This window comes from Ammospiza nelsoni, chromosome 2, assembly GCF_027579445.1.
Source record: "Ammospiza nelsoni isolate bAmmNel1 chromosome 2, bAmmNel1.pri, whole genome shotgun sequence".
Lineage (NCBI taxonomy): Eukaryota > Metazoa > Chordata > Aves > Passeriformes > Passerellidae > Ammospiza > Ammospiza nelsoni.
The window spans coordinates 88,394,001-88,498,633 of record NC_080634.1 but is presented as its reverse complement, the minus strand read 5'-3'; the positions used below and the strand labels follow the sequence as shown (position 1 = coordinate 88,498,633).

The window sequence follows — 104,633 nt, the reverse complement described above, 5'->3', positions numbered from 1 at the left end:
AGTTCAGGTGTCTGCCTGTTGCTTCTTTGAAGAACAGAAAAGCACAGCTTTAACAGCTGTCTCCTTTCTACTTTGCAAACCTTTGGAACTGAGAAATGACTAATTAATGTAATTAAACATACTTTAAGCAAAGTTAAGAGTTTTCTAGGTAACTGTTGAAAATGAGCTGAAACAGGATGTGCTTGTTTGCATCAGTGCTAGTGTTTTTGTCAAGGCTTTTGTGAGTGCACTTATATTTGTCTGGGCTTCAGCCCAGTTGTCTGCACGCTGAGAGACATGAGCCTGCTGTTGGAAGTAGGATGGGAGTGAAGGGCTGGCTCAGATTGTTTTTTCTGGGTTTTTAGTGGTGTAACCAACACCAGTCTAGGTTGAACTGACTTGCTGGGGCCTCTACAAGTAGGCATGTTAGAATGTCTTGTAGCAAAGAGGTGATTATATGATCAATTAGTTCATTCTGCTGTAGGGTTATGGGGATAACAGTTGTGAGCCAGAGACAAGATGAGGTCTAAAGCACCAACAGATTTCATTTGGGACTTGGGGATTGCAGTTTGAAGGCAACAGATTTAGTCAGAGGAACCTGAGGTCTCTGCAAAGTTTAATACTTCAGTTTTCTTAGTGCTTTTAATTGTATCACTAGAATACTTAAAGTGGTTTTCTGTATTAAGCATGAAACAGGGAAGCAGTTGTTAAGGAAGGGTTTCTCAAGTACTTTACATTTTACAGTAGATGATTTGCTGTCACTTCTGCTTATACCTATGAAGAACCCCCAGAAGTGTAGATCACAGATGTGTTAGGTTTTGCTGATCACTCCTTTGCATGTGCTTATGTCCCCACAGATTCCCTGAATTTTTTTATTCACTCCAGATGTATTACTTCAGCCTTACACAAAGTGAGGCACTTCAGAGTTACATTTACTTATTGATCAGTGCTTCCCAGCAGTTTTAGTTCTAAAGGGGACAGGTTTGCACAAGACATCTGAGACACTCGTGACTGATAACATGCTGACTTTCTGCTCTTCCTGTGCTCAGAGGCACAAAACTCACGCCTTGGGAAACTGACTTCTTCCTGTTTGTCACCCAGTCCTACATATTGAAAACAGCTTGAAGTGGAGCCTTGGTGCCTTTCTTGTGCTGGGTAAGTTACACTGGCATTGGTGAAGTTACTTGCAGAACAGGAAGTCAGTTATCTGACTGGAGTCAGTGTTTTAAATAACTTCTGTTAAAGAAATTACCTATAACCATAGGCAAAACTACTTTGTTCTTGAGCATTTTAAATACAAATTGAAAGAAGTTACTAGAGGGAGAAGGGGAAGTGGCTTTGCTGCTTTGCTTGTGGATGTATGGCTACAGAGGCATAGGGCAGGCTTAATTGAGTAGAGAGTATCCTGTAATGTAGCAATGGACAGAAGATGCCTTTGTCTTTTTAGAGGAAAGTCTCACATTGGTGCTGTTCTTTTGAGAGTAAAGTACTGTCCATCTGGAGGGAAGCAGCTTACATTTTTTTGTCTTTTGTGCCAACATGCATCCTTCTTTTTGCTACTTGAATGTTGTCTAAATATTCCTGCAGTATTCCAGTCCAAGTGACTGTAATTGGGTGCAGCTACCTTGCCAGTGGTCAAAACTCATTATTCAAGCTAGTTGTAAACATTGATGAGGTTTCAAGTAACCCTGAGGTGGAAGTGCTTGTAATAGTGTTCTTGCACTTGAACTTTGGTGGTTCAGGTCTTCAAAGTTCCTTCTGCTAAAACACAAAAGGGTGGAGATTTGCAGTGATGGTTACTTAATTTTAAGAGTCAGATCTAAGACTTTTGCCTAGTCTTGCAGTGTTAGCAATTGGGAATTTGAGAAAAACATTAAATATCACAGAGTTTGTAATTCCTGATACACTGTGTGCATCCATAGGTGCTTTAAAACTTCTGACTCTGCCCCAGCCTTGGGGCAACATAACAAAGGGTATATCTTGTCTACCTTATGCTTCTTGTAGTATTTTCATCCTAAGGTGGTTTCTTGCCTTAATTTTCTTTACAAAACACGCTTTTCCTTGATTTGGTCTTCAGTCTCTCCATGCAGCATTGAGCCAGATGTGGATGAGTATGTGCAGAAAGATGGGTAGGCCTGTACCTCTGTACTCTCCTCTTAAAGTATTTGCTGAACTTATCCTAAAGACGTTCAAGTTTTATTATCTATGTAGCTTCATGTTCTAAGTGACATTTTTTGAGAAATATATTAAAAGATTTCTCATAAATACAAGAGTTACTTCTTTTATGTTGTTTAGATGCAACAGTTACAAGAGCTACAAATTTTATGTTGCTTAAAAGAATGCCAGGAGAAAATTGTTCCTACTTTAACTTTAAAAATTACACTTGTCTAAAGGGATATGTTTCAAGCAGATAACTCACTCTGAATGATTTTATGGCATCACTGTTTTAATAATTCAAAGGGTGAAAAAGCAGATAGACTTGACGAAATAGAGCAAAATTACTACAAAAACTAGCTGACTAATTTCATGTTTTCACCTGCAAAGAAAGATAAGTGCTTGATTATGGTGCATGTGTGCATTAAGTGTTGACATTACCTTTAATTAGCCCCAAGTGTACAAATCGCATCCTTTAGCACCCATGGCAATTGTATAGTGCAAAAATAGATTATATTGTGTTTGTTCAAACAGGCAATGGGATAAAAAATATCTAGGAGATAGAAATTTTTTGATGTTTAACTGGGTAAATCTCTGTCTAAAATAAGACCTACCAGCCTAATTACTTATATGGAAAATTATTTTGGTTTTGGTTTGGTTTTTTTGGTTTTGGTTTTTTTTTTTTTCTTTCTTATTAGAGTTGTTAGCTCTCAGGCTTGAAAGACTGAGGAAAGAGAAAAAGGGCTAACAGTAATTTCCTGAATTGTCTCATTTTTATCTTGCAGATGATAGTAGGAGCACTCTGGGACTTGATAACAGTTTAGAGATTAGCTTGAAGACATGCTGCTCTGCACCAGCTGTTCTTAGTTGCTCTCCCAAATTGAATACTAAGGATGCTATCCCCCATGTCTTGCTGGGATTGATTTTATGCTGTTTTGAAAAACTAGAGTTGGTCTGCTTTGGTACACAAATTGGGGTATGTCGAGTGTTACGTGAGCTAAAGACAGTATTTCATTCTGCTGGTGCTGTTATTCTCTATTGTGCTGCATTTTAGCCAGGTTTGTCCTGTAGTTGAGCTGTTAATATCTTTAGTTTCTAGAAACTAGGCTAAGACTGGAGTACCATAGTGCTGCCTGTATTGCTATGTATCTACCATTTAAACACCTTCCTTCAGTGGTGTTTGTACTTAGAGAAAACTGATGAGTAGTAGAGGTAGTGATGAAAACTAATGAGAGAAGTTTTTGGAGGAAAAAGGATAGGCAGCCACCACACCTTCCAAGAGGTAAAAAAGCAATCCTCATAGTTACCCTTTCCTCCTGTATTTGACATCCAGCTCCTCAAGAAGACCCTGTACTAAATAGCTGCTCAAAGTACAAAAACTAGTGTGTGCACTTAAGGAGGACAATAAAAGGTAACTGCTACAGGTGGCTTTGTTATAGATTTCACGGTGCCGATAACAGAGTATCACAGAAACTTCAAACTTGAAGTACCATTTTTTCCTTTTTCTATGAGGCTTCTGCAGTATTAGAGGCCACACCTGCCACAGTACCTTTCCAGACCTGAAACCCATGCAGTAGAATGTCATGAGGCTCTGCACAGCAGTTCTTCTAGAGTTACTGATATTTTTCTTCTTGTTGGCTTTTTTGTTGGTACCACACAATTCTGAAAAATAGCACTAGCGCCAATCTGCAAAGCAACACTTGGAGAAAGCTGTGCTGACATTAAAGGAGTATTTCTGTCATGAGCCAAAAGGCCAGGAGATTCAGTGATGGGTGGTCCAAAACAGCATCCAAGCTCAGCCTGTCATGTGGGTTATGTAACTGTGCTCCAGCACAGTCAGAAATCCTGGGGGACTTGCATAACTCCATATTACAGCTCCAGGAGCCAAACCTTTGAGGATTGCTTAATGCCCAGCCAGGAGTTTCTCATTGAAGCATTGTAAACTTGCATGGTATTTCTTTCCCTTTATTCAGTGTTATTGCCTTTATTGCAATAAAAAGACTAAGCAGACCTTAAATACTTCATGTGAAGTAGCGCTGCTTTGGTGTAGGAAGGTTTTGCCTCATGGTAAATGGTTAGTCCCCTTGAACAAAGAATGGAGTTACTTTTGAAGCCTCTGCCTAAATAAAGCTTTATTGGTTTAGTGTCTCACTTGGTTTCCTGACAGTCAGACCCAAACTTTCAGGGAGTGTTATGCTCATCAGAAATTGTAATTGGACCTTTTTCCAGACTGAAGCCTATAGAGCTCTTCACGGTGAAAAGCTCTCTACAGCTTCTGTACAGCTGTGTCAGTGGAAGAGGCCTTGATGCTGTCAAGGAGCATAGTTAACTACAGCTTAAATTCATATCGTTAACTTCTGCCTAAATTCAAAACAAGAGACAGACCTGAGAAAGTTTGGGTCTTTTTCCACAGAGAATTAGCAAACATTGTTTTTGTTGCCAAATAATGCTTCTGTGAAGCTTTCCTGATGATCTCTTCCCAGGTCCTTTTGTCTCCTCTCTCTCCTTTACTGTCACAGCTTCCCCAAGCATCTCTCTCTATTCTGAGCAGCCTGTCAATCAGTCAGCTCACTCCTGCCTGGGGAAATGTGTGCCCATCTCTGCCAAGTTCCTCCTGTCCTGAATCCACCTCTTTACATCTTTCTCCATCAGAGTTAGCTGAGCTGTTTTTCCTGCCCTGCCACACTTTCCCCTAAGATGACTTGCTGTGCACTTTTGCCATCACGTCTCCATTTCCTGCTCTCTAAGCCAGTTTGGCTGATGAGTGAGCCACCACAATGCTATTGACTTCTTTCAACACCATATGCTAAGAACTGCTCTCAGGTTGGTGTGTATCCTGTTGATGGTAACATTGATCTTTGCCTTGCTGAGAGTCTTCATTCCCCTGCTCTGACATTTCCTCGGTTTCTTATATTATCTTGTACAAAATCTCATCAGAGATTCTCATCAGAGATTCTTCCCATCTATGTTCTATTTTGAGCTCTGCTTCTACTGGATAGCTATTTGACTTAATCCACTGCAGCATTTCTGTCGATCTTCTGCAGAATTTTTTATTTGATGGTAGGCCTGATTGGGGGCATATTAATACCAGCAGACTTCGTTCCCTCTTTGGTTTTAAAGGGAAGCAATTGCCTTTATAGAGGTGATTCCTGACAGAATCTAAGTTAGCAACATAGCTCCTGCCTAGCTTAGGTGCTCTGAATTGCACTCTGCCTGTCTTCTTGCTGGGAAAGTAGAGAATACAGTGCATTTTCTGACTCCCCTGGACATTCCTGTTAATGCAGTCTATTCATCCTCCCCATTGCCTATAAGGGGTAGCATGAATTGTAGTTATTTTCAACCTATTGAAGTGATGAGAGGCATTGCAGAATTTTAAGGCATGACTTTTCAGCTTCTGCACTTAAATATTCCTTTATACCTGTTTAGCAAACTGCATCTGTAGGAGGAATAAATAGCTTAGTTTCTTTAATGAGGTGTTTTAAGTTCCCACTTTTTCTTTTCCTTTTTTTTTCCCCTTAATGGGGCATTTTTCAATGAAATACTTGACTCTAATTATTTCATCATTTTAGTACCTAAATTACAGGAGTCTGCACATTGGAGTAATAGACCTGTAAAGGCTTCTCTTAAAAGCAAACAAATGAAAAGATCAGAAGTAAGATACCAAAAATATGTTGCTTTCTTCTGTGGATTTCTTTTCTATGCAAGTAAAAATGATTATTTCCTTTTCACTTTTTTATATAGGTGCTGATTGCTGCCAGTTTCATGCTGATTGCTTCAGTTTCTTTCTTGGGGGGCGAGAGCAGGTTGAAGAAATAGGTTCTATTTTTGTAGAAGAAAAAGACTTATGTTGACTACCTATTATAGTCTATAAAAATAAATTTTTAGCTTATTTATATAAACTTGACAAAATGTCAAGTTCTTTTAAAACAGTGTTTAGCCAGTATTTGTGTGGTTTCAGTCTATTATATGAATTCCTAAAATAGGCAGATTATTTAGAAACTCTGCCCAAAACAGGTGCTGCTTAAATCTTAGCCTATTTTAGACCCACTGTAAAAAAAAAAAAAAAAAAAAAAAAAAAAAGGCACCAATACTTTTGAAACTAGTTTAATGTGAGGATAGCTTTTACTTGTCTTTCATTTTAATGTTTCTGTTTCCTTTTCTGTCTTAACTACGGGTGTAACATTGAATCACTGCCTGTGTATTTTAAGAGTCCTTCCACAGTTATGGGTGTGGATCATGTAGTTCTTCCTCTTTCCTCAGCTTGCTGTCTCTGTTCACCTTTCATATAATCAGCAAATGTTAATTTACTGTAGTCTTTTTCAGAAGACCTTGCATAGAGGGTTATTAGAATTGCTTTTCCCAAGAGAAATTAACAGAGAATTAATGCTATTTTGGAATATAGCAATTGATGAAGTATTTTCATGCTACCTGTCTTTGTGGCTCTTGCTGACATGTACTGGTGGATTTGTGTTTATAGCCAGTTTTTTACTGTTTTTCTTCTTTGTCTCTAAAATGATTTAATGAGTTTTTGAAATCCTCAACTTGCAAAAGTGAATGTAGTTTGGAGTGCACCTTTCTAGGAATGTGACTGTCATTTATTAAATAGTTCTTTGAAGTATTCTGCATTGACTAGAGTCAACTTCACAAGATGTGGATGGGAGATAAATGGATATTTTCCTTCCAAAACTAAGCATTTTTCCAGAATTACTTAATAATACCCTAAAGAAAACTTGTCCAATATTAAATGCACTAATTGGAGCTTAGGATTCAGTTCCCAAGACTTTTTACAAAATGTCAGGCAAGTAATGAATAAAATCATTACCAGCTCAGTGAGGTGGGCCCTAGAAACTTGTACCACTGAGCCTCAGACTCAATCTGCTTCATTCTTCCATTTGAAAAAAAACCAAAACAAGACATAGCCATCCAGTCCCACACCTTGCTCCCTAGAAACACCTAAAATGAGCTGGGGGAAGGAAAACCAGCCTTCCTCTGGTTTGGGTTAAAAGCTTTGAGGTAATCTACTGAGCAAGTAATGAGGATAATGTGACCTCATCTCCAGGTGCATGCTTTTTCTGTATCCTCAGTTGTCTCAGATGCAAAATCATGCCAACAAACCTGTCCTTTTCACCAAACTAATCTGTGTATGAAGGAAGCCTTGGTTCTGTGGCCCAGCCAGGCTGGAAAGGACAGCTGCAGCTCCCAGGGTGCAGAGTGGCAGGACCTGTGGGCTGTGACCATCATCAGGCAACTCAACTGCAGGAGCAGCCATAAGGTCCACAGAGCTGAAGAACAGAATTAGAAGAAGGTGGAAATGGGAAAGACCAGGTTGATAGAAAATACTTGTTTTATTGTCTTTGTAATATAAAAAGATGATGTAATCTTACCAGTTTAGATTGGTGCAGTTTACCTATAAACAAGAAGTTGTATGTTAAAATAAAATTCAAGGACTTGGTCTTTTCCCAAAACACTCTATGATGCAAACACCTGTAATCTCTTGTCTCACCTTAGTCACCAAGCCATCCCATGCCAGAGACCTTTAACTCTAATAGAAAGTGAAAATATTCTAAACATACAGCAATATATTAATGCATGCTTATGGATTATACATAAACTTATGAAGTTCATTAAAAAGAAAAGCAGAAACCCATCACAGCACTGATATATCACCTGCTCTTCCAACAGACACATGGAAAAAGATGTCATAACTGGTGGGTCTCTTTGGGATCTGTATTTTTATGTACCTGCCAGAAAAGAAAATGGTTAATTTAATAAGGAGATTCTGAATTGATTCTTTTATAAAATCATTATTACTTGCCTACTGTCTCTGTAGGTTTGCTGGTTTGGAATTGACTGTTCTTAGAATAAGACATGTAGCCTTTGACATATAGATTTTTTGAAATCCCATTAGGAACACCACAGTGCTACTTTTAGTGAGCTTTTTCTGTGACCTAATTTTAGGAAAAATCCCAAATGATCTCAAATCTATTAAGTTCTGAGTGTCAAAATTTAAATTAGTCATGAAACACTTCCATTATCAACACTTTTAATAAGGTTTTTCACCTTGGGCTCCCTGCTGGATGCACAACTCAATATGTACATTACCTTAGTCTTTGACTGGTCCCATTGATTATTTGGTGGCATTAATCTGGAGAATAATTTCCTTTGTACCACAAATACATAATGACTTCAAAGTTGTGAGCTTGCAGATAACTCTTTATGATTGGGTTGTGTTCTAATATTTTTAATATTTTCTTCCTTTGAAAGAAGGTATAAAATTTTTTGAGAAGAAAGAAAAATTATTTAACCCCATGGCTTTTAATTTTATTTTTTTTATTGATCAACTTACATTTGGGAGCCCTCTTTGCATTTTGTGAAGCGCTGTATTACACTGTAGTAAGAGCAGGACTTTCTTTTTTTTTACAATGGAGGCAAAGAATGACAAAAATAGGAATAAGAGAATGAGGCCCATAAACATGTCTAATAGGCAGTTACTTTTCATGGCCTTACTAGTTAGGAACCTATCAAAAGATGATTTCCCTGCTGAAAATAGGGACTGGTTAACTTGCAAAAGACTACAGATAAGTTGGGAAGACAGCACAAAGCATTAGAAATCTGTTGTGCAACCACAGAAATCTCATTACAGCTGCTCTTTGTTTGTGGAAATGAGGAGTAAATTTTATAACAAACACTGCAGGAATAATCATCAAAAATGTCCAGCTTTGCATTCAGTCTTACAGAGTTTTGATTTGTTTTCCCCAGTGCAGCAGATGGTACTGGGAAAACAATAAGTCTTTGCATCCACTTTCTCCAGCACTGACAATTGTTCTTTCTGAGGCATTTGAAGAATCTACCAGTCACAGGTCACCAGCATGAGAGCCACAAGTCCTGCATTGTGGAGACAACAGGAAGAACTTCAGTTTGAAAATGTTTAGAGTATATTGAATGAGAAAAATGAGTGGATTTAGAGAATATCCATCAGAGTATAGAATTTTGTTAGACAATATGAAGAACTGTGATGTTTAAGTCAGACAGGCTTGCCTTAAAATGAGTTTATGCCTGGGTGTCTCTTTTGTTAGGATTCACAGGTCAATATTCAATTGAAGTGATTGTATGAGGGCAGAAAATCAGCAGGCTGGTTTGCAACAGAGGGGTAGTTGTGCATTGTATAGAAAAATAAAGATTGTTTGGAGTAAGGAATTTGTGTCTGTATTGATAGAACAAATTTTAATGTTCTTGGAAGCCTGGGGAGGCTGGGTGTGTTCTGACATACTTACTCTGTCAGAAACTGAATTTATGGCACGTATGTAAGATTTGAGATTATGGATTCTTCTGCACTTGCCCTGTGTTGGGATTTTTTTTTAGGAAAAACCTGAGTTCTGAATATCAGGGGAATGAGAGCAGGCACACAGTAATTGCAAATGGTGTCTTGCTTGATTATCAGATTTAATGTGTCATTAGGGTCTTGCTGACCTTTTCTGTGGATGCAAAACATGGGCAGATGTTAGCATTAGAGAGAAAAAGAGAGCAGAAGTGGATAGATGTGAGCAGGCCGACTGCCAAAAGATCAGCTGACTCTGTGCTGACATCAAGAGCAATCTGGAGAGTCCTCCTTACCCAAGCAAGCCTTGGCAATTCATGGTTATCTGTAGATGCAGGAGCCACAGCAGTGTCTGTAAGCCAGTCTCTCATCTGGTCAGTACTTATTTGTTGCTATGGGGTGTGTTGTCCTTGTCTCGTTTTGGCTGATTTCTCTGATCTTAGTCTCTGCAGTTTGTTGTTTCATCTGGTGAGAAAAGACAATTAAGGGGAAATGGGCATTTAGGTTGTCTTTTGCATTTTCACTGGATTTGCAGAAGTACTTGCCTCTGAGATCTGCATGCAGTGTGTTACTGACAGCTTGTAACTTTGTTGTCTCTTCCCATTGCAGTCTGTATAGCTTTGGATTGTTAGGAGTAATAAAAAATACATTTTACGTGGGTCACAGCTATAGCAGTAGCTTGAGGAGGTGGTCTCAGTGAAGAGATGTACTTGTGTGGAGGAAATGGTTTCCCACAGCCTCTAGTGGGTTGCTTTGCTCACTGCTTTTTAGAGAGGACTGCAAGATGCTACTGAGTGCTGGATGAGGTAGTGAAGGTAAAAAGTTCAACTGCTACAGTGTGTCCTGTTATTAATCTTTAGAAACCTTGAGATAAGTGTGCTAAGTGCATCATCCTCTTCCCTGCCCCCATACCCAATCACTAAAGATCTGCTTTCATGTGTGGCTTCCTCTGTTCATTGTCTGTGCAGGGTAAAGATTCTGGTTCTGACACTTTTCCCTGCAGGAGTCTTAATTTTCCTGAGAAGCAAACAGTGCTTTTGTCATGGCATATCAAAATACCCATGAAAGGTAATTAGATGGAAGAAAGGAACCTGCTAGTGAGATGCACTGAAAGAGAAGTCTGATAGTCTAATGAGCAAGACACTGAGATCTAGTTTCTGCATTTTTCTTTTCTGTGGACATATGTCAAGTCAGTTAGCTGTGTTGGTAAGATAATGCAAAAAATATTTATCTTTCCAACTTTTTGCCTATATGTATTTGCAAAATACATGCTCTTTTTGCACTGGGTGTCTACTGTGTGTGTGCATGGTGCTCACTTCCATGTGTGACTGCTCACTGGTACTTTGGAAAGTATTTTAATGACCTTGTCAATAATAAATGAGTAATAGCTAGTTCAGGAAAATAACTCTTCTTTTCCTCTTGAAAATGTGTGTCAGTGCTCCTCAAAAATTAGTGTCTCTGAACTCTTACCTTTACACAGGGCTCAGAAAAACAAGATTACAAAACATTAGGATGCAGCAGAGAGTGTAGCTGTTGGAAAGATGACTGGAAAGCTAGGAGGGTGAGGGTGGAAGGAGGCACTGTGGATATTGGCAGTGGTCCTCAATCTGCTTCTGCATCAGGAGCCAGGTCTGTCCTTGAAGAGAATGAATGCTTTTTTTTTATTTCTTCCATTCCCTCCCCACCCCCAGACAGTATAACCTAAGAAGAATAAGGCTCAGAAACAAAGATGAGAGGTTTGTGCTCTCAGTAAGGACATTCTGAGATTTAATGAGAAAGCAGGTTAATAAGAAATCTGACAATCTGGAATAGGCTGTGGGAAATAATTTCCACCATCACTGGCTTAATGATGACTTTAAAAATAATTCCGAACAAACTAATTCCTAGAGACAGGGAGGTGATAAGGAAGAGCAAGATTCTTGAGCCTGGTACCATGTTGAATAGGTAATATAGAAAAGGCTTTGCTTGCTTGTTACCTAAAGGTGAAGAAGGAAAAAACATTTTCTGTAGACTGTAAAGAATAGTCTACACTGCCTCTTGATGCAGAATCTCTTGCAGCAGTGTTTAGTTCAGAAGGCTGTACTAAATTTCTGGTCAAGATTTCATCCACATCTGTGTACATTTACTTTTTTGGAGGGTAAGAAGCTTCAGGTTTTCCCACTTTTCAACCCCTGACCCAGCCCCTTTCTAGTGCAGTATGTCCAGCAAAAAAAGCTGATCAATTAAACAACAGGAAACTGCTGCCTACAGCAGCTAAATCACATCTGATTTGTAGATGAGGTCATTTGCAGCTGAGGCAAGTACATGCATTTTTCACAGTGGGTGCTCACTCTTGGTGTGCTTTATCCCTTTGAGGCCTTTAACAGCTCTTTTCTTTGAGTCAGCTTTGATCCAAATCTTGGCTCTTAGCTGGACAGCAGCACAAAATTGAATGTAAATATACAATTGCATGCCATGTATTTTAAAGGAGACAAAACCCACAACTCCCCACCTCCAAAAAGAAAACAAATTACCATCCTCCAAACCCCCAGACATGTGAAGCATCATCCAGTTTTGTCTTCTTCTCTGCCTATGTCATAGATGCCATTTGGACCATGTTTGTTTTCCTGATTAAAATCCCAGGTGTCTTGGTTTATTTTTTTGTTGCTGCTGTTGTGTTTTATGTGTTTTGGTTTTTTTTTTCCCTGATATGCTGTGGTTCTTAGCATTCTCTTACCTATTCAAACATTTAAAACATGAAAATAAAACCTTGGAAACTTAACAGGAACAAATAGTCACTGTCATTAGTAAACCGGGGGAAAGGATGGGATTCAACAGATTTTCCAAGTGATAGAATACTAATGGTTTTAGGGGAAAGAATTTAATTCAGTGTATCTTCATAGATACCAGCTATTCTATATCCCCCTTGTTTATGCTGTCTCCATGACCATGCTTCAAGAATTGTTTTGCTCAGCTTGATTCCTTCTCATCTCTTGATCCCTGCCAAGGCAGTGTTCTTGGCTGCTTTAAGAGACATGAAGTAAACATTCACCCTCAGTAGTACAAGGTTTGTTCAGCAGTTTTAACAGCTAGATACAGTCCTGAGGAGAGCTGCACACATACTTGGATTGAATGGGCAGGGGTACCTTTCACTTTACTGGGCTTTGAAAAGAAGGAATTCTTTAAAATGACAAAACACACAGACCCATGAAAGCCATGCTTTGGTATTAGCCTTTCCATGAGAAATCTCAACACAAATCTGTTCAACTGGGTGATAGCCAACTGGACATTTGCTAAGTATGAGGAAAAATGTTCAGCTGTAAATGCTTTGACATAAACCAAGTGTTTTTTCCCCAGACTATCTGGAATGTTTGTCTGAGTGGCTCTTTAGCAAGTCTATGCATTTTAGTGGCATTGTTCGTTCCTTCAGCCAGCATCTTCTTTTGACAACACTTGCTTGATTCCTCCCACTGTAATTTGTTTCCATGTACTTAACCTGATGGCTCAGTACTAGATGGCTTCATCTCTCTTGAAGGCTGAATCTGTTAAATACTGCAACTGCTTAGTACAATGTGCCTTTCAGAAATAAGTGGGATCAGTACAGCAATGCACATCAAGTGCCAACATTTAGTGCCTAACTTTGGCTTCATGATGCTTTGCTTGTTCATGGTGGGGAGTCTGGCAGGCCTGGGAGATAAATACGTGTTCAAAATGCTTCTTTGACTAGGTTATCAGTGCTTGGTGGGATGGATACCTGTGGGTATCATCCCAGAACTCAACCCTAAACCCAAATGCACTGTTCCAGTTTATAATGCAGCTATTCTCTTTCCCTATAGGCTCTTTTCCCTGCTAAACTGGTGTCAGGCATAGAGCATTTTTGCTCATATGCATTCCTTCGTACAGTCCTTCCTACAGCTCTCTCATCTCACTGCATTTGAGACCAAATTTGCTGCGCCCAGAGTACTTAATGAAATCAGACACTTTGCTATGAAGTTGTAATGAATAAATGCTTATTGCTCAGACTCGATACTTTCATTTTACAGTCTTTCCTGGTTTTTTTGAGTTCTGCCCCTATTCTTGATGAGATACATGAGCCCACATTTATCTAGTAGTAGTGCATCACCTGCCATACCATGGTATTCACTTGGTCTGCATTCCTGACAAATATATTTGCGGTGAAGCAGAATTTCTATTCTGGGCGGGGGGAAACCCAAACCCCAAAGTAAACGAACAAACTGAAACTGCTCAACTCTCTAAGATTATGCAGAGGATAAAATCCAACTTCTGGAGCAGTCTGCAGGCACACACAGAGACACAGGCAGGCAGCGAGTGCCTGCGTGACAGCGAGCTGGAGCGAGAGGAAGCCTTGAAACTTAAACTCCTCCTGCAGCTCTGCATCTGCTCTGAGTCACTGCTATGACTCACACTGACAGTGTTCACGTTAGCTAGCGCTCAGATGGAGCAGCTCTGGCAACAGAAGAAGCAGGTTATATTATTGATTACCTGCTGCAGCACACAGTTGCACCAAGATTCATTTTTACGAGCACAGATGAAACAGAGGAGGCTCTACTGAGCACTGCTATTATTATTAGTATTGCTTTCTCAAGGTAAGAATGCCTGTTTATTTAAATATGTACCCTAGGGAATTTGGAGCTTGTGAAGTCTGAATTACTGTTGCTGCTATCCTCAGAGGATGCTGATCTTTAGAGCTGCGTTGCTGCAAAGCTTTGTCTGGGCTGTTTGCTGTGCCATATGGAGAATCATATGGCTAATGGGCAGTGTGTGTCCTAGGAAACAAAATAACTACTTTCTCATTCATTGATGTTATGTAAGGCATGGCAGCCATGTTAAGGACAGAAGACCTCTTTGAAGAAACAGTGCTGCTAGACGGTAGGACAAGGAAAACAAGTAGTTTTTAAGCAGCTCTCTGTTCTTTGGAGGGTGCTGCAGTTCTCTAGTTCTTGCTTAATGAACTTCTGTGTCAATAGAATAAAAAAAGCAGTTGTATTTGAAGTAGCAAAATAATTGTTTACCTTTAGAGTCACTGTGTTGTTCTGCCTTCAGCATTCAGGCTGAGACTGTGCATGTGATCCGTGCAGTGCCTGATGTAAACAGTTTCTTCAAATACTATAAGTGGTACTTCCAGATATTGGGGTGATTTTCATCTTGTGCCACTAAAAGCACATATGTCATGTTCTGGCAATTAGTAATATGCAAAAAATGAGACATGTTCTAGTTGGTGTTGACATATGCAGAGTAGGTGTAACATTTGTTTATGGTGGCTTTACTGCTATTTTACTCACTTTAGTGCTATAATTTTAACAGAGGTTAGACTGGTATCACTTATTATGCTCTTGTAGAATCCTCTGAGTCTTGAGCATTTGCTATATTCCCCACAAGAGATTTTTTAAGCTAGGGATTTTGGTTTTGAACTGCAGTAGTGAATTTATCTTAATTTATTTTTTTCTTTCCTACTCTTTTTTTCCCCCCATTTATTTTGTATTTTCAAAGCAGTATGCTTTTAAAGTACAGTGAGGTTGGCAGTTGCTTTCAATAATAAGGGAGCCAGATCACTTGTGTTTGTTTTCAGAATGAGGGGATGAGGGTATTTTCAAAACCTGATCATTTCCTAGATTACTTTCAGGTACTTGAAATTACCACTCATTTCCATGTAGAATTTACATAAAAGGGGTGACTGTCATCTTCTCTGGAAGAAATACGGTGCTGTAATAATAGCATTTAAAAATGACAGCATCTTTAGGTTCTTCTTCTGTATGCTAGTTTGTAGCATTTACTGATGGACAGTGTTTTCATTGCTACGAATTAACCAGATTTGGTGTTACTCTAGCTTTTATAATAGATTAGTTTCCTTAATAAAATGGAAAGCAAGGTCTGTTAGTGCATTTGTAGGATCTTTATACTTCTGATGACATACAACTTGGAAAACTACAGTGTGAGAGGAGCATTTAAAACAATATCTGTCATGGATGCCCAACTGCCAGAGGAAAAAATTTGTTGACTAATTTTTGTGACTTGTGTTTTTGATATTAAATATTTCTCATGTTACAGCATTATAAATGCAAACTAGTTTAAACAGTGGGTTTGGGACTGTTCGCTAACAAAATTCTGGCATGTGACAATCTCCTTCTCCTCCCAGACCCAAACAAGTAGATAAAACATTCTTTACAGTCTGAATTTTTCCACTGATTTGTATCTTAATTACTGTTATTTAAGATTGTGTCAGAATTTTGCTTAAACAATTGCCTTTAAGTATGGATTTAGGTACATAAAATCTGTGTTAAGTGCAAAGGAACCCGCTGCATTTGATCCTTCTGTGGAGGGATTTTGCAATAAGTGTAACAGGGCTTGTCAAAGTCTGCTCTCTAGGCACCCTGTTAGTTGAGTTTTGTTTCCTTAAGATGGCTTTGTATTAGGCTGCAAAGGTAACAAGTGGCAGAGGCTATTTGGATTATTTCACTGGTACTTTTTGGCAGGACTTGAATTGTGAGAGTTCATTACATCCTTGGCCTTTCTTTTCTGTAAACCCAAACAGAAGATCCCAGCTCTCTGTTCTCCCCTCCTGTTCCTAACCTACAGGATATCACAGCTGTTTTTCTCATCTCTGCATTACTACAGAGCCATGCTTTGTTATTTTTGCCTTCTCTAAAGCTTTTGTGAACTTCCTGCTGAAATTTAAGCCCCCTTTTTGATTCCCACTTCAGCTGCTCAGGTGTGGATTCTCTCCCCTTGGTAGGTTTTCCACCTAGGAAAGCCTTGAATGCCACAAAGCTCACATAATTCATCACTTCCCTATTGCTCCTTGTGCTGCTTGTGTTCCAAACAACAGATGGGGTCTTCAGGTTGTCCTTTATTTGTTTCTTCCTTTGTAGAACCTCTTGCTTTTTTTTGGTGGCTTCTTTTGTGGCCATGCTCTGTGTTACTCTGAGCCCTTTGTCGGCCTTACTGGCAGCTGCTGGATTAACTCTGATCTCTTACATGTTCTGCCCTCTCAGTCCTTGAGCAGAAGTTTGAAAACAGACAGTGGCATCATCCTTGGGCATGTGGTTCTACCTCTCCTTGCCATGACAGCAGGAAATGGCTGCAGGAAACAGAGCTGTTGCTGTGGGTAGTACGTAGATAAATTAGGACCCTAGAGAAAATAAAGCATTTCTCCGAAATTCTTTAGTGGGAGGAAGCACTTACTCTCCTGTTTTACACAAAAGCTGCATTAGCAATGATTTATAACTAGCCTTGCCTGATGAAGAACTTAGGGGAAATCCAGTCCTGTCATTGCAGTTCATTTAATTTATGTGAGTCATCTTTAATATGAGTGATATTTTTTATTGTATCGTATTTTTAGCTAATGATCAGCCCAGACTGGACCATTGCTGTTTCAGAAGCTAAGTTTTGCACAGAGTAAAAGATAGCTCATGCACTGAATAAGGATTTATGTTTTTCCCCAGAAGAAATAGTTGCCATATTTTCTGTGGTAATATGCTGTTTGACATTAGACTTCCTGATAAAGGACTCTGCAGTATATGAAAAAGCAGCATCTTGGTGTTTGTGTGGTACATCCTTGTCAGAGAACAGCACAGCATTTCTGTTTTCAAATAGGAATTTGAAATGGAGTGAGGGAAAAAAATTTATGAGTTGGGTTTTCTTTACAAGTTTTTGTTTCTTGTTTTGCATGTTTGATGTAAACCCATGTAAACTGGAGTTCTGTTGGAATAAAATCCTTGCATGTGAGCAGTATGAGTAGCACCATTTGCAGTACTGAACCATCTTGTTTGTTGAAGAACTTCTATTTTTATTTGTGTCATTTTTAGAGATGACAATTTTTACATGAGTTATTTTTGTGGTCTTGTATAAGTGTAAACATCTAGAGGGCATCTCCTCAGCCCCTTTGGCTGTTTTCTGAAGAACTCTTCTTGTAGGGATTAGATTTGTTGCCTGGTTTTAAAGAGGAGGGGGAAAGAGTTGTTAAATCTTTGTTTGTGGTGTGTCCTGAAAAGCTCTTCACTTAATCCTGAAGCAGTTCAAGCAGGAGGACACAGTGAGACAGTGAACACATCCTGGTTGCCCTGGAAGGCCTGAACTGCTAGAGGGGCCCCCAGCTTATTGTGTTGCACGAGCTTCTGCATCAGGCAAGAAAAGTCACAGTCTCATTTTTTATCTGTTTTAAACCTTTGTGTATTTTGAAGCTTGTGTTGGTTTAAATAAAGAGTGAATGGTACAGCCTACACTCTGAGGATAACAATGATGGTCCTTTCATTTGCCTTCCGGGTCGGGGTTTTCACTTGACTTCATGGCTATAGTCCCCCTGTCGTGCTCTGGAGTCAGAGCCAGTGTGAGGATGAGGGTAGTTCATTTTGCTCTGGTTAAATGAGGTTATGGCCTGGATTATGATGGCATGTTATTTCTGTGCAGAATTGTCCTTGTATTTTATAGGGATACAGCAATCTGGGATTAGCTCTGTTTTCATTTCAAATTGATGCTTTGCCTTTAAAGCAACAGAGTACCTCTGACTCGTCTGCATAAGCTTAAATAAACAGCACCTAATTGGTAGGTTTGATGTCTCACATAACACTGAATTGACCTTCTATGTTCAGGTGAAATGCAGTTTAAAGGGTGTGGGTTCATGATCCTTAATTCAAATTTACTTTTTAGATAAATACTTGTTACTTCCAGATGACAAAGCAGCTACAGGCAGAAGTGAATAGCAGAGCATGGAGTCTGCTGTTAAAAAAAAAAAAAAAGACAGCACTACAATATTCTAGATTGCACTAAATGCCAATAACTTCATCCAATTTCCTGTATGTGATAGGTGAATATATTATAAGTCCCAGATTCCTGAAATACAAACTGCTATAAAAGATTTCTTCTGTCTCATTTCAGAAATAGACACAAGTGGCCTGACTTTACCGGATAAGATTTATTTTTTTCCAGGCTTCAATGTTATTTCTGTCAAGCAGTTGGAAGAGCTTCTTCTGAGGATATGTGGACCAAAATGGTAAAATGTTGATTTGTATAATGCACATACAAGGACATGAAATAAATAATGCCACATTGACAGTGTCCTCTATTGTTTCAGGAAAACTCGGAAGAAGAGCGCTTTTGAACTCTGTATGATATGTGGATTTGTATGAAAAGGACTGTGTCACAAGTATTACTCTCATTAAATATTAGCATCATGGCTCTAAATACATGACATAAAAATGCATGCAACTGAGCTGGCTAGAGTGAGCTCTTTCTGTCATAAACACTCTCTCAAATGTGGGTGTCTGGGAAAAGTTACTCAAATTATTCTCTGTTCCTGAGAGACATAGATGACTTTCAATTGTGTTTTGGTAAACAGGAGGTAGTGAGTAATAGGAAGAATGTGGCCATTGTGGTTTTGCCTGCATAAGGAAGATTTCTCTTCATTGTCCCATAGCTCTGTAGATTCTGATGAGAACATGGTATTATAATGCTGACACTTATACAGAAAACTGATTTTACACAGGAAAGTTGCTTGGAAAAGTGACTACTCTTTTGCTGGTACATAGTAAGGAAGACAGATTTTGCTGGAATGCAGTAAGAGAGACAGAGTGCATGGGCAGAGTGGAAAGAGATGAGCACCTTCAGGGTACAGAAAGCAGTTGAGAGGGGGGCCTGGTTGGGCACATGGAAGGATAAACCTCCATTTGCACAGGGAGAGTGTGAGGGAAACAGCTGCTTTTATGTGTAGAAGTGAGAGAAGGCTGCCAGTGTCTATGTCTGTGTGTGATCTGAGGAAGGGAGGGGTTTGGCTTCAACACCCATGTTATCTCCATTCTGACTTCCTTGTAAATGCTTTGACTTTTTTGGGGTGATGCAAATATTTCCTAATACCTCAAGAAGGACTGCGTGTTCTTTTCTGTACTTGTTAGTGGGATTTATATTTCAGATATCTAAACATCACCGTAGTCTTTAAATTTCATGGAAAATCAAAATGTCACAAGGGGCCACCGGTAAGAATTTATTGTGGGCTAGAAAAAAATTGGCACAGATAAGAATTGTCTCTTTAAAAAACAGGGGTGTCTTTAAATAGCAATTTAATGTAAAATTTAGCAGAAAGACAAATGGAGGACAGAACACTTACCAGTGACGATCTGCTTAGCTGATGTTATATTTGTGATAAGTAGGAGACAAGAACTCTTGTAATTTGACTCAATTTATGTGAAGATTTGATCCCCCTTCCAGTCATAAGCAAGGCATCCAGGATAAATGGGAAGAGCATTTTCTTCTTAGTACAGCACTTTATTGTCACTAGCAACATTTGCAGACATCTAAAAGATTGCTGGGAAGGCATATGTCAAATAGGCATTTGGGAGGGCTGTGGTAACTGATGAAGGAAGAATGTTACAGTATGCAGCATTTTTTTCTTTTAAGTATTAAACCTTTCCCAACCTCCCTAGAACTTGCATTTTTTTCCCCTGCTCCTTTGTGATTCGCATTTCTGGAAAACAACCTTCACAGTAAGCATGACTGTTTACATGAATATAAAGTTAATAATGCAGCCTAGATTTCTCCATATTGTACTGTATGTTTCATGGCTGGAGTACCCAATGTTCCCATTTACATGAGCTCTCAAGCTGCATTCGGGGGCTCATAAAATGAACATTACAAGTCCAGTTTGTAGGATGTCTCAACATCTTGGGAATTTGTGTAAAACTTAACATCCTCAGAAAATTATCGGTTACACTGCATGAAGATAATTTCCAGCCGTTGTTCCTTGGATGTTTAGTTTTGCAGTGAAATATTATCTAGCTTGAAAACATTGCCTCCCATGATAAAAAAGGGAGAGGCATTGTGGGCATTTGGTAGCTGAATAAAATGTGTCTTACTGTGACAATGATAGAATAAATGAAAGAAGAGAGTAAGAATTTTAGACACTGGACACCATTCATTTGCTATCAACACTATTACAAAATTGTTCACAGCTGGTGCACCATGGTCCTGGGTGTCACCTCATCTTTTTGCATAAACACATAGCAGATGGTTGAGTCAGTAATGCTTGTGAAATCAAACCATGTCTTCTCTTTAGTATGTAAAATAGAATATGAAATACAGGATCTACTTGTGCAAACCCCTTTGACCTCAAGTCTGTCTTTTGTAATCTTCTCTTCCTGGCTTCCCGTTTTGCAGAACTGCGCTCTTTATCTCGACTGATTTTTGTGGAGGTGTGTATTTGACAGTGTTGAGGAATGGACCTAATGTTGGGTCATGCTCTGGGTTCTGACTCTGTGTGTTCAACCTGGGGAGGTATTTCTGTGTTCTGTGATTTTCTTTTCATAAAAATCACATGTAGAGCAAAGTAAATTGTTTCTGTATTTCTGCCTGACAAGAAACTGTGACTCCAGAAACACAGCCTAGCATTAGGAATGTTAAAGCACTGCTGCAACCAAGTGATAGATAGAGTTGAAGATGTGTTTTATTCCTTCACAACCAGGAGCTGAGAATAGATAAAATTTTAATGTTGTGTACATAATGTGCACAGTACAGGTTGCGTACATAATGCAAGTGGATCTGAAGTAATTCTGGGGAAGTGACATGAAGACAAGGCAGGTTTATTCTTTTCCTGGAGGGTATATTTTGGTGTAATTGTGATAGCATCTTATGTAAATACTGCAAAAAGAGGTGCCATATTGATCACAATAATGATTTGCTCAGAATGAAGTGAGTTTATCTTCTTTACATTCTTGTTTCCTGTAAACTGGTGTTTCAAAATGAGGAATGAAGAAAGAGCCCAAGAAATAATATATTGCAAGAGTGGCCATAGAGTTGAGACAATGCAGTATTTTATTTGCCCCAAAGCAAAGGAGATCAGACAGCACAGCAGGACACACAGTATTTTCTACCTTCTATCTGCTAGAAAAAGAACATGCTGCCTGTGTTTGTAGGCTGGTTATTGGAAACTTGAGCCTCTAAAATATGTTTACAGGAAATATCTTCTGAGCTACACTGAGTCTAACAGCTTGTTTTGAATGAGCATTAGTTTGCAGCTCTGCTGTCATGTGGTTCATCCTCACCTTCTTGTCCACTGCAGAGTTTCTTGTTCCTCCAATTTGCCAGTATTATCAGCAAACAGTCCTTCCCCATCTTGAGCTTGTTAGAGAGCTTTGGTTTTACATTGTACCTTTTGCAAAGTGTTCTGTTTTGCTCTTTTTCTTCTGTCCAACTATTCTGGGGAGAAGTTGGGTGGGGTGGTGGAGTCTTTTTTTTTTTTATTGAGTCTTTTTACTTTTAATGTGGTGTGCTTGGATTTTTTTTTTTTTTTTAAGACTTTTAGGTTATACCAACATGTGCCATTTTGGCTCACCTCCAGTCAAAGTAGCTCTGCTTTTCCCCAATTACCTAATAGACAAAATCCCACCTGGTGACATGGGTTGCAGGTACCCTTCAGAGGTGTTGACACCACATTTAATTGCAAAGGAGCAGTGTTAGTTGTGCCTTCCTTCCTGGAATGATTTAGCTGCTATCCAGTGAGTCAGAAAGAAGGAAGAAGGGAGCATGGAGGAGAAAGTGAGGGATTTCCAATGAGGGCATGTACACTCCCTGTTATTTTTGTGTTTAGTTTTTATAATGCTGATGTTTTTCTGAACAAAATAGTGTCATGCACTTCACTTTCTGCAGTTCTTTGGAATAATGGTTTGGCAGATTTAATGGAGAAATTATGTTCTCCTTAATTTATGTGGTAACACTGGATGCAAGTATAAGTGATTGGGGAGAGAAAAAGCCTCACTGTGTATAATTTCTGTACAGAGAATGATCTGAATGGCTTTTAAAATCTGGCAGCAAGCTCTAAGGTTTGAACTGCCATCATCAGTCTAGTGCAAAACAATTTCTGAATGGTTTTAATTAAGCAAAACCATGCTGCAGTCTTTAATAAAATGTGTTTTTTTGAGTTTTTTCTGTAATGAAGCTGTCTTAATGCAAAAGGCCAGAGAAAGAAGGCAGAACATGTAGAGAAGGTGGTCCTTTGGTGCAGTCTACGGTAGTACACTACCACACTCTGCTATCGTTTTATTGCTATTACAGGGCAATATAATTTTAAAACTTTACAATGTAAGGGGCAAAGGGGCTTGAATTGGTGCCTAGTTAGAATTTTTCATCTGCAGGTGCCATTGGCATCTCAGAATGTAATACCTGGTCATGTGCTGTTGGTCTTCAGTTTAGTTGTGATAGCTAAAGCTGCACTTTGACAGGTCTTAATCAGGTACCAAAGTGCAACAGAACAGGAGTGCAATTAAAAACTGGTTGTGTCAAAGAGGAGGACTTAAAAATGGCCTCTAGAAATGTAGTTGAAAGCCCAAAGTTGCTTTCAGAAGGGGATGCAGAGCAGGAGGGCATCTGCAGGAGGTCAGAAATTGCAGAGAGATTGGTAGGGGTAGGTCTGGCCTTCTCTGCAGAAGTTGAAATTTTTTAAAAAAAATCTCACTGATGGGCTGATTTTAAAACACATCACCAATCTCAGTGCTGCTTTGCAAGATGGGTATGACTTGCTAAAGGTGGTGAACAAGTTAGGAATATGACTTTGCAACAAAGAAGCTCAATGTACTTACTAGGTCACGTTGTCTCTTTTACAGATATGTGAGCTAAGCCACAAAGTTGAAAAGGATTTGCCTGTCTCCACAGAACTAATCTGTTTTTTGTCACAGTGTTGAAAATAGAATTTTTAGATTCCTTTTTCATCTCTGCCATTTCAGTTTCTTCCTTTAAATTAAAGAAATAACAACTGACCAGGTTTAAGTTTTATATTAGATATCTTGAAGGTGAAGGTGGTACAGTATATTACAGGATATTAATATTGTAGGTCCACAGTATCAGCCCCTGATCTTGTCACTGTGACTGGCAATGACTTGCCTTGACAGTAGCCTTCATGGTGTCTAGGAGCTTTCACAGCTTTCCTCTGCTTTCAGAGTGGAAAAATACAAAATAACCATACTAAATAAATACAGATGAAGTTATAAAGAATATTAAATTGGAACTTAGCAACTGAATTTGCCAATATAAAAATGATTTTAAATAGTATATGATTTTTTTTGATAACTTGGCTATCACAGTTACCCTGAAAAGAGCTCCATATAATGTTAGATGTCTCCGTCCTCATGGAGGACGAAAAGCCAAGATTAATTAAATACTTTGTAACCTCTCATCTGAACTGACAGTCATAGATGTGAACCTCGAGTTTGTTCTTCTGACTTCACCTTGGACAATGAAAAGGGAGCAAAACCTAATCTGCTTTGCAGGCCACTTCTATGACGAGGTATAATTTTGCAAGAAATTTTAGATGCTTTGTTTATGAGTCCGTGAAAGCACAGGGCTAGATGCGTTTTCCTGATTATTCAATCTGTTTTAACATTGGTGTAACACTTTATTACATGGAAAACAAGGATTCCCTTGTCTAAACTTTTTTCGTTGCTATTATTCAGCTTACATTTGTTACTTTGTTAACATTCTGTTTATCTTAACACTTTTTTTCACCTCAGTGTTGAAAGCCCTCATTATGTATCTCTGCAGAGCAAATTGTAACTCATCTCAGCTTCCACTTTGCTGAGTTTAACAGTGTTCGTGCAGAAGGTGGCTCTTCCTCGTCTGCACAAGCCTTTCTCTGCATGTTGCAGACTGAGCTGGATGCTGTTCAGCTCATTGCAGCAAGTGTTCCTAACTTAGTTTCATTGCTGCTGCTTGTAGCAACAGGAGCACATTGCTGGTACACCCCGGTGAAGTAGCTCCCTTTTTGAGGCTCTGTTATCTGACTGGAAGGCCTTCTTTCTTCTTGGTTTTTATCAACTAATAAGTTCCCAATTGGTAGCAGAAGTTCTTGTCAGTCTGTAGCGTGCTGTTTTATCTTTGTACTTTCTAACTTCTTTCTTTTACTTCAGTTCTGGTTCTCCTTTGTTAGTTTTGCTGTAAGCTGATGAATTGCATCTTAATTACTGCATCACACATTTGAACACTGCTTTATGTATGAATCTTTCCTGAATTTAGTGTTTTGAGGAGCGCTACTTTTCTTAATCTTACTGTATATATTTATATGGTTGCCCCATGTGTACATTTTAATAGAGAAGCATCTTCTCCACATGGGAACCTGTTGACTTGCCACAGTTTTGTAGTACCACACTCAAAGATTTCTAACATGCTCCATTGAAGGGAAATTGTAGATATTTCAGGTTAAAATTACACTGGAAGGCATACTACTTGATAAGTTCATGTTTTGACCTCAAGATAAAAAGTTTGATCCATAGTTCCTGTAATTACTACTTACTGCACAACCCCCCCCCCCCAATCCTATACTACTAGCCTGCTTATATGGATTGATTCAGTCAGAAATAATTTGTGCTTTTTGTGTCTTTCAGACTTCATTAAAAAAAAGAACTGGATACACATGCTGAATTTAATTTGTGAAAGGTGGAGTAAGGTAAGATAATTTTAGTCACTACTACTGTAATGTGTGATGATCTGTTGACACTCAAGGCAAGGGTTCAAAGATTCATCATAAATTAGAGGCAGGGAAATCTACAAGGAACTTTCAGCCTTGGAAATAATGAAGCACTGACAAGATCCAACATTCTGGTACCAGTGGCATGCTTTTACCACATGGTTTGTAGTGTGACTAGTTCATTATATTGGCCAGGGGTTTTCTGTTCTTATTTGCATGCATTGCCCACAGAAGGTGAGGAAGTTCAATAGCTAGTGACAGTATGATATGTTTGTATTTGGACAAATTATGTGTTTCTGGAAGTCTGTGAGATTTAAAGTACAGCCTATGCTGAAAGGCCAATATTTGTTGCCTGTTTCTGCCATAGGAGCAAACCAGACTTTCTTTACTTTTTCTCCTTAACCATCCAGAAATATTGTTGAAGAAGACAAGTCTGCCTGTCACTGAGCATTGCTGTAGCATGGAGCAGTATCCTTCAGGATGGGATCTGAACCTTGCTGGGCACAAATGTTTGTGAAACATTTGCTTCTCCAGTGAAAGAGCTGCTTTATGTCCTCTGTGTGGCAGGGTGCAGAGGCTGGTGGTCACATTTCTAGGCCCTGAGAGAGAAATCTCTGTCTCTGGGACTCCTATTAGCAGAAGTGAGAAGACTCTTGGCCACTTGTTTCCAAGCAAAGTTCAGTCATAGGACTCCTCTTGCTTCCTGTGTGCAGAGCAGCTGTGTTTTGAGCTAAGCAGCTGCTTCTGGCATTCCAGAGTAAGAGAAGTTGGCCACATATGCTGATGAGCTGCGGGGATGTGGCCTGAACTGCAAGGCAGTATGAAGCAGACTAATAATAAGAGTCTTCTGGTAGGTGCAGGAAGTTTTGCTGGTATGGGAGTAGGAAGTAGTGAGAGGTGTAACAGGATGCTCTTGGTCAAATGTGATGCTTATGGTTGCATGCAGAAATGGAGGGTGGACCTCAGTGTCCTTGTCCCTGATGTAGTGCCCTTAGTCCCCTTTTACAGAGTTCAGCAAATAATGAATGGTGGAGTAGAGTCAATGGTGAGCGGTATTGACTTCTCAGAGATGTTATTCCCCCGCTCCTGCTAAGGGAGATCAGATTACTTTGTAAGGTCAAGCAGACAAAGTCAGCAGATGCACTTTCTCCTGAAGCATTGCTTTTCTTGTGTTAAATGTGTGTCTTAATGCAGACTGAGAATCAATTACTGGAAAGTCTAGAGAGATGTGCTGCCATGGCTGTGCCCACATCTGAAATTAAAGCAAATGGTCGATACCATGGACTCAGTTATTTAATTGGGGCAGAATGGAAGAGAGTGCACAACAGGATGCTCTAGGGGGTTATGTTTAATTTTTTTTCTTTTGACCATCTTGAACTGCTCAATGAAGAACAACTTGGGAATCAGGCATGCACTTACAGATCTTTCTCCATGCCAAGAAGGCCAGGATAAAGTTGCCGACAGCAAATTAGCATTGCCAGATCCTGTAGCTCTATTGTGACTTAAAAGGAATTGCAGTAATACCAGTCATTCATACCATTTTTCTTTCTTTTATTAATCATTGTCTGCATTGGAAAAGAAATGCCTGAGGCAATCCTTCATCCCCATCCAATGCAGCTCTGTTTCTTGCTGAAGAAATTAAAAAAGAATTGTCATTCTACCCCAAGACAGCTATGACTTCTCCCTTGTGGGGTCTGTCTCCACACTTGCAAAGAAATCCACAATAATAGAGCTAAAAGCCAGCATTTGGGGCTCCCCTACAGGGACAGCATATCATCCTAATTAAGTGTTTCTCAAATACAGCCCTGACTGTGCAACCCACTCCATTTTTTGTCAGATTGCACTACCTGCTTGAAGCTTTGTGTTAGAGTAGATCTGGAGAGAAGATAGGAGAGAAAGAAAAGAGAATGCCACCACTTCTGTTTGCCTGTTTGCTTGGTACTTTGGTGAATACTTTCTTTCTACTGATGTAGATTTAGTGGCTTCTTCATTAGGAGTCAAACTCTATGTTGCATATGTAAAGCTCCACATAATTTTTTGATTATGGCTCCTTAATTGTGTGTAAGACAGGTTATGTCACTCTTTTTAAGTAAAAGTAACAGCTTTCTCTTCAGTCAGTTCTCTGGGTGACATCTCTAGAAAATGTGCCCTGCTAAATTATGTACTGGTGTAGATGATGAGTGCACAAACAGCACAGGTGACTGACTAAGGAGAGGTGATCATTAATATAAGCACAGCAAGCTGCTTTATGATTATTGTTCTTTCCTTTTACTGCAGATTTTCTATCTGCTTTTACAATTTGAGGCTTTTTAGCAAAAACCACCAGCATTTGCTAGTTTGTTCCTTTTTCCTTCTTGCCAGTTTGTAAAGTATAAATGCAGAGCAGGCCATGTGTGACTGTGTGGCTGTGTTCAATGTGCAGTGATTTTGTTTCTTAGGGCCTAATGTTCATCATCCTCTTGTTAATACTAGATCAAATCATGCCCCATGCCAACGTGGCATGGATAATTGCAATAACTACATGGGCAGTCATTGCATAATGTGTGCCACTTGGCCTTTCTGTAATATTCTGTATTCCATTAGAGGGTTTTCTGACTGCTGGCTTTAGTATACAGAGCTAACCATGGCTTTTAGCAGTGAAGAGAGAGATGAAGAACTGAGTTTGAATAACGTGTTATGTGAAGGCGTAATGGTATTGAATAGAGCCTGAATCCAGGAAGAGGGAGAGAAAGAAAAGTAAGAGGACATAATGTCACATAGCTAATGAGAACAGCTGAAGAGGGCACAAAGGGAAAAGGCAGAGGCAGAATTTCAAATGTTTTAAGTGTCTGGAAACAAGAGCGATCTGTGGTCTATTACTTTGGTTCTTTCTTACGGCTTTTGTCTCTTTTTACAAATATTTTGTCTGTATTATATTCTGTGCAAGCACAAAAATCAAGTTTTTTCTTGAATTAAATGCTACTCTTACATCAACCCTTTTAAAGTCTTTGGAAGTTTATCCAGCCCAAGCTTGCATTCAATTCAATAACATTAATTTTACTCCTGTGTTTGCATTTTAATTATAAAGCTGTTACAATGTTTAAATTACAAAATGTCCAGTACCTAATTGTTAATAATCTCAGTATTATCCTTGGGAGATACATAGATGAACTACCACAGAATAGTAATGAGGGTTTCAGCAATAATTGTTTCACTAAAACATACTGAGAGATTTAACACTTAATGTGAACCAACTAAACCAACTTTCAAAACCAGCTGCTTACCATGCTTCTTTCATTCATGGAAACTCTGCATATGGATAATTTCCTACTTCCATCAGTATTTTCCTTTTAGCTAGGAAGATAGGAAGTAACCATGTAAGTCCTCAGGTACAGACTTCCCCACACCAGAAGGTCTGGACTGTGCAGTACAAACACCTGTGAACACTCTGTATGGTCTCCTTACATATGGCCTGCAATAACTTGAAGTACTGCAATAAAAGACAAAAAATCTGCAGTTTGTTTCGTACCGAGGCATTGCTAGCATGCTACTCTGTGAAGAATAAATAACAGAATAGACTCATAGTTATTTTTAACTTTAGTGCAGGATTTCTCATGACTTTGGGGGGGCAGGGAAAATTTTTAAATTCATATCTTTTAACTGTAGTCAGACATCTCAATAAAAGTCCTCTGTAGACACTGAGGATCTGCAGCCCTTGGTGAAGTCAGGAGCAATTGTCAGTGATCTAAGATCTCCCAAAAACTCAGGTCAGTCTTAAAATCTACACCAGGAGAAATGTTAACTTTTCTGCTTGCTACAGTGGAACTGAAGCCTATAGTTGTGCGTCTGCTCATGTGCTGCCCCTCAGCTGAGTCACCTTCCTGAACCAGAACTTACTTGATCATAGAATCTCCTGAGCTGGAAGGAACCCCCGAGGATCATCAAGTCCAACTCTTGATCCTGCACAGGGCAGCCCCAAGGATCCCACCCTGAGCCTTAGGGTGTTGTCCAAATGCTTCTTGAACTCTGTCAGGCTTGGTTGGTGCTGTGACCAGCCTGGGGAGCTGTTCCAGTGCCCAACCACCTGGGTGAAGAACCTTTTCCTAATATCTAACCAAACCTTGCCAACACAGCTTCATGCCATTCCCTTGCAGTTCTGTCACTGGTCACCAAAGAGAAGAGATTGGTGCCTGCCCTCCCGCTTCTCCCCCTCCTATTGGATGTCCCATAGCTAATAATTTAGCACAATTAGACATTTTTAGCCATGATATTCAGAAGAAATCTTAACTGCTTGCCTATTTTGATGATTGTGGGACATGTGCAGGCAGCTACAAACCTACTGCTAAAGCACCAAGATGCACAACTCACACTTGTGTTGTTTGAAGAATTGAGTCAGTAAGTGAGTATATTAAAATTAAGACCAAATTCGTCTGAAGGAGGCAACATATAAAAATATTACCTTTTAACAAAATGATCACTTGCAGCTCAAGGCAGAGAAATGCAAATGTGGGTCAGAAAAAGGGTTTGAAACTGCAGACTAAGAAATGTTTTGTACTTTTAAGGTTTTTTTGGGGTTTTGTTGTTTTGGGTTTTTTTGCATTTTATTTCAAGCTGATAGAGATACCAAAACACTAAAACAATGAGAAGAGGAAGAAAAACAAAAACCAAATTCTCACAGCATGTTAACAGATTTCTTGAAATGAATGGTGTACTTATTATTTTTAAAAGCTTTTGGATATTATCAAGAAAATCATCATGCCTTATAACAGAAACTTTTCCAGATGTTGCATGCTTGAGTGACCCAAGTAATTGAAAAGCCTACATGGACGTATTCAACAGTTTGTGAATATAAGAAATTGAACTGAATAATGAGAATTTAAGGTACTGTGCAACTCTCAGAGGCTTGTGTGACAGAATCCCACAAACATTTCAGATTTGCACTGGAATTTCCCATAAGACTGGAAAGGACCCCCAAGATTATAGAGACCAACACATACAGAGTTATACAAAGGCTTTAACTATATCCTATGTTTTTTGTGGTCTCAGGAGATTTCAGGAAGTCTTGGGTGTTTTACTCATGATATTACATTTCTCAGACAAAGCATCCAATTTTTGCATCTCTCATATTTTAAAATCAATCAGAATTTCTGACTGTCAGAATAGCTTTTTAAGTTGCTCCATTGGGAGTTTCCAATTTGGGAATTTCTTCAAGGTACTTTTTATATGTGTGATTGAAATATAGATCCGTTACTAGGATATTTTAGAGGATTTTTATTACTTATACTATTGAATTTTACATATATGGAAATATAGGCAACTTCAGGCTTGTTAATTTGACCCTAATAACCTTAGAAATATTTTTTAAGGAATAAATAATTAAAGACATGGGAATTGAGGGGAGGAAGGATGAAGCACAATCTATTTTTCTAAGATAGGTCAAACTGGCCTAGTATCTTTTTTTAATAAGAAAGTAGGTTTTCTAGAAAAATAAATGGGCTAGATCTGGTCTCTCTGGATTCTACTGAGCCATTTAATACGGTGTTGCAATAAAAATACTGTTCAAGGTGGAGGAAGATTAAGTTAGTGTAAGAACTGTAAACACACCCAAAGAACTGCCATTAGAGAGACAGAAGGAGGTAGATATATATCATTAATTATTTTCTGGGAGTTGGCTTGTTTAGTTTTCTTGAGGCTTTTTTGTTTGTTTTGTTTTGTTTTTTTCTGCAGTTGATATTGTTGGCATGCTGTATTGAAAGCAGGCTGTTGAAACTTGTGGATGGGAGTAGGATGTTAATTTCTAGTGCGCAGTTTTAGGTGGAGTGACTATACAATTAACTGGACAATTAGATAATACTAAAGGGATGTAATTCAACCCAGCAACGTGTCAGGCCACACATTGTCATGAATTCTCTTACCCAGTTTAACCTTGATATCCAAATTAGCAGTATGACAGTCTGAGCTCTTATGTAATCAGGGGAAAGAGGCAGATTTTTAATTAGGCACCCAACTCCTGCTTTCTCTCTTCACTGTTAACAGAGCCTGGGCACCTGACTCTGGCATCAGTGCTGAGTGCCTGAAACTGGATGGTGCTACAGCCTCAGCTTAGGAAGTAATGCAGCAACTTTTCCTATGAAGAGGGAGTTCAGCAATGGAAGATTTTGAAGGAGAAAGGCCTATATGAGGGTAAGTGGGTTTAAGTTTGTCTTTAGTTTGTCAGTTTGATACCATCATGAAAATGATGTATGGGGTACAGGCAAGTGTCAAAAAGAGGTATTTCCAGTTGAGGGAGGCAATCTCAGCTGGGTGCATCTGGGCTGGGACCTGATACAGCATAAGTGTGCAACACCTCTTGCAGTGTCTGAGAAACCTCACCCTCAGTATGTGATAGAGGCAGAGAAAACTGAAAGAGGGTGGATTTAGATTAGATATGAAGAAGTAATTTTTTACAGTGTGAATGGTGAGACATTGCAACAGGTTGCCCAAAGAAGCTGTGGATGCCCCATCCCTGAGAGTGTTCAAAGCCAGGTTGGATGTGGCTCTGAACAACTTGGTCTAGTGGAAAGTCTCCCTGCCTATGGCAGGTTTAGTTGGTCTTTGAGGTCCATTTCAACTCAAACCACTTGGTGAAAAACTGCAGGGATGATCAAAGACCTTATGTTACAAGAGGAGTCTGAGACAGCTGTGTTGGGTATGTCAGGAAGACTGATAAAATGGGAAATGTAATTGCCACAGCTCTGCTGCTGCAGTTATGGGGAGCATTGAAATGTGGCTGATATCAGCTAGGTTACAGCCAACAAGCAGGATGTCTGCAGAGGACTAATGCAGGTCTATGTGCAACATTAGTATTGTAGGAAGATTGATACCAAACCAGAAGTGTCTATTTGTGTGATTTAGAGGTGATGTGAATATATGGCATGTCTTACTGATTGAGTTTGTGCATTCACCTAGCACGTGGATAAAATATTTAACCAACATAGAATGCATAGTGATAATTGCATAATACATGACAGTAATCAGTAGGAGAATGCTTTATGTAAAATTAGGAGCAAGCTTCAAGATTTATAAAGGTCAGTGATTGCTTGGATTCAGCAGGATTTAGGCTGTTTGGGCTGCTTGTGCTTTTTGATAACTCCTATAGAGTGTAATGCTTACCATCTGCTGTATTGCCCTGCAGTTCTCCTGCACAGCACATGGAAAACTGTGGGATAAATCAGGCTTTGAGTGAATTTGTAGGGCTGGAAAAAGGCATGTTTAGTTTAGCCTGTGACAAATATACATTTAGAAGCTGACTGCTGGGTAGCAAACTCATGACCACTGAGACAAAAGCTTGCTCTGAAGTGAAAACTGTGGTTGTAGATCCCTGATGTGCCTGTAGTGACAAATGATGGGTGCAGCACTTACAGTCAGTGACAGCCCTTGCCCCAGATACCTCCTTATTTTGACAAACACTGAAATTTAAAATTGTGTGTTAGTGAAGAGCTGCCCTTTCCCTGGATGTTGGTTTGTCCCAACACTGGGTTTGAAAAGAAGTTGAATCCTTTGAGCAATGGTGAATAATGTGCTGTCTGCTCTGCTGCAAATCCTGAGTTGCTCTCATTGGCTTTGCCAGCTATTAAGAGATTGATCAGGTTGCTTTTTACCAGAAATCTTCATAAAATAGCAGGAGGAAAATACTGCAGCAAGAAACATTTTTAATGTACTTCTGGTAGCACTATGTTTAGTTCTCTAGTTATTTGTTCATTAATAAGGGCTCAGCCTGGGATTCTGAGGTTTATAAGTGCTGAGAAGAATATCAGGGGAGAGTAGTATGGTTTCTCTTTTTGTTCCCCTTCTGCTTTGTAATTAATTATTGTATAGTGGTACTACATTGTTATTGTTCTATGGTAAAAACAATTGTATGATGATCTCACAGTCCTTACTTGGAAAGTTGCCACAGTGAGGAAAAACTCTGTTTATGCACTGAATTGTCAGTAGTTTGGAAGGGGTTTGTTCTGCTGGAAACTGTGATTTGAATAACAGTCCAAGAGGAGGGATGACAAGGAGGGGAGGATTGAGAAGATAAGTGTGAAAATGTGTCAGAGCTCTTTCAGATTTATTTTTTATTAGAGTCATGGTCAACTACCTTAGATTTAGAATCTGTCCCAGTTTATATGTGTCTTTTTTCCCCTCTGTATTCTAGGTTTTATTTAGCTCCAAGTAATGTTTTTCTGGCTAGTAAACTGGGGGTTTGTTTTGAAAATCTGTCTAAGCCTCTTCCTGAGAGACAATACTTGGAGCATCTCAGGCTTGCATGGCTGTCACTTAAAAAGAAGCCCAGAAAAACTGGAAGAACATCACTAGAAGATGTTTCTGGAAAAGAAAGGATTATAAGGTCTGAGAGAACCCACCTCTAAATTTCAGGAAAAAGATATCTTACAGTCATATTGGGGAAGAAGAAAGAGAAGAATTTGCAGCAAACCCAGATTCTTTGTGTGTGGGAATGGGCAGTGAGGAGGATGATGGTGGATGATCAAATAAGCTCAATCTACTGCTGCAGATCATTACTAACCATGAGATGCTGGAATGCAAATTTAACCTTGTTTCATAGTCTCTTAAAATAGCTGTTTGAAAGTTAGAGAAAATGACCTTTTGAAGATTCCTATATTTCCCTACTCAGTTCTATCTAGTTGCCTCTTTTGCTTAACTTCAGTACAGTTCAGTGAAGTGAATCCCATCCCAAGACTGTACCCCTTGCTTAACCTTTTCATGGTTTAATCTAGGTAAACACTGTACTTATGCTTTGTTCACACAGATTCTTAAACAGTAATAAAAATCTAAATATTTTTCTACAACAAAACCATGTGAGCTATTGAACTGTGTCTCTCCTGAACTGTGCACAGTACCAGAGAGAAGGTTGTTCCAACTTACTTGTGAATTCTGTCATGATATTTTTAATAGTATGTTTGCTGTTAGGACAGGCTATGTGCTATAAAAACTAAAACTAAGTTTTGCCAAGGTATTTTGGGGGTTTGTAGTCAAACATGATAAAGATAATTTATTCTTGAAATGTGTTTATGTTGATTTTGTTTTGAAACAAGAATATATGCCTTGCAGAATATTTATGTTCATGATCATTCTGTAATTTCCCTATTTAAAAACCCCTACACTGAATGCAGTTCCTGCTAAATTTTAACCCCAGAAATGTTTAGAATGTGAATATAAAATAATCTGAAGGATGTATTATAGTACAGATCCCTGTAGGAGCATATTATCTTTGAAAACATTTTAATAATAAGCTGTCTGAAATTATACTTTTGCCTTTTCTCCATTTTAGCATGAGCAAAGAAAGAGTTTTAAAAGTGCTGCTCAGCTATTAACACTAAGCTATTTTTACTGGGACTTTTGAACATTGATTTTGTGTTTCTATGTGGAGGCATTTTTCACTTGTGGTTGTGCATGTTCACTTTGGAGACTTTCCTTCAGTCAAATCTGCTGTGATCTGAGGCAAGGTGGTTTTTGGGGTTGTCCCAGGCAGCTGCCAAATACTTTCAAACATTCAAAGTGGAGGTGTAGAGAAAAACAGTGGTGTGGAGGAAACTCCAGTAGTGTACATATATAGGTTTGGTATAGTGTTCTGAAAGCATCTCTGGATAGTGGGATTGATGGGGCAAAAAATTTGCCATAGAATTGCAATTATTTATCAACATAAGTAATAGTTACTGAAAAAAAAAAGAAAGCCATCACTGCTTAATTTTGTTATTGTTTTGTAGTTCATAGATCAAAGAAATACAAACTAAGTAAAAATAGAAATTAGAATTTAAGGGCATTTTACATATTTTTAATCATAAGTTAGGGGATAATACAAAATTTTCAAAGTCAGCAGTGAGGCACTATCAAACAGATGAGCTCTTTGCTCATCCTTGCTAGTTCAAGGATGAGTTCTTTAACTGTGTACTTAAATGGCTTTTGAAGATATATATAAATTCTGAAAAAAAGTCTTTTGTGAATATTTAAGGTATGTGGCATGTATCAATGGTTTGACAAGTAGCATTTAGTTTCTTTGAATTACTTTAATAATAATAAAAATGTTAATAATTTCCTGATATTTCTCCATGAATCATCTTTGAAAACCATATACTACCAGAAGAAAAGTTATTTTGTATTCAAAGTAGGACAAATCAGCATTGTTTTGTGTGGTGCCTGTTGGTGCATTTTATCCTCCAACAATGGGTTGTATGTGTTAACCATTTGCTTTGATGGGTTAAGTAACAATTATCAAGTCAACTCTTGCCACACAGGGTCTTCTATTTCTTTGAGAAGGAAAGCAGGGAGATAAATGCTTTCAGATAGTATTTGCTATGGAAGGAGGAAAAAATTGAAAGGAGAAGATTTTGAGGACTGTTTTTTAAGGAAGCTCTGGGGGGAGCAAAAGTCAAGCTGAGGGGCAGTGGTTATGGGTATGAAGGACAAAACAGATGCCCAGAGCACTGGGAATGAGTGGTTTCAGTTGACTGTGTTTTACTCTGTGTTGATATTTATTCTACTTTAGGAGTTGGAGAAATGCACTTGGTTGAACTCTAGCTTGTCTGTAACTGAGTATTTGGATATCTTGGTATGTAGTGAAGGGAAGAGGCAAGTGCAGACAAAAAATATCTTATGATTTTTCTTCAAGTCTTAAAGCAGCTTGTAATTGTCCCAGCGCAGCTCCAGTTATCTGGTGCCACTCTTGTGGGTCTTGTTTAAAAACTGTATTTCTTCCCCTTCCCCAGGAGCCCCACTAAGTGCCAATGAGTACTTGGCATCCATTACAAAACATCTTTCATTAGACTAGACTAAATCACTTAGCTAAATAGGAGCCTCACAGAATAGGAAAGATCTCTTCTATGTGCAGCTGCATCCATCACTACAGAGATGACACTGGCATATTGTAACTTAAATGTTTTGGCTTTGAAGTCAGTTAGCACAAAAGGGGCAAGATATCTCTTGTCCTGAGGTCAATTTCCATATTAGTAATCAAAAAGGAAAGTCTGAACAACATGAGAACTGAAAGGATTTTGGTTTGTAGAAGTGCCTGGAAAACAGGGCAATAACCACATAGTCACTGGTTTCCTAGAACTGAGGAGAAATTCACAGTATATTTTGCCCTGTTAAATCGTGCATTTTATGTTGTAATCTTGGCACATCAAGGGGTCCTTGTATAACATGGCAGAGCACATTAGGGAAATCCATTTGGATGAGTGCTTACAAATTCTATTCTTACCTATGCAGGGTGGACCTGGGGACTGTCACTGGGGAGAAAAATTGAATATGTTTGAACTCCAATTATTTGGATGCTGCTGTTTTCCACTCCCAGGTGATCTATCTGCACTTGTGAAAGGCAGATACAGCTGCAGTTTCATGGCATATTCTTTTATGCAAATGTTAATAAATATGGTAACTTTTGCATCTTCTACCTGACTGACAGTCACACTTCTTTACCTTCTCACCCCCTCTGGATCTCTGAGAACCCTCATCTATTTGCAAGACTATGATTTACAGTACCAATCATTCAATCATTTAAATTAGCTAAACATTTCATGGGGCTTAGGTCATATAGTAACTTGTAGAATATTAATGAAAAGTAGAGGACATTTTTGTGTGACTTTTACAGTCTCTATTGGGGACTGAGGCTGTATGCCTGATATTCTCTAGAACTCAGATAATTTCATAGCCAGAATAAGGATGCAATTGTAGCCTGTAGAGTGCTCCTTAAAAATCTTGTTTCTATTACCCCAGAGCCATCCCTCCTAAGGTACTTGGCCACAGAATGGAAGAATTAACATTCAGAATGGAAGAATTAACAAAGTGCTTGTTGGATGCACACTAATACCACTTTTTCTGCATTATCCTTTAGTAGCTGGGTTTTCACAGGGCTTTGACACTATTGTTGCTTCAGTATTAAAAGGTCAAGGCTACTCTCCTTCATGTCAACAAGTGGTTCCTGACTTCTTCCACATAGGAAATGCCAGACTAATTTTTTTTCCTAACTCACTTTGTTTTGGATTAGCAAATGTGCTAATTGTTTGTAACTATATACTTTATGAAGAACTATTTGCCCTGTAGGGTTTCAGTTACGCTCTGTTTTTGTTTTCTTTGTTGAAAAAAGATTGCATTCTTGTAAAAAGATTGGTTTCTTTTTTTTCTTTCTTAATTGCATAAAGAAAGTTATTAATAGACTTTCCTTTTCAGAACTGGAAAATACCAGAAAGTTACTTGCTCACACTTTCCAAATACAAATTTGCTTCTAAATTAAGACCAAACATGGAAAAATTTAGAATGTTAGGTGAATATTTTCTGTTGTTCTGAGCAGATGGAAACAACTGTTTAGTTCTTAGAATGTTTAAATTGGTGGTTTTAAATTGTCCATGAACTATGCAAATAAAATCGGTGGGAAGTGACTGAGGAATACAACCCACGATCAGTAGCTCTAAATTAGCTTGTTCTTCCACTGGAAGATTTTCAGGGCATTTTCAAATCAGAAAAGATTGAAAGCTATTGATAGCTGAGTTTAATAAGTCCCATTTAGTTTTGCCATGCAGTTCTAGCTTATTTAACTTCTAAAAGTTAAAAAGTTGAGTTTTGTGACATTTGCTGTTTTAAAAAATTATTTGACAAAGATGTATTACAGTGATGTCCATGATTCACAGTGATATCTCTGTGGGCAGACAATCATATTATGTTTTCAGTGGAAGCAGAGATATTGTGCTTGTAACAGGGAAATTATCCAAATGATCACAAACTGTCCTGACTAACCGCTTATGGCTAGCTCTCATTCTTCCATCTTTAGTTCTATAAAAACTCTGTAAATGAACTCTATAGAGAGGAGATCTGCAGGACCTGAAAAGGCTGGAAACAGTAAAATTAGTGCTCCTAACTGTTGAAGAAATTGTCTTATAAAGCACAGGACCACAGAATCTGCTGGTAGATGTAAACAGGGAAGAATGGCACAAAATTCTGTATACGTGTTGTTACACTCAGAATCTTTTTTTCTAACTGCAGAGATGAAACTCATGTTGTATCTAAAGACAAGTAGTTGTTGTTATTTTAATTAAAACTCATTACAGCTTGATCCAGGAATCATTACTTGGCTGGATCCAGTAATTACTGGAAAAGAATTAATGCTTCTGTATAAGGAAAAGTCTCAATAAGTAGCTATTCAGTTAAATTCATTGAACACATAAAGTGTCTACCTCTGTCATGCTGTAACGCTCACCTTCTGCCTCCCCTTCTGGGCTGTAGGGTTTCATTTTGGTGGTGGGTGTGGAGGCATTTTAGCAGTTGTCGGCATCCAAAGAATTTCAGATACTGAAAGATTTGAATATCTGAGGAATATGATGTTCGTGTTCGTAGTTTTCTTCTTCTCTACTCTAGGATCCACTTAGGGTCATTTTTATATTTGCTGACAATCTTTTAAATGTGGTCCTTTTTTCGTTGGTCTGCAGCTCTGAGTTATATCCAGATGTACTGTATGCGATACCATACATACAGCTGATCACTCTAGAACTAATTTTGCCCAGCATTAAGTCTGCAGTTCTTTAAGTGACCATGGGTGAGCTATAGCCACAGTCCCACCAAGTGCCAGCTCTGTATCCTCTCTCTTTTTATCCTGTGCTTCTACTCCATCCTATGTCTCCAAGTCTGAAGGCCTCTGCTATCATGCCAGGCCTTTATATTTCTACACTAAATCATTGTATTGAGTTGTAAAATGATGATGGTATGATGCAAATATAAATAAAAATTAAAACAAATCAGCCACAGACATCTATGCAGTTGGAAAAAAATTGTTGTCACAGCTGAACCAAGTTTAATTGCAGGCTAAAACAAAGTTGCAGACAGGTCAATAGAAGTTCAAACAAAGCAAGTCTGAAAATGCTCAGTGTTTGCAAGCCCTGCTGCAAGGCTTCAGGCCAGTTACTGGTGATGACAGTGTGGTATCTACAGGGCTATAGGGTAACAGAGCTGCAAGGGCCAGCAAGGGACACTGGTGACATTGTCTGTCATGTTACCTCCAGACCTTAAATACTGAGGTCTGGGTGTGATGCCCAGCTCAGAAGTTCTCAGGATGCTTGTCAGCTGAATATGGGAGTACAAACATGGAGATGCTGCACAGAATATCAGTGCTGCTCATTATAGTGTTTTTCTCACTCTCTAGCACTGCCTGCTCTCAGAGAGGACTCCAGGCTTGATTAAGCTTTTGTTCTGACCCACTCTTTTTATCCAGCTTTTGGTCCCACCTTTTGGCTGGAAGGGTGCCACCATTTGCCTCTCCAGTAGAAGCAGTGGATGTAGGAACATGTGCCCACACTGTGATGCAGTTTAGTAGCTTAGTTTAACCTGTTGCTGAAAGCGGCTTTGATGAGGTGATGGACTGTAAATGCAGTGTGGCTGAAATGTAGCTACCTGCTCTCATCTGGGCCTGAAGATCAAGACAAGTAGCTGTGGACAAAATGATCATTTCTGCTGCCTTGCTGTGGAGGTTTGACTGCTGAGGTAGGCAGCATGCTTATGAATTTCTGATAAAGTCTGGTGGGAGGCAACAGAAGTTAGCAAAAGTCAGCATCACTGTGGCTTGCCTTAACATGCAAAAATTGGGAGTCAAATAGTCATGAGAGTGAGTTAGTCATGAGCTTAAGAAAGGAAAATAATTTGGGATACATCATTCACATTTTCAGGCCTTTTTGTGTTCATGCAAAATTTGCTTTTACAAAAAGTGAAATTCATGCAAGCTTGGCCTATAGTAACATTCCAGTTTTAGAAGTCATGTAAGTGCTTGGAGAATTGACAAAACTCTGACATTTAGGTACATATTTTTGAGCACTGAGTGCTGCAAGGAACTCAGCATTAATATCCACCCTTTGTCTTTGCATACCATTTATAATGTTTTTTTGTGATTGTTGCCTCCCTGCAGCAGTTGTTATTTTTAAAATAAATTTTGAAGGCCACTAAACTGCATGAAAGATTGATCAGTATTAACTGCTGAAAAAAAAGTAGATTGTGGTTACAGTTACTTGAAAATTGTTTTTGAAAGCCCTGTACTCCAGAAATCCATCGCCATACTCTATAGGAGTCTTAATATTCTTTGAATTCTTGGAAATTTGGACTGAATTGTTTATTCCGTCGGATCTGTTGGTAGCTGACAGAAAATAAAATTATCGTGGAATAAAGTGTTGCACAACATGTCCTGCAGCTACTGCAGCATCTCTGTCTGAATGGAGCATTTTAACCTGTAATATGCTGGCATGAGGAGATATGAACTTTTGAAATAAGTACCTGCAACATTTTTATTTATCCTCAGCTGTTCATATGTTTGCTCATCTTACACATGAAAACCATCAGAGCAACTGAAATACTTTTTGTTACTCTTACCAAACTTTTTGTTGTTTCTGTCTCAGAGATAACATCATAATATCTACTACATGACATTAATTTTCTCTAATAGCTTTTTTGCTCAATTACAGTTCAACAAAGAATATTGTATTTTGGAAAGGCTGATGGTAAAAACTGGGGACACTCATAGAAGTTTTCACAAATAGAGATCAATTGTTGAATTATGGTATTCTAATAGGAAGCTATCGATCTTAGATACTGATTTGTAATGAAACTCATAGAAATATGGCAGTGACATTTGGTCTGGTTTCCTCCTATGACACTTCAGAGACAGTCAAGTCACTTACCTATTTTCTTTGCACCTTGTGTTCTTTATTTATTCCAATTTTGTGCTACTGATTTGGGTTTGTTTTATTCAGCAGCCAAATACCAACCAGTTTCAATATATTCCAAATATAATTCCAGTGTATTTAAAAGTGATTGATGATCATCAGTTCATATCATGATTCCTACATGGTTGGGTTTTGGTTACTCTGCTTCAAGTTAATCACAGAACCACAGAGTGGGTCAGGCTGGAGGGGACCACAGTGGGGCATCTGGTCCAACCTCCTGCTCAAGCAGGGTCATCCCAGAGCACATGGCTCAGAATGGTGTCCGGACAGTTCTTGAATATCCCCAGTGAGGGAGACTCCACACCCTCTCTGGACAATCTCTTCCAGTGCTCAGTCACCTGCACAGTGAAGAACTTCTTCCTCATTTTCAGGTGGACCTTCCTGGGCATCAGTTTCTACCCATTGTGTCTTGTTTTGCTTGGCACCAACAAGAAGGGCCTGGCTCCATCCTCTTCACACCCTCCCTTCAGATACTTGTATATATTGATGTCCCCTCTCAGCCTCTTCTCAAGGGTGAACAAGCCAAGCCTTCTCAGCCTTCCCTCATAAAGAGAGATGCTCCAGTCTCTTAATCACCTTTATTGCCCTCCTGTCTTGCTCCAGGAGCCCCGTGTCTCTCTGGCACCGAGGAGCCCAGAACTGGGCACAGCACTCCAGATGTGACCTCACCAGGGCTGAGCAGAGAGGCAGGACCACCTCCCTTGACCTGCTGCCAGTGCTCTTCCTGATGGTCCCCAGGGCACCATTGACCTTCTTGGCCCCAAAAGCACATTGCTTTCTCATGGACAGCTTGTTGTCCACTAGGACCCCCTGGTCCTTCTCTGCAGAGCTGCTTTCCAGCAGGTCAGCCCCCAGCCTGTGCTGGTGCCTGGATTTATTCTTCACAAGGTGCAGGACTCTGCATTTGCTTTCCTTGAATATCAAGTGGTTCTTCTCTGCCTGTCCCTCCAACCTGTCAAGGTCTTTCCCAAGGGCTGCACAGCACTTTGTTGTATCAGCCACTTCTCCCAGCTTTGTGTCACTAGAACTTGCTGAGGAGGCATCTGCCCCTTCAACCAAATCCTTGATGAATAAGTTACACAGCAGTGGGACCAGAATTGAACCTTGGGGGACACCACTAGTGACAGGCCTCCTGTACTTGTCAAGGAACCTATTTTGAGAATTTGGCAGGAAACCAACGCAGCACACCCCCTCCATTGTATATTACAGGCTGATCTTACAGTTTGCCCACAGGGTAGTTCTGGCATTAAAAAGGATTCCTTTCACTGGGAGGCTGTTCCACCGAGGCGTTGGAACGGGAACAGTGGTGGGAAGCATGGACTGGTGTTGGCCTCTGAGGAGTTAGAGGCTTGTGCTTCACACTGCCAGCATCCCACCACTTGTTCACGTGACTCCAGAAAGAAGTGCAGGGAAGAGCAATGCAGTCAGGATCTTGGCCTGCAGCAACCCTCTGTCCCATTGATTTAGAAAGGTCACTGTAAGCAAACAAATAATTTTATTTTCCAGGAAGACAAAATGAAAGCAGCACAAAGGAATAAGTTACTGGAACAGCAGAAAAATAAATATTTAAAAAGATACCTACTGTTGTGGCCATTAGGCATAGCATAGGCATGTACTCTGTAAGAAAAAAAGTTACATGATCAGAAATACATGAACAAAACAGAGTTCAGGAGTACAAAACAAGTGTTGATGGAGAAATATGCACCAGCAGATTTGCATTAGTAGCTTAGCACTCCAGTTTTGCTATGCTGCCTAAATCTTAGTAATAAACTTTGTGGAATATTACTCCTACACTAACATTTATTTTTAATTTTCTAAATACTTGATACTGTTTCAAATTCTGAGTCAGTTATATCTTATTTAAAGCACATAAGTTAGAGAAAGAATTTGTGTATTGTTGGTTTGTCTTTAGGTGCTGTTGTGTATTTTTCCTTTATATAAACATTTAAAATAGTAAGTGTAAGAATCACAGTGAGTCAGAACAGTCCCATGTGGAAATGAAGAGTGCTTGAGAGATTTTTTTGCTGTGCCTGTGACCCAATGGACCATTCCTTCCATGTGGGAAAATGTAGTGTCAGGAAAATAAAGTTTCCCCTGTGACTCTGAGGGGCAGTCCTGTTGTCCAGGTGAAGCTCAGTGACTTCAGAGCAGGATGTCAGATCCCATCACACACACGGAGGACAGTGCTGTCAGTGCTCTGTGATTCCTGGGTTGTTTTGCTCAGTATACACTAACTTTAGTTAGTGCTACATTAGTCTGTGGAGTGGATGAATATTATAGGTAGGTAGATGAGATAGCTCCTTAGACATTTGGTTGTAATCCAAACTTGACCAAAACTTCTTATTACAGGTCTTGTTTCAGTGCTTTTATCCCTCTGTCTTGTCTGTGTGCCCCTCTCATTGCCTGTATGAAGGAGAATATGTTAACGCCATTGATCTGTAAACAACAGCAGTATGAAATCTTTAGCAAATGTTATGTGTGTCTGTTTCATCTCCATTTCAAGTCATAAAGTGTTGGGGTTTGGATTTGTTTGTGGTTTTTGAGGTTTTTTTTAATAATTGATTTTTTTTATTTGTTTGTTTGTTTATTTGTGGGATTTGGGGTTGTTTGGTTTGTGTTTGGTTTTTTTTTCTTTTTTTTTTTTTTTTATGTTTTGGGGTGGTGCTTGGGGTTTTTTGTGGGCTTGTTTTTTTGTTTGATTTGTTTTCTTTCATTGGGTTTTTCCCCTGCCTCACTTTTTATTGCAGCAGGAGGAGCTCAGAGAGGGATTTTGTTTTTTCCAGCTGGAGCAGAGTGTTTCTACATTGATACCTTCATGGTTATAATGAAAGACTGCTCTAGGTGAGGCAGGTGTTGGGAGGGTGTTGAAAGCACCATCAAACTCAGATAAGTGTTTACAGTCCAGACTCCTCAACAGGAAATATGTCCCCTGTTCTCGTGGGCTTCTCATGCCTGTGTAGGCAGTGTGAGAACCCCAGGTCAGGAGGAATGAACTCATCCTAGGAAACTTTGTGGTAAAGTGCCCAGCACATTTCTTGTGAAGAGGGTAAAGGTTAATTTGGGGTAAAGACCACTTGTAAGCTGTTTCAGTTTCTGCTGGTAAAGTGACAGAGGAGCCTGAGAGCCTTTGGACTTCAAACTCCCCTGTAGCAAAACTTAGCATTTTCCATGGCATTGGACTGTGTTCAGCTTGATAAAGCTGTTCTGCAAAGTGAAACAGAGGTGTGCATTTTAGTTTTTAGCCAACAGACATGTGTGTTACAAATGCCCATTTCCACCTCTGGATGTGTGTATTTTTGTGCTCCTAGAAGCACTAAAGGAATAAAAATATTGTAATGACAAATGAAATTAAAACAGTATCTCATTAAAAAGAGTGCTATTTTTATTTCTGTTGTGAATACAGACAAATAGTTTTAAATTGCACAGAGAACTTAGTGGCCTAAATAGCAATTTCCTGTTAAAAGGACTCAAATATATTAAAAAGGTAAATCTGTGGGTTTAGATTATTTGAGTTTACTGAAGTTCATAGTGGGGAAGGATCAGGAAAAAATTTTGACTTACAAACTTATCTGCAACTAAATGGGATCTGTGGACAGGAAAGCAAAAGGAAAACAAGCCACTTCCTGGTGCTGAAATGCCCTTTTATCTAAATATCACTGGAAGGTTGCATTCAGGGATTTTTACATTGCACAAATACCTTTGTTACATCTTGTGTTTGTTGATTTCATTTTCTTGTGGAAGACTTGTCCCTGTTTTGCTGCGGTTACTCACTCAGAATCCTCAGAGAATCCTCAGAGAGTGACAAGTAGATTCTTCAGGCCAAACTTAATATTTTTGCTTTTGTTACTCAAGGTTCTGGGAGAAGGGGATATTTAGCCAGATGGTGACGGGAACCTAGACTTAGTAAGCAGACTGAAGGGAGAGACATAGCCTCTTTGTGGGGAAATAATGTCAGTGGGAGGCAAAGCTTCATATTGGGTGCTGGCATCACTTGCATTCTTTCACCTTCCCAAGGCCTAGATCATGGAATGAATGGACTGAAACTGTTGTCAATCCATGGATCTGCAGTAGACATAGTCTGTGTTGCTGCCTCTGTGATTTTGGCTGGAAGGATCTGACTCAAGGTGCCAAATTCATGGCTTTGACTTTTCCTGTTTTGATCTGTGCGAGATTCAGGACACTGAGTTTCCCATTAAATGAGACAGAAGAGTGAAGTGCATGTCAGACTGTAAAGAAAATAGCTCTTAATTGGAGAAAGTCTTAGCAGGGTTTAGCTGGGAGCTGCTGTCCTTTGAGCTGATGCTCTGCTCTTGGGCTGCCTCTGCAGACATGAGTGATAGTTTTGATCCAGACCTTCACCTCAGACCCATGCCTGGCTAATAAAGTTCCTTGCATCATCTTTCAAACAGGTGCTGGAGGTGGGCTGCTGGAATTGCTGAAAAATTGGGTTTGAGCCAACATGTCAAATCTAGTTTCACTGCCAAAGTTTTCTATTGTTGGAGGTAATAAATAAACAATAAACACTCCCTGCATGCTAGTTATACTAGAGATGGTGCTCTTACACAAAAGGCAGCATGTTCATAACTTACCATAATCAGGCATTTCTTCCTTTCCATTATTTTGTCCGTACTTATATGGTTAATAAAATGTTAGTTGGAAACTAGGCCATGCTGCAGATCCAAAATACTGTTTCAGCAATATTCACTTTTATGATCTTGTGTATTGTTAAAACATTTTCAATCAGAGAAAATATTTATGAAGATGTTGTTTGAAGAATGCAGTTGGCTGAAGGAGCCCTCTTGATGTTTCAAAATGGATTTTTCAGGAACAAGTACCTTAATTGTTAAGGTTCAGGGAATGGTCCTTACAGTCTGGAGAGCCTTGAGATTCTAAAACTGATTGCAATTCAGTAAGTAACCTACAACTGCTTTTTCATATTCTCTTGGAGATGATGGTAAACTTTCAGTGGTTATGGTTGTTTTTTTTAAAAGCATTAAGGAAACTGTCACACTCTCCCTTTTTGTTTATTATTCTCTTCATGTAGATATATCAGTAGCATTTAGCCTTCCATTGCTGTTGCATTTTTTGCTTTGGTATCCCTTTTTACCTGATCTAATGCCATAAGCCTAGAGCACTATGGCTGTAGAAAAGTACAGTCTCAAAGCAGACTTTGAATCAGTCAGTAATTGGAGTATCCTCTTTCTCTTGCTTATTGATGTGTGAATTGGAAAAATCCTGTTTCCTGCAGTTGTGTAAGGAGTGTCAAAAAAGTAGATGTTAGGCTGAAAAAAGGTTTATTTCATGTTTATTTCAAGGGGTAGTTTGGTAGGAGATTTTTTTCAAGAAGGGGACAGACCAAAGTACTTTGCCAAAACAGTTAGTGAGTAAGAATATTAGCTTGCAGTTGTAGAAACTAATCATCAGGGGTTTGTTCTGGGGCTGAGATGATCATCATTTTTGCTTGAGATCTTGCAAGCAGAGTGAGACCAAATGTCCCAAAGTTTCATTCCCAGAAGACACAAGGTCATGTAGCTGAGCAGGATGGCGTTTGCTTTCCAAAGCTAACTGGCAGGCCTGAGGGTAGCAGGGCAGAAGTGGCATCAGATGAAGATCCTTTTTCCAGGTCATACACTTTTGTGCTAATAGAGTGAAAAATGAATATTCACATAACAGAAGGGAGGCTTGTTCAGAAGCCTTTCCTGAACTGTGGATGTGGCCTTTACCAGTACTGGAGCTCAACAACAGCTTCTCATGTTTCTGTTGAAAACTGGGCTTACAGCAAAGCTTCATGAAGTGCAAAGCTGCACAACATCCACTGTCTGCCACAACTTGCCAACATATACTGTCTGCCATCTTAGTGAGGCCAAAGCCAAAGGCTATGTGTGGATAAATCATGCCATCTTCAGGAGAGGTTGCCTCAAAATTAATTACATCAGCCTTGGCATTGCTGACTGCTCGAGTGGTACCAGTCTTTGGAAACTATCCATTTAAGGATAGATCCCATCTATGGAAATCTCTTAATACTACCTTTCATTTGGTAAGAATGCTACTTCCTTTGGTTTTTCTCAAAAACATGACCATAAGGTTGTAATTGTTGAAGCAGTTGTTATTCAGGAGAGGGATCAGAGCACCTGCTATTTGCTTATGCATTGAGTAAAGGGAACTCACCCCTGCCTGAGCTAGCACAGCTGTAGGAGGGATCCAGTTTGCCCAGCTGCAGCAGGGCTAAGTGAGTCATCTAAATAATTTTTATAATTAGAGAGTGGTATCTCCATGGGGTGACTCATCCCACCTACCCTGGAAAAGAGTGACTTGTTCTCTGGAAGTGCCTCTCACCACTGACTGCACAGAGAACCTGAGTGGTGAGTTGAGATCATAGAAAAAGATATTATCTCACCTAAAGAACATAGGAGTTGCCTCCTATGTTCTTTAGGTGAGATAATATATTTCTGTAAGTGATAAGAGCTCGTGTTAAATTCTAAAGCAGTCTTGGGTAATTGGTAGGGCTGGTGACTAAAGCAAGAAACTAAGACTGTAATTCCTAATTTCTTTTACTGCAATATGGGATAAATGGGAGATCTTAAAAGACATAGCCTTTTAATATGAATGTATTTGAATGAGATGGTGGCATTATCAAATATAAATCTTCATTAAGCTGCAGTAAGCTTAAAAATAATTTGCTTTTACTGAATGCTCATTCCCACCTGTTTGTAGAAGCCTCCCTCACATAGTGTTTAGAGACCTGCATCCTGATCTTTTGAACTTCTGTGTTTTGACACACAATCTTCTCTCATGACAGTAACAGTTGTAACTCTTCCAAACAACAGTGTTTTGAAAGTTTAGCTGTAGAAAAGCAAGCATAGTAATAAATGCTGTCTTAAAGTCAACATATCATATACATTCCTTTTCTTAATAGCACCAAGCCTTTTGGTAAACACGTTTACATATATTTCTTATAGCCGTTCTACCCACTCACCAAATGCTGACCTGAAGTCAGTTCTTCTCAGCATAAGCTTATTTATTTGTGCTCCTACTGTGGCTGGGTATTGCCATGACTAATGCTCTGTGAGGTCCAGTAGAAGATCATACAATATTTTTTATTTTCAGTAAACCTTATTGTGAACAATAGTAATCAGAAGTTACACTTGCAGGTAATCTGAGAATGGTACCTGCCCACTGGTTGTGATGTATGCAGTATAAATTTATGATGATTATTTTGTTTATTTTTTTAGATGTGGATTTAACTGATATTATGATATACAAAATCCCTCCCCACATAAGGAAAAGAGCCCTCTGTAAGTATGGTCCTTGTAAGTAATGTAAAGATGTATCATTAAATGATAAATTAATATTGCAATTTAAAGGAATAGTTGAGGTCTTAGAGAGACTTGGAAAACTACTACACTCAGTAATATTTAAGTAGAAATAGCTTCAAAACAAATTAGATACCTGACCCTCTTTTAACTTATCAATGATTGACCCTTTTTAAGGATTGCAGAGATTTAAACTGAAAAGCAGCCAGGCTCTTGAACCTAATTGCAGTCTGGCCTGTACCTTGGTGAACATGTCAATTATTCTCTAATATGTTATTCATAGATTTTGGGGGAAGGGCCTATGGCATCCTGTCTTAATCTCTGCAAGTATATTTTGTAGGTCTTTTCATCAGGCAGTTAGGTTTAATAGATTTACAGACTGTTAAACATCACATTATATAAAGAACAAACCAAGGAAAACCTATTGCTGAAAGAAAGGAAAAAAATAGGAGAATGGAAAGCCTTGGAAACTGTCAAAGAATTTTGATGGAAGTTTTATTTGAATAAATACTAGGACATTCAGTACTATTTGAGAAAGGTTGGTTATTCACTAGCTACTTAAACATTAATAAATATAATAAAGCTTTTTTACTGTGTGTGATCAAACCTTGGAACAACCAGGTTGGTTAGAGAGGTCTTGTCCAAAAAGACCTTGTCCAATTCTTGTCCAAAACCAACTGGACACTGTCCTGAGAAGCTTCCTTCAAGCAAAGGTGTTGGATTAGATAAACTCCAGAATTTATTCAACCTCAACTATTCAATATGCATTGAAAATCTGCCTGCTTTAATATTTGGCTGTAAGAAAGTTTATCTATAGGCAGAGTGTTGTTTTTATACACTGTCACTGAGTTTTAGGGCTTTGGGGTGGGAGGTTCAGAGATCTCAGTTTCTGCTTCTTCCATTCAAAAAAAATTTTTTTTCCTATTTGGAGTTGACTTATGCCATATTATGTAAACCTGACTTGAATCAAATTCTTAGTTCTGAGTGGTAACAGACTGGCATATTATGTAGGCAAAGTCCAAATTTCCTCCCTAGAATGAGCTCCTCATTTAAAATCTAATTTCTAAGCTGATGTAGATGTCCAGGCTGTGTTCAGTTCAGTTGTCTTACATGCTTAACTTGCATTTGAATTTTTGGTGTCCAGTGAAGCAGTGATAATTAAGAAGCTTGAGTACCCCATAGAGAGAGAAAGATTCTTTTGAAATCCTCCAGAGGGGTATGCTGACTAATTAAATTCAGAGACTTAAGTTAAGCAGGTTGAATGTTCCTTTGGAGGCCTTCTGACAGATTTAAAGTGGTGTTTTAGAACAAAATGTAAGCTAGGTGCTTTATTTAATTAGAATGCATCTTGCTCATTTTTAGGCCCATCAACCTAAAAGGAAAAGAAATACTCTCCCATTTTGCAGTGTGGTTCAAATGTTTTGTAGAATGAATGACAGACTGCTGGGAAGGTGTTAGTTACTTTATTAGTACTTTTCAGGTTTATTAGATTTTACTCCTTACTTGCTAAATTAATAGAGTTTGTCATAAGATTATGAAACAAATAAAAAAATTCCATAACTGCAGTGCTAGCACGGTTGATTGAAGGAACATTCACATTCAAAATCATAACCAAATTTTCTGTAGACTTTCTTTCCTACTGTAATTTTCACTTCATAGGCATTGTGAGGGGAAGGACTGTCATGGATGTCTGTAGTCCAAAAAAGTGGAGGAAAAGCACCGATACTGCCATCTGCCACATCAGCAGGCATCCCTTTTTGCTTTTTCTTTCCACCACCATCCCAGAATTTCAACCTCTCTCTGGCCCAATAGGCTTTATTTATAGTTTTCATTATCCCTTTCTCATGGCAGTAGAGCCTAGAACAGCACAGTGTGCTGACACTGACAACATTTCCTGCCCTTTTGTTCTGCACTCCACCAACCTGTTGTTCCTTTGTCATTATCCCTAGTGCTTCCTCTGCAGACAGAGGCCCCATCTGACAAATTTACTTGTGCTCCCCAGGGAGTAGAAACCGGGAAACTTCATTAAGGATGGTTTAATCACTTAGACAAAGGAGAAGAGCAGCTGGTTTGTTAACATGTCTCTCTCAAGCCCCATTCTCTTACAGAGAATGTGGTCCAATTTTCAACAATTTGCTGTAAAATTCTGCAGATGTAGAGTTCATGCAAATGGAGTTACTATGCATTGGATCTGCCTTGAGCATTTTATTTGAATGACCTGAGATGATTTTATGGCAGTAGATTTGCTGCTGTTGAAAATAACAGTACCTGATAGTGACCTAAAATTTTGGTGTATGTTTTTGCTTCCTCTGTTGCTTAGCATGGTAATGTTAGACGAATAGCAATTGGATACAACCTGCTGCACTCTGCTACGCTGTGAGACAAACATCATTAAAGCCAAGCAGCCAGGAGAGAAGGGCTCTTCATGAGAAAATGACAGCAAGAGAACACAGCCCCCGCCATGGGGCCAAGTCCCGCACTGTGCAGAGGGCCTCCACCATTGATGTCACCTCTGACATGGTTGGCCTTTCTCTGACAGGTTTGTACCTTCCTGGCAGCTACTGCTCTGTTGCTGCTTCTTCCAGAATCTGCCTTGTGCTAATGTTAGTGTTTTTCTTTTAATTGCTCGAAGATTTAGATCTGTCTGGTTATCTGGAAGTAATGAGGTAAAGGAATTATGGTAAAAAATTCTAAAAATCTTGAATTTGCTACTTTTAAAATAGACAAAACATTGAAATCAGAGGGGGATTAAAAAAATTAAGTTAGATTTTTTGTAGTTATGTTTGTCACTCAAAAATAAGCAGTGGGGAGAAAATAACAAAATAATGTCATGGTCTAGGAAGATTCTTGGCAACCTCCTTGTTTTACATTGTATAAAATTTTCAAGAGAGTTCAGGGATCTGAGGCTTGTCTCTCTTATCTTTTATGGTTATTAAATTAGGATTCTAACCCTCAGAGGCTTACTTTCATTAGTGAGAGAGACAGGTACTTTTAAATTTTGTCCTATTAACTACCACAGATTTAATAATTTGGAGTTAGTAGTGGCTCAGGCTTTAATCCTGTTGTTTTCTATTGAGATTAAGCATTTACTATTCCCATATTGCATATAATCTTGTATAAGTTTACATATTTTAATATGTTTTATAAACTGAGATCATCCCAGATTTTCCAAATAATTATTAGATACCAAGGATTACCAGATAAATGTTTTAGATACCAGTCATGGCTCACTGAATTAAAGAAAAATATTTTTGTATAAAATGTATTTTCTTTCTCTGTGTGATTGCAACTTCAGGAAAGAATTCACAGGGCAGTGATGTGAATTGTCTAATCTTGTGGTAATTTTTCTGTTTTACAGGAAACATTCAGGATCCAGATGAGCCAATTTTAGAGTTCAGTTTAGGTAGGCTTAGTGATTTTCATGCTAGTTTTGATAATGTGTGCTGTTGAATATGTATGAGGTTTTGTAAGTGTTGATTTTGAAGTGCATTTCATATAGTAAAGTTTGCAATTTTGCTCTGATTTTTATGGAGATGGGGTACAGCTTTTGTCCTGCTTGTACAGTATCTTTTGATAAGCAGCCAGCAGTTTCATTTTGTGGAGTTTCTAAAAGTCTGTAACTAAAATACCAGTCTTACAAAATTTTAATGTTTACTATGTGATGATGATGATGATGATGATTATTATTATTATTTGTTTACTTTGTTTATGTGAAGATGCAGTGAAACTCCCTTCACTGTCAGTTAATCAGCAGTTCAGGTCTTCAAGCAAACTAGAGATTTGCTGGAAACACCATTTTAGGGCAGAATGGTTTCTAAGAATTGCGAATTACACCTAACTTCTTTCCTGGGGTTTTTGCTGTCAATTGATAATGCAAGATGCAGAAGTGACCTGAATTGTGAGATGGTTGAATTTGGACAAGAAGCTTGTGCATTGACTCACCTCACTTGAAGAATGAATGAATAATATTTTCTTGCTGAAAATTCAGTCCACATTTTCAACTGCAGGATGTTTTTCTTGGCTTTATAGTGGACTTTTATTTGAAAGGTTATCCTCTTAACAGTAGGCTAATGAAAAAATAGAAAATTTTCTCAGTTGTGTGTAATTGTGTTATAAATAATAATCTTAACAAGCATTCTCAGAATTGAATGAGGTATTTCAGTTATTTTCAGATAAATAAAAATATCTAGAATTACAAAGCTGTTTAGCTAAATTTCAGCATTTACTTCATGCACATAGCTGAAGCTGAGTTGGACCACACTGTAGCTACCTGTATCTAGACAGATGGAATTTCACTCTGAAATTTAATGTTATTGTGTAGAGTGACTCGTGGAAATTTTTGGAAATTGTTTCCTACTCACCATAGTCCTTTTCCCAGCAGTTAAACTCACAGTAACATTTTAGAGGAAATAAATTGCTGTCATCTTGCAATTGCAAGCTGGTTTTCCTCAGCAGTGCTGCTTGATCAATGTTCAGGCGCTTCTGTTGGTTGTCCCTGGGCAAATGCCATTTGATAATGGGCTTAATGGAGCGTGACTTGGAATCAAATGCAGCCAGGTCATGAGATTCCCAGGGGAAAAGCTGCAGGTGGGCTCTTAGGATGAGCTTTCCAAGGGGTGGATAGGCATGTATTAGAAGAGAACAAGTTTAAATTGCGGCTCCAGAGCTTGGAGCCAGGCTGAGCTGGTTGCATGTTTACTGTTTGCGTGCACAAAGGTGAGTGATGTCTGCTTTTATAGTGTGGTGATAGAATGAATATGAAGCCCTTTGTGGTTTGATTGCTCAGGGTGTATAATGTGGTTTTATAAAAATGTAGAGTCTTACAGCACCTTGAAAAAGATCCTGAATCTAAATGTATTTATCTGTTGCATACCTAAGCTTGCAGTGAGCTGCTAACTCCATCGCTAGATCGAAAACCAAATAGTTTTGTAGCAGTGAGTGTAACTACGCCTCCCCAGGCATTCTGGACGAAGCATGCACAGACTGAAATTATTGAGGTGAGTGCTCAGATACTTCTAGATTAGATTTAAAATCAAAGCTAACACAGGAATCATTTCTTTCCTAACAAATATAATCTTGCATTAACTTTTGCCTTTTTTGTTTATGATTACAGGGAACAAGTAATCCTATCTTTCTAAGCAGCATTGCCTTTTTCCAAGACTCTCTTATCAATCAAATGACACAAATCAAACTCTCCGTGTATGACGTCAAAGATAGATCTCAGGGAACAGTAAGTTTGCTTTATTCTGTTGCCTGCCCAGTCAGTGGAGCAAGAAAGTGAGAGGCAAAGAGATAAAATTAGTAACTTCTGTGGAAGAAAACAAAGGGATAGCAGCACTGATCATACAGAAAGCAAGATGGGTAGGGAAAGGAGGAACAAATGAGATTGGCTTGGCAGAGTGAGAAGCATTGCCACTTTTCTCAACTAAGGTTTGTCTGCAGCAAATTTGGAGACCATGGATTTAAATAAAAAAGATCCTGTCATTTGTCCTCTTACATTGTGGACATAATTAGCGAACTAGGTAATGAATAGGATCTAACATCCCTAACTGAGGCTTCTAGCCTCTGCCAAAATGCCAGAATGAAACATTCCTTTGAAACAGAACATCTAAATTCTGGGAATCACTGATACATTACATTTTGTTCAGGGGTAAGATTTGTTCCTTTACTGAAAAAAAAACTTTCAGTGTCAGCGCTCCCATGTTGCTACTTGGATTTTTGGACAATACAGGCTGTTTATTTTCCCACTGTTGTCCAGAATACTGTTTCAGGCCCAATGTGTCTGCTCTTCCATGGCTTCCTCAGGGACAGCAGAGCTGTTCCTGTCTGTTCATGGAGAAGCTCTAGGGAAAAATTAATGCCTCCAGGGGAAGTAAGTTCTTCACAAGGAGACAAATTTGGGTCAATGATGCGGCCTGAGCCCTGTTCAGCCCTTGCTTTCAGTGTTCCTGAATTGCTTGACCTAAGCTCATATATACTGAGATGCCTCCATGTATATCCTAGAGAAACAAAAATGCATATTGTCCTCTAGTGGAAGAAAAACTTTTAGAATTTATCAAATATATTAAATTTCAAGAGATTCTAATTAGTTGTATATGGTATATTTAGTTATGATTTTGCTCTTGGACTTCTATGCATGATAATTGTATTTTGCACTTCAGTGCTGTGGTAAAAGCCTTTGTTCGCTGTAAAGGTAAATAAAATTCTGGAACTCATCTTCTTTCAGATGTATTTGTTGGGTTCTGGGACATTCACTGTAAAGGATCTTCTTCAGGAGAAGTACCACAGGTTGCACATAACACTAAGGTTTGTAATATTTTCCTTCTTTTAACTGTTAATTCTTCAAAACATGCTTAAGATGAGATGAAAACCTCTTATGTCATGACTAAGTTGAAATGAACCTAATTAAACTCCCTTGTTTTGATATCAGGTATATTCTGATTATCAAAATGTGTGAACACATGCATCTCTTCTCATTGTCATGTTACCCTCAAATGTATAAGCTGAGCACAGAGCACTGCCTAGGCTGCCTTCATTCCATGCAGCATCCTTGTGGAATAAGGGGAATGTTCTCCTGTTGGACTAACCCATTATAAAATTATTACAAATGAAGTTGAAAAGCTTCCTGTTTAAACTGCTATTGAAGTTTGAAGATTAATACCCTTTTATAAGTGTTTCCTTGTTGATGAACAGGTCCTCCTCCAAAAAAATCTCAACGCAGAGTATTTGTTGCAGGTCGGCTGAAAGTGACCGTGTTGGTAACATCACAGTTATTGGATGGCAGATGGAGGAAAAATCTGACCAAAGGCCTCCAGTGACAAGGTCACCTGATACCATTAATGGAAGGGTGAGTTTGAGCATTGGACCAAATTCAGAAGAATGCAGATTTATTGCCAGCATTGAAATAAGCTAGGTTGACATCTGCCATCAACTATCCTGTCCATCTTGATATTTAGTAGAGCTTTACATTTTCAAAATACTGTAAGGAGCAGCCTAATGGTGATGAAGCCATTTTGAGATTTGCAGAGCTCTTGGTGCTCATGTGCGGGGTTAAAAGTCTTGGGAAAATAATTTTAATTTAAAATTATTAAGCTTTAGTTATCAAGTATTCATGTTCTTCATTGGAAGAGGCTTCTGGTACTGTTCATTAGTGCACTTGGTGCATGGATTACCAGTTTCAGAGACATGTGGTATTTTATTTCACATTGTGGATAGGAAGGTACCATTAGGCAAAACTGTAATGAAGATGCTAGGGAATTCCCAGAACTGTTTGAAAGCAGATATTTGCAGTACTTTCTCAGCCTAGACATATATTTAATTCTGCAAAGCTTGTGTTTTGAGTATCTTGGTGATCATTGCACTCTTATATGTGTATTATATTCACACTGTGCACTAGAATCCCTTCTTATCCTCCAGATCCGTTCATGACTATTGATGCAATACCTGCAAGGATTCTGGAGCTGTGCTAGCATAAGTAATTGAAAGTCTGGATGAAAATTTTTGTAGTATTTTGAACTGTGCATAGAAGTAAATAGGATTTATTATTTCAGCCTGAAATATTTTTTATTCACAGTAGAAATATTTGAAATATTTATTTAAAGCATGTGTGGAGTTAGATATTTCTTTGAAGTCTTTCTGATAGGTCATCACTGCATATTGTTTGGGCACTGAGGTTTCATTCTTTACTATTTCTGATTTTTCTTGTTTTTGTTCTTGTTCAGACTGTGTTGCCAGTTGATGAAAGTTTAACAGAATCCTTAGGAATCAGATCCAAATATGCTTCATTGCGGAAGGATGCACTACTGAAATCTGGTAAGCTGCCCTGGGCTGTAACAAATGAGCTTTAGGTATCAGTAAAAGCTGATCTGCCCTGTGTGCCTGTGGCCCCAGGGCATTTCAGCAGATGTTTCATTTGAATAGGAGCAGGCTGCTGATTGACCAGTCCTTTGAGGGTCATACCAGAATAAATCATTTTATCATATGCACTATTCTGTATTGTAAAAACAGCAGAGGCAAACTCTTGCCATTAGATTGACTGTAATATAACATTTTTCATGCAATTTCATAGTCTATTCCTAAACAATTGTTGCAGGGTGAGGAGAGGGTCAGAGTAAAGCAAATTGCTTTACAAAAAGAATCTTGCAGAGGAGTTAGCTTTCCAGCAAATGATTGCGTGAGAGGAAAATGCACAGTACATAGACAATAAAAAGGGCATTTTAAAAGGTGAATATGTATTTAATTTAGCTTCTTTAGCAGTGTAGTAAGTCATTTGGAGTGGAGGCTTTTCCTGCAAACACTTGGAGAATGGCCATTGCAGAATGACCATGCCTGCAAAAGGCAGACTGATGCCTGCTTAAACCAGATCTTTATAGCAGGGTGTTTCATCATAGTGAACTGAAGCCATTTACTTTAAGAAAGAAGAGACTTTGTACACTTTTAAGTCACATCCTAGGCTTAAATAACATGGTTTTAATTCTTTAGTGTTTGGTGGTGCCATTTGCCGCATGTATCGTTTCCCAACCACTGATGGAAACCACTTGAGAATCTTGGAGCAGATGGCAGAGAGCATCCTGTCACTGCACATCCCTAGACAATTTGTGAAGCTGCTTCTAGAGGAAGATGCAGCAAGGTGAGTTTTGAGATGGTTTACATGTGCAGTAATACAGCAGTGATGTGGCTGTTACTGAGTTACAAAGGCATAAATGTATCTGTGTTAATGCACTGACTACTCGGTGAGATAAGAAATGGCTTTGAGAGTCAGAAGAGTAGTTTTGAATGGAAAACAAAACAGAATAAAAGCAAGTAAAATGAAATGCTGTAGTACAGTAATGACATGGCCTCATTTTAGGAGGTGTGAGGGAGAAGGAAATCTGTTAAGCGTTTTGTAGGTTTAGTCTGAATTTGCTTTTTTGAAGCAATTAACTTTCTTCCAGGCAACATACTCCTTTATGATTGTTTCTTCCCTACATTTGTAGGCTGTGGTTTGCAAATCTAATGTTTTATGTACTCTTTGTAAAGGCCAAGATTAGAATGTTAAAGCATTTTAGCTGCGTTTTTGAGTATTGGGCTTTTATTTTGACTGTATTTTAATCAAATCCTATAGATTTTAACTAAGTCTGACCTTAATTAATACTAACTGGTGTTCTCGTTTTTGTATATTAGGACATTTCAATTCCTTTGGAATATTGTGAAATAAAATCATGGGTTAATCCATTCATTGTAGGTATTTTCATATTTTGTGAAAATGACAAACTCTCACAGGAAGGTGGCAGAGACTTTTTGTAATGCATGGGAAAGCTAATTGAGTTTCTGAACTTTCTGATGTTATGTTTTTAGTGGTGTGTGCTTAGATTCTAGAAATTGAATGCTCTATCTTGTTCAGCTATCCGACTACAACCTTGGTGGAGCAGGCTAGGGGTATGCCATTGCACATTTAGTCATGAGGTATTTGTTTTTTATTTTGCGTCTTTGTTTCTCTACAGCTTTCCTCACAGTAGGTTTAAAAGCACCTATTCATTATACAACCATAATAATAAAGAGTTGGGAAGCTTATCCATAAGATGCCATGTATGATGGATGAAGGTTAAGGACTTGAATATAAGGAGAATTCAGGGTGAATGAGCAAAAAGATGTGTCTTTCAGTAAGACTGTAGACAGTGAAGTTAGAGGCCTTGGCCATGAATTGTGACTGTTCAGAGGCTCTTGCTAAAATCATGCAGAGATTGGTGGATGCCTGTTGTAAACAGGTACAGGTTAATAGCAGCCCAGGTGATTGTTAATATGACCTTGTATATGTCCACTGGGTAATGTGGCTCAGAGGTAAATAGGACTTCATGTAATTACTGAGAAAGGCTCCCTTGTCTCTGTTCAGTTGAGGTGACCGTCAATAATGTGCACAATCACACTTTGTATTCATGGAGTCACTCAAATTTGACCAGGTGCTCTGTTCTCCCTTCTCAGTGCTGCAGCCCGGAGGAATGACAGACAGCTACACAAGCACAGCTGTTTCTGTCTTCACATCCTGGTGACTTTTAAAACATCCTTGGATAATCACAACTGTTGTCTCTTAGATAAAACTCTTCTGGGCCAGAGCCCTTTGAAAGGAAACATTTACTGGGGGATGTGACATTTTGACTGCCTATTTATTTATGGCATCCATATTCCTTGCTGCTTGGCTCTAAGGGACAAACAAGTAAACTTGAAGTGGTAAGCTGTGAATTTACTTCAGTAAGACCAGGGCTCAGATGCATGGCTGGTTTTGAGCAGGGAGTTTGACAAGGTAATCATAATAGCATCTTATGCAGAAAGCAAGTCAATCTGATGTTTTTCTTGGAAATTTAGTTCTTTTTGATAATATTCAAAGTACTGTGGAGTGGGAATTGCTCTGTGAAATGCTGTCTTAAATTATACAGAGACAATTGGTTAAAACTATGGAATTAGGAATATTGAGAGAATTGCAAAAAGAAGTGCTGGATCCTTCTGACAGATGATTGTTCTACCTTTTCCGGGGTAATGTGCTATTGAATTTAGTCTGGTGTTGACCTGTTTATTTTTTCCCCTTTCTTCCTTCATTCCAAATAATACACTAATCCAAGAAGAAAGTAATACAAATGTGACATGAAATACACTGTTCACAGCAGTGAAATACTGTTCACTGCTGGGGAACATTATGTAACAGAGGATTGCCATGTGTGACTGGAAACCTGGCCGTTGGGGTACAAGGGGTTTTCCTGTTTGTATCTGTGGATGTCCAGTCCTCCTTTATTCTACCCTGAGTGCCCAAAATCCTGGATTTCAGATGAAGATTTTTTTGGTTCATCTTCAGTCTCTCCAAACCCTTAATGCTTAATGCTTGCAGTCTCTCCAAACCCTTAATGCTTACACTTCTTAGGCTTTCCCTGGCCTTGCAAACTGTTGTGTACCTACCTTACCAGTGAATATACTCCTTGTACCTACCATCAGATTGGTGCTAATATCCCACTTAACCTCTGTCAGAGTTTTTAATTAAAGAGCCACCACAGTTCAGTAAAGTGTCCTTAAAAGGTCCTCATTGTCCCAAGTCACCTGACACAAGACAGTTCCCATCATTTACCAATCCTCATATAGTTGAAGAGCTCCTGCAGAAAGGTGGGAAGTTCTGCTTATGATCAACACCTGAGGCTCCTGGGGGAAGTACAGTGTATTCTGCCTGTGAGGAAGCGATTTACCTCAGAGTAGTGCTCAGCCTGTGCTCTGACATGTGCTTGTGATGTGTGTTTGGAAGTTTGGGATATGTGTTGTTTCCAGTCTGGTGAGTAGCTCAGACATGGTAAATTGAGAGTGTGTCAGCTGAGGATGGTGTTTTGTTGATAAGATGTGAAACTCATTCCTGGTCAAGTGGACTATGGGCATAAATGCCTCTCTTTCCCTCCCTCCCCAATTTTTTTCCCCCAGGGTTTGTGAACTAGAAGAATTGGGAGAACTGTCTCCTTGTTGGGAAAGCCTTCGTCGACAAATAGTTACGCAGTACCAAACAATTATTTTGACTTACCAGGAAAATCTGACTGACCTGCACCAGTATAAAGGTGATTTTATTTTATAAAAACATGATTCTTCTCTACCAGGATTGTTAGTGCTTCTCTGAAATTGGGAACCCAGAAGGTTTTATGATGAGTAAACAATGTTATTATATTTTCTGTCTTTATTAATAATTATTGTGAGTTTGCTAATTACCGGGGAATATTTGTCTATTCTTTTTGTTCTCTTATCTTACTCTGAAAGTAGAGGACAAGGCATGAACAGTAACAGAAAGATTTTGGTTTGTTTTTTCTTTTTAATTTTCTCTGCTTTACTTTCAGCACATAGCAAATGATGAATAAAGCTTCTTGAATGTTTTAATGTAGGCACAAGGAGAAGAGTTTTATGCCTAATTTTGTCTTGCATTTCTCAGGTCCTTCATTTAAAGCCAGTAGCTTGAAAGCTGATAAAAAACTGGAGTTTGTTCCTACAAATTTACATATACAGAGGATGAGAGTCCAGGATGATGGAGGATCAGGTATTAGTTTCTCTTTCTTCACTGATCTTGTTACTTTTCTCTCCACTTTTTAAAATTTCCATCGTCAACCATACAGCCAAGTTTCTACAAACTATAGTAGTAGTGCTACTTGGCATTTTTGTAGCACCTTCTATTCTCAGATTCCAAATCTCTTTACAAAAGAAGAGATGGAAGTATAATTATTGCTGTTCTACAGGTGGCAAAACTAGGTTCTGCAGTTAACTGAACTCTAGGTGGCACAAGTTAGCCTTTGTAGTAGGGTTGGGTTTAGCTGCTGCGTCCTTTCCAGACATTCTGACTGTTGTTTCTTGTTAAGTTTGTGTGCTTTTTCTCCAGAATCAACCTGTGTGGCAATGCAAAATCACATTTTTTCACATCAAGCTTGTTTCATTGTAAACAATCTGGGCTTTCCCTTCTTTTAGCAGTAATTCCCTGTGATCATGAACACACACTTGTGTCCATGTGAGGGATTCCAGTAATGGCAAGCTTGGTATACAAACCAGTGTTCAATACTTCTTTTTCACAGTCCATCTTCTAGATCAAGAAACATAGGACCTGCATTCATGTATGGGTCTTTCACCTGAAAAAGTATTTGATGGATTTCCAGGACCTCTAGAACAGCTCAGTTTTCCATTTCTTTCAAACCTTGGCAAAGTTTTCTAGAAATTACTTTCAGAAAAGATTTTGAGCTTACACAATTGTTTGTCCACGTAAAAGATGACAGGTTTTCATTTGTGAGTCCTTTTTGTCCATCCCAGATCAGAACTACGACATAGTCACCATAGGAGCACCAGCAGCTCATTGTCAAGGCTTTAAATCAGGTGGCTTGAGGAAAAAACTGCATAAATTTGAAGAGGCAAAGAAACAGTAAGTAGAAATAATATTGTGACAGCTATTATTGTGCCTTTTCCTCCTGGTCCATGCTCAGTTACTTGGAAAATCATTCCATTCTGTTTTTATTTCATTCAATAGTACTACTATACAATATTTTGAATTGAATATTTTTCTGTGCATTTTTTTTCCAAAGAAGGAGAGGGAAAACAGTTTCTTCCTTATATTACTGTATTTATTTGTTTACTGACAGACTCTTTCTAAGAGTCTTTTTATGAAAACTGTAATTTTTCTGAATACTTGTTGATTCATTTAATTTAGTTATTTTAGGTGTTGGGTTTGGGTTCTGCCCAATTGTGGGTCAGAACATTTGCTGAACATCCTCAGCTGCACTACATCATGCTTCAACCCATTATTTTCAGGAGACTTTCACCCCTCTCATAGCTTCCAGGTCCTGTTGCTGAGCTCTCTTTAGTAGGAACCTGCTGTGCCTGATTAGTAAATTCCTTGTTGACAAAATGGATTTAGTTCTGAAAGTATTGCTGGAGGCTTTCCTGCATTGCCTAAGGTTTATGCAGAGATTGGGCTTCTGAATTTGTTCTCTGCCCTACAGGCAGGATACTTGACCCCAGTGGGGTCTACAGGGACTGCCCAGTGGCCTCTGTGGAAGAGTGGATGTATGAGCTAAAGGGATTGCAGAAGCTGGGAAGGTCACATTTGCTAACATGGCACCCACTCCAGCTCCCAGAGAAGGGAGAGTGCTGCAGGGTCTGCATTGCTTCTGCTACTCTGTGGAGCATTTGAGACACAGGAGCAGCAGGACATGGAGTTGTTGTAGTCAGGGAAAAGGAGACCTTGATAATGTCCTTCCAAATAAAGGATTAGTAGGATTTGGAGCTGATAGGACAAGGGAATGACGTGGGAATCAACTGCAGAATTAATTTTGGCTGCAGAGAAATGAATAGCAGCATTTTGTGAATGTCAATCAGATACGAACTGATAAACAGATTGGTGCAAAAACACCTAGTGTAATTACTCAGGCTGACAGAGTGCACTAGGATGGGACTAGAGGAAACTGTAAACTTGGGAACACTGGTATGCAGGTTCACCCTTTCTCTTCTTTTGATACCACTTTTGGTCTTTGAAATAACCCCCTTCTGTCAGTGTAGCCACTGAAGTGGTTCTTGCTCCTGCAATAGCTAATTTCCCAAGGGGATTTGTTCTTTTTCCCCTCACCCAATAATTAAGTTGAATGGAGAGTTTAATTTCCATCCAGAACTTTTCCTCTAAGCTTTTCAGAACTGTTCCTTCTGGGTCCATGAAAACTGCAGGTTCAACATTTGAAGAACAACTTTCATTTTAAATGCATCTATGTAATTAAAAAAGCCAGTATAGTAGAACTGAGATCCATCTCCTCAGTTTCATTGTTACATTCAGTTCCTTCTTCTTTCATTGGCATAACTGTGCTTGGTGCATTCACAGCATTTCCCCAGATCAACTCATGGTCATCTGGCAATCTGTGTTTTTTTGCTTACAACTTCACATACCCATCTTATTGAAAACATGACTCAAATAAGTTATTTCCCCAATCATACTTTGTTTTGTTTCTGCTTTTGGTATTTGCTAACAATCTGCTAATTTTATTTTGGTTTTTTGTTTTTGTAGCAGTTATGAGGAGTGTTGGTGAGTTTTCTGTTTCTGAGAGTTCTATAGAGGGTTTCTGTTCTCTGGGTTGTTTTATTTTCCTTTGTTTGGCAAAGATCTGGTGTGTTTTAAAGTGTGCAGGGCTTTTTAATGTCATGCATCATGGCATCCCTAATTGTGCTCTAAGTAATTGTAGCTGCTTTGTAGAACATGATGTGTGAATGAACTTCATTTCATCTGCAATGTTTGTTTGCAATGAACAGCTAACTTCTGGCTCTCTCTGACCATAAGAAGTTAAAAAAACTGAAAATCAGAACACAAGCATTTTATATATTTTTCTTTGTTATTTCCAGTGAAAACTATCTGGAATGAGAAACTTTTCTGCCAGTGATGGAAGATAATTAAGATAATTTTTTGTATTTTAAAACCTTGATAGTGACAGATTTGGCATGATGTATACTTTTGTAATCCATGTCTTTATTTTAACATTTTCACATAATATTTTTTCTCATTTTGTGGTGTTCAGTGCTATCAAAAGCAGACATTACCGGGTGGTTCAAAAATGCAGAAATTCTGCTCTAAATTACTCTTATTAAGGTTGAACCTCTAATTCACTGAGAATTTAAGTCTGTATTACAGTTTGCTGCTATAACACAATGAGAGCTGTTCATTTGAAAAAGCAATTGCAGGTTGGAAAGTAAGTATATGTGAACTTTACACCATAATTTTTTCCCCAGTCATCCTAGCAAATGTTTATTATTAAAATATAATAATTCTAAATCCAATCTCAATATGCTGCATGGCCTTTTCTGCCAACTATGTCTTTATGCATGTTAACCACACTGTTGTGGAAAGAAATTGCTCAGAGGAATTGTCACTAAGATCACCAGTCACTAGCAAGCACAAATCAAGTACAGAGAAAGCCCTAAAACCAGAGATTAATTTGCTGTATGGGATAGCAGTGCTCTTTGCCCCTTGGGTAGGTGGGCAGAGCACAAACAAGAAAACTCTTCCAGGAATCACTTCTGAGTTACATCCTTTGATAACACATCCCTCATCTTTCTTTTGTAATGGAGCTCAGGCAGACAGTGGCATTAGGCTTCTCCCTTGCCTTAATATCCATTAAGGGATAAGAATTGGAATTGTGACATGATTTTGAACACAACCCTCGTTTCCTACCTCACAGATACACTGCAGAAATGAACAGCATTGCTCTAAGGGTAGCAGAGTTCCCATTCCTTGGAGGTCATGATCTGTTCCTGAAAAAGAAACCCCTCTTCATGTAACCTCTCAGCAGGGCTGTCTCCATTTAACAGTGCTGAGATGGGTGCAAACAGTAGGTTCTTCTGTACTGTCACTATGCTGAAGCCGTTCATGACTGGAAAAAAAAAATAAAATTAAGGTAATACACAATAGGTGTCCTCTCATGCTTGATGCCTTGTCAAGAATGGATATTGCACTTGGCACGGCTGGAGATGATGTAAGGCCTAGTATTTGGGTACCTTTCCTACTGGGAAGGAATAACCCAGCATTTTGCTTGACAAAGGGAGTAGTTGTCAGTCGGTTCCAAATAATTAACTAAGAGCACTTCAACTTAGAGTAATTTTCTAAGTTAAAAGGCAGCTTTTGTGAATGATTCTCAAGTGGGATCAAATTACCCTTTGTAAGTGTCATTCTTTCTCCAGTAGTTGTAGACCATCTGTCTTGGATTGGATAAGCAACTTCTATCGACATCTAAACTTAAAAGGCATAATCTGTTCTCCACTGTCAAATAAGCAGTTTTAGTGTAGCTGCATTATCCCCATGTAAAGATATGTTTGTCCCTAGTTTAGTATTTTAAGTGTGTGCTAACAGAAACCACACAGAGAACAGTGTCCTTGGATCAGCCTGAAGATGCATGTTGATTTTTTACATATCATAAAATTGCTTTTTCTGGTGTGATTTGATTCTGGTCTGTAATAGGGGAAATTATATACTTGCAGAAGGACTTTTTTGCTAATACAGCAGTGTTTGCATTATGGCTCTGGGTGGCATTTCTGTTTTAGAAGAAGCACAGATTTTATTTTCATGATGTTAGTAGGTATATGATAAAACATGTTTGTAAGCAAGGCCTCAGTGAAGTATCTGTGTTGTAAGGAGAGGGAGAATGGAGCAAGATGTCTCTGCAAAAGGTGGTTCTGTACCTGATGGCAAAATCTGTCACCCACCTCAGCAAAACTGTCCCTCTGGTGTGCAAACTCTGCCCACAGCCCCTTGGTATTAGGGATTAGTAAATCTGCATCTGTATACTTTTAGTAAAGGCAGAGAAGTCTCTAGCATCATGTTCCTGCTGTGCAATTGCCCACTGGACTTTCACTGTTGTTCACTACTTTAGGTACATTTTTGTTGTCTGCCATTAATTCCCCAGCATGCCACTGTAATGTGTGTCCCTCTAGATCAATTTCTCCCCTAAAATCCGTCTTTCTTTCTCAGCACTTCAACAGGTTCCCAGTCTATAATATACATCCCACAGGACATCGTTAGAGCAAAGGAAATTATTGCACAAATCAACACCCTGAAAACACAAGTCAGTTATTATGCAGAAAGGCTCTCAAGAGCTGCCAAGGATAGATCAGCTAATGGCCTTGAAAGAACACTTGCCATCCTAGCAGATAAGGTAGGAGAATAATTCATCTCCCTGCTGAAGCACAGTGTATTGCTTGTTCTCTCTGTACCTTTAGTAGTTTTTCTTGAAACATCTGTTTTACCTTTTTCAGTAGAGTGTTGTAACATGCACAGACCTAAACAAAAGTTATATAAACCTTTAAAAGTTCCTGGTTTTATTTATGTATCTCCTACTTTTGACACTCTTGCCTTTACCTCCTCTTGAAAGTGCAGTGTCCTCGGATTCCCTCTATTCATTCATCACATTGCAGTAATGTGCATTCTTCACTTTCTTTTATCTCCTTTTCTCCATAACCACCTGGGATTTTTTTTTAATGTTCTGAGTCATCTGTCAAGCAGCAGCAACTGTGTGAAAGTTAATGAAACAATTCTGTATTTTTCCACTGGTGAAATAAGGAATAATGGTGACATAACCTTTGCTTGAATTATAGTAATGTAAACAAGTTATTTCTTGATGTGCTAACAAAAAACCAGACTGGATCCACAGATGAACACAATCTTACAGGGAGAAAAAACCCAAATACATTTTTACTGACCTCTTCTTTCCTTGAAGCAGATCTGAAGGCTCTAAAAAGCAGTAGGGGCCAATCAGCTTGACATATATTGTCCCAGTGGAAGGGATACACATACAACCTTGTATAACAGGACCTCATGTAAATGTGTTATTTATTATAAGACTCATTCTAAATTAATACAGTGTATAATTTTTCTATGAGATTTTCTACAGCTGGATTATGTGCATATATAACATATTCATGTCTTGTTTGTTGTTATTTTAGTAGACACATAGGCCACATAATTTTCCTATTCATATGGCTTACAGAAATCCTTTAATACAACACAGCTAAATAAGACAGGGAACAAATTGCATTGATTAGTGGGTTATACCTTCAGCCCTCCTCTTAAATATTTTTATGATTTCAGACAGGATGATTGGGGTGAAACCTGATCCTTCTGGTGTGGCAGCTGTTGTGTGGGGTATAAAAATCATTTAATATAGAATATAGTGAGTTGGAAGGGACTATAATCAGGATCATCCTGGTCCTGCCCTCCCAGACTCACACCATGTGCCTGAGAGCATTATCCAAACACTTCTTGAACTCTGTCTTGGTGCTGTGACCACATCCCTGGGGAGCCTGTTCCAGTGCTCAGACACAACACATGTCTGCACATTGTTCTAAGTTTTCATCAAATGAAGAATAAAGTGCAAATAAATTGAATTGCACATTCCTCAGTGAAATTTTCAACAATTACAAATCTAATATAGTAGTACAGACTTTGGAAATGTATCATTTCTGTTTTGGGATCCTATACTATTTTTAAGGTCATTCTGTAAAAGTATTCTAAAGGCACCTTCAAGCAATAATTTCTTTTACAGAATACTGCTTCTTTTTTTTTTTTCTTTCTTGAAAAAAATACAGTATAAATTGTGTATGGAATCATGAAAAGTATAAACTGTGTATGGAATCATGAAAAGTTTTCAAAATGTGGGGCTTTATTGTTTTTAGACCCGGCAACTTGTTACAGTTTGTGACTGCAAGCTGTTGGCAAATTCAATACATGGACTGAATGCTGCAAGGCCAGACTATATAGCTTCAAAAGCATCTCCAACCTCTGGAGAAGGGGAACAAGTGATGCTAAGGAATGATCAAGACACACTTGTGGCCAGATGGACAGGAAGAAATAGCCGATCTTCTCTGCAGGTGGACTGGCACGAAGAGGAGTGGGTATGTTTGCATAGTGGAGCGATGAATCCTTTGTTCTTTTTACTTTCTTTTTTAATAAGCTCTGTAGCTGCTCACCAGATATGCATAGGATGAGTATGTAGGAGGTATTGGTCAGCTAGCAAAGATGTTGTCTCTATCCTGCAGGCAGTTACTCCTTGACATGGGAATACAAGCAGGCTTTAATATTTCTGGGTCTCCTAAACACTGGAAACTGTTAGAGGAGGTGCACAGCATTTTTAAGGTGAGGCCCAAGGGAAAGTAAATAGCTTTTCAAGTGAAAAACTGACCACACTACAAGGGGCTTTTGCACTTTCCCAAGTGTATTTTGGGGGTGCTAGCTATGCAATTTAACCTTCCTCTTACAGAAATACTGCCATAAACATTTAGAACTTGCAGTCAATCACTGTTTTGATTATGAACAGCATTTTAAATCTGTTTGCACAAAGTATTTAAATTATTTTCCCTACCACACTGCCAATCAAAATGAAAATTGGACTGTGTAAATTCTTTCATTGTGTTAAATAAACAGAAGTTAACTAAATCTCGCAAATAGTCAAGATTAATTAAAGCAATTGCTAATACTGGGAAATACCAACTTTTAAAAGAGATTCAATTCATTTTGGAAATGGATCCTTGCTAGTTGTAATTATTTTGGCATACTTTGACTTACAGTCAAAGTCACAGTAATAAGATAGAAATAAAGCTAATTCAGTGTTTAGGCGTTACTATAATACAGTCATTTTATCTGTTGTTCACTGAGTTACAAAGAAAAAAAGATGTGTGATTGTATACAATTACTATGTCAAACATGAATTTCAAGAGTAAACAATAGTGCCATCTAGAAATTGGAATTATAGGGCAAGAGGAGGAACTTAAAATTGTTTGTCAAGCTTACACAGAAAATAACTTTGCTATTTAGCACAAAAGTCATGTCACTAGATATTGTTGACATCCTGGTATATGTTATTTATATATCCATAATTTGTGCACACATGCAACCACAATAGTCCAGAGGAAAGTTTGCAGAGGAATTGGGACTAGAATCACAGGAGGAAATATATCACCAAGGGATTTGTTACCCAACGTCTCTTTTGGTTTTAAACTGGGAAAGAAATGTTTTCTTTTCAGGAGAAAGTTTGGTTGAATGTTGACAAAAGTCTGGAGTGTATCATACAGCGAGTGGACAAACTCCTGCAGAAGGAGCGCCTGCAGAGTGACAGCTGTGAGGACGTTTTCCAGTGTGATGTCAGCAGTACCAGTAAGAAAGGTAATCGGGACAGTCGTGCCTACTGGATAAATCCAGAAGATTTAAATGAGACCTCACCATCCTCACCACCTTCATCATCCTCACCACCATCTTCATCCACACCATCCTGTGCATGCCATTCTCTCAAGACAAGTGCGTATGCCAGACGCTGCTTCTCCCTGCTGCTCTCTTCCTGTGTGCTGGCATCATTCCTAAGCCTCCCCTACAGCCCTCCATGTGTTTTTAGCTCAGTGGTGGTATTAAGCAGTGATGTCAGGCAGAAAGAGCTGTTAGGTGTACTGGGAGCTGCTAAGCCCATTACTTATTTTGAAATCCTGGTCCCACTGAAATAATTTCCAAATCCATTGGTGGCAGTGGCGCTTGGCTTTCACTCTGTGTGTTTTAAGCTGGTAAAACAGTTGTATGAGTTATCACATGACAGACACCACCTCTGCTGGCATTCCTGTTGGCTTCAGCTTCTTTGCAGCAATCAAAGCTTATTACAGGTAAATAAAACATGAGAGAAGTGCAGGCATTACTAAAAAACTGATAGTCTCAGCTAGGCTGCTAAAGCATGGGAGAGGACCATAAGCAGTCCCATTAGACTGAGGTGAATGTAGATGAACCTAACAGAGTTCAAAGCAAATTTTAACCCAAACTGTGGTGCTGAGGCACTCAATTATTTAGACTTCTTGTAGCTGGAATGTAGGAATTGGCAGTGCAAGTTCTTAGTTGAATAATCCATTCAAAATTTAGGCTCAGGTGGGTGCTGTATTGAACCCAGTGTAAAGTTGTGAGTCTATGAATGAAATAAATCCTTATCAGTTTAGACTGACGGTTTGGCAACTGTGCATTAAATTTCAGAATTATTTTATTTACTTATGTACTGGACTTATTCTGACATTCTTTGCATGTGGTCATTCTGATTTGGCCACTTAATAGCACAGGTGGGCGAAGTGAACCTCAAATGCCTGATCTGTGTTCTCATTTCCTTTGTCCTGTTCTGTCTTGTTTGATGGGGCCCTTGTCCCTTTTGTGTGTCTGTGACTTCATGTCCATCACATTGTTAGTGTTGCAGTGGGAGTGCCTTAAGAAAAAAAAGGCAAAAATTAAGTGAAAATGTTAATATATTTTTTGTGTAGCTTTGCATGTTACCTTATAGTTTATTTAGTATCTTAGCCAACCATGTTTTTCTTAATTAGACTGACATTTTTGTGCATTATTAAAAAATAGGAGTATAGGTTTTTGTTTCAACCACCTTTGACTAAATTCCTTTTACTGGTTTGATACCTATAAATGTTTTTGTTTGCCAGCTAGTTTACATGAAGTTTTATATGTATTTACATGTAAGTTTAATCAGTAACCTTCAATGCACATTCACACAAATTATTAAATGTTGTGCATTTTTAATATTAAAAATTCACAGGAAAAATCTGTGTTGAGTGTTGTCAGAAGGTTTTCCCAAGACAATTGAATGCTGGAAACAACTTAGAATAATATTTTCCTACCATTTTCAGTGGTTCTTTTAAATCTACTCTGGATCTTGACACTTGCACCATGTAAAAGTGGAATTGGCTGTGTGACCCTACCGAAGATTTTTTTAGTGCAAAGAATTTCTGTAACTTTTCCCTGCTGTCCCTCCAAAATAGGGGGAAAACATCCTTCTGTTTAACTAACAGAATCTGGGGCAGAATTGAAGGACAAAGAAGGTCCTTTTTCTAAGTTCAGAATCACAACATTTTTGGTTTTGTGTATTGAAAGAATTAAAGTTTTTCCCGCCAGTAATTCTGAGTTTTGAATAAATGAGCAGAGAGCAGACGGAAATTATTCTGAAAGCAATGTAAAACCAAGCCAAGCAAGATAGTTCCAGAACTGGTAAGAGAGGGACGGTAAAATTTGATTGAAGGATCTCTCTAGAAATGAATGTTTGTGAAAGAAAATATTGCCTGAAATAGTAGAAAGGAAACTTAAAACATATATTTTCAAACATACTTAGGTTATTGGCTTAGATGTTCTTTACTAAAATCACATAGGGACATACAGTTTCTTTAGTGAACATGATGGATTTTAATTTACTGAGAGGTTTTTTCTGATTATCTAGCTGAGATGATTGTCCTGATGCAACACTGTTGAATTTTATATTTTCTGTTGTTATATTCAGATTTATAATTGATGACTAGTGAATCTAGATATAAACATCAGAAGCTTAAATCCTGTTAGCTTAGTAAACTACTTTTCATTAATGCAGGACTTGCTACAACAGGGCTTATGTTATTTTTTACTGTTAGCACTGACCTGTAGTATGTTTTCATCTGACAGCTTGATCCTCCCACTGAAGTGAGTATGGAATACTCACATACTTCACCGGTGGAGTTTCAGCCCTTAATATGCATTCTAAAATTTCTGTTAATTATCTCAGAAATTGTGTAATGGAATTTGACTCAGGTAGCAAAGTACTGGTTTCTTATTACTCTTACATTGTGGGTGCCTTAATGTAATTTTCTAAGTGCATTGAACTTACTGCTGGTCTTTTGCTCTTCTGTTTAGCAGCCTTGCTGCCAGCTTAATCTGTGATTGCAGTAAACCAGTGGTTCTCAAGTTGTGCCCTGTGGATCACTGGGGGTTGACAGTGCCCTTGCTGGTAATCCACAGCGAGCCTCTGAGCTAGCAGGTACTGGCTTTCCTCCAAGTCCCCATCCAGGTGTTCCTCTGATCAGAACAATGGAGTGGAGGAGACAGCCCATGCCCTCCATGCCTGGGGGCAACAGAGTATTTTTGCCTAGCTCCTCTTCACTCAGTGAAAATGTTTGAGAACCCTGGCACTGAGCATTTGAGTTGCTTGTATTTAGACTGTGTTGCTGCTCCTTAATCATGCATGTTGCCCCTCCATTTCTGTGCAGATTGCAGCCCTACTCTGGAAGAATCTGCCCCAGGTATGTGCATTCATGGCTTCTGCTTCTTCTGAAAACTGCAGGGGATTGTTCATACTTAACTGAACAAGTGCCTTGCTTTAAGATGGACCATTTTGAAATGGCAATGCTTTACAACACCACGTGAGTTACCTAAGCTGTTGAGCAGTTATTTCCTAAAAGTGCAGGGGGTATCTGGTCTTTTTACATGTCCAGATATGGGAGAGTGCTTGTTATGGGCCTCTGATTTCTCCAGTTGATGTGTTTCAGCAAACTGATGTAGATGACAATGGATTGAGGCTTGTTCCAAATGTCATTGAAGTCTGTGGGAGTCTAACATTTCAGACATGCCCTTTCACATGGCCTGTTGAGCTGATCTTTCTGAATGAGAAGTCGAGCAGAACATGGAGGAGCCAACAAGGCTGATGGAAAATCTCTGTTGTGGGTGCATATTGATGCAGGACAACCCCCAGCAAAGTAATAACGTGCAATGACTCCAGTGATTTCAGAAGGCTGAACAATTGCTTTATTAAGTTATACTATATTTATACTATACTATACTAAACTATACTATACTAAGCTATACTATATTATACTCAAGAAAATACCTATGACCCTTTCCAGACAGTCACAACACAGCTTTGACCTAATTGGTCAATCAATCCAAACACCCGTCACCGGAGCCCAGTTAACAAATCCATCTTTGGAAAACCATCTCCATAACACATTCCACATGTGCCAAACAACAGATGGAGAAGAATTGTTTTTCTTCTTCTCTGAGCTTTCTCACTTCCTTCCCCAGGAAAAATCCTGGGCAGGTTGTGCCTTCTGCTCTCTGTGAAGAGAGCTGCGGCCACAGGTGCACACCAAGTGGTATTGGGGATTGCAAGTCTCATGTTTCAGGATACAGAATTTAGGAGTCTCATCCCAGTGTTAACATTCTTTCTTCTGTCCTTGTCCCTCTGTACTTAATATGAAAAGACTAAAATATCTTTTCAAGGCCTTGGAGGACAGCTGTTTTAATGATATTTTTATTGCTCTGGAGAAGAGACCCCTAGGGCAAAAAAAAGCAAGAACTTTTCCCACCTGATGTTACAGCCTATAAGCTTTATGTATTTGGTTCTCTTAATAAGACACTTATTTTTTATGAAATGGGCAGTAGTATATAGTCAGCAAAATTTCACTGTGTGAACTCATTGGTCTTCCCAACACCCCTACCTTGTTCCAACCTAATTTGAGACTGGGAGTGCAATTCATTTTATTCCTGTTCACTGTTAATAACAACTGCCACTGACTAGAAAAAAAGGAGCACAGGTGACACCTCTGTGAAGTAGATAGCAAAAATCATTTAGAACTTTGCAGACTGACAAGGGTTTGTTTTTTCATGGCCAGAATTTTAAACCAAGAGAATACACAGCACAGAGGATTTTTGCTCACTACCTCAGTTGAGTCCCTGCCTTGTATGTGAATGTTGGAAGAAAGAAACCCATCTAATAATTGCATTATCTTTACCAGTGTACTTTGTGATTACCAAAGATAAATATATCTTTAAAATGAAGTGCTGTCAGACACACTACAGTTTTAAATCTTCACTGAGTTAGTAGCTATGTACTTGAATGTACATACAGTCAATGAGGTGATGATGTGCTGGAAAATATTTTCAGTTCTTGTTATTCTCATTTGCTTACAGAAAAGCTCTTAAATGCAGTAAGAGAAACACTGTTTGTTTCATCTGTATTTTGCTTTCTAAGTGTTCACAAGGCCATGTTATGGCATCTGAATAATTTTGAGATAAATATTTAATAGAATTTAAAAGACAAGCTGTGATTCCTTGCTGTTCTTTTGATGTTTACTGCTTTTTTTAAGTCAATGAAACAGAGTCAAACAACTTTCCCTTTGTGTAATTTCTTAGGTTATGCATCTACCACATAGAACAAAAGCCAAAAGGATAGTTCTGTTAGTCTTGCCAGATATGTTTCTGTTAGCAGACTTCCAGAGTTCCCCTCTTTGGCTGGTTATCAAAGGAACATTTATTATTACTGACTCTTAGTTCTGCCTCTGAATCAAAATCCCAAACAATTTACTTTTAGGGGCTTTAAGTGTCTCATTCATGCAGGTTCTGGTCTGTACATTGCTTGTTCCTACAGCCAGCTGGGGTGGGAGTTGTGTGTGTGCTGTTTGTGAGCTCTGGTGCTTTTAAAAAATAAAACATATTGTCCTGCCCTGTAAAAAGAGAAGGACTTGGACAACTCAGTTTCACTTCTGTGCTTCCTGTGCAGGACCTTGAACAGAATCCCTCTGGATCATATGTTGTGTATTTCAGTGGAAGAAAAGCTCCAAAGTACTTCCAATAATCTGTAGGAGTCCCATCTAATTCACTATGTTTAATATTTCTTGTAATCTAACTTAAAGCCTTTAAAACTGCTCAGGAGACAGGAATCACTTAAAAGAGTACCTACATTAATTTCTCACCTCACACCTTATTATTCTTAGCTGCAAGTAGGAGATGAACCTCATCTTGCCTCACTGAGGTGCAATAAGGATCAATAAGATGGTGAAGCAATTGAATGATACACCTATGAGGCTAGAGATTCAAAAGGCAGGGTGTTTGGGAGGAATGTCATTGACAGAGATGGCTGAGCAGATGGTCCCCATTTCTGTTATACAATGGACTCCTTACTGTCTGTCCATGTATGTGCAGTGAAAGGGTTTGTTTAAACAAGAACATGCAGTTATATACACTTCTGTATATAATTGTTCATATTTCTGTTATGATTTCCAAATCTGCTATTGTACAGCCTGTTGTGTGGGCACAAATTCAGGTAAATTTTACATGGCCTGGAAAGTCATAACAGCATTACAAAGTAAAATTCTCCATATTTTCCTCCTGCAATAACCACACTGTAAGATTACTTAATTATTACAAAGCAGGGAATAACCATCCAGCCAAAATAAAATGAGTTCTAAATGTGAATTATTTGTCCTGCAACAGGAAGTTTCTTCTTAATGTGTGTTTGTTTCAAATAAAGTGCTTCCACTCCTGCTAATTTTTTTTTTCTTTGAACCAGGTGAATGGAGTGAAGCTCTTTATCCCTTGCTGACCACACTCACTGACTGTGTAGCCATGATGAGTGACAAGGCCAAGAAAGCCATGGTGTTTTTATTAATGCAGGACAGTGCCCCAACAATAGGGCTCTGCCTGAGCCTTCAGTACCGCAGGGATGTTGTCTTCTGCCAGACTGTAAGCAAGCACATATGCATGATTTGATTTCACTTCCATGTTTGGTGGGGTTTCTATGAATATGAAAGATTACTCTTTCCAGAATTTTTCAGATCTGTTCCCAGGTTTGACACTGATTTCCCCTTGCAAGCTGTGCTATCCTGTCCTTACTGGTTATGTGCATTTGACAATTCATAAATTAGGTGTCTCCTTGGATATACAGTCATTCGCTATTGAAAACGAAAATTATTCCAGAACTAGTAAAAATACTAGGATGCTAAAATATACTGCTGTATTCAGAAACAGCCCTTGCCTTCCAATGCCACCAGGCCAAAGAAAAAGTAAGGTGTGAGACAGGGGGGGCAAAAACGTCTGTGAGTAGCAGGTGTACTCCCTCAGTTACCTTTTGTTGTTTTCTGCATGGAGAAACCCAGCAGAAGTCCAGCTACAGGAGGAGAAATTTGTTCTGGGTTTTTTTCCCAGAAGTTCTGTTTCTGGACCTGCTGGTGTCTCTTGTGTCAGACACTGACTAGCAGGTGTCTGCACTAAAAAAATTTCCACTGCCCACAGAAAAAAAATTCCTCTGCCCACTACACCTTTGTATTATGTCTGCTTTCCTGTGAAACATGGTCTTGTTCATTTGTTTTAAACAGTTTATTTCTTGGACATCACTGGCAGGGCTTTAGTCTGATAATGTAATATCAAAAATGTAAAACAAGTGACAGGATGAGAGGAAATGTCCTCAAGTTGTGCCAGGAAGATTTAGAGTACATATTAGGAAGAATTTCTGCATGGAAGTGGTTGTTAAGACCTGGAGTGGGCTGCCCAGGAAAGTGGTGGAGTCACCATCTCTGAAGTGTTCAAAAAATGTGTGGATATGGCAGTTGAGGACATGGTTTAGTGGTGTACGTGGTGGTGCTGCTGGGTTGGACTTGGTGATCTTGGAGGTGTTTTCCAACCTTAATGAATCTTTGATTCTGTGATCTCATAGAGAGAAAATCAGGGAATTGTCTAATATAAAACCCACCACATAACGCAGATAATTTTAAAATTCAATCCTTTGAATATGTTTACCCATCATGATCACAACTTTATTTTCTTCTGTTTAATTCTATAACAAAGTCATACACCTGTATACAAAGTATATGGCCATCACCTGGGAAATTCCCTTGTGGACAGTGAATTAAGACTAGTATTAATTTTAGATAATAGTACTTAGTACTACTTAGTACTAATCTTAGGACTAGATCCTCAGGATCTTGTTCTGAATATCTTGTAACATTAGAGTTTAAGTCTACATAATGCGAACTGATACTGCATTTTAAAGCTTTCTCAAATGTAATTTTTGAAAAGCAGTAATTTATTCATACTATCAAAATTCTTGGCCTGAAACTAGCTGTGTTGCTTTTCTGTCTAAAACTACACCAATTCTCTAAAGAGCAACTTCAGTAATTCATAAGTTGTAGACCCTACCACAAGGGATCGTGTTCAGAAAACAAGAAGGCGTGAGATTGACAGCAGCCCCATTTTGAGACAGCTTGTGAGATGAAGGCAGTGTGCCCTGAATCTGATTTTATGAGTGTTTTGGGTTTTCATTGATTGGTTGTCTTCAGCTGAAAGGAAAAATGATGTCTAAAGGAAAAGAGTATCTGTGTGACAGATTTTATTGCACCTCTTATACATGCTGTGATTTTTGTTTGGGGCTGAAGAACCTTTTTTATTTTGAATAATTTCATTCTTTTCTGTTTCCTCTCTCACAGCTGACAGCTCTCATTTGTGGTTTCATTATCAAGCTGAGGAACTGCCTGCATGATGATGGATTTCTAAGACAACTCTACACCATTGGCTTGCTGGCACAGTTTGAGAGCCTGCTGAGCACTTATGGTAAAGGCACAGGGCCAGGGGGTGGGATTAGCTGTTGAGTGTTTGGGACAATCTGCAGCTCAGCTACAAAATTATTTTAAAAACTAAAATGCAAAACTAGATTATAGCTGAAGTACTTAATTATCTAATAACTCTGAATTTTTTCACACTTGCTTGAATTGCTTCCAAAAGATAAGTGTAGTTCTTTTATAATAGAATGTCAAAGGTTTAAGAAAGACTAAAATGTATCACAGTGGTCTTTGGGTTTTTTTTTTTCAGAAAATAATTGATGAAAGTTCTGGTAAGCTGGGAGAAACTGTGCCCAAAATACACTTTTTGAATTTTCTTGAAACTTCTGTAGTCTTGCAGCACAATGTGAGACTGAAGACAGAATATGAAAAAAGGAAAGTACTTCACTCAGACGTGTTTCACTTCCATGTCTCAAAAGCTGTCTGGATACTGGTTAGGGAATGTTTTATTAGACAAATCCAGAATACCTCGTGCAAAGGATATCATGGCTCTGACCATGCTGAGAAGTACTTATTAGCATCACCTGCCTTGGAAAATCAGCATATAAAATACTTTAAAAAGAGTAGTAGTCTGGACTGTTCTAGATAACTGGTGTTTTCTAAACATGAAAACACCAAGTTATCTTGAGCATTTCAAGGAAGTTTTGCCTGATGATTGTAAGTATTTTGTAATTAATGACAAACTGAACTCAAAAAATCAGCCACGACATTGTCTGTAGGTCAAGGGGGAGACCAGGGCTGCAGGACTGCTTCATCTGTGGAACTTCTCTATGGAGTGTTGGCCTATTGTTGCCATCAAATTGACAAAGGAAAGTTGTGCATAACAAGTAATTACAATTCACTTTTTCCTCTTGGATTTAGGTGAGGAGCTGGCAATGCTGGAGGACATGAGTTTGGGAATCATGGACTTGAGGAATGTAACCTTTAAAGTAACTCAGGCTACATCAAATACATCTACTGACATGCTGCCAGTCATCACTGGAAATCGGTAAAAACCAATAAATATACTTTATTCCTCATGAGTGGGAACATGCTAAAATTTGGCTTTTTCTACCCAAGTTGTAGAAGAACTGCAGTATTAATGAGGAGAGCAAAATCAGCCATTGTCAGGAGATTGGTAGATCTGATGTGAATGTCTGTGAGGATATAAATGCACCATTACAGGTTGCTGCAGGTTTGTTTTTGAACTAGAATAGATCTTCTGACTAGAAGCAAGTTGAGGCAGTTCCTCAGAGTCAGTTCTGACTGATGGGTGTTTTTTAATGTTTATATTATATTTTAGGTGTTATCCCTCTTTAGACAAATAACACGTTCTTGGAATGTAGCTTTTTTATCCTTGTGTCTCACAGCTGTTTATTTCTTTTCAGTGATGGATTTAACGTGAGGATCCCTCTGCCAAGCGCCTTGTTTGATTTGCTGCCGCGTGAGATTCAAAGTGGAATGTTGCTGAGGGTTCAGCCTGTTCTTTTCAACGTGGGAATCAATGAGCAACAAACCCTAGCAGAGAAGTAGGTGTCCAGTCAGGCAAGCTCAGCCTTGCTGGCAGTTCAGCAATGGAACTATGTTGATGTGGAATTGCACTCTTACATAACTGACTGATTCAGTTTCTCCAATACATGAACATGGTAGCACTGTTCTAAATGAATCTGCCAAATGCCAAACAGAAATAAGTCCTCTTTATGTGCCACATAGCTGTGAAACTCCTTACCTCATGAGTTTGAGACTAGTCCAGGTTTATGTGGTTCAGATATGAATTTACAATGGGAGATCTATCAAGGGCTAGTTAGCACACAGGTGCTCCTTGTGGCTTAAGAAATCTGAGTGGCAGATCACTAGAGGCTGAGATCATTCTGGGTATTGTTGTGTATTTACTGTCTTGGTTTTGCACTCTCCCCGAGACTCCCTCTCCTGGTCACTGCCAAAATTCAGGATAATGGGCAAGGTGTACCTCTGTTTTATCATACCCTTGCAGTTTTATTGTAATGCAACACTACTGTTGTAAAACTGAAAAATATAATTATGTAATTATATTTGCTAGGAAAACTGCTCAGTTCTGGAAGAGCCAGCAGATTCTCTCTGTTATGGCCACATCCTATAAAGAGTACATTGGCAGGGCACTGCTCCAGTGGAGCACTCCAGTGAAGCCAGGCACATGCATGTTGTGACAGCAGCCTTGGTACCAGGCTGGAGTGTGCACTGTGGTGGTGGACAACGAGAAAAAGTCTGAACAAAAGCATTGCAGCAATTACTGTTCTCTGTTGCCTACAAAGGAAGCCCAAGGTGACTAGCACAGTTACAAATGTCAGCACTCTGTGTGTACATCTGTGTATGTGGATATGTTTAGATAAGATGCATCAGGGCATTGTTGACAATATTTATTACATTCATGGTTTATTAATCCTATTTTTCATTTACATGCCTGAAGTCGACGTTCTCAGTCCTATCTACTGATGTTATGGTTGTTATTATTAGTTTATGAACTAATCTATTAAATCCATTATTAAAAGTTTAAATTTAGGTAAAAAATTTGCCAGGTAGGAGTTTAATATTGAAAGACAGACATGAAAGCCAAAGAATTTTAAGTACTATTTTCTACAGGATTTTTCTTATGCCTTCTTTCCCTTTTCCCCCTCATACTCATATATTTTCTTTCTCTGTAATGAATCATTACAACAGTTCTCTGTTACTCTTCATCTGGCACTTGAATGGTTAGGGAACTCTTGGGATGAATCTTAAACTGGTTTTTTTTTTTTTTTTTTAGTACACATATTTCCAAGTGCAGTTGTTTCAAAGAAGAAGAGAAACATTTTTCCTTGGGCTTAATTGTTCCTTTTTTCTCCTTTTAAAGGTTTGGAGACACCTCACTGCAAGAAATAATTAACATGGAAAGCTTAGTGAGATTGAATTCATATTTTGAGCAGTTCAAGGAAGTTTTGCCTGATGATTGTAAGTATTTTGTAATTAATGGCAAATTTGCTTGAACAGCACAATTCATGCTGATTTTTTCATTTGTTTGCTTTATGTTGGTTTTTTAAATGTTGATGGTACACCTGCTTTAGTAACTTCCAAGAAATGATACAACTCTGTTTTAATACTTTAGTGCTAAAGCAGAGTGGATTCAAGAGCTTAAAGGTCAGACTGATTAACTTTCCTTTTTAAGGTTACTTTTACATCTCTTTCTAAGTGGCACTATGTACTGTATAATCATCCAGTTAGGCAGTGAGATTGTTGTAAGGTAAAGGTGTAAAAGTGACAAGTTCTAGCAGCAGCACTTTTATCTGCAGTTTTTGATGTTGCTTATTGCACTTATGATAAAACCTGCACAGAAAGCAACTGCCAGTTTTTTGGAACTCAGTCACTTCCCTCTGTTTTCCTTTGGCACTTCCCTGTAATTGTTGCATCTGCAGCCAACAACAGAGAGCCTGGAAGAGTGACAAAAACTACATGCTTAATTTTTACTGGTGTTTTAATTGCTTGTTACTGCTTGGGGTTTTGTTGAGAAGTCAGTGGCCATAAGTGTTATTTACAAAAGTAGTGAAAATTCATCAATTCCTTATTATTACAATCAAACCTATTCTAAGGTTATTTCATGTGCTCTACAGTTACAATTTTTTTCCAGAAATACAAATGCAACAGCATGCAACAGGATAGTAAGAATTCTGTCTGTTAAAGTGTGTTATTGCAAGTTTGGTTACTTTGATTTTTTTTTGATACAGCTGTGAGCAGAACCTGCTTCCCTCCATCCAGGCATTCATACTGCTGCATAATAAATTCTCTGGAATGTTAGCTGTGAAGTTTAATTTTTTATTGTATAGTAGTCTAGCATCAGATTTTCTTGTATGATTCAAAAATTAACCAGTTTAAAATGAATTTTGTTCATGTATCTGTCTAGTCTTTTATAAAAATAATTCCCATTCAGCTCCTTCCTCTCCTTTTTATTTGCTTGCCTTTTTTTTGTTTTTATTTCAGTCTCTTCCCTCTTCCACAAACCTCTTATGTTTGATCCAATCATCTTTTGGCTTTTTTTTTCTTTTTTTTTTCTCCTGAAAGTTGTGATAATTAAGGATATACAAAATGAAGTGTGCTTTTCTGTGAACCCTTATCAAGGGAGAATAACATTTTACATTTAACTGCAAACCAGGTGATTATGCCTAATTATGTAGTCTGTGGTAGGTAGAGGCAAAAGGAAAAACAAACAGATCATTCTAGGGGACAAAGGTCCCAGTGAACTATCTGCTGGAAGACTGCAGGAAATTTTCTCTTCAGGAGCACTACACAAGAAAAGTTGATTCCTTATCCACTGTCCATGTGTCTGTGTTATTAATTCTAAACTCTGCAGAATTTCTAAGAAATAGTCTTAGCTCCTTGTCCTTGTTCTGTTAGCTCACCTTGTCTTTAGAAAGAGGAGATGGCCTGTGCCCTCTTTTTGTTTACAGGTATTGGTTTCTTTCTAGATGTAGAAATCAAACAGCCCAGCCCAGGACAGGCACAGTATTGTTAATTATAGAATAGAAATGTAGAATTGTTTAGGTTGGAAAAGATCTTTAAGATCATCAAGTCCAACTGTTTCCCCAGTGCTGCTAAGTCCACTCCAAACTGTCTCCCCAAATGCCAACTCCACATTTTTAAAATACCTCCAGGGATGCTGACTCACCACTTCCCTGAGCAGCTTGTTCCATGTTTGACAACAGTGACGAAATATTTCCCAACATCCAATCTAAATCTCCCCTGGTGCAGCTTGAGGCCATTTTCTCCTGTCCTGTTGCTGGTTGCCTGGGAGAAGAGCCCTGCTGGCTTTCAGGTGGTTGTGGAGAGCAGTAAGGTCCCCTGAGCCTCCTTTTCTCCAGGCTAAACAGCTGCTCCTTCAGCTGCTTCTCATCAGACTTGTGCTCCACACGCTTCACCAGCTCTGTTGCCCTTCTCTGGACACCACTGAGGTTGCAGTGCCTGGATGTCCTTCTTACAGTGAGTGGCCCAGAAATGAGCACAGGATTTGAGGTGTGGCCTCACCAGTGCTGAGTACAGGGCCAGGTCACCATTGGCCTTCTTGGCCACCTGGGCACTGCTGGCTCATGTTCAGCTTCTGTGGACCAGCACCCCCAGGCCCTTTTCCACTGGGCAGCTTCCCAGCCTCTCTGCCCCCAGCCTGTAGCACTGCCTGGGGTTGTTGTGAGCCAAGGGCAGAATCTGGCACTTGGTCATGCTGAACCCCACAAAAGTGGCCTTGGCTTGTTGATCCAGCCTGTCCAGATCCCTCTGTAGAGCTTTCCTGCCCCCCAGTAGATCAGAACTGCTGCCCAGCTTGGTGCCACTGAGTGAGAGTGCACTTGATCCTCTCCTCCTGATCACTGATAAGGATTTGAAACAGGACTGGCTGCAGAACTGAGCCCTGGGGAGCCACACTGGTGACCAGCCACCAGCTGGGTGTAGCACCATTCACCAGCACCCTGTGGGCCTGGCCCTCCAGCTGTGTTGTTTTACCCAGTGAACAGAATGTCCCACCAAGCCATGAGCACTTAGTGCAGGAGAATGCTGTGGGAAGCAGCAATAAAGGCTTTGCCAAGGTCCAGGTAAACAATGTCCACAGCCTTCCCCCATCTGCTCAGCAGGTCACCTTCCTCTAGGAGATCAGGTTAGTCCAACCTGAGACTTTGCTGTGAGAAGTAGGCCAAAAATAAAGCCTCAGGTGTCACTCACGTTGGATTCTTTTTGTCACAATGTCATCTCTTACAGTGCATACCTGAATAAAAATACTGTATTTATTCAGTCACAACTTTAGTTGGTGTTCTCTGTGGTTACTCCTTTAAAAAAAGAGAACTTGTTAAATACTTGTAATTGATTGTCTGGAGTGTCTTGCTACATGTGTAAGAGATGATGTACAACAGTTTGAACACAGAAGATGAGTACTGAAGGTACTCTCAAAAATTTCAACTACTTTATTTCTATTTAGTGAAATATTAATAAACAGATCATGGCAATGTGGTGTCCTGTGGGTGTTTCTTGTAACTGAAAGCTGACCAGCTTGCAAATTTAAAATCGAAAATGTGAGCAGAATAGAAAATATCTTCAGAGTTTCTCTGAAGACATGCATGTTCTCCTGTCAAATCTGTGACACTTAAATGAAGACTATACCAATCTTACTCCCTTTGTTCATTCTCTTATTATACTGCTATTAGATTCTGAGTCCCTGAAGTTTTAAATAACTGGAATTTATATTTCCAATTGAGTTTAATTACATGTGAATTTGTTTTGTTGATGGTACTAAGTAAATCAGAACTTGAATAGTTTTTCCAGTTTCAAGAAAACACAAATGTGTTTGCAACAGGCATACAGAAACACTTTGCAAAAGATCTGTTGAATACAGATGAATAAGTGGAGTTGATTTTGTTTGCTTTATAGGTCTACCTCGATCTCGTAGTCAGACGTGCCTGCCTGAACTGTTAAGATTTCTGGGACAAAATGTTCATGCAAGGAAAAACAAGAATGTTGATATCCTTTGGCAAGCTGCTGAGGTATTTATTCATCTAACCATCTCTGCATAGTTCAGCTGATTTTCTGTATTGATATGTATTTGCCCCTTTTTTATTACTGGAATGTTTGAATTTCTTTATTTGCTTGCACGTAGCTTGCAAATGCTGCCAGGCTAGACCTTCTCTAGAATGAGACATGGGGAAATAAAATGTATTTTTCATGTCAGATTTTCCCCTCAACTCATACAATGACATTCTGCTCCCTCAAACATGCCAAACTTTGACATTGAAGCCCTAGAGAACGTTTGTGTGTGTCTGAGGGGAAGTACAGGTGTTGTCTCTGGCAGGAAGTTTTGCCTGTAGAAAGAGTGATGGGTTGTCTGTCCCATTTCCAGATATGCCGCAGACTCAACGGGGTTCGGTTCACGAGCTGTAAGAGTGCCAAGGATAGGACTGCCATGTCCATCACCCTGGAGCAGTGTTTGATCCTACAGCATGAACATGGAATGGCTCCACAGGTCTTCACTCAGGCTCTGGAGTGTATGAGGAGGTAAGAGTTTGACCACATTACTTATTCCTAAATAAGGAACCATGCAAACTGCAGAGGACTGATGGTCTCTGTTTCCATCAAAAGAAAAAAAAAGTAAGCTAAAGTCAGGAAACTGTAAAACTGACTGCTAGAATTCATCCCTCCCATGCATGTGAGTTGCATATGCTAAAGCTGGTTCTTACCAGATTTATATCAGATGGGCTTGAGTTTTCAGTAGAAAATCAGGAGTTTTCAGACAAGCATGTAAAAATATGTTTTCCATTAATGCTGAGCTGACAGAACAGGAAACTGGTGCTTCTTTGAAAGTTGTTTAATGATGACTTTACCTGAACTGTCATAGCACTAGGTTTCTTAGTTCTAGATCAGGGAGATAACTGTTTTTTATTCTTTGAAACACAGACACCTGCAGTTTGCACTGGTTTGCCAGTGTATCCTTTAGCAGTGAAACACTGCTCACTGGGTGAAATGTCAGTATGAGTGTTTCACACTATATAGCAACCCAATTTCATCACAACGTGTCAGTGTGCTGTTGTCATATCAAAATAATGATGTTCTGTATTCTGAAGCAGCAGAGATGTTTGCAGAATTAAGTACTGTACTTAAAAAAAAAAAATCTGTTTACTGTTGTTCAATGCCTTGTTTCAAGCACTGCTGGAAAACTCCGTAAGTCACATACCAAAAGAAAGGATAAGAAATCTAGCTTTAGTCTTTATCAATGTAGTTCAACAATGCTGTTCAGTCCTGTTTTTCAACATTCACTCTTATCAAATGTACTGTACTCGTGTGTCTTTTCACCAAATTCTCTAGAGTGTTCAATTCTCTTATCCTTTCTGTATGTTTTTGCTGTTTGACCCTTTCTTACTCTTCAGTCACCTAGAAGAAAAATGTCTCATATAATAACACTTGCAGCCTCTTACACTAGTAATTTGGGGGTTTATACCTGCATCTAATTGAGTGGCACTGGACTTTTTTATTTTCAATTTTTTGCTGCACTTTTTGCTACATTGTCACAGAGTTAGTACAGTACATGAAAAGTGCACTCAGAAACTACTTAAACCTTGATATTAGAAACAAAACTTGAAACAGCTTTGTGAGGGAGAATTTACTAACTTAAAATGGACATCTTTATTTAAATTGTCCAACTTGTTGACATAGACATCTGAAACTCTTATACAGTTTCACAGTTGTGTATTTAATAAGAGTAAAACCAACTAGGAGAAATACTGGGAATCTTGTTACTTTCTTCAAATTCTTTACAGGGTCCCTGGGTTTTTTTAATGCAATCACGGACACAAGAGAGAGAGAGAGAGAGAGAGGTTAATAATAACATTGTTTTGGTCCTTCAGTCTACCAATTTAATATAACACAGGATCAGATAAAATAGTGACCCAAGAAAATTACTGCTTTGTGTTGACCTACACAGGGATATTGAAGGAGGGCCAATTTAATCAAAACCTTTGGCTTGAGTGTTCTACCAACATCAGGGACTTGCTCTGGCAGGTGAAAGACATGACTTTTTCTTCTGCTAAATCTTTGACTAAGAGAGATTGTGCAAGACAAATACTGACTTGTCCAGAAGGAAAACCAAGATTAGACCATTCTTCAAGCCCATCACTCTTCCTCTTATTGCTCTTTGGGATAGGTGGTCATGTTTTTCAAATTATTTTTTAATTCCACTCAGGAACAATGGCACAGAATTAATAAAGCGTAATGAGAGAGACAAGGATTATAGAACGAATATGTAGGAGTCCAACTCCACCAAATCCCATTCCGGCCTGGACCATTTCACCTGATTTAGACGACAGATACAGGATAAAAAAGGGTAGCAAATTGTGCCCAGATTGCTTCCAGGGCATTCAGAAAGCTTGAATTTTGTTCTTTTAACCTGGGTCTTTTATTTAAGTGTACTGGAAAAGCAAGGTTTGGTTCATTCTTAAAGACTTTTGAAGTTTCTGAGGCATTTAGAAGGACAGGGAAGTATTAGTAATTTGTGAGACTGAAAGTATTTAATCTCTTTTCTACTGACAACTTTCCAGAGAAGAAAAGCGCCTTTGCTTATACCAGTCTTCAAAAACTTAGGAAAGCATCATCTTCTTCCATGTAATGTTGGTCTTCAGAGATGTTAGTTCCCACTTACTTGTTCTCAGGGACTTCCCTTCTTTCCTAGTCTTGTGATAATTATGTTCAATGAGCAGGGACATCATGAAGGAAACATTGAATGTTCTTCTAGATTCTTATAGAAATTTACAGAAACAAGTTTGTGGCTTTCACCTTAGAAACTAATACCCTATTACAATAAAGTCATTTTCTGTAAATAAGTTACAGCCTTTCCAGTCCCAAATCAAACATACAGTAACTCCCAGCTCACAAATAGTAAAATCATGATGATATGACTGGAATTCCAAGCTAAGAGGACATGGCTACCTGACCAGTAAAGGCAGAACAAGAGTCAAAGCTGGCTCAGGTAGTCTCTTCCATCTGCAGCCCATATTCCCCTCTAGATCTTTGAGTGCCTGCCCTCCCTCTTCCTACCAGATTTCTGTCTTGTCAGAAATGCCAGTGGAGCTGTTTGTGGGAATGTGCTCTAAGGCAGTTTCAGTCAAGATCATTCTGGGTAGCAAAATCCTTTACGTGTTTTAGGTAGCCCAGCTCATTTTCAATAAATGAAATTATTTAGGAAGGTGCAACACAAACAATTTGGCCAACAGAGAAGGGCCATCTCTGGTAGGAGCTCTTGAACAGCAGGAAATGAGGTGAGGAAAATCACCATGGTGCTAACTAAAATGATTACATAATAAAGTCCTAGGAGTCATGTTTGAGTATGACCACTCATGAAATAAAACAGCTATGATAACAGTCTTGGTTGGATTTCTTCACTAATTGACCTGATTTAAGAATAAAATCATATTAAGTTGAGCCAGACCACTTAGCAGATGACCACCCAGCTGTTTACTACTTTCCCCCAACAGGACAGGGGGGAAAAATATGTGAAAAAGCTCATGGGTTGAGATAAAGACAGGGAGATCCCTTGCCAGTTACTGGTACAAAACTGGCAAATCAGACTCAGAGAAATTTTTATTTATTTCTTTCCAGTGGATTGGAGATGTTAAGAAATAAATATGAAAATTTAAAAACCTTGCCCTCCACCTCCCAAATGCAAGCTAAAGTAGAAGGGAAATTGCTCTGTCTCCTAACCCTAGAGCTAGTCTGCTGATGAATGTTTTGATTTAAGACCCTGTACAATTTGGAATATTTGATATTTCCAAAAGGTGACTTTTCACCTGTCAGGGGGAAGCATCTTTATGGGGCCAACAGTGACAAGGAATTCACTTTCCAGCTCTTGCCTCCATTCCCACCATATGTGTCTGTGTATATGTCTTTGTGTAAAATTGAGTAGCATGATACTAATTTTTAGTGGTGGGGATGTGGCATGTGGTGTTCATAATGCCAGCTTAGCATTTTTAGCCCTTCTTTACCTCTCCCAGTGTTGTATATTTTCTCTATATTTTAAAACACTTTTCTTCCTCCAGGCCATTTCATTGAGGCTTTATCCACCACTTTCCAGTAAACACTAGGTTTCCACTGATCACACACACACTCTCCCCATTGCTACAAAGAAACTGGGATTTGTAGGCATCACAGATTCAATCTAGCCTTGACCACTGGGCACCAGGAATGAAAACATGTCTTCATCGCCAATTTGGATCAAATCCAGATCAGAAATACAGTTGGTTTAGTTCCTTGCCCACCTAATTCCATTTGACTTGATGTGTCACCAGTGTCTGAATGCTCTTTTTCACCACCTCCAGGGTGTGTCTGATTTCTTGCAGGACATTGTCTGATGCTTACATAACCCTGCTACTCAGCCATCAAGGTTATGGATGGTTTGTTATGGGTGGTGCAAGTGCACAAGCTTGAGCAGCATCAGGCTTACAGATTGCATTTAGAATCACAGAATCATAGAATTGTTTGAGTTGAAAGGGACCTTGAAGATGATCTAGTTCCAACACTCCTGCCATGGACAGGGACACATTCAATTGAACCTTAGACCAGGTTTGCTCAAGCCAGCCTCGCCTTGAACACTCCCAGGGATAAACATCCCTGGGTGCCTCACCATCCTCAGAATAAAGAATTTTTTCCTTATATCTAATCTAAACGTGTTCTCTTTCCCTTTTAGCATATTCCCCCTTGTCCTGTCACTACATGCTCTTGTAAATAATCTCTCTCCGTCTTTCCTCTAGTACTAGAAGGCTGCAATACCATCACCCCTAAGCCATCTCTTTTCCAGGCCAAATAAATCCAATTCTCTTAGCCTTTCCTTGCAGGAGAGGTGCTCCATCCCTCTGTTCATCTTGGCCATTTAGTTGTTGCTTTGTAAACTAAAAATAGAGTTGGAGTGCTCAGGGTATAAGAGTGATCCAGACTTGGAGACCACACTACAGAGCCAACCAGGCTACCTGTGGAGCTGCTCTTCACTGTGGCCTTTGGTGCTCAGTGTAAGGAGGGGGTGCACAATGAGATGGGCTTTGCAGCATGTCTTCAGAAATAAGCCTATTGATGTATCCTTGAATTCATGTCCAAGCAGAAAAATAGGTGGGTGGGGTTTTTTGTTTGGTTTTTTTTTTTTTTTAAATTGAGGTGTTGGACAGGTAGTTAAGAGGTTAAATTAAATCACTACAGCCCACATGGAAAGATGTTTGAAAGGGTCAAATACTACAATGGTTATTCATGTTCAGCTTGCTTTTCAGAGCTCCACTTCTTTGCAGCATGCCAAAGCATGGCAGAGCAGCATGGGGTATTATTGCTTGGTAATCTGAAAGAATGAACATGGAAAACCATTAATGTTCAACCTACATGTGTTTATTTTCACTAGACTACAGTACTTCTTTCTTATTTTTCTCTTTTATTCTCTTTCCCTCTCCTTATTTTTATAATTGTACTGATACATATTTTTGAGATGTTTTTCCACTCTTTCTTTACTTCATCTTCTGGTTCTGTTGTGCATTCTTCCATGTTTTTTCATTTTCTTGACCACCTTGTGTTGCCATCTCTTTTTATCCATCCATTTGCATGTCTGTCTTCCGTTCTGTTTTATTTTCCCTCTTCCCAAACTTCTTCCTTTTCACAGCATTGGAACACGGGAGATAGTCACCCAGAAGAACTTGAGTGGCTTGGTGCCCATCCGAGATTTCAGACTAGATCCCAGCCTCCTCTACTCTATTCCTTTACTAGCTCTCAGCCCCAATTTACTGATTGTGTGGCTGTTTCTGAGCATAGCATACCTGGTGGCCAGATTACGTTGCAAGTGAAGATAGAGTTCAAAAACAAAACAAAAAAAAAAAGAAAAAAAAGAAAAACAACAAAAACCCACAAAAACAAAAAAGTGCTTGAATGTGTATTGCCACTTGGTACCTGCTGGACAAAGGAATGTGTCATAGCATTGTCTGCCAAGAATTATTATTATGCCTTACAATTTTACGTTTCTATTGTACTAAACTGTAAATATACATCAAAATATTTTATCAAAACCAGTTGTATTGAAACTTTAAATTATTGTTCTGCTTTCAGTGCTTGTAACATAGTCTGACATTGGCCTGTTACCTCTTTACTTTAGCCGGCCTGAAGATCTCTTACCAAATACAATTTTGTGTTACTTGTTTCATGTATTCCAGAGAAAGGAACTCTGTCTGAAAAGAATTTGTATCTTTTTGTATATTTAAGGTGTATGCTAACCTTGCCTTTCATTTTTACGAGGTATGAAGAGAAAAATAAAAACATGGGTGGGGTTTATAAGAAATTGTAAGAAATTTATTTAAAGAAGTAACAAATTTATACTTTCATTTAAAAGCATAATATCCAAATTACATTATTGAACAGTTTGTAGAAACATAGTTTTGTTCCTTTCTCATGGTTAAATATATTCTAATAGACTAGAAAACACTCATAAAACAACTTGCAGTGTGCTGCATGCAGAATTATTTCATTCTATTTGTAGATCTGCATTTTGCAATGTATTAAAGACATGAGGAAAATGAACCTTGTGGTTAGGAAGGGGATGTGACTGGCATTAGCCTGCTAATGATCCATTATCTATTTTAGGTGCTCTGTTATAGAACTTACTGTGAAATATGGGCATCCTAGAAGTTAAAGATAATGGTCTTTAATTTTCAGGCAAGAAGTGGGAGGTTTCAGTTAACTCCTTTAGTAGGTGGGTTTCAGGTTTTCCACTGGGCTTTATTTTGATTACATTAGACTAAATATTACTGTTACTTCCATTTTTAAGCGTTGCACAGCTTTAATAAATTATGATGCTGATAGTGGCTTAATGATAAGCGAGCAATGGCAAGTTAGCATTTATTTAAGTGGTGAGGCTGAAGTGGCTTCCTAGTTTAGTGATGCAGAGTAATTGCAGATGAAATTTGATCATCATTTATATATAACATCAAACTAGGGGAGGCCTGTTTAAACTGGAAGATTTTGTTGATGCTGTGGTCTGGCAGAGCTTGTCAATAGCAATAGCTGATAAAAAAACTAACCTCATTTAATGTAGTTTGATAACTTCATAAGGGGTTTTACTTCGCTTGGTGCCTGAGATGACATTGGGCTTCTGAGGAGAACTAGTACTGTGATTTGTATTTTCTACTATTAACTTGCTCAGAAAATAGAGATAGCTTTAGCTTTTATTATAAATTTTAATGGAACTGAGAGCTGCTGAGAGAAGTATGCTGAAATTAAAAAAAAAAAAAAAAAAAGCATAAAAGCACAGTTAGAATAAAAATCAGAATTAAATCCTAAATTTGGATTTAATTATTCTAACTAAAATAAAAAGTGTGTGGTTATATTTGTGTCTTCATGAAATCAGACTGTGCAGTACACTATCTCTTAATATTTTTCCTCACTATTCTTCCAATTTTGTTTTTAAAGGAAAAAAAAAAAAACAAAAAAACACCACAAAGACATATATGCTTATCTATATATATAAAAAGCACATATTATATTAATTTTTAGTTGCGATGAGTTTCAGTACATTGGTGCATCCTCACTGCTCTTGAGGTTTATCATGTTGTGGTGGTTTGGGACACATCCCTGTGCTGTGCTGATACCTGATGCTGCTGTGTCTCCACAGAAATCATCTGTTCTTTATGGTTAGCACTGGTTTGTCTGCTGGGGGTGCCCCAGTCTACCTTTTTACAAGGTGAGCAGTTGTCAGGTTGGACTGTGGCCTTGATCTTGCAATGTGGGGGTGTCCTGAGTTCAGTCTAACCAGATGTGAAAGTAACTTTAGAATCACAGAATCTCCTGAGTTGGAAGGGCCAAGGATCAGTTCCTGGCTTGGCACAGGACAGCCACAGGCTGTGCTGAGAGCGCTGTCCGAGCCCTTCTTGCACTCTGCCACTCTCCCTGGGCAGCTGTTCCAGGGTCCAGCCACACTCTGGTGGCAGGCACATACACTGAGCTCCCTGAGATTATGAATCTGTTTAAAGTGTGAAGGTGCTGCTCATGATTACCACTAGGGTTGCAGTAAGACCACCTTAAAACTGTTTGGAATGAAAGCCCAGGCTTCTTGGAAAAAATGCAGGTTTTTTCTTTTTCATTTCAATGGGAAAAAATTTGGGACTTTTTTTTTTCTTTTGGGGCCTGGTCTGGTCTGGTGCATTCAGATTTAAGGTGCAGTAGTGCATCCTCCTTATATGCTTCCAAAACAAGGAAGATGGCATGTGAAATGTGGGCAATAAATCTTTGTCACTGTATCTGTGCCATGAGGGACACATGCAATAACCAGATGCAATGAAATGTGATATGAAGAGAATGATTCACTTTGCAGTTAAAATGCTCACCTAGCATTACATATTTGCTAGTTAAACTTACTGCTTTTATTAGTTCTCTGAAGTATGAGTTGTGCAAACTTTTGATGTATCTATTTGGCTGCAAGAGCCATCGGGGGAGTTTTGTGAAACACAAACCAGTGCCAGAAAAACAGTGTCATCACAGATGATCCATTCTATAAAAGGCAAGCACAGAATGTGCTCCAGAGACAAATTTCAAACTTAGTTAAACTATTCCTTAAAGTAAAGAAAAAAAATTACTGTATTTTATGAAGTTAAACTTGGTATTACATACAGAACACAGTTACAGCCAGTTTCATGAACCAAAATTAGAAGAATGGTGAGGTCTGTAAGAGCATGAGAGCTTTCAAACTGAACCAGAATCCAAACCCTCCTTTTGAATCAGATGATCACAGCTTACCTGGTAGATGCTGCAGCTGTCTCCAAGACAGGACTAATCTGACATTTCCACCATAAGATGCTGTACTGTACACTTTGCCATGAAGGTCTAGTTGTCATTGTTTAGGTTCCAGTCCTCAATCAGGGATAATAATTCTCCTGCAAGCCTAAATTGATTTATAATATATATTTAAAAGATAGTGCTTCCTCTTTGTATGTCTGTTTTTTGGATATAATCAAAGGAACTGTGGATTAGATTTACAAGTGTAAAGAAGCCTTATAACTGGAGTAGTTTTCTATTGTAGCACAGAACCTCTTTGTAATGTGGGGCAGTTGCACCAAAATATTGGGTGAAAATTAAATTCTGCTCAGCTTTGTTTCTTTGGGGTGATGATGCAGCCAGTCTTTTTTGCACTGCTATTTCATGATTAGGATTTTTTTAGATTGCCTTGGTTTTCATGTCCATTTATGCATGCAGAGATAACTAGAAAGGCATACATTATTTTTGTATCAGCTCTAATCTTTAAGTAAATACTTATAATACTGACATACAGGGAACAATAAGATTAATTTAAAGCTCTTATAGAAAGATCTGCAGGTTTTGGTTTTCAGCTTTATGTGTTAATAAATTAGCAGAACTGCTTTTAAGCAACCCCTTGGGATCCCTTGTGCAGTGAATGGCATGTGAACTCCTCAACAGTGCACCTTGAAATACATGAAACCGGCGTGAAAGAGCCTTCTCAGTAGATGTGCTGCTGCTTTCTAGAAATGCAAAACTAGCAATCAGACATAGCTTGTGTCCATTCTGTGTGCTTCTTACTGGCATTGTATGATGAATCATCTCTTTTAATATTTGCAGTGGCAAATTAATTAAACGCTCATTAAATATAACCAACTTTATTTTAATGCTATAAAATAACCAGTTCATTTCATCTTAGTTTAAGTCTTTTTTCTTTTTTTTTCCCTTTTACTGCTGTCATTTTTTGTGCTTGTTTTTTTCCCCAGTGAGGGTTGTCGCCGAGAAAATACAATGAAGAATGTTGGATGTCGCAAGTATGCATTTAATTCCCTGCAACTGAAGGCTTTCCCAAAGTATTACAGGCCTCCAGAAGGAACTTATGGAAAAGTTGAAACATAAGCATACCATGTCCTTTAATTGCTGTTCCATTAAAACATGTGGATACACTCTAGATTAACACATGATTTTGTCATCCAGAAGAGATAAATAACCTTTTTGTATGTTTCGTTAGGTCATACAGAGCATGTTACTGAATTGGAATCTATAGTAACAATTATTCTGACACCTTAGCTTGAGAATAGTGTGATGACTCTCTGCCCGTTTCAATAGCCTTTATGTAAGATGAGCAGATACTGTGCTACTTAATAATTACCTATATGCAAATAGCTAGGTACCTCCTGGATGGGCAAGGACTCTAGGAACGGCATTTAGGCAGCTGTTTCCATAACATCTTTTTATACTGAGTTGATTTCAGATTGAGCTTTTCCTAAACTTTTTAAAACTGAGAGTAAAACTCAAAAGTTGTAAATAAAAAGGATCCTAGACAGTTTAGTAACTGTAGAACGCATTGTTACAATCAATAAAAGGGGGTTTGATTTAAAAAAAAAATCAGCACAATAAGAGCCAGGAGAAAGAATTGTTTTACTATATATAGGATGCCACCTTCATGTATGAAATTAACAATATATAAAAGGCTACTTGTATATATAAACCAGATATGTGAGGTCTGGTTTATAATTCAGTTCAAATAAAAGAAATTCCTGTCCTCTTTGGCAGATAAGGCCTTGGGCACACAACTGATTTTTAAAAGTATTTCAGAAACATCATGATGCTTAACTATTAATGCCAGCAACAGTTCCCCATGCCCTTCCCCTCTCTAAGGCAAGTGCAACAAGCAAGTCGCTGATGTTGCACGTGACATGTTCAGTATATTCCATGGTGTTGTACATTAATTAACACATTTTTACCCATGGTTTTTTTATATCACTTCTGGATTGTAAGCCTCAGTATCTCGGGGCGTTACTTTATTTTGGTCAGCATATGATTTTTCTGTATCGGTTTTGTATGTCATTACCAAATGTCTTAAAGTGCCCAATGCATCCCCTTTGCTCCAAAATCAAAATTGGGTTCTGTTTTCCTTTGCATTTCATCTGTTGAGAGTCCTGGTGGGGGAAAGTGTGGCCGGTGTCAGGGTATTTCTGAGGAAGGTAGCAATGCCCTGTGTCAATAGAGAGGAACTGCTCAGTGCTACTGCTCGTGCCTGAGAACCACAGGTGGGTTCTAGCTTATGACAAAGGTGGTCAGTTGGATAGCATATGATAAAAAACGTTCAACAGATCTCCTCTGAAATAATCTCCCAAAGAATGCCTTTGAAGCTAAGATAGCATTTTAAAAAGCAGCTAAATGTTAATTTCCAAATTTTAACAGGATCCAGTAATCTCTAGCTAGTTTCATTCAGCACACTGTCCTTTCCTTCTTGGTTCCTAAAAATCTGAGTTTTAGAATAGAAAAAAATCTGCCCATTTTTTCTTGGGGGAGTAGCAACAGCCAGGTAAGTATATGGCTGTTTTCTGATTTCTTTCTCCCTCTCACTGATGTTTGTCTGTGCTGTCACTGCTCTATCAATCAGCCATGTTCATTCTGCTCCCATATAGGTTTGGGGGTTACAGGTCCAGCAGTTTTTGCATTTTGCTTTTTGCAGTTTAACACTGAGCAGCATGTCACAAAGCCAGGTCAGAGAGTTCTGCTGAACTAGGCTGTTACCATTATTTTAGACTCTTTAGGATTACAAAACATGGAATTCTGTGCAAAAGCAATGTATTGTAGTACCTACCCATGTCTGAACAAATCATCTACAGTAGAACAGTCACTCGGAAATGTTGCAAACCTTGTTAGCCAATTAATGAGTGTTGATTTTGTTTTATTTTTTTGCTAATAAGTAAAGAAATATATGATGAAAAATTTTTCAGTGGGATCTCTGTAGACATGCTACTCCATTAGTTCTGCTCAGCCTTCAGTCCCTGGCCCATTATGAAATGCTACTTTATTTTTGTATGAACTATGCTCTTTATATCCCTTAGTTTTTATGAGTTGATAATTTTATGAGTTGATAATTTTATTTTGTCTATTTCAAATGTTGTTTATTTTAAGTCCTGTATTGTTACACTAAAAATCTCCCAATGTTCAGCTTCGGAAGGAAATAACAAATGTCTCTTGTAACAATTAGCAGCGCCGCTCTCTTAGACGGTGGCCAACAATCATTAGACCTGCTATAGAGCTTAGCAATCCTTTATTTATTTTGTATGGCAATGGAATCTGAAAATGTTGCTGAATTTTGTCTGGAGCCACAGCCCCGGATGCTGCGGGGCTGTGCCGGGTGCTGAGCTGCCAGCGCGGTGTCCCCTGGACATGGCACTGCCAGGATGGACATGGCACTGCCAGGATGGAATTGGCACTGCTGGGGTGGAATTGGCACTGCCAGGATGGACATGGCACTGCCAGGACAGGAACCGCACTGCCAGGACGGGCACAGCTCTGCCAAGCTGGGCACTGCTGGGATAGCCATGGCACTGCCAGGATGGACATGGCACTGCTGGGATGGAATTGGCACTGCTGGGCTGGCACTGCCAGGATGGGCACAGCTTGGGCTCCTGCCGAGGGCAGCGCCGACAGCGAGGGCTCGAGTGGTGCTCCAGAGAAAACTGTGACACGTGAAGTCCACATGGGACCCTCACAAGGGGGAAGGGAGCTTTTCTGTTGCACAGGAGAGGCAAATCTAAGGATTACTGTAAAATGAAGTTCTGTCTAATGTTCCTTTTTTGAGTACATTTTTAAAATTATAAAACATACAAAGGTAAAAGAAGAAAACTGTTGCCAAGTATGTTCTGTGTATGTTCTGTGAAAGTACCTACAGCACAGTTGCCTTTTTTTCATTTACACGTGTAAAATTATTGTATTATATGACACAGTTTTGTCCCAACACGACTGTATTTGCTATGCTTTGTGCATTGAAATATTTTTATTTATTTGGTTTTGGGCAGTATTAATATATCATAAACATATGGCTACTGTTTTATATATTCTAGTTCATCCAATCCATGTATGCTGTAAATGTGCTAGTCTTTAGGATGAAAACCAATAAAGAACTGACAAGAATAACAATGGTGGCTTACTTTTAATATGTCTGTGGTAAGTGAAAGTAAACACTTTCAGGCTCGTTGACTTGATACACTTTTATCTGTTGGAGAGCACATAAAGCCAAGTTGTGTAGGGAGTCATTTTACACAGATGTGCAAGTCAGGAAGTAGTTACTTCTCAGCCCTGTAAAGAACAGCTGATACCAATTTTCTGTAGTTAAGTGAGGCACCAGCTTGTCCCACATGGTGTGCATTGTGCAGCAGCAGTTAAGAAGTGATATGAGGTATTTTTCCTCCTGAATTTTATCTACTTCCTCCTTGAATATTCTGTAAGAGCTTCCTGAGCTTTGTTCTCTGTTCTTTCACTTTTCCTTCCATTAGCAGATTTTTTTCTCTGCTGCTGCTTCCCATTGAGCCAGCTCATCCCTCCAAGCAGCTTTGGCAGTTGTGCTGCTTTTCAGCAGGGAGAGGTTGTCCTTGTTGATTGTCATTTTGATTTCAAATTAAATAAAGTTTATATAATAGTGTAACAGACAATAATTCAGAGCATTCCGATTTCTGTAAAAAATGAAGAATAGAACACAAAAATAGAATTCTGTTTCCACTGGGAGTTTGGGCACTGCCAAATAGAATTTTCTTTGTGTGAAAGAGGGCTGAGGAGCATTGGTGGAGCTCAGTGAATTCGGGTTTTAGTTATATAAAAGGAAAAACAATAGAAGATAAAAACCCACACTGCTTTCATTCAAGATGCAGGAAAAGAAGATGCTTGACAGGTAGGAATTCCTGAACTGCAAATGCAAAATCAGACATATATATATAATATATATACACAGATTTTAAAACTTCTAATTGGTGTTCAAAAAGTATCTGCCAGTATTATTCTTAATTTTAAAAGGTGGGCTGTTTAAAAAAATGGTGAAAATCTGACATCTTTAGAAGGCATTCTGAGCTATCGGAAGTGTCCCATGTTTGAAGCTGGTGAAGGTGTTTCCATAAAGATTGCTCCATGTGGAGCCCTGGCCGTGACTCTGGGTTCCCTGGGCACTGGGGCTGTGTGAGGGGCCCTGTGTGCCTGTGGGCTGTGAGGGATCCCATGGGGAGCTGCTGGGAGCAGCCATGACCACGGGCCCTGCTCTGCAGCAGAATTCCCTCTCTCCCCATGACTTCTGCTGCCCTTCAGGCACGGCTGGAAGTGCTGGTACAGGAGTCTGTGTACAGCAGCACTTCTGAAGGGGTTACCTGGTGCCACAGATGTGCTTCAAGTCTGAAACGTGTACTGTGCCAAAAGAGAGGAAATATTCATAGATAAAACACAAAAAATGCATGGCAGAATAGAAAACCAAGAAGGGTACAACAAAAAACAGCAAACCACTTGTTTAAACCAGAGAAAGAATCCTCATCAGAAGAAGCTGTATGTAATTTTGGTGACCAAGTGTGAACTTTTTCCACCTTTTTCAGTTTGTGAATTCCTTAATATATCTGAGACTTATATCTTAGAAACTTTGTGTCTTTGTATTGTTGCTGACTGCAAGTGGGTTTGTTTAAAATATCTCTTCCCAATGAACTACAAGACTTCTAGGCAATGAAGGGGAAAACATAACAGCAACCTCTTTTTATCATATTGCTTTAAATGTCAGGAAAAGGTTCTCTCCCAGTTAATGAAATATTTTGCCCTTCACAATTCAGATGGATGCAGTTTATCTATGTATTTACAATGTGATTTGAAGAGGGGTAAGCAGAAAATGAGTAAGTAACAAGAGTGACTGACATGGACAGAGGGGTCACTGGGACCTTTCAGCCTGGACACCAGGAATGGCCAAAACCCTGCTCCCCATGGGAGACTGCTGGGAGTGTGGTGTTCATAACACCAGGGTTGGGGTTTCATCCCTGTATGGACCATTTGCTCAAGAGGTGGATTCGATGGTCCTGGTGGGCCCTTCTGACCAGAATGCTCTGTGATCCTGGGTGCAGACACAGCACACTGGGGAGTTTGGGAGCTCTGTGATCCTGGGTGCAGACACAGCACACTGGGGAGTTTGGGAGCTCTGTGATCCTGGGTGACAGACACAGCACACTGGGGAGGTTTGGGAGCACCAGGACCCAACCAGGGGTTCCTACTCATCCTCTTCCATCCACAGCCACCTGCACATTCCCACCCACTCTGGGTGTCCTGGCCAGCCAGGGAGGCCCCACAGCAGAGGCCACTGCCTTCCTCTGGTGGAAGGGAGGGAAGGAGGGATGGAAGGAGGGATGGAAGGAGGGAGGGAAGGAGGGCGCTGTGGAAGCAAGGCTGGCCTGGTGCCGTGGTGCTCACACAGATCCTCTCAAACATTGCTCCTCGTGGGCAAAGGCTGCTTGGCAGCACAGACCATCCCCTCTGCCACTGTGCAGCATCTCTTGTGGAAATGTGCTGGGACTGTAGTGTCATTTCATCTGGGAGTGAGAATCCTGTTGTAGTGTTTGTTTGATCCTGCATTTCAATGAAACAGCCTGAGGATCATGCTCTGGTTGCTGCCTATCATTTAGTTTTCCATTGGCCCAGCATATTGGTGGGGCCTGCAATTTCCATTTTGAAACAGAGGCAAGTTGATCTTTGGAGTTCCTAAAATAAAAGCATTAAAACATGTTCACATGAAGGTAAGATAGCTTTTAAGTGCTCTTAGTATTTGTCTACAAATTGCTTGAATTGTAACCATGTCTCAAAATGCTGCTGTTAGCCTACAGTACAGATTTGAGAAGTTCTGAAATGCAATATGGAAATAACTCACTCTTTTTTAGGTATTTCAAGGTGTTGATTGAATTGCCACCAAGCAATGTTGGTGTCAGGCAGATGATGGCACCAGAACCAAGCACTGAAATCACTGAGGCTACCTGCTGCTATAGAAATGCTCTGAAAATGTTGATAAAATCCCCTTCATGTTTTAGGTTTGTAACAAACATGAGGTAAACCTGCCTAGGTGATTGAGAGACATCTGTCAGGTCTGGAATAGCATTCGTTAGCTACAACAGGATCCTGTGCTTCTGACAGGTTTTTCTGTATTTTTTTCTGACAGCAGAACTCTCTCATTTGGGGGTATTCCTGCCCCCTTTTGTTCCTCTAAATATGGTGTTTCATTCCCTGTTCTTCATGTTGTGTTTTGACCAAATTTCCCCTGAGTGTGTTGGGACTTTGACAGCGCATAAACTTTTATTTTTAATCAGCTTTTTAAGTGTGAACAAGTGGGTGTTTGAGTGGGTGTTCCCTTGAAATGCTGTGGCCCCATCCACAACTTCAAGATCTGTAGGCAAATGGCTGAAGAGGAGTCTCTGACTTTTCTCAGTTCCTTGTTAGATTTAGAATTTCTCTCATGAAACTTCTAGCTCTTAAAAAAAATGTGAACAAACTTTCTGTGTGGAAAATACAGCTTTACAATACTTGTGTGGGATTAGTCTCTGGGAGTGGGTAACTTTGGAACACCTTTGTGACATGGCAGGAGCTAGAATGAAGTTTATTAAGAAGTATCAGCCAGAATGGTGCTTATTTACTGAGGAAATGGACAATGTTTGTGTTTCCTGTGTGTATCTAGATTGGTCCTGTGTGGTACCATTTTGTGGGGCAGACTCAGCACACAAAATCCGGCTGGATCTGCAGTGAGCTGCACACTCCAGATTCTGGCTCCACTGCTCCATCAGCAAAGCTTTGCAAGAACCACTTGGACTAAATCTACAAATGACACTTGCAACCTACAGCTTGCCCAACCTGTAGATATCTCAGTTGCCTGATGAGTTTCCTAAGGCTTTCTATATTGGGAATTGCTGTAGTAGCAGGGAGCCCCTGATCAGGGAATAATGAGCACTGACTCCATGATTGCAGAAGGCTGATCCATTGCTTTATTGTTCTTTTCCTATCCTATCCTATCCTATCCTATCCTATCCTATCCTATCCTATCCTATCCTATCCTACATGAAAAACCCATTGCCCTTGCCAGACAGTCCAATACAGCTTTGACCTAATTGGTCAATCAATCAAAACACCATCACCAGTGTCCAATTAAGAAGCCACCTTTTGGTAAGCAATCTCCATAACACATTCCAGATGTGCACAACAACAGGTGCAGCAGGTGAAGATAAGAATTATTTTCTCTGAGCTTTCTCACAGCTTCCCAGGAAAATCCTGGGAGAGAACGATGTCTCTCTTTGTTCAGAGGATATGTGATTACCACAGAATTTCTAATGACAAGTTTGTCAGTGAGATTCACCTCAGCCTGAGCTTCCTTCTCTCACTGCCCAGGGCTGGGAATAGAGACAGGGATTTGTACCTCTGGCCTTGGTGTCACAGCCACAGCCTTATCCCAGCCACACTTGTCACACCTGGTTGAGAAACATGGCTTGTGGACAAGGTCCTCAAGAGCTGCCTGTTCCCTGTTCTCTCTCTGCATTGCAGTCCTCAGGAATCCATCACCAGCAGCACTGTCCTTCCCCTCCAAATCCTTGCTGCAGCTTCACTGCATCAGCTTTTGACAGGGTGCTGGAAACTGGGCTCTTCTTTCTCTGTTCTTTGCTTCTCTCCCTTTCCCCCTGTCATCCTCAGACAGCAACTCCAAAAGCACCAGGTGGCTTTTTCAGTAAGGCAGTGAAGTGCTGCTGATTTAGGTTCTGAGAAATCACTGGGAATTTTACTGAGTGGAGAGGTGAGAAAGTGACTTCCCATTTTGCCAGGGGGGATTGTCAGTGAGGCAGGCAGGATGAATGCCATGGGGCATTTCCAGGCACACATGGTTTCTTAGGGTGAATTTATCCTAGGTTAGCTCCCTGTTTCTCACAGTTTGGGGTGAAGGCAAGAAGCAGCCTCTTGTTTGCAATTCTGTGACCCAAATGTTCCCTCCATGAATGGGATTCCTGCACTGGGGCTTGCATTTCATGAGCAGCGCTGCTCTGCTGGTGAGGCTACCCAGGGGCCAGAGAAACTCTGATTTTCTGGGTCCTGCTTGGACAGGTACAGAAGTGAGAATTACTTAATTAAACAGGCAGCTAGTAGGTAAGATTCAGCAAGCAAATAGATTCAAGACTTACCAACCTGAATTAGAAACATCAAAATATCTGTGCTTTGTATAGGAAAACCCATCCCTATCTCATGTCCTGTCTTGACAGTGGCTTTTACCTTGTATCTTTGGAAGGGTAGAGTAAACATAGCATGGGATTTCCACATGTATTTGCACAGGTTTTTTTTTAATGATTTGCATTTTTGGAAGTAGATTTGTCAGAAGTGTTAGCTCTGAGTTGATTTATTTAGCACCGTTTTGGTGTTTTCCATTGTGTCACTTTACTTCCCCTTCTCTGAGTATTCACTTCTTTATTTCTTCTTGGGCTTTCATCATTTGAGTCCTCAGAAGGTGAAGATTATGATGTTTATGCAGATTGTGCATAGAATACTTGAACTAATTTCTGAATTTTTCTCCATGGTGGAAGTAGTTAACCAGAAAGATGATAGTTCATCAATAGATTGTGTCTGGGGTTTTTTTTTGTTTGTTTTTATTATTATTTGTTTTATTTTATTGATACATTCCTGTCTACTTGCAGGCTATGGACATAGAAAAACAGCAGTATGATCACTGTTCTTTATTTCATGTTATAAATCTGGTGAATAATGTTACTAAAAAGGTGGGGAAATAATTCAGTGTGGTGAGCAGCTATAGAAAAAGAGATACTGAAAAAGATTCTATGCAGAAGAGGAAAGAAAGAAAAGTTGTTGCTTTTAGATAGTTTGATGAAAGAAATATCCTAATAAATACAGGAAAGAGTTTGATTGCATTAGGCTTGTCTGGCATGTTGTGACAGTATGTTTGAAGAGAAGTAAAAGCCTGGTGTGTCTGGTCTTTGCCCTGGTTTGTGGACTTTCCCTACTGAACTGCAAGAACTTTCCAGTTCCTCTTGCTGCAGGGCTCGTGGCACATCACTGTTGAGGAATGGCAGCTGTGTAGCCTGGCAGTGGGGAAAGGAGTGGTAATCGTCCCAGTGCACAATTAATTAAAGCAAAATGCTACTATTAAATCTGAAAAGTTTTTGTCAAGGTGTCAGGATAAGCCCCAGAGGAAATCCTGAAGCCACTGGCACTGCTGTGGTGTCCAGATTGCTCTTGGCAGCCACAGAGGGGGGCTGTTGATCCAACAGTGGAACTCTCATTCCTCACTCTGCAAAGGGAGGAAAGGGCATTACTCACATTTATCGAGTATGGGGAAGTGTTTTCCAGTGTGCCAATTTAATCAGAGTTCCTAAAAGCCTTCCCCCCCCCCCCCCCCATGAGTTATTATTGCTGTATAAACCAAATCAGTCTTTTCTCAAGGAGGCTCCATTAAATTACAAAGTCAGGACAAATACTGTCCATTTTCTGAAGTTCTCTGGTGCTGAACCTGCTGACTGGAGCAATATTCAGTTTTTATTGTTCTAATAACTGCACCATATGGATTTTTGCATGCAGTTGATCAATGCAAGGGCACTAAGCTCACAATGCACCTCATTCTCATTTCACATACCTGAACTGTGGGTTCAACTCACTGCCCATGCCCAGCTCCCACATTTTCACATCTGAAATTAATTTCCACATAACCATGAGATATTCTGTGTGCTGATAGCTGCAGCATGGATGTTTGCTTTCTGTTTGAGATGTGATGAGTTTTCCATTTGGAGCATTTCTTTAAAATGTTGAGTTCAGCTGCTTCAAAGAGAGGACCATCTTTAACAGGAACAGGACCACAGAACCATTTAGGTTGGAAAAGACCTGTCAGATCATCGGGTCCAACCACTGATGTAACACTGCCAAATCCATCACTAAAGTATGTCCCCAAGTGCAACACATGTTTTAAATACCTCCAAGGATGGTGACTCCAGCACTTCCCTGAGCAGCCTGTTCCAATAATTGACAACTCTTTGTGAAGAAGTTTTTTCTAATAGCCAATCTAAACCTGTTTTTTTCCAGACTTCCTTCTACACATGCACATGAAATCTGACTTTCTCACTGTCTTGCTAAATTCAGCTGAACCATTTTATCTCAAGCATTAATATAATATTTTCTGCCTTTGCACAATTTAACTGAAGACTTAAGATTCTATTGATGTGTTCTTAGGATCTGTTGATTTTTACCTCCTTGGAGATCCGATCTTCAGCCACAGAATGGAATTTGGCAGGTGGGCAAGTTTGGCAGGTACACCTGCATGGGAAGCTCACAGGAATAAACTTCTGGTTTAAAAATGAATATTCCTTAAAATTACTGTTGTCCCAGAAGATTTCCAGCACATCAGGAATTCTCCTGTGAGCTGCAAGCTGAATCATACCCATTTAATGAAGAATGTTGCCTAGTTTTAGCAACCTGCTTCATTCTTTGTTGTCAGACTCTTCAGCATTGGCAGGATTTAGCTGCTAATGAAATGACTGATAAGGACAGGCAGGGGATGGAAATCCCTCTCCCTTCCAGGAAGCCAACAAGAGCCACTGAAGGAGCATTTCAGCCTCTCCTCTGATTCCACTTTCTGCATATTTCCCTCTTGACAGGCAGTGGGCCCTCCTCACTGGCTTCTCTTGTGTCCTGCATTGCCATAGAGCAGGTTAATGTCCTCTCTCTGGTGAGCAGTCTCTTCCCTGGCAGTAACTCCAGAGTGGCCAGGAATTGATGCTGGATGAGGCAGAAGCTGCTCCAGGTGCTGCCTTCCTGGTACACTTGTTTCCCAGCAAGATTCTTGTAACTAAGCTGAAACACAAGTGATTTCATCCTGCCATGGACTCATACTTAAAAACACTTAGGAAACTTTCCAGAATAGCTAATTTGTTTTGGTTTGGGGTTGTCTTGGTGTTGTTTTTATTTTTCTTTTCTTTTGGGAATATTTTATTAGTCCTTTAACTATAAAATGATCAGCCTGTATCTATTTAATTCTGTCTTCACCCACCCCCACCCCCTTGGTGCCCTCCCCAGCCAATCCCTTTTTTCTCTCTTAGGATGCTACACTCCAGATGCTCTGGCTTGTTTAGGGCAAGTAATTGAGCTGTGATTTTTCACAGCTTGCAAGAGAGTCCCATGTGAAGCTTGTTACTGCAGTGTGAGAACATCCCACTCACTTCCTGTTGCCACTCAAGGACTACTTGAGTGTTATCTGGTAAAAACTTCAGCAGAGTGAGCGCACCTCCTGGAGATCCCACTTTATCCAGCACTAATGACATTCTGACTCATTTGCTTCACAATAGGCAAATAGAGAGTGAATTTTCAGATTTTAAATTTTCATATACAGGGTCCTTCCTGGAGGACTACTATTTGAGATCCCAGCTTGAAAGAAACACCTCAAGGGCATTTGCTTAGAAAGTGGACATAAAATCTGTATTGGCACTTCCTTCTTTCTGCATTCCTCTTGGTACAATGTAATCTGCTGCTTAAGATCAACTGATCCAACTGATATCCTTGGATCTGAGCAGCTGCCTTTACACAGCTCTGCTCAAAAAAAAAAAAAAAATTTGTTCAGGACTGTTCTCATGTTCCATATGTATATATATATATATCTCTAAATATTAAAATGGTAATGCCCTGCTTGCTGCTGGATTACACAGCATGGAGCAGCACACCAGGAGCAGCAAGCATGGTTAGAAGTTGTGTTCAGAGGGCTGCTGAAGAGCCTGCTGATCCAGGCATCTTGAAGGCTGTTTTAGTATGTATGTGACTGAAGAGCACCAGCTGAACATGAAGTCCATCAGTAAATGGCATTAGACAAAAACAGGTATTGGGCAAAAGACTCAGTTTTGAAGCAGAACCTGTTTAACACAAGGTGACTGAATGTTGCACAGCCATAGAGTAGAAGCTGGATTATTTTCAATCCCTCTTCAAACTGACTCACTGAGAGCTGCAGTTGTCCATTGTTTCATAAGGCCAAAACACTGGAGCCCAGAAAACTTGCTCATAATTAAAGGCTGGAAAAACAGACAAAGCCCAGTTAAAGCTGTACTTAGTGTTAAAATACCTGGGTGAAATAGTGTCAGTGGAAGAGCTCCATACTTTGTGTACTCATTTTACTCTCATTCAGTCAGGCACTGCTCATTATCATCAGTTGAAGTGCAGAGCACAATTTCTGCACGATTTCACACTGTGCTCCAGTGTAGGGAACCTGCTGTTCACTCACATCCTCA

At 39.2% G+C, this 104,633-nt stretch overlaps 1 protein-coding gene across 11 annotated transcripts; it reads left to right on the top strand.

Moving 5' to 3' along the window:
* Window positions 1-911: 911 nt before the first annotated feature.
* On the top strand, window positions 912-95,514 carry INPP4A (inositol polyphosphate-4-phosphatase type I A). Of its 11 annotated transcripts, none has more exons than XM_059466073.1 (28): window positions 912-1,134; window positions 24,811-24,872; window positions 30,909-31,055; window positions 47,842-47,904; window positions 50,243-50,461; window positions 51,281-51,325; window positions 52,801-52,919; window positions 53,036-53,152; window positions 54,149-54,228; window positions 54,658-54,769; window positions 55,644-55,734; window positions 56,404-56,551; window positions 59,356-59,486; window positions 59,852-59,956; window positions 60,715-60,823; window positions 62,453-62,470; window positions 64,904-65,087; window positions 66,604-66,822; window positions 67,951-68,221; window positions 70,969-71,001; window positions 74,046-74,218; window positions 75,958-76,081; window positions 76,951-77,077; window positions 77,457-77,597; window positions 78,938-79,035; window positions 82,489-82,601; window positions 82,955-83,109; window positions 88,238-90,212. In XM_059466073.1, the coding sequence occupies exons 5-28, from the start codon at window positions 50,356-50,358 to the stop codon at window positions 88,416-88,418; spliced, it is 3,000 nt and encodes a 999-aa protein (XP_059322056.1). In that variant the 5' UTR covers window positions 912-1,134; window positions 24,811-24,872; window positions 30,909-31,055; window positions 47,842-47,904; window positions 50,243-50,355; the 3' UTR covers window positions 88,419-90,212. The 11 variants fall into 11 exon arrangements, with proteins under 11 accessions (XP_059322056.1, XP_059322057.1, XP_059322064.1 ...); XM_059466081.1 differs by lacking the exons at window positions 912-1,134; window positions 88,238-90,212 and adding exons at window positions 13,871-14,037; window positions 92,340-95,514 and having other exon boundaries at window positions 67,951-68,089; XM_059466076.1 differs by lacking the exons at window positions 912-1,134; window positions 88,238-90,212 and adding exons at window positions 13,871-14,037; window positions 92,340-95,514.
* Window positions 95,515-104,633: the final 9,119 nt, after the last annotated feature.

Bases quoted from the DNA above. Each gene is read 5' to 3' on its own strand.
- INPP4A (XM_059466073.1), top strand. From the start codon at position 50,356: ATGACAGCAAGAGAACACAGCCCCCGCCATGGGGCCAAGTCCCGCACT. The intron at 54,770-55,643 runs GTGAGTTTGAGC...GTTCTTGTTCAG, and splicing joins CTGATACCATTAATGGAAGG to ACTGTGTTGCCAGTTGATGA. The intron at 55,735-56,403 runs GTAAGCTGCCCT...TTAATTCTTTAG, and splicing joins GGATGCACTACTGAAATCTG to TGTTTGGTGGTGCCATTTGC.